At 48.9% G+C, this 139,718-nt stretch overlaps 2 protein-coding genes across 5 annotated transcripts; one reads left to right on the top strand and one right to left on the bottom strand.

Annotated features, from left to right (window-relative positions):
- Nucleotides 1-28,653: 28,653 nt before the first annotated feature.
- Nucleotides 28,654-39,452, top strand: YARS2 (tyrosyl-tRNA synthetase 2). The gene is made up of 5 exons (XM_029058615.2): nt 28,654-29,875; nt 32,377-32,544; nt 36,194-36,349; nt 37,380-37,550; nt 39,084-39,452. Exons 1-5 carry the CDS (start codon nt 28,752-28,754, stop codon nt 39,241-39,243), a joined length of 1,779 nt encoding a protein of 592 aa, XP_028914448.1. The 5' UTR covers nt 28,654-28,751; the 3' UTR covers nt 39,244-39,452.
- A 3,816-nt stretch (nt 39,453-43,268) lies between these two features.
- DNM1L (dynamin 1 like) lies at nt 43,269-117,437 on the bottom strand. Of its 4 annotated transcripts, XM_029052343.1 has the most exons (20): nt 117,268-117,437; nt 96,852-96,999; nt 87,979-88,017; nt 80,912-80,958; nt 80,524-80,595; nt 76,816-76,902; nt 76,331-76,493; nt 73,699-73,819; nt 73,422-73,553; nt 70,051-70,257; nt 66,909-67,029; nt 65,575-65,730; nt 61,665-61,754; nt 60,122-60,214; nt 58,695-58,751; nt 57,598-57,666; nt 48,186-48,359; nt 47,612-47,721; nt 46,656-46,815; nt 43,269-44,972 (listed from the first exon to the last, which is right to left on the bottom strand). In XM_029052343.1, exons 1-20 carry the CDS (start codon nt 117,367-117,369, stop codon nt 44,916-44,918), a joined length of 2,205 nt encoding a protein of 734 aa, XP_028908176.1. In that variant the 5' UTR covers nt 117,370-117,437; the 3' UTR covers nt 43,269-44,915. The 4 variants fall into 4 exon arrangements, with proteins under 4 accessions (XP_028908176.1, XP_028908178.1, XP_028908177.1 ...); XM_029052345.1 differs by lacking the exon at nt 57,598-57,666; XM_029052344.1 differs by lacking the exon at nt 87,979-88,017.
- Nucleotides 117,438-139,718: the final 22,281 nt, after the last annotated feature.

Raw genomic sequence — 139,718 nt, 5'->3', positions numbered from 1 at the left:
GTCTCGCTCACGTTGAGTTTTAGGTGGCGGGCCGACATCCAGGCGGAGACGTCCCGGAGGCGGGAGGAGACGCGAGCCCGAAGGGAGGGGGAGAGGACAGGGGCGGAGATGTAGATCCGCGTGTCATCTGCGTAGAGATGGTAGTCGAAGCCGTGAGAGCGGACGAGTTCACCGAGGGAGTGAGTGTAAATGGAGAACGGAAGAGGGCCGAGAACTGACCCTTGAGGGACTCCGACAGTTAAAGGATGGGAGGGGGAGGAGGCGCCTGCGAAGGAGACTCCCAGGCCCGTGCTGTATCCGGGAGACCGCACCGCTTCACAGAGCAGCGGGCAGGTCCGGAGTGGCCGCCTAAGTGACCTCACAGGTTTTGCCATCTATCAAGATTCCTGCTCAACCTACCCGCTAGAGCCAGAGGCCCGAGATGATTTTTCAGTCGGAAACCTTCTCCCCTGATAACGTCACCCCAGCCATCGCTCCCCTCTCCTCCATCGATCAATCGACCAGTGGTATTTATTGAACGCTTACTGTGTGCGGGGCACTGAACTGAGCCCTTGGGAGAATGCCATACCACAGAGTCGGTAACAATAATAAGGAATAATTGTGGTATCTGTTAAACGCTTACTATGTGCCAGACATTATACTAAGCGCCGAAGGGGAAACGAGCAAATCGGGTTGGACACAGAGAGTCTCCATCCCCATTTTGCAGATGAGGGAACTGGGGCACAGAGAAGTGAAATGACCTGCCCAAGGCCAGGTTGGTACTGGAAGCAGCGTGGCTCAGGGGAAAGAGCTCGGGCTTAGGAGCCAGAGGTCATGGGTTCGAATCCCGGCTCTGCCACCTGTCAGCTGTGTGACTGTGGGCAAGTCACAACTTCTCTGTGCCTCAGTTACCTCATCTGTAAAATGGGGGATGAAGACTGTGAGCCTCACGTGGGACAACCCGATTACCCTGTATCTACCCCAGCGCTTAGAACAGTGCTCTGCATATAGTGAGCGCTTAACAAATACCAACATTATTATTACTAACGCCATTTCACCTCTTATCCTTGATGAGAAGCATTATGAGAAGCAGTGTGGCTTAGCGGCAAGAGCCCGGGCTTGGGAGTCAGATGTTGTGGGTTCTAATCCCGGCTCCACCACTTGTCAGCTCTGTGACTTTGGGCAAGTGGCTTCTCTGTGCCTCAGATACCTCATTTGTAAATTGGGGAGTAAGACTGCGAGTCCCACGTGGGACAACCTGCAGACTTTTTAATCTCCCCCAGCGCTTAGAACAGTGCTTGGCACATAGTAAGCGGCTTAACAAATACCATCATCATCATCATTATTATTATAAGGTATGGGAGGACCGTCCCAGCTCAACCTGGCATGGCCATCCTATTATCCTCTCCCTAGGGCTTAGTACAGTGCTCTGCACCCAGTAAGCACTTAATGAATACAAATGGAGGAATTTTGGCATGCTGTGATTTAAACAATAGCACAGGGAGGCAAACACCAGAAAGCCGCACGATTATCTCCTCCAGGACTGAGGCTGGGTTTGTTGGAAAACGAGTGGAAATAAATCCACTAGCTTTTAAGGGCGGTTCTCCCTAGGTGACAGATGGTGACAGATCTGTATGAACCATTCCTTGACATTTAACAGACTAGCAACTCAAGCCTTCCGGGCCGACAAAAAAGAGAAATGAGTTAACCCTTTTTTGCCATGTTAACGGGGTCTTGAACGTCAGCGAAGAAGCAAATCCAGATGCCGAAACTCAAAAAAATCTGACCCCGAGAAGCAGAGAAATTCTTCCCTGTCACTAAGCGCGTCGGCAAACGTGACAGGCCGACACGATCGTTCACTGACCAGGACCACGGGGGGTCCGCGCCCTGCTTTGACCGAACAGGAATACTTTCCGTATCAAAGATACTTTTGTGTGTGCGAAGGGAAGGCAGAAGATTCCCCGAACCGAGAACGGTTCATTGGAGATAAGCGGAAGTCAGGGTTTCCGTTCTTTCTTTCTCGTGTTTGGTTCCCGTGACCAAAGGAGCAGGTAAGGACGCGACTCTCCCGGTCTCCACTTCACCCAGGGCAGCGGACAGCATCGCCCGGGCAAAGCAAACAATAAATCACTCGATGGGGATTTATTAAGCACTTACTGTACACAGAGCACTCTACTAAGCACGGGCCTGGGAGTCGGAAGGTCACGGGTTCTAATCCCAGCCCCGCCACTTGTCTGCCGTGTGACCTTGGACAAGTCACTTCGCTTCTCTTGGCCTCAATTACTTCATCTCCGAAACAGGGATTGAGACTGCGAGCCCCACGTGGGACAGTACTTGTATACACTCCAGTCCTTAATAATAATAATAATAATAATAATGTTGGTATTTGCTAAGCGCTATGTGCAGAGCACTGTTCTAAACACTGGGGTAGATACAGGGTCATCAGGTTGTCCCACGTGAGGCTCACAGTCTTAATCCCCATTTTACAGATGAGGGAACTGAGGCACCAAGAAGGGAAGTGACTTGCCCACAGTCACACAGCTGACAAGTGGCAGAGCTGGGACAGTACAGTGCCTGGCACATAGTAAGTGCTTAACAGATACTATCATAATGATTATGATATTATGATCATTATGATTATTACTATTATTATCCCTTGGAAGAGAAAAGGGAATAATCAGTGCCTGACACATAATAAGTGCTTAACAAATCCTATTATTGTGATTATTATCATTATCCCCTGGAAGCGAAAAGGGAATAGTCAGTGCCTGGCACATAGTAAGTGCTTAACCAATACTATCATTTTGATTATTATTATTATCACTTGGAAGAGATAAGGGAATAATCAAAATTGTAGTCAATTTGAAGAAGTGGAATGATGCCAAGGCTGAGGAAAAAGCCACAGAAATTCTGTTTGCATATGGACAGTCATATCTTCTTCTTTTTTTCCTCTAGCATGTGGGCGTACACTAATTTTAATGGGTGTCAAAGGCAAACCCGACTCAGTGTGCTAGATTTTTCTTCAGTAGAGTCACTGAATTTCCACTCAGCGGTATTTACCGAGTGTCGACCGTGTGCAGAACACTGAACTGAGCGCTTGGGAGAGTCCGGTACCATAGAGTCGGTAGACAGACTCCTGACCACGAGAAGCGTACAGTCGAGCAGGGGAGGTTGAAGAGCGTATACGAACTTCTTTCGATCGGTCGTATTTCTTGAGTGCTTACGGCGTGCAGAGCGCTGTACTGAGCGCTTGGAAGAGTACAGTATAACAGAGGGAGTAGATACGTGCCCTGCCCAGAGCGAGCTTACAGTCTAGAGAACGAGCTATTTCTCTCTTCGGGCTCAAGATAGCACTCGGAGCGAATGTTTATTCTTCCCATGCTTTTACCTCATTCGTCTTCGTGAATTCTGTTCCTTCCTTCCTTTTTTCCTAACAGCCAGGAAAGAGAAAATGGGTAACCGGCAAGAAGGTTTAGCACACAGATACTCAGTCAGGTCCTTGATTCGAGGGAACGGGGACACATCGAGTCACGCGCTCGTCTGCCACCATTAACCACAGGAATGTCATTCACTCATTCAGTCGTATTTATTGAGCGCTTACTGTGTGCAGAGCACTGTACTAAGCGCTTGGAATGTACAATTTAGCAACAGATAGAGACAATCCCCGCCCAAAGACGGGCTCACAGTCTAAACGGGGGAGACAGACAACAAAACAGAACAGAACAAAACAAGTAGTCCGGCGTCAGTATCAAAATAGAAACATAGATATATGTACATCTTTAACAAAATAAATAGAGTAATAAATAATATATACAAATATTCACTTTTGGGGAGGGAAGGGGGAAGAGCAGAGGGAGGGCGAAGGGGGGATGGAGAGGGGAGGATGTCGATGGAAATCTTTCATGAAATAACTGTCTGAATCCGCTCGGTTTATGCGGCAGGAGACGGGGCAGCGGATGGACGTGGAGCTACAGAAAGAGGGAACTCAGAGATCTCGCCCACATCTCCTGCAGCGTAGGTTTTTCAGGTCCCTGCTGCAGGTTTTTACCAGCAGAGGACCGGCATGCCACATTCCCAAGCCTCTGCCTCCAGATTTCAGCCCCCTTCCCGGTCACGGGGGTTAGCGTGCCCTCATGATCTAGACGGGGACAGACACATTAATATGGATTATGAATATATGCAGAAGTGCTTTGGAACCATTATAACAATAATAATGATGGCTTTTAAGTGCTTACTATGTGCAAAGCACTGTTCTAAGCACTGGGGGGGGGGGATACGAGGCGATCAGGTTGTCCCACGTGGGGCTCCCAGTCTTCATCCCCATTTTACAGACGAGGGAACTGAGAAGTGAAGTGACTTGCCCAAAGTCACACGGCTGACAAGCGGCGGATGAGAACCCACGACCTCTGACTCCCAAACCCGGGCTCTTTGCGCTGAGCCACGCTGCTGCAAAGTGCTTGAAGGGGTTGGATCCAATTGCTCAGTCGACGCAGAAGCGAGGCCGGATAGGGGACGTGAGGCTTTAGGTGGGGAAGGGCTTTGGGAGGAGATGTGATTTTTTGGCGGGGGGCTTGATGGGGAGAGTGGCGATCTGTCCTGTAATAATACCGGTATTTGTGAAGCACCTACTATGTGCCAAGCACTGTTCTAAGCTCTGGGGGAGATACGGGTTGATCAGGTGGGGCTCCCAGTCTTCATCCCCATTTTCCAGATGAGGTCACTGAGGCCCAGAGAAGTGAAGTGACTTGCCCGAGGTCACCCAGCTGGCAAGCGGCAGAGCCGGGATTAGAACTCACGACCTCTGACTCCCCAGCCCGGGCTCTTTCCACTGGAGCCACGCTGCGAAGAGGGAGGGAATTCCAGACCAGAGGGAATATGTGGGCCAGGGGTTGACACTGAGATAGACGGGCTCGAGGTAGAGCGAGTAGGGTGGCGTTGAAGGGGCGAAGCGTGCGGGCTGGGTCGTGGTGGGAGGGTGGCGGGGCGAGGTAGGACGGGGGCGAAGGTGGTGGACGGCTCTAAAGCCGACGCTGAGGAGTTTCTGTTTCATGTGGAGGCGGATGGGCAACGGGCTGTGAGGAGACACGGACTGAGCCGACTGATGCGTTTTGCTAGAAATCAATTATCGATTTAGTTGCAGTATTTTTTGAAAGACACGGCTTTTCCATTTTTTTCTGAGGTGGACCGCAGAGATGAAGCTACCGGTTTAATATCACGGTAACAGCGGTACTAATAACGGCGACGGTGATGCAGCGCTCGCTCCGTGCTAAGCACTGTACCGCGCCTTGGGAGAGCAAGAGAAACAGGCTGAATGTAATATAATAATGATGATGATGGTATTTGTTAAGCGCTTACTATGTGCAAAACACTGTTCTAAGCACTGGGGGGTTACAAGGTGATCAGGTTGTCCCACGTGGGGCTCACGATCTTCATCCCCATTTCACAGATGAGGGAACTGAGGCCCAGAGAAGTGAAGTGACTTGCCCAAAGTCACACAGCTGGCAAGCGGCGGAGCCGGGATTAGAACCCACGACCTCTGACTCCCACTCTTTCCACTGAGCCACGCTGCCAAGATGATTGTGATTAACTGCACAAGACAAACCTAAAGATGTTAACGTAGTCGACGTTCTGTATTAGTACGACATTCTGCTATATCTCAGGTCACTTCCCTTCTCTTTTCCTCGGTTTCCTCCTCTGTAAAATGGGGTTTCCATATCTGTTGTCCCTCCTACTTAGACTCTGAGCCCCATGTAGGACAGGGACTGTGTCCAACCTAATTATCTTGACTCCACCTAAGCACTTAGAACTGTGCTTGGCACGGAGTAGGCGCTGAATAAATATCATCATCATCATCATTATTAGCCGCTGGAGAGAGTGAATCATTCATTTTCAATAATAATAATAACGATGGTATTTGTTAGGCCCTTACTGTGTGCCAAGCACTGTTTTAATAATAATAATAACGTTGGTATTTAAGCGCTTACTATGTGCAGAGCACTGTTCTAAGCGCTGGGGGAGATACAGGGTAATCAGGTTGTCCCACGTGGGGCTCGCGATCTTAATCCTCATTTTACCGATGAGGTAACTGAGGCACAGAGAAGTGCAGTGACTTGCCCACGGTCACACAGCTGACAGGTGGCAGAGCCGGGATTCGAACCCATGACCTCTGACTCCCAAGCCCGGGCTCTTGCCACTGAGCCATTAAGCGCTCACACACACACATACTCTCTCGGCTGCAGGAATCCAAACGGGTTTTAGGCACAGGAAAACCAAAGGACTTCTCACTGGGGAGAATCAATTAATCAATTGGACTTACTGAGCGCTCACTGTGTGCAAAGCCCTGTTATAGGCACTCCAGAGAGTACAAGCAAGTTAGCAGACATGATCTGTGCCCTTAAAGCCTACAACCCAGCAGCTCTTTCCTACTCACCTTTGCCCCACAGCACTTCGTGACCATGATGATGGAATTTGTTAAGAGCTCACTATGTGCCGAGCACTGTTCTAAGCCCTGGGGTGGGGGGGGGGAGACAAGGTAATCAGGTTGTCCCACGTGGGGCTCACGGTCTTCATCCCCATTTTACAGATGAGGGAACTGAGGCCCAGAGAAGTGAAGCGACTTGCCCAAAGTCTCACAGCTGACAAGTGGCAGAGGCGGAATTCGAACCCATGACCTCTGACTCCCAAGCCCGGGCTCCTGCCACTGAGCCACGCTGCTTCTCTGAAACCCCACTTTCCGTGAAACCCCACTTTTACAGCAGTGGAAAACGACGGATTTCACATGGCCCGTTCTCCGTTTGACATTCGGAGTTGGAAGAGCACACCGATACAGGGAAGCAGCGTGGCCTAGTGGTTAGAGCCCGGGCCTGGGAGGCAGAATTATAATAATAATAATAATAATAATGGCATTTGTTAAGCGCTTATTATGTGCAGAGCACTATTCTAAGCGCTGGGGGGGTACGAGGTGCTCAGGTTGACCCACGTGGAGCTCAGTCTTCATCCCCATTTTACAGATGAGGGAACTGAGACCTAGAGAAGTGAAGTGACTCGCCCCGAGTCACACAGCTGAAGGACAGGGGTTCTAATCCCGGCACCGCCACTTATCTGCTGTGTGGCCTTGGGCGAGTCACTTCACTTCTCTGCGCCTCCGTGACCTCGTCTGGAAAAGGGGGATGGAGACGGTGAGTCCCAGGTGGGACGGGGACCGTGTCCGACCCGATTCACTTGTATCCACCCCAGCGCTGAGTACAGTGCCTGGCATGCTTAACGAATACCGTAATCATTATTATTTAGACTGTGAGCCCGTCGTTGGGCAGGGATCGTCTCCATCTGTTGCCGAATTGTACATTCCAAGTGCTTAGTACAGCTCTCTGCGCATAGTAAGCGCTCAATAAATACGATCGAATGAATTATCATTATATAAGGGAGTCATTTTGGGCAGGGAATGTGTCTACCAACTTTGTTAAACCGTCCTCTCCCAAGCCTTTAGTACGGTGCCCCGAACCCGATGAGCGCTCAATAAAAACCATTGATTGATTGACTCTCATTCATTCATTCATTCATTCATTCAATAGTATTTATCGAGCGCTTACTTTGGGCGGAGCACTGTACTAAGCGCTTGGAATGGACAAATCGGCAACAGATAGAGACAGTCCCTGCCCATCGATGGGCTTACAGTCTAATCGGGGGAGACAGACAAAAACAATAGCAATAGATAGAATCAAGGGGATGTACATCTCAATAAAACAATAGCGATAAATAGAATCAAGGGGATGTACATCTCATTCACAAAATAAATAGGGTAATAAAAAAATATATACAAATGAGCGGATGAGCACAGTGCTGAGGGGAAAGGAGAGGGGGAAAGCGGGGGGAAAAGAGGGCTTAGCTAATTGTGACCCAGATCCTTACATCCATAGTTCGTGCGTCTGGCTTGCTGGACTAAAATGTTGGGATCTTGATTCTTTCCCTCTAAGTTTTTCCCCGTCCCCTAGAATCCAAATCCGAGCAGGGCTCCTTAACAGAACCCCAAGGGAAAGACCCGCCTCACAGAGGAGTCGTAATGCGGCACTTTAAAAGAAAAATCACAAGTTCTTTCCTGTATCGGATATTCCCGTGCAACTAGAAAATATGCTAGAAAATCCGCAGGGAGAGGGGAGGAACTTTCATTCATTCAGTCGTATCGATTGAGCGCTTACCGTGTGCGAAGCACTGTACTAAGTGCTTGAGGGAGTGCGGTTTGACAACAGACGGACACATTCCTGCCTGCCACGAGCTTACAGTCTAGAGGGGGAGATAGACATTGATATAAATAAATAGGAAGGTAAATAAACTGCAGATACATATATAGTCGTTCAATTGTATTTATTGAGCGCTTAGGGTTTGCAGAGCACTGTACTAAGCGCTTGGAAAGTACAATTTGGCAACAGATAGAGACAATCCCTGGCCAGTGACGGGCTCACAGTCTAATCAGTCTATATCTATCTATCTATCTATCTATCTATCTATCTATCTATCTATCTACTGCTCTATCTATCTACTGCTCTATCTATCTATCTATCTCTATCTGGATATATCTAGATAGATAGATATATCTATCTATAGCTATTATATATCTATTATATATCTATCTATTATCTATCTATATCTAATAATATCTATATCTATCTAGATATAGATATCTAGATAGATAGAAATCTATATCTCTATCTAGAGATGATAGATAGAAATCTATATCAATAGATATATCTAGAGATAGATGGATAGATAGATATATCTAGATAGAGGTAGATAGATATATCTAGATTGAGATAGATAGATAGATAGATAGATAGATAGATAGATAGATAGATAGATAGATAGATAGATAGATATAGATGGATGGTAGGTAGGTAGGTAGGTAGGTAGATAGGTAGATCTTTCCACTCTCAGTCTTGTTTTGAACAGACTCCTGCTTCTTGTAAAAAAAAATGCGCTTCCCTGGAAAAAAAAAATCTTCCCTTTTGATCCTGTCACATTGCCTTTGAAGAACGGGGTTGCCATCTCCTGGAGAATAGACATTAATTACCACATTAGAGCGTGGCACTGAAAAGGACTTTTGGCCCCATCGGCTTGGTCTTCGATTTTAAATCGCTTTCCTTGCACGCCGCCTCAAGGGCCGCTCCAATTCAAAAAGCCCACCCGTTGTATGAGAACCATGGCTCAGTGGCTCATGGCTTAGAGAAGCAGCGTGGCTCAGTGGAAAGAGCCCGGGCTTGGGAGTCTGAGGTCAAGGGTTCGAATTCCCACTCTGCCCCTCGTCAGCTGTGTGACTGTGGGCAGGTCGCGTCACTTCTCTGGGCCTCAGTGACCTCATCGGTAAAATGGGGATTAACCGGGAGCCTCACGTGGGACAACCTGATGACCCTGTATCTCCCCCAGCGCTTAGAACGGTGCTCTGCACGGAGTAAGCGCTTAACAAATACCAACATGATTATTATTATTATTAGAACCTTGTGCAGATCACCAAACTGTGCCCCTTTCAACAGAGATTGGGGTTTAATTAAGCCTGGGGGTGGGGGGGGTGGGGGTGGGTAAGAAGGTTGGCAGAGAAAAGGCATCATCGTTCTAGCCCCCGGCTAGAAGTTGGAGCAACTTTTCTCAGTGGCTTCTTTGACTTCCTGCGGGCAGAGAGAAATGAGAATGTGGGCGAAGCGCCTTGTATAATGAAGAAATGTTTCCTCCACTGTGCCTGATCCTTCCCGCCCCGGCAAACTATTTTTCTTTGCTTTTTGGCTTCTGGTATGTCATTCATTCATTCATTCATTCATTCATTCATTCATTCATTCATTCATTCATTCATTCATTCGTATTTATTGAGCACTCACTATGTGCAGAGCACTGTACTAAGCGCTTGGAATGTACAAATCGGCAACAGATAGCGACAGTCCCTGCCCTCTGAGAAGACTTACAGTCTAATAGGGGGAGACAGACATAAACAATAGCAATGAATAGAATCAAGGGGATGGACATCTCATTAAAACAATAGCAGTAAATAGAATCGAGGGGATGTACATCTCATTAACAAAATAAATACGGTAATAAAAACATATACAAATGAGCGGACGAGCGTAGTATTTCCTTACTAAGGGCTAGGCGCTGTACTAAGCGCTGGGAGAGATACGAGCTAATCGCGTCAGATGCGGTCCCTGTCCTACATGGGGCTCACGGTCTTAATCCCTCTTTTACAGGTGAGGGAACTGAGGCCCAGAGAACTTCAGTGACTTGCCCAAGATCACAGAGCGGACAGGCGGCGGAGCTAGGATCGGAACCCAGGGCCTTCTGAACTCCCAGACCTGGGCTCTACCCACTAGACCACACTGCTTTGAGTTACCAGGGCACAAGATTCCCAAATGACAGGCGTTTATTCAGTTCATTCATTCAGTCGTATTTACTGAGCGCTTACTGTGGGCAGAGCACTGTACTAAGCGCTTGGGATGTACAATTTGGCAACAGATAGAGACAGTCCCCGCCGGGCTCACAGTCTGAACGGTTGAGACGGACAACAAAAGAGAACAGAACGAAACAAAGAACGAAACAAGTAGTTCATTCATTCATTCAATCATATTTATTGAGCGCTTACTGTGTGCAGAGCAGTGTACTAAGCGCTTGGAATGGACAATTCGGCAACAGATAGAGACAATCCCTGCCCCTCGACTGGCAAGCAGCGTGGCTCAGTGGAAAGAGCCAGGGCTTGGGAGTCAGAGGTCATGGGTTCGAATCCCGGCTCTGCCACTCGTCAACTGTGTGACTGCGGGCAAGTCACTTCACTTCTCTGTGCCTCAGTGACCTCATCTGTAAAATGGGGATTAAGTCTGTGAGCCTCACGTAGGACAACCTGATTCCCCTGTATCTACCCCAGCGCTCAGAACAGTGATCTGCACAGAGTAAGCGCTTAACAAATTCCAACATTATTATTATTAAATGGGGGGAACAGACAGTAAAGCCAAACAGAACAAAACAAAACAAGTAGCCTGGCGTAGATATCGGGAAGCAGCGTGGCTCAGGGGAAAGAGCCCGGGTTTGGGAGTCAGAGGTCATGAGTTCTAATCCTGGCTCCGCCACTTGTCAGCTGTGTGACTTTGGGCTAGTCACTTCACTTCTCTGGGCCTCAGTTCCCTCATCTGTAAAATGGGGATTAAGACTGTGAGCCTCACGTGGGACAACCTGATGACCCTGTATCTCCCCCAGCACTTAGAACAGTGCTCTGCACATAGTAAGCGCTTAACAAATACCAACATTATTATTATTATCATTAATCCCGGCTCCGCCACTTGTCAGCTGTGGGACTTTGGGCACGTCATTCACACCTCTGAGCCTCAGTAACCTCCTTTGGAAAACGGGGGTGAAGACTGTGAGCCCCACATGGGGCAACCTGCTGACCTTTTATCTCCCCCAGAGCTTAGAACAGTGCTTCGCACATAGTAAGCGCTTAACAAAATACCATCGTCATGGTCCGTGTCCCATGTGCGGCTCACAGTCTTAATCCCCATTCATTCATTCAATCGTATTATTGAGCGCTTACTGTGTGCCGAGCACTGTACTAGGCCCTTGGAAAGTACCAGGTAACAACAATAAAGGGAGACCGTCCCTGCCCACGGCGGGCTCCCATTTTACGGGTGAGGTCACTGAGGCCCAGAGAAGTGAAGTGACTTGCCCAAGGTCACACAGCAGACGGGTGATGTAGCCGGCATTAGAACTCAGGTCCTTCTGACTCCCAGGCTCCTGCTTCTATCCATTAGGCCACACTGCTTTTCCCTCCTACTTAAACGGAGAGCCCCACGGGGATCAGGGACAGTGATTTGATTACCTTCTGTCTACTCCAATGCTTAGTACAGTGCTTGACGCATAGTAAATAATGATAATAATAATAATGTTGGGATTTGTTAAGCGCTTACTATGTGCAGAGCACTGTTCTAAGCGCTGGGGGAGATACAGGGTCATCTGGTTGTCCCACGTGGGGCTCACAGTCTTAATCCTCATTTTACAGATGAGGTAACTGAGGCACAGAGAAGTGAAGTGACTTGCCCACGGTCACACAGCTGGCAGGTGGCAGAGGCGGGATTCGAACCCATAACCTCTGACTCCCCAGCCCGGGCTCTTTCCACTGAGCCAGGCTGCCTAACAAATGCCAGCATTACTAAGTGGAGACCCCCTTATCCCTTCTCCTTAAACGGTGAGCCCCATGAGGGCCGGGACTATGTCTGACTCGATTAACCTGTCTCTATCCCAACACTTAGTACGGTCCTTGATGCATAGCAAGCATCTAACAAATACCAGCATTATTAATAATAATAATAACAATTTGTGGCATTTGTTAAGCCCTTCCTAGGTGCCAAGCACGGTACTAAGCGTTGGGATGGATACAAGCTAGTTGGGTTGGACACAGTCCCTGTCCCACGTGGGGCTCCCATTTTAAAGTGGAGGGAACTGAGTCCCAGAGAAGTAAAGTGACTTGCCCAAGGTCACACAGCGGACCAGTGGGGGAGCCGGGACTAGAACCCGTGACCATCAACTCCAACTCTCTCCTGGACCCCCTCCAATCTGGCTTCCGTCCCCTCCACTCTACCGAGACTGCTCTCTCAAAGGTCACCCGTGACCTCCTTCTTGCCAAATCCAACGGCTCCTACTCCATCCTGATCCTCCTCGACCTGTCGGCTGCCTGTGACACGGTCGACCGTCCCCTCCTCCTCCACACCTCATCTCACCTCGGCTTCACGGACTCCGTCCTCTCCCGGTTCTCCTCTCATCTCTCTGGCCGGTCCTTCTCGGTCTCCTTCGCGGTCTCCTCCTCCCCCTCCCATCCTCTGTCGGGGTTCCTGAGGGGTCGGTTCTCGGCCCTCTTCCGTTCGCCATCTACACTCACTCCCTCGGTGAACTCATCCGCTCCCACGGCTTCGACTATCATCTCTATGCAGATGACACACGGATCTACACCTCCTCCCCTGTCCTCTCCCCCTCCCTTCGGGCTCGCATCTCCTCCCGCCTCCAAGACGTCTCCACCTGGCCGTCTGCCCGCCGCCTAAAACTCAACATGGCCAAAACTGAGCTCCTCGTCTTCCCGCCCGAGCCCGGTCCTCTCCCCGACTTCCCTTCACCGTGGACGGTACGACCGTCCTTCCCGTCTCTCGGGCCCGCGACCTCGGTGTCATCTTCGACTCGTCTCTCTCGTTCGCCCCACGCGTCCTATCCGTCACCGAGACCCGCCGGTCTCACCTTTACAATATCGCCAAGATCCGCCCTTTCCTCTCCACCCCAACGGCTACCTTACCGCTACGGGCTCTCGTAATATCCCGGCTGGATTATTGTCAGCCTTCTCTCTGACCTCCCTTCCTCCTGTCTCGCCCCGCTCCCGGTCTATTCTTCACCCCGCTGCCCGGCTCATCTTCCTGCAGAACTGCTTTCGACATGCCACTCCCCTTCTTAAAAACCTCCGGTGGTTGCCTGTCGACCTCCGCACGAAACAAAAATTTCTCACTCTAGGCTTTGAGGCTCTCCATCCCCTTGCCCCCTCCTACCTCACCTCCCTTCTCTCCTTCTCCAGTCCAGCTCACACACTCCACTCCTCTGGTGCCGCTCACCTCCTCACCGTCCCCCTTTCTCGCCCATCCCGCCGTCGACCCCCGGCCCCCGTCCTCCCGCTGTCCCGGAACGCCCTCCCTCCTCACCTCCGCCGAACTGACTCTCTTCCCCTCTTCAGAGCCCTGCCGAGAGCTCACCTCCTCCAGGAGGCCTTCCCACACTGAGCCCCCTTTTCCCTCTGCTCTCCCTCCCCTCCTCTCAGCACTGTGCTCATTTGTATGTATTATTACCCTATTTATTTTGTTAATGAGGTGTACATCCCCTTGATTCTATTTATCTTGATGATGTCTTGTTTTTGTTTCGTTGTGTTTTGCTCTGCCATATGTCTCCCCGGATTAGACTGTGAGCCCGTCATTGGGCGGGGATGGTCTCTATCTGTTGCCAGATTGTACATTCCAAGCGTTTAGTCCAGTTGCACCTAGCAAGCGCTCAATAAATACTATTGGATGAAGGAATGAATGTCCTTCCTTCTGACTCCCAAGCTCATGCTCGATATATTACCCCAAGTGGAGCCCCTGCTCTCCCTCCTTCTTGATACTACTAATAGTTATTATGGTATTTGTTAAGTGTGTACTACGTGCCGGGCACTGTACTAAGCACTGAGGTGGATACAAACCAATTGAATTGAACGTAGTCCCCCTCCCACAGTCGGCCTCATAGTCTTAATCCCCATTTGACAGCTAATACTAATTACGGTATTTCTAAAGCGCTTAACTATGTGCCAGCCGCTGTACTAAGCACTAGGGTGGATACAAGCTAATTGGGTTGAACGCAGTCCCCGTCCTGCGGTCGGGCTCATAGTCTTAATCCCCCTTTTACAGATAATATTAATTATGATATTTCTGAAGCGCTTAACTATGTGCCGGGCACTGTACTAAGCGCTGGGGCGGATGAGCAGATTGCGTTGGACCCAATCCAAGTGCCACACGGGGCTCACGGTCTCGATCCCCATTTTACAGATGAGATAACCGAGGCCCAGGGGAGTGAACCGACTTGCCCAAGGTGGCGCCGAAGACCATCCAGGTCCTTCTGACTCCCAGGACCCTGCTCTATCCACTAGGCCAGAGGGCTTCTCTATGAGGGACCTGAGGCACAGAGAAAGTAAAGTGACGTGACCGGCCCAGGGTCGCACAGCAGACGAGCGGCGGAGCCGGATTAGAACCCGTGACCTTCCGACGCGCAGGCCCGGGCTCTAGCCACTGGGCTAGACTGCGAGCCCCACGTGGGACGGGACCCGTGTACCGCCCCATTATCTTGCATCTGCCCCAGCGCTTCCCACGGCCCGACGGATGGAGCCCGGGCCTGGGCGGCAGAAGGTCATGGGTTCTAAACCCGGCTCCAGCGCTCAATAATAATAACGGTGACGGTATTCGTTAAGCGCGTACTATGTGCCAAGCACTGTTTTAAGCGCCGGAGTTCAGAGGAGGTTGTCGGGTTGTCCCACGTGGGGCTCCCAGTCTTCATCCCCATTTTCCAGAGGAGGGAACTGAGGCCCAGAGAAGTGAAGCGGCTTGCCCGAGGTCACACAGCTGACTAGCGGCGGAGCCGGGATTGGAACCCACGTCCTCTGACTCCCGAGCCCGGGCTCTTTCCGCTAAGCCGCGCCGCGTCTCTTCTGCTGTGTGACCCTGGGGAAGTCACTTCACTTCTCTGGGCCTCACTCCCCTCATCTGGAAAATGGGGATTGAGACCGTGAGCCCCATATGAGAAGCAGCGTGGCTCAGTGGAAAGAGCCGGGGCTTTGGAGTCAGAGGTCATGGGTTCGAATCCCAGCTGTGTGACTGTGGGCAAGTCACTTGACTTCTCTGGGCCTCAGTTCCCTCATCTGTAAAATGGGGATGAAGACTGGGAGCCCCACGTGGGACAACCTGATTCCCCTCTGTCTCCCCCAGCGCTTAGAACAGTGCTCTGCCCATAGTAAGCGCTTAACAAATACCAACATTATTATTATTATCAGTGTTTAGAACAGTGCTTGCCTCATAGTAAGCGTTTAACAAATCCTATCATTCTTACTATTATTATCTGAGACGGGGACTGCGTTCGACCCGATTTCCTCGTCTCCACCCCAGCGCTTAGAGCAGTGCCTGGCACGTGGTAGGCGCTTAACACGTATCGTCGACATGATGATGATCAGTCCAGCAGGCGGCACAAAAGAAGTGCCTTTTCTGCTGATGGAAACAGGGCCCGATACCTGGGGCTGCCCTCCACCTATAGTGGGAAGCAGCGTGGCTCAGTGGAAAGAGCCCGGACTTCGGAGTCAGAGGTCACGCGTTCGACTCCCGGCCCTGCCGCCTGTCAGCTGTGCGACTGTGGGCGAGTCACTTCACTTCTCTGGGCCTCAGTTCCCTCATCTGTAAAATGGGGATTATCTGTGAGCCTCACGTGGGACAAACGGATGACCCTGTATCTGCCCCAGCGCTTAGAACGGTGCTCGGCACCTAGTAAGCGCTTAACGAATACCAACATTGTTATATCTAGATAGCATTTTAGATGTTGATTCCTGAGCCAGTTTCAGGCTTTCTGCCCAGAGGTGGCCGACAGAATGAACAAAGTGCTCCTGTTATTTAAGGTTTTGTTTCAATGTTCTGCGAATGTGCCGTTCCCGGCCTTAATTACGGCAGCCCCCGATGTGTGGCCGGCTCTCTGCTGACCCCGCAGCTGGGCTCTTAGCCGTGTGTGATCTGAGCGTGGCCCCTGGAAGGGTAACCAGTTCTCGGGGTGCTCGGTGGAGCTTCAGGCAGACGGGTGTCTCGGGGAGCGGTGTCGGGAGCCGATATGGTCAGCTGTGTGACTGTGGGCAAGTCACTTCGCTTCTCCGTGCCTCAGTGACCTCATCTGGAAAATGGGGATTAACTGTGAGGCCTCGCGTGGGCCAACCTGATGACCCTGTATCTCCCCCAGCGCTCAGGACGGTGCTCTGCACATAGGAAGCGCTTAACGAATACCAACATTATTAAATGGTGGGGAGAACTGGGCCGTAGCCTGGTGGGCTGCGAGCAGGAGCAAGGGAGGGGGAGGGAGGCTCACCTTTCGCCGTCTCTGCTGTGTCCTACTTGGGGTTGCTTTTTAAATCGACCTCATGCCAGCTGTGACCTTGGGGTTCAGCCACCCCCTCCCCCCCCGAGAGGCGGCCGGATCACCGAGTCCGCTCAGCTGGAGGTGCCAGGGCCGGCCGGGACAGGGTCGGGGATCCTGCCACCCGAGGCCCAGACCTTCCCGGAGACCTTTTCCAGCTCTCCACCATCCTACCGGCTCTAATCTCTCAGTCAGAGGTCAGTCAGAGCCAGTCAGTCAGTCAGAGGTCATGGGTCCGAACCCCGGCTCTGCCACTTGTCAGCTGTGGGACTTGGGGCAAGTCACTTCACTTCTCGGTGCCTCAGTTACCTCATCTGGAAAATGGGGATGAAGACTGTGAGCCCCACGTGGGCCAACCTGATTCCCCCTGTGTCTACCCCAGCGCTTAGAACGGTGCTCGGCACGTAGTAAGCGCTTAACAAATACCAACATTATTAATCTCTCAATGCCCATCGCTGCCCTGGACCGGGGGTGGTGGGATGCAAAAGCCGGTAGGCCGAAAGGAAGGGCAGGAACTGGCCAGGTGGGGTTGGAAGGAAGGGAGAGCTGTTCTCCATTATCTGCTCCCTCAAAACACTCCCTGGGGGAAGTGGCTGGTTTCCACCTGCCGGGCCCTTGGACGTCACCTCCCCAACCGTCCTCCCCCCACTCCCCCAGGAAGCAGCCATGCTTTGGGAAGCCCTCACTCCCTCCTCCCCTGTGAGGTGATAGATTTCCCCCACCCCCCCTTTCCCTACCCCCATCCCCGGCCTACAATGTCCTCGTTCTCACTGTTACCTTAGCCGCCACCTGCGCCCGCAACCCACACGGGCCATCCTCAGGGCTCCCTCCGCCGCCTCGGAGACATTTGGGCCCTGAGCCCCGGGACTCTCCTTCCCGCTAGCCTTCTGATCACTCCCTCGGTGAACTCATCCGCTCCCACGGCTTCAACTATCATCTCTATGCAGATCTAGAGAAGCAGCGTGGCTCAGTGGAAAGAGCATGGGCTTTGGAGTCAGGGCTCATGAGTTCGAATCCCAGCTCTGCCACTTGTCGGCTGTGTGACTGTGGGCAAGTCACTTAACTTCTCTGTGCCTCAGTTCCCTCATCTGTAAAATGGGGATTAAGACTGTGAGCCCCACGTGGGACAACCTGATTTCCCTATGTCTACCCCAGCGCTTAGAACAGTGCTCGGCACATAGTAAGCGCTTAACAAATACCAACATTATTATTATGACACCCAGGTCTACACCTCCTCCCCTGTCCTCTCCCCCTCCCTTCGGGCTCGCATCTCCTCCCGCCTCCAAGACGTCTCCACCTGGCCGTCTGCCCGCCGCCTAAAACTCAACATGGCCAAAACTGAGCTCCTCGTCTTCCCGCCCGAGCCCGGTCCTCTCCCCGACTTCCCTATCACCGTGGACGGCGCGACCGTCCTTCCCGTCTCTCGGGCCCGGGACCGCGGTGTCATCTTCGAGGCGTCTCTCTCGTTCGCCCCACGCGTCCGATCCGTCACCGAGACCCGCCGGTCTCACCTTTATAATATCGCCAAGATCCGTCCTTTCCTCTCCAACCAGACGACTACCTTACCGCTAAGGGCTCTCGTAATATCCCGGCTAGATTACCGTGTCAGCCTCCTCTCTGATCTCCCTTCCTCCCGTCTCTCCCCTCTCCGGTCTATTCTTCACTCCGCCGCCCAGCTCTTCTTCCTGCAGAAACGCTCTGGGCCCGTCACTCCCCCTCTTAAAAACCTCCGGTGGTTGCCTATCGACCTCCGCACGAAACAGAAACTTCTCACTCTAGGCTTCGAGGCTGTCCATCCCCTCGCCCCTTCCTACCTCTCCTCCCTTCTCTCTTTCCACCGCCCACCCCGCACGCTCCGCTCCTCCGCCGCCCACCTCCTCACCGTCCCCCGTTCTCTCCCATCCCGCCGTCGACCCCCGGGCCACGGCCTCCCGCTGTCCCGGAACGCCCTCCCTCCTCACCTCCGACAGACTATCTCTCTTCCCCTCTTCGAAACCCTACTGAGAGCTCACCTCCTCCAAGAGGCCTTCCCACACTGAGCTTCCCCTTTTCCCTCTGCTCCCTCTCTGCGCCCCCTTCACCTCCCCTCTGCTAAGCCCCCTTTCCCCCCCTTTCCCTCCGCTCCTTCCCCTCCCCTCAGCACTGTACTCATTTGCTCATTTGAATACATCTTTATTACCCTGTTTATTTTGTTAATGAGATGTCCATCCCCTTGATTCTATTTACTGCTATTGTTCTTGTCCCTCTGTCTCCCCCCCCCCCCCCCACTAGACTGCGAACCAGTCAATGGGCAGGGATGGTCTCTATCTGTTGCCGAATTGTCCATTCCAAGCGCTTAGTACAGTGCTCTGCACACAGTAAGCGCTCAATAAATACCCCTGAATGAATGAAAAGCGATTAGTCCAGTTCTCTGCACTCGGTCAGGTGCTCAATAAGCGCCTGGCACAGTGCTCTGCACACAGCGCTCAATAAATACAATGAATGAATTATTATGAATTATTATGAATTCTTCTGACTGTGTGGGATGACAGTGCCCTTATTCGGAAGAAACGGTCGGAGTCGTCTCGAGGTAACCACCAAAAGCATTTTATTACGATTCTTGCAAGAAGCGGTGACAGTCCCGGCCCTGACGAATCAGAACAAGGAGGGCCCGTTTTACAGAAGCAAAGCAGCTGGTTAAAGAAAGACCACGGAACCTCCCATCTCCTGTTGACCTCTGATTTCATTGGTTGGGCGTAGCTTCGCTCCTTATCAGGGATTGTTTTTCTGTCGTCGGTGGTTTCCGCGCGTTCCCGATGATCCGGTGAGTTCGGGGGAAAAACGACGCTCTGGCCTAGTACTTTTATTAAGCCCGGGTAACTGAGGACACCTCACTATGGCCAGCCATTTTGTCCCACTCAATCCCTCCTCTTATTTCATCGTGAATTCTTGAGGGTTCCTCACGGGTTATTTACGTTCAAATTCCCTCAAAGCCGTCGAACACCGGGAATCGACATCATCCCCGTCGGGGTCAGCTCGTTCTATTGGGAGCGGGAGCCTCCCTGACTTTTCATAACCACCATTTGAACGTTTCCGGTCCGCCCTGACCATTTTGGATAAAGAACTTCGTACGATCCCCGTAATCAGCCTCGTCGTGCAAGGCAAGCAAAGGGGTAGAAGGATAACCCCGCTCAGAGCGATTAGACCAAACCCTAGAACTTGCTTCCACCAACTACCATCGAACCACGCCCGCCACGAGCCATCGAAGGGCGGATTCCATGTCTGAACTGGGACGTGAGCTAGCTTCCAGCTTGTTCTGGGAGGAGGAAGAATTTGGGTCGAATCAGTCCTATATAACAAACCCCGGTCCAATTGAGGGAAAGATGGGTGTATGCCGTGTTTCCACGAATCCAATAATGTCCCTTTAGGGCAGGCCGTCTCTCCTTAAATATACGAGTTCGGTTTTCACTGTCCCGTATGTTGGGATAGTATTGTTGATCCACTAGTCCCAGGGGTCCCGCCCCGCGATTACGGTCGTACTGACACCTCCAAAGTTTTTGCTTGTCCTTCCACGTACGTCGTTTTACACAACCTGCCCCGGTTTCATTCTGAAGGCTCCAAAACTGGGTTAGCCCCCCTCTCCATGTGTTGTTTTGCCATTTCCATTCATGATGAATCCTGGTCCAAGTGCCAGTTTGGTTTGCTGCCTTCCATTTGGCCAAGTCCAAGTTCTCTTTGCACATGCCCGCAATTGTGCCCCCTCCTCCCAACTTATAGTGGCATGAGGAGATATTAGCCGACCAATCCGGGGCATTAGGAGGGTGATTGAGGCCAGGTCCCATTAGAGCATCTGACATGAGTCTGATTCCACTGGCCCTCATACTGTGAGCAGTTGATAGTCTCAGGGATGACGTTCTTCGTGTAGGTGTAGCTGCAGCGACTAACACCCATCCCTTCTCCCGTTCCGGTCTGATTTAGGCAATATTTACCCTTGGGTACTGCCGCTAAGGCCCACTGGTGTTCCTCCTCTGTTTTAATAAAACCCCGTCCCATTGTGGGTTTGTGACGGATGACTCAGAATCCACGCGGGGCTGAGGGGAACGGACACCCAGGGCCATTGGGTTAAGCCCTGGGGCCCTCCACAGATCCAGCAGTTAGATTAAATGTCACAGCAACCGTCTGGATCAGTTGCTGGAAGCGATTTTCTCCAACGGGAGGGGGGTTGACGGGCAAAGCTGAGCAAGCGCTGGAGGCCAACAGGAGCAACCCCAGTATCGGAGTCGGTCCTTTCGTTCCTCCCAACCGGCCCATCCTAGAGCTCCCCCGGTCGTCCTGGTCGGTCCCGAGGGGTGGCCTAGGGCGTGAGAACGGGTTATGGATGTGGGATAACAATCGCATACAGTTTCAATCTTCACAAAGCAAAGGAGTGTCTACGATATTATGGTCGAACGAATTGTCCATCGGGGAGATCTTACGCTGTCCTGAGGTGCAGTCTCAGTTCCTGGTCCGGATCTGGAACTGCAGTCCAGGCCTTTGGAGCGTCCACAGGTCCCTTGACACGAGTGTGATGGGTCCACCCCCGCTCCTGGGTTCGGACGGCGGTGTCGGACGTCAGAAGGATCTGGAAGGGTCCCTCCCAGCCGGGCGTCAGCTTCTCCTCCTTCCAAGTCTTTATCAGGACCCAATCTCCTGGTTGATACTTGTGAATCGGGAATCCGAGGGGAGGGGTCTGAGCAATAAGTCCTTTGATTTGCAACTCTTTTAGGTGTTTAGCCAAGGCTAATACATATTCTCTAATAAATCTATCCTTGGTCTCCCATGCTGGGTCCAATTTCTCCCCCTTGACTCCCGGGTAGGGGTGTCCAAACATCAATTCATATGGTGATAACCCCATGTCTCTCCTGGGTTTGGTTCTTATTCTTAGCAAGGCTAGAGGCAAGCATTTTGTCCAGGGCGACTGAGCCTCAATGGTCAATTTGGTCAGTTGCCTCTTGATCTCTTGGTTCATCCGTTCCACCTTACCCGAAGACGGGGGGTGCCAAGGAGTATGGTATTCCCAAGAGAGTTCTAGAGCTTGGGACAGAGATTGGAGGACCTTCGCCGTGAAGTGGGTCCCCTGATCTGAGTCTATCCGTTCTACCAGCCCGTACCGAGGAATTATTTGTTCTAGGAGTACCTTGCTGACCAGCGGGGCCGTAGCTCGGGGCAGTGGAAGAGCCTCAACCCATGAAGTCAAGCGGTCCACCACGACCAGAGGGTATTTGAGACGTCCTACCGGCGGGAGTCCGGTAAAGTCTATCTGGACATTCTGGAAAGGCCGGTAACCCGGGGGGTCGGCCTCCTGGCCCGACTCGGCGTTGGGCAGACTTATTCGTCCTTCGACAAATCAGGCAACCCTCCACCAGTTGTCTGGCCATGGTATACAGTCCAGGTGACACGAACCTAACCAGTACTGCATCGCATAAATTCTGAGCGTCCCAGTGGCTGCCTTGGTGCAGGTATTGTCGGACATGTCTCATACCTGCCTTGGTCGGTACCTCTCGACCGTCCGGGAGAAACCAATGACCATCTTCCCTTCTTTGGGCACCCAGCTGGGTAGCTTTTTGTTGTTCCTCTGGGGTAAAGGATGGAGAAGGGAGACTAAGGGGTAAGGTGGGAATCGGTACCATCACCACTTCGGCTGGCTCCGGTTCCCTCTCCCCTGCTCTTCTAGCCTCCTCGTCGGCCAATCGGTTGCCTCGAGCCTCGAAAGAATATCCGGTCTGGTGCCCCTTTACATGAACCACCGAAATGGCTTTGGGCAATAGTAAGTGACTTAGGACTTCTGTAACCAAGGTTCCATGGGCTAGATCTTTACCCTGGCTGTTAATCAATCCTCTTTCTTCCCATATCTTCCCGAACACATGTACCCCCCCCCCCCCCCGCCACCCCCAGGCATATTTAGAGTCGGTATCTATTGTTCCTACTTTTCCATTCAGGAGTTTAAGGGCTTGGTTCAGGGCGTATAACTCGCAGGTTTGCGCTGACCGACTTTTACGTAGGTTCCTGGCCCGTACCAGAGAACTTCTGTCCCCATGTACAATAGCGTAACCATTGGCCCGTTTTCCCTCTATTACTCTTGATGACCCATCGACAAACCAATGTAGTCCTTCCCTTGGCGGGGATTCCTGTAGGTCCCGTCTAATCTTAGTCTGAGAGTCTACCACTTCCAAACAGTCGTGCTCAAGTTCTCTAGAGTCTCCCACCGAGGCTGTGAGAAAATCAGCTGGATTAAGGTTATGGTCTTGGGTTAACATTAGGTAGCTTCATATTTCGGGATCCTCGAATCAGTTAGCCACCTCCCGGCTTTCTGATTGAGGATAGTTCGCGCCTGGTGAGGAACACTGACTACCGGCGCACCCCCAAAGGTGATCCTTCTGCTTTCTTCTACCAGGACAGCGGTGGCTGCCACCGCCTGCATACACGCGGGCCACCCTCTGGCTCCTGAATCCAACATTTTGGATAAGAAGGCCATGGGGTGTCGTTGCCCTCCCTCTTACTTGGGCTAGGACTCCCAATGCTACTCCTTTCTCCGTATTCACAAATAAATGAAAGGGCTTGTCTGGGGAGGGCAACATTAACACTGGCGCTGAGGCAAGGGTACTTTTTAGTCTTTCGAAATGTATGCTACTCTCCTCATCCCACTCCACTTTGTCAGGTTTTTCTTCCAACAGGTGACTGTACAAAGGTTTAGTCAGACCCGCATATGAGTCGATCCAATTTCGGCAATATCCTACTAACCCCAGGAATTTTCGGAGGGCTCTTTTTGTCACCGGCCTCGGGGTGCACACAATCCCCGCTACGGATCTGATCTTTTCCTTCCTTCACTTATCAGGTGTCCAAGATACTTAACCTCCTGTTCCACAAATTGTAGTCTGTCCCTCGACACCCGTAGTCCCTGGAGACCCAAGTAATTGAGTAATCCTACGGTGGCCCGGCTGACACACCCGCGTTTTCGGCCAGCCACCGGCTGGTCATCCACATATTGTATAATTACAGTACCCTGAGGAGGGGAGAACCCTTCCAGAGTCCTTTCCAAATCTTGTCCAGACAAGGTCGGGGATTCTGTGTAGCCCTGGGGTAGGACGCACCACCTGTACCGTTGTTTCCTCCCATTTTCCGGATCCTCCCACTCGAAGGCGAAGTAATCCCTACTTTCTTTGTCCAGGGGGCAACTCCAAAAGGCATCTTTCAGATCCACAACACGGAACCATGCACTCCCTTCAGGTATTCGTCCCATGATCGTATAAGGGTCAGAAGTCACAGGGTGAGAAGGTAGCATTATCTTATTAATTTCCCGTCTGGGAGAATCGGGGTATTGTATGAAGAGAGACAGGGTTCTATAAGTCCTGATGCCATTAACCTCTCAAGGACTGGTTTCAATCCCCTCCTCCCTTCGAGGGAAATAGGATATTGTTTTACCCTAACCACTGGGGCCGATTCCCGCACTTTAATTTTAATGCGAGGCGTGTTCAACCTTCCAGGATGTTCCGGGTCGGCCCAGACTTGGGGAGCAACCTCCTTCTCCTCCTCAGGACTCATCAAGAATAATTTAACGGGGAATATGGCAGGTCCGTGTGGTATCAGACCTATCCCTAATTTGGTAATCAGATCTCGTCCCAGCAGGTTCACCCCAGCCTCCGCTACTAATAGTAGGCTGCTTAGGACTGTTGCCCCCTGATAGTCGATTTCCAGTGTCTCTGTTATGGGGACTGTAAAACTTAAGCAGCATGGCTCAGGGGAAAGAGCCTGGGCTTGGGAGTCAGAGGTCATGGGTTCGAATCCCAACTCTGCCACTTGTCAGCTGGGTGACTGTGGGCAAGTCACTTCACTTCTCTGGGCCTCAGTGACCTCATCTGTAAAATGGGGATGAAGACTGTGAGCCCCACGTGGGACAACCTGATTACCCTGTGTCTACCCCCAAGCGCTTAGTACAGTGCTCTGCACATAGTAAGCACTCAATAAATACTATTGAATGAATGAAAGAATACCCCAGCGCTTAGAACAGTGCTCTGCACATAGTAAGCGCTTAACAAATACCAACATTATTATTATTATTATTATGTAGGGAGGAGGTAAGGCGAGGAGGGGGTCCCACGGATGCGGGGGCTTATCCCGCTTAACCCTCTTCTCCCCCCATTTCCCTCTGCTCCTCCCCCTCTCCCTTCCCCTCAGCACTGTACTCGTCTGCTCAACTGTATATATTTTCATTACCCTATTTATTTTGTTAATGAGATGTACATCGCCTCGATTCTGTTTAGTTGCCATTGTTTTTACGAGATGTCCTTCCCCTCGACTCTATTTATCGCCATCGTTCTCGTCCGTCCGTCGCCCCCGATCAGACCGTAAGCCCGTCAAAGGGCAGGGACCGTCTCTATCTGTTGCCGACTTGTTCATTCCAAGCGCTTAGTACAGTGCTCTGCACATAGTAAGGGCTCAATAAATACTCTTGAATGAATGAATGAATGAATGAATGAATTCTCATCTTTTCTTGACGCCCCGATCACTCTTTGAGGGTTTTGTCGCTGCAAAGAAAAGGTTAGTCTCCGGGAGCCAGAGGCAGGCATACATGCTTTCTTCAGGACCGGGTGTTGGGTTTTTTTTGTCATTCACATAAAGAACCAGTTCCTGGCACACCCAGTCCTCGGAGGAGCCATACCTCGGCCAGGTTATTCCTCCTCCCAAATCTTCCTCCCCCCAGACAAAGCAACAATATTTTATCATTTTCCTTTTATCCTTCCCTGCATATTCTGGTAAATAATTCCAATTCCATAACCGGTTACCTAAAGGACTATCTTTGGGGCCATGCAGGACATCTACGTCCTTCTTGGAGGCTTGTGGTTTCGACTGTTCTTTTCCCATGTCCTAGAAGAGGGGACTTGCTCTGCCCCCTAACTCAATAATAATAATGCTAATGTTGGTATTTGTTAAGCGCTTACTATGTGCCGAGCACTGTTCTAAGCGCTGGGGTAGACACAGGGGAATCAAGTCGTCCCACGTGGGGCTCGCAGTCTTCATCCCCATTTTCCAGATGAGGTCAGCTACAGGGTCATCGTTTTCCAGATGAGGCCACTGAGGCCCAGAGAAGCGAAGTGACTCGCCCCCAGTCACCCAGCTGCCAAGTGGCAGGGCCGAGATTCGAACCCATGATCTCTGGACTCCAAAGCCCGGGCTCTTTCCACTGTGCCACGCTGCTTCTCTACCCGGGGATTCCCCTATCTCTTGAGTTCCCCAGACCAAAGAGGGTTTTACCTCCGGGCCCTGCGGCCGGTCTTCTCTCGCTCCGTCTCCTCCGTCCTTTTGGTTGCTAACGAGTTCCTCCGCTTCGGGCCTACGTCCAGCCCGTCCTCCCGAAGCGCAAACAAATCCCGGACGAGGACTGTGTGGGATGACGAGGCCCTTATTCGGAAGCAACGCTCGCGAGTGGCCTCGAAGTAACCACCCAAAGTATTGTATTACGATTCTTGCCAGAAGCGGGGACAGTCCCTGCCCTGACGGATCCCAACAAGGAAGGCCCGTTTTACAGCAGCAGAGCAGCGGGTTAAATCAAGACCACGGCACCTCCCATCTCCCGGTGCCCTCCGATTGCATCGGTTGGGCGTAGCTTGGCTCCTCATTAGGGGTTGTTTTTCTGTGGTCGGTGGTTTCCGCGCCTTCCCCGTGATCCGGTGAGTTCGGGGGAAACGACGCTCTGGCCTGGTACTTTTATTAAGCCCTGCTAATGATGTTGGTATTTGTGAAGCGCTTACTATGTGCCGAGCACTGTTCTAAGCGCTGGGGGAGGGACAGGATGATGATGATGATAATGTTGGTATTTGTGAAGCGCTTACTGTGTGCCGAGCACTGTTCTAAGCGCTGGGGGAGAGACAGGATGATGATGATAATGTTGGTATTTGTTAAGCGCTTACTGTGTGCCGAGCACTGTTCTAAGCGCTGGGGAGAGACAGGATAATGATGATGATAATGTTGGTATTTAAGCGCTTACTGTGTGCCGAGCACTGTTCTAAGCGCTGGGGGAGAGGCAGGATAATGATAACGTTGGTATTTGTGAAGCGCTTACTGTACGCGAAAAGGGAATGGAACTAAAAGGCAGTGAGGATTCGAACCCAAGGTGGTGACGCAAGCAAGGAAAGTAACACTCAGAGACAGTGTTGGATAGATCAGAAAAGGGAGGAAGGTGACCGAGTGCCCGTTCACCTCCGGAGAGGTGCGAGTCACACAACGGCCCCCCTCTCCTGTTTGGCTGTGCCTTCATTTGTAACGTATAGGAGAAGTAGGCAATCACCAAAGAACTCGGACAATGTGTTTTCTTCACTGACAAAAGAGACTCTTCAAGCAGGCCTTATCTGTTTTGGGTAAGAAGCAATCTCCTGTCCAAGCAGGCCTTATCCGTTTTGGGAAAGAAGCAATCTCCTGTCCCCCCGAATTTGGAATTTGCAGATGTGATATACCTCCCACCTGAAATGGGGGACTTCCTGAGACAAAAATAGAGTCATTTAGATCAAGAGCTGCTACGCTCAGAATGCTGTTTTTAACACTTACTATGTGCCCAGCACTGTTCTAAGCGCTGGGGGAGAGACAGGATAATGATGATGATGATAATGTTGGTATTTGTTAAGCGCTTAGTATGTGCCGAGCACCGTTCTAAGCGCTGGGGGAGACAGGATGATGATAATGTTGGTATTTGTTAAGCGCTTAGTATGTGCCGAGCACCGTTCTAAGCGCTGGGGGAGACAGGATGATGATAATGTTGGTATTTGTTAAGCGCTTACTATGTGCCGAGCACTGTTCTAAGCGCTGGGGGAGAGACAGGATAATGATGATAATGTTGGTATTTGTTTAAGCGCTTACTGTGTGCAGAGCACTGGGCTCAGCGCGTTCATTCGTTCCATTGTAATAATAATAATAATGTTGGTATTTGTTAAGCGCTTACTAGGTGCAGAGCACTGTTCTAAGCGCTGGGGGAGACACAGGGGAATCAGGTTGTCCCACGTGGGGCTCCCAGTCTTCATCCCCCTTTTACAGATGAGGGAACTGAGGCCCAGAGAAGTGACTTGCCACTGAGGACACCTCACTATGGCCAGCCATTCTGTCCCACTCATGCCCAAATCAGTGTTTCCACAAGAACAATTTCTTGACTCTTTATTGCCATTGTTCTTGTCTGTCTGTCTCCCCTTCTCCCTCTCCCGCCCCCCCTTCACCTCTCCGCAGCTTAACCCTCTTTTCCCCCCATCTCCCTCTGCTCCTCCCCTTCTCCCTTCCCCTCCCCTCAGCACTGTACTCGTCTGCTGTATATATTTTCATCACCCTATTTATTTTAATGAGATGTAAATCACCTTGATTCTACTTATTGCTATGGTTTTAATGAAATGTTCATCCCCCTCGATTCTATTTATTGCCGTTGTTTTTGTCTGTCCGTCTCCCCCGATTAGACCGGAAGCCCGTCAGTGGGCAGGGACCGTCTCTATCTGTTGCCGACTTGTTCATTCCAAGCGCTTAATCCAGTGCTCTGCACATAGTAAGCGCTCAAGAAATACTAGTGAATGAAAAATAGGCTCAACCCGCGCCCCCCGCAACAAGGCCTCGAGTGACGTCATGATCCGGGGGCGGGGCAAGGTCGACCCCGCCCGCCAAGCACTTCCGGGTCAAGCGGGAGCCAATGGGCGGCGGCCAGTAGGGAGGTGTGATGGTGGAGGGGAGAGCGTGGATGCCTTCACAAGATGGCGGCGCCCGGGTGCCCGGAACGGCGCGAGGGACCGGAAGTGGTCAGTAGGGAGGGGGGGGGGGGGGAAGGGGAATGATGCCCTCATAAGATGGCGGCGCCCCTGAGCGGGGTCCCGCAGACGAAATTGCCATTGTTCTTGTCTGTCCATCTCCCCCGATCAGACCGTAAGCCCGTCAAAGGGCAGGGACCGTCTCTATCTGTTGCCGACTTGTTCGTTCCAAGCGCTTAGTACGGTGCTCTGCACAGAGTAAGCGCTCGATAAATACTATTGAATGAATGAATGAAAGGGCCGGTAGGGAAGTGTGATTGGTGGGGATGATGCTGATTCCCTCACAAGATGGCGGCGCCCAGCTGCCGGGGCCCGCGGGCGGAACCGGAGATGGGCGAGGGGGGCGGGGGTGCTGAGTCCTTCGCAAGATGGCGGCGCCCGGGGGCCGAGAACGGCGGGCGGACCCGGAAGTGGTCAGTAGGGAGGGCTGATGGAGGGGAGGACGCCGATTCCTTCGGAAGATGGCGGCGCCCGGGGGCCGAGAGCGGCGGGCGGAAGCGGTCGGCAGGGACGTTCGATGGTACGGATGGCGCTGATGCCCTCCCAAGATGGCGGCGCCCGCGGGCGGAAGCGGAAGTGGACGGGCCGGGGGGGGCGGGGACGCCCCCGCCCTCCCCCGGCGACATCCCGTCGTGCCCCGCGGCGGCCCTCGCGCGCAAGATGGCGGCGCCCTGGTGGCGGCCGCTGCGGCTCCTGCGGCCCCGCCGCGCGGCGACTGAGGCGGGGCGGCGGCGGGCGGGCGGCGGCCGGGGCCTGCTGGCGGAGCAGCGCGAGCGCGGCGTCTTCCAGGAGATCTTCCCGGCGCGGGGGTCGGACGAGGAGCTGTCGGAGCTGCTGGCGCGGCGCCAGGTGGTCTACTGCGGCTTCGACCCCACGGCCGACTCCCTGCACGTGGGCCACCTGCCGGCCGTGCTGGCGCTGCTGCGCTGCCGGCGCGCGGGCCACGACGTCATCGCGCTGGTGGGCGGGGCCACGGCGCGCCTGGGCGACCCCAGCGGCCGCGCGCTGGAGCGGCCGGCGCTGGGGGCGGCGCGCGTGCGCGAGAACGCGCGCGCGCTGGGGCGGGGCCTGCGGGCGCTGGCGGCCAATGAGCGGCGGGCGCGCGCCGCGGGGGCGGGGCCGGGCGGCGGCCGCTTCGCCGTGCTGGACAACGCCGCCTGGCACGGCGGGCGCCCCCTGGTGGACTTCCTGGAGGCGGCGGGCGGCGCCTTCCGGGTGGGGCCGCTGCTGAGCCGCCACAGCGTGCGCGCGCGCCTGCGCAGTCCCGACGGGCTGAGCCTGGCCGAGTTCTGCTACCAGGTGCTGCAGGCCTACGATTTCTACCACCTCCACCGACGCTACGGCTGCCGCGTCCAGCTCGGGGGCCACGACCAGCTGGGGAACATCCAGTCCGGATACGAGTTCGTCCGAAAGTGAGCGGGGGAGGGGGGAGGGGGGGGGGGGGGCGGGGGGATCTGCTCAGCGCGCCCTGGGCGTCCGACACGGAGGAGGAGGAGGGGAGGCTGGGCTCAGCGTGCAGTGGGCGCCCAACACGTAGGATAGAGCCTCTCTTAATAATAATGTTGGTATCTGTTCATTCGATAGTATTCATCGAGCGCTCACTATGTGCAGAGCACTGGACTAAGCGCCTGGAATGGACAAATCAATAACAGAGACGGTCCCTGCCCTTCAACGGGCTTATGTGCAGAGCGCTGCTCGAAGCTCGGGGGGGAGATCCAGGGTCATCAGGTTGCCCCACGTGAGGTTCACAGGCTTCATCCCCATTTTGACAGATGAGGGAACTGAGGCCCAGTGAAGTGACTTGCCCACAGTCACCCAGCTGACAAGCGGCGGAGGCGGGATTCGAACGGGCTCCTGCCCCCGAGCCGCGCCGCTTCTCCGCTCTATCCACGAAGCCCACCTGCTTCTCGGGGTAAGAGTCCGGAGAGGCTGAAACAGGCGTGAGAAGGTGCGTCTAGTCTTCCGCCACCTTGAATTTCTTGAATTTCTCCCGGTGTGACAGGAGCCGGGTGTCCTTTTTCGGTCATTTCTGCCTCATCTTTCCCCCGAACCCCCGTCTGCGATCGGAGTGGTAATTTTTTCTGCCGGGACGGAGAAGCTGTGTTTCAGTGGGCGTCCCCGTTGGCGAAGACCATCCCGGCATCAGCCCTTGTCCGCCGCGTGACCTCGGGCACTTCATTTTCGTTCATTCATTCCGTAGTATTTATTGAGCGCCTACTATGTGCAGAGCACCGGACTAAGCGCTTGGAACGGACAGGTCGGCGACAGATAGAGACGGTCCCTGCCCCTTGACGGGCTCACGGTCTAATTTTACTTCTCTGGGCCTCAGTCTCCTTATCTGTAAAATGGGGGGGTCGGGACCGCGCGCCCCGGTCGGACCGTGACCGACTCGATTTGTGACCGACTCGATTTGCTCGGATCCACCGCGGCGCTTAGCGTAGGGCCTGGCGCAGAGTGAGCGCTTGACAAACGCCCCGGTTATTCATAGTGATTAGATAATGATGAGAGGAGCGGCGCGGCTCGGTGGAAAGAGCCCGGGCTTGGGAGTCGGAGGTCATGAGTTCGAATCCCGCCTCCGCCACTCGTCAGCTGTGTGACTGGGGGGCAAGTCACTTCTCTGTGCCTCAGTGACCTCATCTGTAAAATGGTGACCCTGTATCCACCCCAGCGCTTAGAACGGTGCTCGGCACCTAGTAAGCGCCTAACAAATACCAACGTTATCGTCGTTATGAAGAATGTTCAGTTAATCCTCAGTCGGCGGCCCTCCCGCCCGGCTAGACCCTCTTAGGGCTTTGGACTAGATTTTTTGGGGGGCTTGTCCTGGGGACAGCTGGGACGGATCTCAAAGGCCATCAGACTGTTTATAATTCTAATAAATAGAATCATAAGGAGAAATATACACAAGTGCCGTGGGGAGAGGAAGGGGGTAGAGCAGAGGGAGGGAGTCGGGGGGGATGGGGAAGGGAGGAGGAGCAGAGGGAAAGGGAGGGCTCAGTGTGGGAAGGCCTCCCGGAGGAGGTGAGCTCTCGGTAGGGCTCTGAAGAGGGGAAGAGAGTCGGTTTGGCGGAGGTGAGGTGAGTCAGGAGGTCAGTCTTGTCCGGTGGAAGGGCCCCGCTCTGTCCTAAAATTCGGAATAATGAAGCGCTTCTGTGCCAGGCACTGTTCTGGGCACTTTGCACCCAGACAGCACTCCGTGCTTGCGCTTACGCAGTACCACCTGTCAGCCGTGTGACTGTGGGCGAGTCACTTCACTTCTCTGTGCCTCAGTTCCCTCATCTGTAAAGTGGGCATTAAGACTGTGAGCCCCACGTGGGACAACCTGATTCCCCCGTGTCTCCCCCAGCGCTTAGAACAGTGCTCGGCACATAGTAAGCGCTTAACAAATACCAACATTATTATCATTATTATCACCATCATCATTCAATCGATTGAGCGGGAAGCACGGGGGTAGATGATCCGGCCAGACGCCTTAGAGAAGCAGCGTGGCTCAATGGAAAGAACGCGGGCTTGGGCGTCAGAGGTCATGGGTTCGAATTCTGGCCCTGCCACTTGTCAGCTGTGTGACCGTGGGCAAGTCACTTCACTTCTCTGGGCCTCGGTTCCCTCATCTGGAAAATGGGGATTAACCGGGAGCCTCACGTGGGACAACCCGATGACCCTGTATCCCCCCCCCCCCAGCGCTTAGAACAGTGCTCTGCACATAGTAAGCGCTTAACAAATACCAACATTACGATTATCCCCCGTCCCACACCGGGCTCACAGTCTAAGCAGAGGGGAGAACCGGCGAGGCTTGCGACTTGCTGTTTTTCGTTTTATTTCTGGTTTGGGAAATTACGGCGGAGCATCGAGCTTCTGTCATCTTTCGACCGGAAACGCAAGGACCCCGATCGACTCTTGGGGTGTTTTTACGCAGGGTGACGGGAAAGGATGTTTTTGGGATCACGGTGCCTCTCATCACCAGTACGACCGGCGCCAAACTGGGCAAGTCCGCCGGCAACGCCGTCTGGCTGAACAGAGACAAGACCTCGCCGTTTGAATTGTATCAGTTCTTTGTCAGACAGCAGGACGACTGCGTAGAACGGTGAGTGGCGGCTCTCCCGTCCCGGATGTATTTTTTTTCGGCCGAAAATGTCCTCCGCGATGCCCCGGACCGCGTATTTAAGTTGCGGCGCACACGCTGTCTTTCGTCCAATATTGGTTCAGTTCAGTATTTATTGAGCGCTTACTGGCTGCGGAGCACTGTACCCAGCGCTGGGGAAAGACTGAAAGCCCGTCAGTGGGCGGGGATTGTCTCTATCTGTTGCCGAATTGTACATTCCAAGCGCTTAGTACAGTGCTCTGCACATAGTAAGCGCTCAATAAATACGATGGAATGAATGAATTCATTCTTGATTCTATTTATTGCTCTTGATTCTATTTACTGCTATTGTTCTTGTCCGTCCGTCTCCCCCATTAGACTGTGAGCCCATCAAAGGGCAGGGACTGTCCCTATCTGTTACTGATTTGTACATTCCAAGCGCTTAGTACAGTGCTCTGCACATAGTAAGCGCTCAATAAATACTATTGAATGAATGAATGAATGAAAGACAGTTCGGCAACAGGTAAAGGTCCGGCCCACAACAGGCTCATAGTCTAGAGGGCGGGGAGGCAGACATCGAAACAAGGAAAGAAGCATCAGGAGCCTCATTATAATTCAATAGAATTATAGTTAGAGACACATCGTTAAGAAAAAATAAAATTATAAGGAGAAATATGTACTTTATACACAAGTGCTGTGGAGCAGGGAAGGGGGTAGAGCAGAGGGAGGGAGTCGGGGAGATGGGGAGGGGAGAAGGAGTGGAGGAAAAGGGGGGCTCAGTGTGGGAAGGCCTCCTGGAGGAGGTGAGCTCTCGGTAGGGCTTTGAAGAGGGGAAGAGAGTGAGTTCGGCAGAGGTGAGGAGGGAGGGCGTTCCCGGATGGTGGGAGGACGTGGCCCGGGGGTCGACGGCGGGACGGGCGAGACCGAGGGACGGCGAGGAGGTGGGCGGCGGAGGAGCGGAACGTGCCGGGTGGGCGGTGGAAAGAGAGAAGGGAGGAGAGGGAGGAGGGGGCAAAGGGATGGACAGCCTCGAAATCTAGAGTGAGAAGTTTTTGTTTCGTGCGGAGGTCGATAGGCAACCACTGGAGGTTTTTAAGGAGGGGAGTGACAGGCCCAGAGCGTTTCCGCAGGGTCGACGGCGGGAATGAGGCACAGCGAAGGAGCCCGGCCTAGTGGATAGAACCCGGGTCTGGGATCCAGAGGAACGTGGTTCTAATTCCGGCTCTGCCGCCTGTCCGCCGTGTGACCTCGTGCGAGTTACCGAAATGCTCCGGGCCTCGGATACTTCATCTCTACCACGGGCGGGGTTGAAGACTGGGAGCCCCGTGTCATGGATTGTGTTCAGCCCGATTAGCTCGTCTTTATCCCAGTGCTTAGTACAGTGCTTGGCACGTGGAAACCGCTCAACAAGTACACGTCTTATTATTATTACTTCCTGTCCTTCCGGGCCGTTTGGGCTTCTGGTTTCCACCGGCCCAGTCTCCGTCCTCTCTCCCCTGCACCATACTACTATTACTAGTAATAATACTGTCGTTACTACTAAGAATACTAATAATACTAAAGTTATTACTGGTTTTACCAGTTATTATTACTATTAATAAAAACTGTTGTATTTGTCAAGCACCTCCTGTATCGGGTGGGTCGGACACAGTCCCTGTCCCACACGGGGCTCCCAGTCTCCATCCCCATTTTCCAGATGAGGTCCCTGAGGCCCAGAAAAACGAAGCGGCTTGCCCGAGGTCACGCAGCAGACGGGTGACGGAGCCGGGCTTAATAATAATGTTGGTATTTGTTGAGCGCTTACTGTATGCAAAGCACTGTTCTAAGCGCTGGGGGAGATACAAGATAATGAGGTTGTCCCACGTGAAGCTCACAGTCTTCATCCCCATTTTACAAATGAGGGAACTGAGGCACAGAGAAGGGAAGTGATTTGCCCACAGCCACACAGCTGACAAGTGGCAGAGCGGGGATTCGAATCCATGACCTCTGACCCCCAAGCCCGGGCTCTTTCCACTGAGCCACACTGCTTCACAGCGAGTGGGTGGGCCTCAGGGGAGCCAAGCGAGCGGCTGGAGGTTCTTGAGGTGTGGGCGGATACCGGTTAAATGGTATTTTTCGAAGGAAAAATAAATGCCCCAATTAATTAGGGGCTGAGCGGAGTTCGGTGCGGAGAGGGGAGAGGCAGGAGGTAAGGGAAGCTCACTGTGGGCGGGAGGGTGTCGGTTGTTCATTCATTCAATAGTATTTATTGAGCGCTTACTATGTGCAGAGCACTGGACTAAGCGCTTGGGATGAACAAGTCGGCAACAGATAGAGACGGTCCCTGCCGTTTGACGGGCTTACGGTCTGATCGGGGGAGACGGACGGACGAGAACGATGGCGATAAACAGAGTCGAGGGGAAGAACATCTCGTAAAGACAATGGCAACTAAATAGAATCGAGGCGATGTACATTTCATTAACAAAATAAATAGGGTAACGAAAATATATGCAGTTGAGCGGACGAGTAGAGTGCTGTGGGGAGGGGAAGGGAGAGGTGGAGGAGCAGAGGGAAAAGGGGAAAATGAGGGTTTAGCTGTGGAGAGGTAAAGGGGGGTGGCAGAGGGAGTAGAGGGAGAAGAGGAGCTCGGTCTGGGAAGGCCTCCTGGAGGAGGTGAGTTTTAAGTAGGGTTTTGAAGAGGGGAAGAGAATCGGTTTGGCGGAGGTGAGAAGGGAGGGCGTTCCGGGACCGCGGGAGGACGCGGCCCGGGGGTCGACGGCGGGATAGGCAAGAACGGGGGACGGTGAGGAGGTGGGCGGCGGAGGAGCGGAGCGCGCGGGGCGGGCAGGAGAAAGAGAGAAGGGAGGAGAGGTAGGAGGGGGCAAGGGGATGGACAGCCTCGAAGCCCAGAGTGAGAAGTTTTTGTTTCGTGCGAAGGTTGTTGGGCAACCACCGGAGTTTCTTGAGGGGAGATGCTCTGTGGGCCATGCATGCCGTGCCTGCCTCCGATTAATGATGCTCAGATAAATCACAAGACCCTTATACTGGAGTTTCATGTGGTTTCCTTACTACTAAGCAGGCTGCAATGGCACGTCATCGCAACCACATCTCCACCCGTGACAAAAAAAGCAAAGACAATTGAAATTGGAAGAGTAAGGAACACATCAATGAAAACCTTGAGCAAGATTATCGGCTAGTTCAGTTTATTCCTGAGACTCACAAAGGGGCTTCAGTGAGCTTTCCTCGAGGTATTGATTTGCTTCTGAATGAGTCTTTTGCGTAAGAGAAGGAACTTTTTTTTCTGGCATATGTGTCTCCTAAATTATCGTTTTAATTAAGGTGACCGACAATTCACTTCACCTGGCCGTACGAACTGGCCTTTTTAGTGCTCAAGGCCATACTTGTGAATCAGAAAATTTCAGGGGCCCGATTCTGAACAATTATAATAACATCCCATTGAAATACTGGAAGAGAGCCATTGAAAGAGAAAAGACACGATACTTCAGATACATAGGTTGGGCCATATTTTGAGTTAAGAGGAAATGGCTTTTGCTTCGAGAAACGGCAGGAGAGCTAGATCTTTGCTTCTTGTGCTTTGTAAAGGATTTGGAGGAAGCTGTAAGCCTTTTAATCCATAGGGTGTGTTTGGCTGTTTCATTTCTTCCTCCCTAAGGTACCTTAAACTGTTCACTTTCCTGCCCCTTCCCGAGATCGACCACATAATGAAGATGCACGCCAAAGAGCCCGAAAAGAGGGGACCCCAGAAGAGACTGGCAGCCGAAGTGACGAAGTTTGTCCATGGCCCAGAGGGACTAGAATCTGCCAAAAGGTAACCTTTGGGCTTCCTGAACGTTTCCACCCCACTCTTCGGGGACCCTCAAACGGGTCGAGGGCAGCGTGGTGGTAGGGTAGACCCCGGGCCCGGGACGACTCAGGAGGTCGCGTGTTCTAATCCCGGCCCCGCCGCTTGTCTGCCGTGTGACCTTGGACCAGTCACCTCACTTCTCTGGGTCTCAGTGACCTCATCTGCAAAATGGGGGTGGAGGCAAAACGAGGGACAGGGACTGTGCCCAACCTGATTTGCTTGTCTCCACCCAAGCGCTTAGTACAGTGCCTGGCACCTAGTAAGGGCTGAACACGTACAATTATTTTTTTACCGATAATCGTGATCCACCTCGTTCGGGTGGGTTTGAGGAAAACCGGAGAGCCTTGTCCTTTGGAAGTCCGAGGATCGTCTAGGCTCGATTTTTCTGTTTCTGATAAAGAGGCGCTCCATTTAACAAATGAGACATATTCTGGATGGATGTGGACATGCTTCCAAGGGGGGCAAGGAGCTGAAAATTTAAATACAGGTGAAGTTTTGTCAACACCCTTTCGAAACGTCATTCCGGTCAGTTTTCGTGTAGCACGGGGTGTGTGTGGTGGTATTGGTCTTAATGCCCGTCTCCCCTGCCAGACCGTAAGGAAGCTCCTCCAGGGCAGCTACCGTCTCTTCTCCGTCGTACTCCCCGGCGCTCAGTGCAGTGCCTTGCACAGGGTGAGCGCTTAATAAATACCGCCGATAGATGGTATTTGCGCCGGGCACACTTGGAACAGGCTCCGGATTTAAAGGCAGACGAAGTTCGGTCAGCACTGTTTGAAAACATCACCCGGGTCCGTGGCCGTCCAGCGAGGGGATCGCGTGACCGGCGTTTGCGCCGGGACAGAACTCTCCTCCGAACCCCACGTCCCGTCGGCTCCGGGCGGTTGGGCGCTGTGGGAACGACCCCTCCAGATTCCCCCGCGAGGGTCCGGGACGAAGGGAGCGGGGGTTATCGAAGAGCCGACGGGACCCTGGTTAACCTCTGCCTCTCTTTCAGGTGTACCCAGGCGATTTATCACAGCAGCGTGGATGTCCTGGAGACCATGTCCGACCAAGAGCTGAAAGAACTCTTCAGAGAAGCCCCTTTCTCGGAATTGGTTCTCGACCCCGGAACGAGTGTGATCGACACCTGCCGTAAGGCGAACGCCATTCCTGAAGGCCCCAGAGGGTAAGACCTTTTTATTTTTCTGTCTCTGTCCCGCTGGGATGCTCGCGTCGCGAAACACGCTTTCCAACAGGCCATCCTGGAATTCGACACGATAGATAAGACCCTGGAATTTGACACGATAAAAAAGGATGCTGCCCTCTCCCCGATAAAGATCTTTACTTTCTGTCGTGGCCTGGGAGTCAGGAGGACTGAGGTTCTAATCCCGGCTCCGCCACTCTCGCCTGCTTCGGGCAAATCACTTGACCTCTCTGGGCCTCAGTTACCGCAGCTATAAAATGGGGATGATGACCGCGAGCCCTTTGTGGGACAGGGACTGCTTGGCACAGAGTAATAATAATAATGATGATGGAATTTATTAAGGGCTTACTATGTGCCAAGCACTCTTTCATTCAGTAGTATGTATTGAGCGCTTACTATGTGCAGAACACTGTATTAAGCGCTTGGAATGGACAGTTCGGCAACAGATAGAGACCGTCCCTGCTCAAGGACGGGCTCACAGTCTAAACGGGGGAGACAGCTAAGCGAAACAGAACGGAACAGAAACATCATCAAGGTAAATAGAATCAAGGAGATGTACACCTCATTAACAAAATAAATAGGGTAATAAATGATATATACAAATGAGCACAGTGCTGAGAGGAGGGGAAGGGGAGCTCAGTCTGGGAAGGCCTCCTGGAGGAGGTGAGCTCTCAGTAGGGCTTTGAAGAGGGGAAGAGAGTTAGTATGTCGGAGGTGAGGAGGGAGGGCGTTCCGGGACAGAGGGAGGACGTGGCCCAGGGGTCGTCGGCGGGGTAGGCGAGAACGGGGGACGGCGAGGAGGTGGGCGGCAGAGGAGCGGAGCGTGCGGGGTGGGCGGTGGAAAGAGAGAAGGGAGGAGAGGTAGGAGGGGGCGAGGGGACGGAGAGCTCTGAAGCCAAGAGTGAGGAGTTTTCGTTTCGTGCGGAGGTCGATGAGCAACCACTGGAGGTTTTTGAGGAGGGGGGTGACCTGCACAGAGCGTCTCTGTAGGAAGATGATCCGGGCGGTGGAATGAAGAATAGACTGGAGTGGGGAGAGAGAGGAGGAAGGGAGATCAGAGAGGAGGCTGACACGATAATCCAGCCGGGATATTATGAGAGCAAGTTTAAAGCACTGGGGGAGGTACAGGGTAATCAGGTTGTCCCACGTAGGGCTCACAGTCTTCATCCCCATCTTGCAGATGAGGAAACTGAGGCCCAGTGAAGTGAGTTGCCCAAGGTGACCGAAAAGACAAGTGGCAGGGCCGGGATTAGAACCCACGACCTCTGACTCCCCAGCCCGGGCTCTTTCCACCGAGCCACGCTGCTTCTCTAAGCAAGCGCTCAACAGATACCGTCGTTCTGATTTTAATAATAATAATAATAATAATGATGATGTTCGTGTTTGTTAAGCGCTTACTATGTTCCGAGCAGGGATTCGAACCCACGAACTCTGACTCCAAAGCCCGTGCTCTTTCCACTGAGCCAGCTGATTTTGCGACCCCGGTCTCCAGCTTCGATTCGTTTCTCCTCTTAGGTACCGGATGATTACCGACGGGGGCGTCAGTATAAACCACCACCAAATGACGGACCCTGAAAGCGTTCTCGTGCTGGGGCAGCACATCCTCAGGAACGGACTTTCCCTGCTTAAGGTCGGAAAGAAGAACATCTACATTATCAAATGGCTTCAGCTGTGACGGCAGGGAAATGAATCCGGAGGTCCGGGGCGGGGGCCGGATGCTTCTCGACGCATCTCCTCCTTGCGCGGGCCACTAGAAGCGGCGGAACGTGGGAACTTCAGTCGTATCTGTTGAGCGCTTACCGTGTGCCGAGCACTGTGCCGAGCGCTCAGTCTCCTCACGGTGTGAGCAGTTATTTTGTCTTGAATAAAGCTGCGGGGAGAGTAGTTCTCGTCGGTTCATTGGGTGGTCTGAGCCAGAGGCAGAAATCCCAAGGTGGAAATCATCTTTGATGATGACGATAATTACGGTAGTTAAGCGCCTGTTACGTGCCAGGCACTGTACCGAGCGCTGGGGCGGATAAAAGGAAATCGGGTTGGGCACCGTCACTGTCCCACGTGGGACTCATTCATTCATTCAATAGTATTTATCGAGCGCTTACTATGTGCAGAGCACTGTACTAAGCGCTTGGAACGAACAAGTCGGCAACAGATAGGGACGGTCCCTGCCCTTTGACGGGCTGACGGTCTGATCGGGGGAGACGGACGGATGAGAATGATGGCGATAAATAGAGTTGAGGGGAAGAACATCTCGTAAAAAACAGTGGCAACTGAATAGAATCGAGGCGATGTACACAGTCTCAATGCCCGTTTTCCAGATGAGGTCACTGAGGCACCAGAGAAGTAAAGTGACTTGCCCAAAGTTACACAGCAGACACGTAGTAGACCTACGAATCGTCCCTTCCAAGCGCTTAGTACAGTGCTCTGCACCGAGTAAACGTAGAAGTAAAGTGGGGGCGCGGCGAGGCACAGTGCCTAGAACCCAGGCCCGGTCACGGGTTCTAACCCCGGCTCTGCCACTTGTCCGCTGTGTGATCTGGGGCAAGTCACTTCCCTTCTCTGGGCCTCAGTCGCCTCATCTCTAAAATGGAGATGGAGACTACGAGCCCCACGTGGGGCAGGGACTGCGTCCAACCCGACTGGCTTCTATCCACCCCACCTCTTAGTACGGTGCCTGGCACGTAGTAAGCGCTTAACAAACACTGTGATTATTTCTTCTTATGAGGAGTCCGATCCCTGCCGCCGAGACTCCCTTCGGTCGCCAGTCTCGGGCCGGCTTTGGTGAAGAAGGGGGCCGTCCCGCGGTGTGGGAGGCGCCCACGCATACCCGCAGGACAAAACTTTCCCATTCCCACTGTGCGACTTGGCTGTCGATACTTGTCAGGCGACTTCTTTTTGCGGGGTTCAGCGTAGACGACTCCCCAAACGCTTCCTTTGGGGCAGGGACAGGCGGTGACCTTGTCTTCACCGTTAGCCGCGTTTCTCTGGGCTGGTCGCGGGGTGGCTTTGTTCGACCCTCCCGTGTATTACTGTCAACCTCGTCTCCGCCTTCGTTGACGAGATGCCTGCCGGAGATAGGGTTTTATTTTTTTAAGTACGTATTTACGCGCTTATTACGTGCCTGGCGCCGTACTGAGCATCGAGATCAATCTGTGGTATTTGTCGAGCGCTTTCCGCCGACCTCGTCTCCGCCTTCGTTGAAGAGGTGCCTGCCGGAGGTAGGGTTTCATTTTTTTAAGTACGTATTTACGCGCTTATTACGTGCCTGGCGCCGTACTGAGCATCGAGATCAATCTGTGGTATTTGTCGAGCGCTTTCCGTCGACCTCGTCTCCGCCTTCGTTGACGAGGTGCCTGCCGGAGATAGGGTTTCATTGTTTTAAGTGTGTATTTAAGCGCTTACTACGTGCCTGGCACTGCACTAAGCATTAGATCAATCTGTGGTATTTGTTGAGCGCTTACTGTGTGCAGAACACTATACTGAGCGCTTGGGAGAGTGCAGCAGAATTAGAATTAGCTTACAGCCTCCGTTTCTTTATCCTCCTGCCTCACCCTGACCTGTTCCCTTTGTTCCCCCTCCCCAGCCACCAATAATAATAATAATGTTGCTATTTGTTAAGCGCTTACTAGGTGCAGAACACTGTTCTAAGCGCTGGGGGAGATACAGGGTAATCAGGTGGTCCCACGTGAGGCTCACAGTCTTCATCCCCACTTTACAGATGAGGGAACTGAGGCACAGAGAAGTGACTTGCCCACAGTCACACAGCTAAGTGGCAGAGCTGGGATTCGAACTCATGACCTCTGGCTCCCAAGCCCGGGCTCTTTTCCACCAAGCCACGCTGCTTCCCTGCAACCCCACAGCCCCTATGTACATAGCTATAATTTCATTTATTTATACTAACGTCCGTCTCCCTTGCCAGACCGTAAGCTTGTCGAAGAGAGGGAATGAGTTGGTGGTGATTACCGTCCTCTCCCACGCTCTGGGTGCAGTGCTCCGCACGCAGTAAGTGCTCAGTAAATATGACAGGCTGGCGGAAGCCTCGTACCTCGGTCATGCCGAAGGACCTGCTACGAAGTCGAATGTAAGCTTGCGCGTGGGTAGGGACGGGTCTGTTTATTGCCGCACTGTTCTCTCCCGAGCTCTTGGCGCAAAGTGAGCGCTCAGTAAATCCGCCCGGAGAAGCGGTGCGGCCCGGTGGGCGGAGCACGGGCCTGGAAACCGAGGGCCGGAGCAGTTAAGTGACTTGCCCGCGGTCACCCAGCAGGCAAGTGGCGGAGCTGGGATTAGAACCCAGCTCCTCCATCTCCCAGGTTTGTGCGCTTTGCGGAAGATGTGCACGGGGGTTACGTAAATTTTCCTCACCGCTCTATAAACCATCTTTTTCCTCCCTTCCTTGATAGGGGACTAGCTCACCCTTCACAGTCGTCGTGTGTGCGTCGTCGGGGGCGGACTCCTATCGGGCCCGGAACTATTAGCCACTCCACGCCTAGGGGTAAAAATTGTCTGCTTGTGGTATTTCCTTGGATGGGTCAGTAAATAAAAATAAATGGTGGTATTTGTTAAGCGCTTACTAGGTGCAAAGCACTGTTCTAAGCGCCGGGGGATACAAGGTGATCAGGTTGTCCCACGTGGGGCTCACAGTTTTAATCCCCATTTGACAGATGAGGGAACTGAAGCGCAGAGAAGTGAAGTGACTTGCGGCGGAGCTGGGATTAGAACCCACGACCTCTGACTCCCAAACCCGGGCTCTTTCCGCTGAGCCACGCTGCCTCTCCAGCAGTCTTGTGGTTGTTTGGATTGGGCCGCGCCACTAGGCTGGACTTTAACTGACCTCAAGGACCGAGTCCACCCCTGTCCTACCGTCGCCGCCTTCTTGTCTTGGCTCTAGAGGAGCAGTCTGGCTTAATGGATAGAGCACGGGCCTGGGAGGCAGAAGGACCTGGGTTCTAATTCCAGCTCTAATAATAATAATGTTGGTATTTGTTAAGCGCCGGGGGAGATACAGGGTCATCCCGTCCCACGTGAGGCTCACAGTTAATCCCCATTTTCCAGATGAGGTCACTGAGGCCCAGAGAAGTGAAGTGACTTGCCCACAGTCACCCAGCTGGCAAGTGGCGGAGCTGGGACTCGGACCCATGACCTCTGACTCCCCAGCCCGGGCTCTTACCACTGAGCCACGCTGCTTCTCTAAGCAGCTCTACTAGCTGCTAGACACGTAGGTCTGCTACGGGTCTGCTGTGTGACCTTGGGCAAGTCACCTCTCTGGGCCTCAGTCACCTCATCTGGCAAATGGGGATTGAGACTGCGAGCCCCACACTGGACGGGGACTGTGTCCAAATTGATTGTGTCTAGCCTAGAGTTTAGAACGGTGCTTGGCACACGGTAAGCACTTGAGTAGCGTAATTATTGTTATTAGAGGGAGCAGGAAGGAGTCAGCAGCCAGAGAGTTCCCCCAGATGACATCACAGACATCATTTCGAGGGCCATCAGTTTAATTGCCGTATGGGATGCTTTATCATCCACATCTGGAAATTTCCATTTTCAACCTCTGCAATGTCTAGGCTATCTTGTGCTCACTGCCTTTCCTAGTCGAGCAGACTTTGCTTGCACTTCAACGAAGAAAGGAATGTAATCTGGGGATTTAGATGTAGGGGCCCGGTTTCCCCAAACCGTCTCCTCCCCCGAGTGAAACTTAAAACCGACTATGAGAAAAAGAACCTGTTTATTGACTTAACTGTGATGAAGTCTTTCACGCCAGTAATTTTATTTACAATAGCAACAACACCAGACAGACATCAGGCACTAATATCAGAAATCATCTCTACATCTCTGATCGTCACTCCGTTTAGAGGCAGCAAACCACGGTTTCTCTCTCTCCCAGAAGATTCGTGCAATTATATCTTTTTTTTAAGAGGGCGCAGGAGAAAGGGGAGTAAGGAATGCAGATACTAAAAACACGTACTTTTGCCGAGAATAGCGTGAGATGTAGGGGGACAAGAAACCCACTAACCCATTTTGTGTATAAAGGAAAAAAGGAAATATTCAGATTTAGCAGGGACTACTACTCTCGGCTTTACACGATCAAAACCCAGTTCTAAAACTTCCTTACTTAGAGACAACCTTATCTGAGACCTGAGCTAAAATAGTTCAGACTTTTTTTTTCCCCAGCAGCCCCAACACATCCTTTTGGTGGTGTAAGACAGTTGCCAAGGATTGTAAATTCATCGTTTCCCCAACTATTCGCTCCTGCGATTTCCAGAACCATTTCTTCCAACCCCCCACTTAATTTATATTCTTAGTGTGGGGCGGGCATAGTGCAATGAGAAGAAATCGCTTCCACTGCCAACAGCTTGAAAACAGGAGGTGACAGCCCCTCTTATTCTGGGGGAAACAGTATTCGAATTGTAAAAATATGCATCGCTCCTGTAAAAGAAACCCGGGCAAAGGGTTCTTGCCCGTAAATCCAGCGACGACAAGGCGGTGGGTATCGGACTTCCTGAAAAGTTAGGCTTCAGTTCCTTACTAGGTTGTGCTTGACCTTCATTTGCACGTCCCAGCCCGAGAAGGAAGGAGAGGCCAAACCGGACAGAAAACCGAAAGCGGTGACCGAGCCGAAGAAAGCTGCGGGCACATAAACTACAATCTCGGAATGGAACCCGATTTCCGAACACGGGAATCGGCGGCTTCCGACCGTGAAGCGGTGAGGGGGTGGAGGAAGAGCTACAGATGCAGTCGCCGATTATCGCCCCTGAAGCCACGGAAAGGGAACACATCCAGCTGAGAGAGAGAAGCCTGTTGAGGGGAGGGGGGAAAAAAAATACTCCAAAAGAAATGTGGAATACACACCGACGCAGTCATATAGGGAACTCTCTTAGCAACTTCGGCTCTCGAAGCCAACTCGGTTTATAATAGTGCATGCATTATAGTAGCGTGAAATCACGTCTCGACCTCTCTTCCTCTAAGGGCTACGGCGGCAGCCGGGATCTGTTTAACGCGACCGCAGCGTTCATCTCATCCACGGGCAAAACCGGTGAGGGACACCAGCTACTAGATCGTTCCGGTTCTTCCCCGGGTTCAAACGATACCATTTCCGGGATGACTCGGTACGTTTTATATAATACGGACGGGGAAACTTTCAGGGGAACAGCCATTCGTATTCATCGCGCGGATTAAACGCGTGGCTTGACGGCGCGCTTCCCGTCCGAAAGCCAGGCGGTCTTCACTTGAGCGGATTTACAGAGTTGCAACACACAGCGAGAGTTCATAAATAAAATCCTAGCACACAGGCAGCAACTAGCGACTTTCAAGTCATCGGGACCCTCGTCCGCCCGACGGGACGGTTTCGGTTCTTCACCAGAGGTGTGTCTCTCGGATCTCGGCGATTATCTGACTGGCTCTCTGTAAAGCCTGTGTGGAAGAGAAGGGGGGAGGATTTAATGATGGTGGTATTTGTTAGGCGCTTACTATGTGCAAAGCACTGTTCTGAGCGCTGGGGGAATAGAAGGTGATGAGGTTGTCCCAAGTGAAGTGACTTGCCCAAAGTCACACAGCTGGCAAGTGGCAGAACTGGGATTAGAACCCATGACCTCTGACTCCCAAGCCCGGGCTCTTTCCACTGAGCCACCCCGCTTCTCATGATGATAACGGTGGTACTTGTTAAGTGCTTACTAAGTGCCGGGGACTGTTCTAAGCGCTGGGACAGATGCAAGCTAATCCGGTTAGACCCAGTTCCTGCCCGACGTGGGGCTCACGGTCTCGATCCCCGTTTCGCTGATGAGGTCACTGAGGCCCAGAGTGAAGTGACTTGCCCAAAGTCACACAGCTGACAAGTGGCAGAGCTGGACTTTGAACCCATGACCTCTGACTCCCAAGCCCGGGCTCTTTCCACTGAGCTACGTTCCCTGCCCATCATGAGCTTCCGATCTAGAGGGGGAGTGACAGATATGTAGAAGTGTTGTGGGGCTGGGGACGGGGGATGAAGAAAGGGAGCAAGTCCGGGGGACGCAGAAGGATAAAGTAACCGAGGCCGTAAGCTCATCATTAGTGGACAGGGAACACATCTGTTGATTCTGTTGTAATAATGATGGTATTAAGCACTTACTGCGTGCCATGCACTGTTCTAAACTCCGGGGTAGATACAAGGTAATTAATTGGGTTGTCCCCTGTGCGGCTCATGGTCTTAATCCCCATTTTACAGATGAGGTAACTGGGGCACAGAGAAGTGAAGTGACTTGCCCAAAGTCACGCAACTGATAGGCAGGGATCGTCTCTATCTGTTGACGAATTGTCCGTTCCAAGCGCTTAGTACAGTGATCTGTACATAGGGCTCAATAAATACGACCAAATGAATGAAGTGGCGGAGCTGGGATCAGAACCCACAACCTCTGACTCCCAAGCCCGGGCTCAATTCTGTTATATTGTAGTCTCCCAAGCACTTAGTACAGTGCTCTGCACACGGTAAGTGCTCAATATTCATTCAATGGTATTTACCGCATGCTTCCTGGGAGAGTAAAATACAATAAACAGACTCATTCCCTGCCCACAGTGAACTTAGTCTAGAGGTAAATACCATTTATTAACCTCAACAAATTGACTGACTGATCGACTGATCAACCCCCGTGCTTAGTACAGTGGGACGCGGTGGATAGAAGCACGGGCCCAGTCAGAAGGTCATGAGTTCTAATCCCAGCTCCACCACTTGTCTGCTGCGTGGCCCTGGGCAAGTCACCTCACTTCTCTGTGCGCCTCAGTTACCCCATCCGTAAAACGGGGATTAAGACCGTGAGCCCCATGGGGCACCCGGACTATGTCCGACCCGATTTACTTGTATTCCTCCCCGGCGCTTAGTACGGTGCCTGACACCACCACAACACAGACCACAATTATTATTACGGTGCTCGGCACACCGTAAGGGCTTCACAGATATGACACACACAAAAACAGACATCAGCCCCTGGCAGGCGCCTCTTTGACAGACCAAAGGCGGAGACACCGTCCCCGGTAATAAATGGGCGTGCCGAACTAAGCCACCCCGTGGTCCAGTGCCATACGCCCGTCCGGCCCCGAGAAACGCGTCGAACGGCGCGGTACCTTCAACATGTCAGCCGCTTCCTTTCTGCGCTGGGCCATGTCTTCGGATTCGGTTAGAAGGTCATCCAGCAAGAGCGATTTGTACAGCTGGCCCACCAGCTCACTCTGGAGGGTGTCCTTCACGTGATTCACCAAGAAATGCATCACCGCCTTCGGCACGCTGCGGACACGCAGAAAAGCTGGTGGGTAAAAGGGCGTGACCTCCCCTGCCGCAGTTCCCCAATCTAATCTAGTTTGCCGGTGTGTTTGGGACCGCGATCATCTGGTCGCGACACGGAAGTCCGTTTTTTTACGATGGCACGGGATGGGAGTTCACGAGGACGGCCACCGAAATCCAGGGTGGATGTAAACCTCGGCGTTGGAAAAATGGGTCCCCTTCGCAGCTTGGGCCTTAATTTCTTGCAAACTGAAAGTCCCAGCTGTGAAGACTTAGCACGGCCTAGTCGGGCCCGGGAGTCAGAAGGTCATGGGTTCTAATCCCAGCCCCGCCACTTGTCTGCTGTGCCACCTTGGGCGAGTCACTACTGTGTCTCAGTCATCTCATCTATAAAGTGGGGATTAAGACTGTGAGCCCCATGTGGAACAGGGACCGCGACCAACCTGATCAGCGCGTATCTACCCCGGCGTTTAGAACAGTGCCTGACGCATGGTAAGTGCTTAAATGCCACTATCGTGATCTTGAATTTACCCCAATACGTAGTACAGTGCCTGGCGCATAGAAAGTGTCATTAAGAAAAACTAAAGGCACCCGGGATCCCAGATAAAAGCTATCCAAAACCCTTTCGAAGTCTAAAAAGTCTAGCGTTGGTTCTCGTTAACAACTATTCTTATTGGCGTAATAAGCGACCTCCAAATTTCTACCTCATGATCTTGGGCTAAGAAATAAGGCAACATAGAGTTTTGGATGCTGAAACAAACCCACAGCGGATCTGTAACGCGATGAACTATTAACTCACCTGTCTTGAATGTTCTTCCTGACAATAAGAAAGTAGGATTTGATGAGTCTCTCAATCACCTCACAGTCTCGTTGCTCCCGAGCAGACAGTTTCCTTGCGACCGGCACAGGCTGGGTGGGAAAAGCGCATTGGAAGCGTAAGTCTTTTACACAGCAATACATTCACTCCCCTCAAAACACTTTAAAAGTTCTTTTGAGACTTTCCTCAGTTTAGGTTTCGACTTTCTTCTAAAGTTTCTCCATTCGTCTTATAATACGAAATGGTGAGGGGGAGGGTGTCTAATGCAGACAGCACAAGGGTCTGGAAGGCAGGAAGCCTGGGTTCTAATCCCGGGCTCCACCACTTGTGTGCTGCCTGATTTCTGACAAATCGCTTCACTTTTTTGAGCCTCGGTTTCCTCACTTGTAAAAAAGGGGGGAAAAAAATACCAATTCTGTCTCCCACTTCAACTGTCACGCCCACATAGGACAGGGACTATGTCCGATCGGTTTGGATCGGATCTAGCGCATGGCACCTCAGAGGTGCTTAACAAATCACCACCACCTAACAAGATATTAAAACCCCGAACTCTCACCACATCCAGCAAGTTGACAGCGTGGCCTTTCTGTGGACTGGCGGGGATAATGGGAACGGGTTTGGATTTTTCTTCGGCCAACAGCTCTTCAGCTTTTGAGGTTTTCAACATTCCTCTCCAGTTTCCCGTTCCTGATTCTTGGATTCCATCTCCTACACCACTTCCAGGAGCAACCTACAAAAAAATCCAAAGGAATCGCCAATGGGACGATTCACTCCCGGTAAGGCCCTCTCTAAAGCAGTTCACAGCCACACTCGGCAGCAACAGAATTGTACTTTAAACTCTAATCCTTTTCTTGCCAACAGACATATTTCCCAGGGTATTTTCTCTAAGGAGGAAATAAAGCTTGACAACAGAAATGACACAGCTGCCTTTTGCTTTTTTCAAAGCAGCTGCATTTGATCTTGGGCCTCTCTGCCCATTTTCCATCTCAAAAGCAGGGTCCTGCAGAAATTCAGGGCCAAGCAAGAATTTCTTCCAGGGGAAATACGATTTCCTACGACTGCATAAGGTTTCTGCCCTACGACTTCATAAGGTTTCTGATATTCTTCACACGCAAGTTGTTTCTTCTGTAAAATGAGCCTTCAATATATGTGTGTGCGCGCACGTATATAAATCTCTTAAAAAGTGAGGGCTGATGTTGTCAATCTTGTTCTGGAAACAGAATGAGGTAGGCCAGTACTCTTCTTTAACAAACTTATTGCACAACAACAAAAAAACCTTTGACCAAAACAGCCTAGTGGAAATGACAATACTTTTTTTTCCTTCAGCCCTAGACAGTTACCTACTTTAAAAAAAAAAAGAATCAGGGAGTTTATTTTTTAAAGAGATGACTGGATCTGCTTATGACAAAAGTCACCTTCATTCCAAACCTCCTTTCCCTCATGTGAAAGCCAAATGAGCAGATTAAGAGCAATTCTCGAGCTAGTCAATTTTACTGCCAATCTACTTTCATCTTTCAACTTTCCTCCATCTTATATAAATTCCTAGGATGGATTTTACATTGAATTTCTTTTCCTTTGGAATTTGACATGACGTGTGTTATTATGAAGCCATCCAATTGGATGACCTAGTGGCTACAGCACAGGCCTGGGAGTCCGAAGGACCTGGGTTCTAATCCCAGAACCGCCGCTTGTCTGCTGGGTGACCTTGGGCTAATCATTTCACTTCTCTGTGCCTCATTTATCTGTAAAAAAGGGATTATGATTGGGAGTCCCATGTGGGACCTGATTAACCATGTACCTACCCTAGTGTTTAGAACAGTGCCTGGCACAAAGTAAGCACTTAAATACCATTAAAAAAATTTGCATTAATAAAAATAATTCGGAATTATTTCTGAAAGCATTGTGGATGGGACACCTGTCCAGCAACTCTGTCAAACTGTACTCTCCCAAGCACTTAGTACAGCGCTCTGCACACAGTAACTGTTCCATAAATACGACTGACCTCCATCAGTTTGCTACTGTAAAACACCGAAGGACCGATAAGCATTTGAACTACCTGCCTATTTAAAAATCACTATAGCCTTGTACATTGACTTATCGCCTTATGAAATTCAGTTTTCAAAACCAATAACTGCTCTTTTCTGATTGTTTTGTGTTACCACCTCTGAGGCGCTACCAGAACCCACTCAAATCTACCAGTCCAAATCTACCTCGCTTCTGGGTTTGCTGACCTAGAATCTTTCACCTTCAGGATTCAGAATCCACCTTTTTAAAGCCAAGCGTTCACTTAATCAGCAGCAAATTTTCTTACTCCTGAGGGTGCTGTAATTTTTTATGGGCTCTGTTAAGCGTTGACTGTGTGCCAAGCGCTGTTGTCAGCGCTGGGGTAGATACGAGCTAATCAAATTGGATTCGGTCCACGTTCCACGGGGGGCTCACAGCCTTCATCCCCATTTTCCAGATGGGGTAACAGAAGCCTAGAGAAGGTAAGGGACTTGTCCAAGGTCACTGGAGTTGGAACTCAGGTCCTTCTGACTCCCCGGCCCGTGCTCTAACCCTTAGGCCACGCTGCTTCTCGGCTGTATCTGTTGAATTGGAGATGGACTGATCCAAGTATGAGATGCCAAGCCATTCACGGCAAACCTGTCTTCTCCTCTAGACTATAAGCTCCTTTGCGCAGAGATGTCTCTAATACTCTCAAACACCTAGTACAGTGCTTAGCGGACATGAGTGCTCAATAAATACCTCTGATTGTGGCCTGACGCGGAGCCTGGGGATCGAATCATTTTTTAAAAATGAGGAATTATAAGTCATTACCATCATCCTACAGCTTCCAATTCACCGAAGAGAGTCTAATCCATATGGCCAAGAGGAAGAAGTGACATTGCCTAGTTGAAAGAGCACGGGCCTGGAGTCAGAAGGTCAAGGGTTCTAATCCTGGCTCCGCCATTTGTCTGCTGTGCGACCTTGGGCAAGTCACTTCACTTCTCTGGGCCTCAGTTACCTCAGCTGTAAAATGGGGATTAAGCCTGGGAGCCCCAGGTGGGACAGGGACTGTGTCCAACCCAATTCGCTTGTATTCCCCCGCCACCGCTTAGTACAGTCACTGGCACATAGTAAGCCCTTAAATATCACAATCGTAATTAAGTATAGGGAAAATTTCAATCGCCATTGAAATGTGGCAAAAATCATTTGGAAATTCTAATTCTTAAGACTTCGATTTCAACTGCTTGCTAGGCTATAAACACTTGCTCACGTGGAATATTCATGCAAAGGATATAATTATTATTACTATTTCTGCTGCTAGTAATAACAATGACGGTGCTTTTTAAGTGCTTACTATGTGACAGGCACCGTTCTAAGCGCTGGGCTAGATACAAGTTAATCAGGTGGGATACAGTCCCTGTCCCACATGGGGCTCACAATCTTAATCCCCATTTTACAGAAGAGGTAACAGAGGCCCAGAGAAGTAAAGTGACTTGCCCAAGGTCACACAGCAGGCATATGGCAAAGCAGGGATAGAACCCAGGTCCTTCTGACTCCCAGACCCGTGCTCTGGCCATGGCCCAAAGCGGCGCCGTAGCCATGTTAGCCAGTGAAAACCCTGCCCATTTTGGGGGGCCCCCAGTCCGTTCGGACTCACGGGTTGAATTTTCTTTGCCCCGAGTTGTGTTAACTGTTGTGCGCAAGAGAACTTTAGACTGAAGAAACCGGTTACCACATCCAAGCTGGTGTGGCGGTACTGCTGAAGAAAAAATGCGGTAGAAAGCGGCCCACCAGTCCGGCCCACCAGTTCCCTCTGTCCCGGTGGCCAGTCCGTTAACGATGCTGCTGACGCTGTGACCCGAGGCCCCCCCCCTCCCCCGGTACCCCCTCTTCCCCGGAGACCCCCCTCCTTCCCTCGGGCTCCCCGCCCTCCGCTGCAGGAGTGAAGTCGGTGGGAATGAGGGGGGCAGAAATCTGCCTTCCCAACTTTTGGAACGTGGGCTTGGCCTGACCCCATCGGAGCCGGAGAGAAGCCTGAAAGCCGAGGCTTCTGTCTGCTCTGTGACCTTGGGCGAGTCACTTCACTTCTCCGTGCCTCAGTTCCCTCAGCTTTAAAATGGGGCTGGAGACTGTGAGCCCCACGTGGGAAAGGGACTGTACCCAGCCTTATTTGCTTGCATCCACCCCAGCCATCAGTACAGTGCCTGGCACATAAAAGCGTTTAACAAATACCATAATTATTAACAGAAATAAAAATAAAACAACAACAACAACAAAAAAAACCCAACAGACTAAAATGCCAGTTTTCCTTAACGTGGAGTTCTTCAAAAACACGACCCCCGCAGCTATTATATATTAGCTCACTTGGGATTTTTACTGAATTTAGCCTACTGTTTCTACCCGTGTTTGCACCTTGCCACTCCCTGCCCTTTGGGATCAGGCCGTTGCCTAAAGAAATAAACTCTTCTCCATGGCTGAATATAATTTTTTGCACACAGTGAGCATTTAGCGAAGGAATTATCAATCAATAGCACTGACCGAATGAATGCCTGTAAGCTCCTTGCGGGTAGGGAATGCGTCTGTTTACTGTTCTATTGTACTCTCCCAGGCGCTTAGTAAAGTGTTTTGCACACAGTAATTGCTCAATAAATACAATTATTGAATACTGTGTGTAGGCTGTGGACTGTAAGCTCCTTGTCAGCCAGGAACATGTTTGTTTATTGTTCTATGGTACTTTCCCAAGCACTAATTAGTCCTGGGCTCTGCACACAGTAAGCTCTCAATAAAAACGGCTGACTATTGTGTTTTAACTTCCCTTTCTAAACACTTAGAGTACAAAGACACTTTTTCCCTGCTTTCCCAGGGCTTTCAGATCTGAAGCAGGTGAGAGGCAGGACCAATCGGAGAAGCAGCGTGGCTCAGTGGAAAGAGCCCGGGCTTTAGAGTCAGAGGTCATGGGTTCGAATCCCCGCCCGCCACTTGTCAGCTGTGTGACTGTGGGCAAGTCACTTAACTTCTCTGTGCCTCAGTGACCTCATCTGTAAAATGGGGATTAAGACTGGGAGCCCCACGTGGGACAACCTGATTCTCCTGTGTCTACCCCATCGCTTAGAACAGTGCTCTGCACATAGTAAGCGCTTAACAAATACCAACATTATTATTCTTCCCAAATAGTGGGAGCGACAGAAAAAAAAAACCACTGCTAGTAGCAGGGGGTATGGAAGGATAAGTCACTTCACCTGGGCAAGTCACCTAGGCAAATCACTTCACTCCTCGGTGCTTCAGCTACCTCATCTGTAAAACGGGGATGAAGGCTGTGAGCCCCACGTGGGACAACCTGATGGCTTTATATCTACCCCGGCGCTTAGAACAGTGCTTGGCGCAGAATAAGCGCTTAACAAATACCATCGTCATTAGTATTTAGGATGAACAGAGAGTCGGTGTAAATCAACGAAGAGGTAAATGCTAAGAATTACTGTTTGCATGGAAGTACTAGGGGGACAGTTCCAATGATGAAGAGGTCTGCTGTGTGACCCTGGGGAAGTCATTTCAATTCTCCGTGGTTGCCCATTCACCTGCTCAAGCAGAAACTCCTTATCGTCGGCTTTAAAGCACTCGATCACCTTGCCCCCTCCCACCTTACCTCTCGGCCTTCCTCCTACAACCCAGCCCGCACACTTCGCTCCTCTAATACCAACTTACTCACTGTACCTCCATCTCACCTCTCTGGCTGCCAAACTTTCACCCACACCCTGCCTGCCGTCTGGAACATATTCCCTCTTCATATCCAAGGGATAATTACTCTCCCCGCCTTCAAAGCCTCATCCAAGGCACATCTCCGCCAAGAAGCCTTCCCTAAGCCCTTATTTCCCTTTCTCCCACTCTGTGTCACCCTGACATGCTCCCTTTATTCACCCCTCATAAGTTAATACATGGGTTCTTCCCTTACGTACGTATCTTTATACTGATGCTATTGATGCCTCTTTACTTGTTTTGATTGTCCGTCTCTCCCGTTCTAGACTGTGAGCCCGTTGGGGAAGCAGCGTGGCTCAGTGGAAAGAGCCTGGGATTCGGAGTCAGAGGTCGTGGGTTCGATTCCCGGCTCTGCCACTTGTCAGCTGTGTGACTGCGGGCAAGTCACTTAACTCCTCTGTGCCTCAGTTACCTCATCTGTAAAATGGGGATTAACTGTGAGCCTCACGTGGGACGACCCGATTACCCCGTATCTACCCCAGCGCTTAGAACAGTGCTCTGCACATAGTAAGCGCTTAACAAATACCAACATTATTATTAATATTATCATGGGCAGGGATTGTCTCTCCTTGTTGCTGAACTGTACTTTCCAAGCGCTCACTACAGTGCTCTGCACACAGTAAGCGCTCAAAAAATACGACTGAATGATTGAATAATTGATTTACGCGTACTAATATCTGTCTCTCCATCTAGACTGTAAGCACTTTTTGGCTTGGGAACATGTCTACCAACTCTGTTATACTGTGGGCAGGGAATGTGTCTGCTAATTTTGTCATATTGTACTTCCCCAAGCGCTTAGAACAGTCCTCTGCACCCAGCAAGTGGTCAATAAATACGACCGAGTGATAGTTCTCCTGTAATGTGGGGTTTGTGATTGTGAAGAACAGGGACATGGACTGGGGTCAACCTGATTAGCTTGTATCTACCCCAGCGCTTAGAATAGTGCCTAGCACACAATAAACCCTCAACAAATACCATAAAAGAAAAATAATTGCAAAAGGTTCCCGGCAGAGTCCTCCCGAAAGTGCCGGAAGGGCCCTCGTGGCAGGAGAAGGGTGAGATCTCATGGCCTGGACTTCAGGGGCTTTAAAAAATCAGGCCAAGTGTCTGTTAAGGGAAACTCGCATTTTAGGGCCCATCCTGTGTCTCGAGCCATACGCAGGCACGCAATCGTTCCTAACGGTGTCGGCTTCTACCGAGGCCAACACACGACGGCGGGAGGACGTTCCTGAATTCCGTCATGGAGCTCTGTCCGAAACGCGCCGCCAAGCTGTCCAAAACGTGGAGTGAAACTCCCTGTTTCGGTAGTACTGGCTGAAATAATGAAACGGCCAGAGAGCAGATAAAGCAACGGGGATCTGCTCTGGAAGCCGAGTTGATTGTAACAGCTCAAAAAAGTCTCTCTCTACAAGTCACCTTAATTTACTAAACTGAGATTATACTTAAAAAAAGGATTTAATGTCTTAAGCGGTACAGCACGAAACACCGAATAAAGGGGAAAGGAGATAACGGCACATTGTGAGCGTTTAACAGATGCCATTATTATCATTATTATTATAAGCACCATAGCTGTAAATTATTAATATAGTCATTAGTGTATGCTATTAACTTGAACTAGAAATGCGTTATTTAAAATGTGCTCACACGGGACACGGTAAATGCTAAGATAATTAACTGTTTCAGAAACCTAGTCTTTTGTAGATGGTGATTTTAACTGACAATTTCAAGCATCTCCCTAGGTGATTATTAATTCACAGTAACCTAAGTGATAATAGTTAATTTCAGTGATTTTCTTCGTGTAGTTGTGAACCAGACAAAAGGCGGGATAAGAAAGCAGCAAAACATGCGAACAGAACAAAAGCGGCCGGAGGAAAAGCAGCCCAAGAGGGTCTGAAGCAAAAGATTTCCATTTGTAGTTTCTTATCCGTCAATTCAAGAGAGCAGGCAAGAAATGTGGGATCCCCATGCAGATGAATAAAACTGAGGCTTTTAAAATACCAGCGGAGTATTAGCTTGGGCCAGGCTGTATTTCTAAAAAACTAAGGCGGCAAGCGAGAAAATTCTGTCCTTGAGAGCAACACAACTTTTTCAGGAAATGGTCGGAACAAAAAAAATCCTTGGGAACTGGGACATGTCAGGATAGGCAAATGGGTTGGTTATCTAAAAGTCAGGAATGCCTGGCAGGATGCATTGCATAGTTAAAGAAGGAGCGTGGCCTAGTGGTTAGAGCACATGTCTGGGAGTCAGAAGGACCTGGATTCTAATCCTGACTCCGCCACTTGTCTGCTGTGTGACCTTGGACAAGTCACAGTCAGCTCCCTCATCCGTAAAAGGGGGATTAAGATCGTGAGCCTCATGGGGGACACGACCTGTGCGGTCAACCCGATTACCCTGAATTTACTTAGGACAGTGCCTGGCACATAGTAAGCGCTTACATTCTATAAAAGAAAAAAAATTGCAAGACGTTCCTCGGGGAGACCTCTCAGAAGTCCCCGAAGGGCCCCCGGAGACAAGAGAAGGGTGCAACCCCTTAGCCGGCTCTCGGAGAGCTTTGCAAAAATCCCGCCAGGCATTTGAGGGTTGGAGTGAAGCCCACTCTAAATCCACAAGAAGTGGAAGAGCCGACATTTCAGTGAACCCCGGCCTTGCAGAAAAGAGAAGCAGTGAAGCCTGGTGGGAAGAGCGCGTGGCTCTGCCACCCGTCTGCCGGGTGACCTTGGGCAAGTCACCCTTAGTTCCCGAATCTGTAAAATGGGGATTCAATCCTACACCTTCCTCCTCTCTCCTCCAAATGGGCCAGAGTCTCTGAGGATTTTGTATCTACCTCAGCGCTTCGTACAGTGCTTGGCACACAGTAAGCACATAACGGTACCATTCAAAAGATGATTCAAGCACCGCGTTAGTGCCGCTGATGGCAGGGCAGCTATCTGGGGCCGGGCATCCCACTTGACGCTGGCGGAGAGAGAGGGTGACCTCGCTCCTCGGCCCTGAGTTGAAGCTGGTTTCCTGATCAGTCGACAGTAGAGAAGCCACATGGTGCAGTGGATTCAGCCCGGGCCTGGGCGTCAGAAAGTCACGGGTTCTAATCCTGACTCCACCATTTGTCGGTTAATAATAATAATGATAATGTTGGTATTTGTTAAGCGCTTACTATGTGCCGAGCACTGTTCTAAGCGCTGGGGTAGACAGAGGGGAATCAGGTTGTCCCACGTGGGGCTCACAGTCTTAATCCCCATTTTACAGATGAGGGAACTGAGGCACAGAGAAGTTAAGTGACTTGCCCACAGTCACACAGCTGACAAGTGGCAGAGCTGGGATTCAAACTCATGAGCCCTGACTCCAAAGCCCGTGCTCTTTCCACTGAGCCACTCTGCTTCTTGGTCAAGTCACTTCACTTCCTCTGTGCCCCAGTTACCTCATCTATAAAATGGGGATTGAGATGTGAGCCCCATGTGGGGCGGGCATTGTGTCCAACCCGATTTGCTTGTATCCACCCCAGTGCTCAGTACGGTGCCTGAGAGAGCTTACTGTGAGCCCATCATTGGGCAGGGATTGTCTCTGTTGCCGAATTGTACATTCCAAGCACTCAGTACAGTGCTCTGCACATAGTAAGCACTCAATAAATACTACTGAATGAATGAAGACCACAATCATTATTATAATTCCAGTGCTTTGCACACAGTAAGTGCTCACTAAATACCACCGACTGATTGATGAGAGCCCTCGGGGAGACTGCTTTCTACTCCGAGAAGCAGACTGCTTTCTAAGCAGCGTGGCTTAGTGGCGAGGGCACGGGCTTGGGAGGCAGAGGACAAGGGTTCTAATCCCGGCTCGGCCATCTGTCAGCTGTGTGACCTTGGGCAAGCCACTTAACTTCTCTGTGCCTCAGTTCCCTCATCCGGAAAATGGGGATGAAGACGGTGAGCCCCACGTGGGACAACCTGATCACCCTGTATCTTCCCCAGCGCTTAGAACGGTGCTCGGCACATAGTAAGCACTTAACGGGTACCATCATAATTATCAGTACTGGTTTCCAGGGCTTTCCAACGGGCAACGTGTGAGCTCCCGAAGCTTCGTTTCACCGCGCCTGTCCTCAGGAACACAACCGAGCCCACAGGGTTACGTACGGCGCGATCGGTCGCCTACCGGGGCGTCGTTTTCCACACGGCCAAACCTGAGCCCCGGACCACGAATGTGCATGCAGGGCCCGAGGAGGAATCGGAACAGACCTTGCCGTCAGGCTCAGCCGAAGCAGCAGCAGCGAGCTCTGGGGAGGCGGACCCCATAGTCCCAGGAGCCTTAGAAGACGAAAGGAGGCAAGAGATGCAGGGGAAAAAGAAACCAAGGTTGCGATATTATTCCACATTCTACTCGCCTTCCCATCTCCCTGTCGTGGGAATCTGGAACGGATAAAGTAGCGTGGCAGAGAAAGGAGCTTAAGCAGTAACAAGTCACGGCAAGAAGGAAGTGAGCCTTTTTCTCAGCTCCCTCGCTAAGGGTGTCCTTGGGGCTGTCGGTGGGAGGAGAGCCAATTTAGCAACACCATAATTTCCTAATTATTTTTCCAGGGTGGCCTGAAATGCCTTTTATGTAAGGGTTCTCACGGGGTTTGCGAGCGAATATTTTCTCAACTGTGATTATCATTCGTTTGCAAGGGTCCTGGGAAAAACTGAGGGGAAAACTAGAAAAACTTCCACTTTCCCCCTGAATCCCAAAGATTCCTCTTTCAGCTGAGCATCGAGGACTCGATCTCTTGAATCGGTTTGTCTTCGAGGGACTGCAGGAGGTCTATAAATGTATATATCGCTCTATATATTCTATATAACTGTGTTTGATTTATTTCTGTCTCCCCCTCTAGACCGTGAGCTTGTTGTGAGCAGACTGTGTCTGCCGTTGTATTGTACTCTCCCAAGTTCTCAGTACAAAGCTTTGCGCACAGTCAGTGCTCAATAAATATAATTGAATGAATTGAATGGTCTAAAGCAGCCATTTGGGTGTTCAGGTGCAAGTGGTCTCCTGACAGCTTTCGTTCGGTTTTTCCTCTCTCCATCCACCACTTGTTTCATATGGGGACATTTGGGTCTAATGGCATAATTCACACACACACACACACACATACACAAATGTGCAACACCATGGAAAAGTTCGAAATTCTCCTGCTACTCAACCGGTGACTTGGAATCCTTCTAAAAAGCACCTGCTTTCATTTTTTAAATGTTAACGGCGAAGGCTAGCAAATTCTAAAATCAGGACGAGAATCGAGGCTTCTCAGTAAATGGAATCAGGAGAGCGCTGACCACACTTTGAAAGTCACATCTGTTCCTACCTTATCCCTTGGTACAGCTGAAGGCAGGTCTCTGGCTATCCTGTTTCGCCTTTGCTCCTATAAAATAAAACAAAAAACCTTTGAGTATATACCAGATCCAAGGTGCAACCTTCTACTTTCATGTTTCAGAACTGTGGAGGGAGGGGAAGAAGAGTGGGGAAAAGGAAGGCATGAGGGGAGGGAAGGCATGAGGGAAGGGAAGGGATGAGGGAAGGAAAGGGAAGGGATGAGGGGAGGGAAGGGAAGAGATGAGGGAAGGGAAGGGATGAGGGAAGGGAAGGGATGAGGGAAGGGAAGGGATGAGGGAAGGGAAGGGATAAGGAAAGGGAGAGAGGCCAGGGCTGGGGGCGAAGGAAAGAGGGAAAACTTAAGTGCTATTGATACCATACCATGATTGCAGACTAAAACCTCAGCTGGACAGTAAATCTGTTCGCAATCACTCTGGGCCATCATTGCACATTTTAATGTGGCTTTTAAAAACCCCGGCAAGCATTCAAAGCTAGGTTTTGAAAAACTAACTTCTGCGATGCCCGTCTTTTGATTTCTGATAATGCCAGGTTAATCTAGTTACTCTGATGATTTAGAGAAGCAGCGTGGCTCAGTGGAAAGAGCTCGGGTTTGAGAGTCAAAGGTCATGGGTTCCAATCCCGGCTCCGGCCCTTGTCAGCGGGGTGACCTTGGGCAAGTGACTTCACTTTTCTGTGCCTGAGTTCCCTCATCTGTAAATGGGGGATGAAGACTGTGAGCCCCACGTGGAACAACCTGATTACCTTGGATCTATCCCAGCACTTAGAACAGTGCTTGGCACAGAGAAAGCGCTTAACCAATACCAACATTATTATTATTATTATTATTTAAACCCTGCTCCCTACAGCCCATTGGTTAATTCTTTGCTGGGACAGGGGAGCATTATAAATAAGGGTGTGGAGAAGCCTTTATGTGGCTAGATCTGGTGGGATCTTTCTTTTAAGCCCCGTTCAGCCCTTATTATGTGCTAGGCACTGTACTGAGCACTGATGTAGACACCAACAGCACGGCTTAGTGGATCGAGCACGGGGCTGGGAGTCAGAAGGACCTGGGTTCTAATCCCAGGTCCACCACTTGTCTGATGTGTGACCTTGGGCAAGTAACTGAACTTCTGTGCTTCTGTTACTCCATCTGGAAAATGGGGATTAAGACTGTGAGCCCCATTTGGGTCAGGGACTGTGTCCAACCTGATTAGCTTGTATCTACCCCAGTGCTCAGTACGGTGCCTGGCAAATAAGGAGCGCTTAACAAATACCATTAAAAAAATTAGGTGAAGGAATCAGTGCAAAGCATTTCTCTAGTACCAAATACAAATTGGACTGAATCTCTCTCCATGGATCTCTACGGATTCGATTAGTGGAGAAGATTACATTCAGAAACGAAACCAAATTATCTTTTACCTCTATGTTGTTATTCATCAGTCCACAGGCATCGGCGAAGTCCGGATGCTTGGTGTTGATGTAAGCTAATTCAATCGCTACCAAATTATGAACCTGAGAGGAAGAAGAAAACAGAGTTGTGTTAGCCCTCCTGGAATGTATCAGTGTGTTTGCCATTGGGCAAACAACTGTTTATCGTCATACCCGCTAAGCCGACAATGCTGGAAATTCAAGTCTGCCACATTCCGGGTGCTGAGATCTAAAAATATATGTCCCCAAATACCCTGAGTCCACCTAATTCTGGAAATATTGGTTATAATTTAAGAATGTACTCGGCGGTTTAACCAAGTCTTGGATCTCAGTACTTGTATTTTTCTATTAAAACGGTGTCATGCGAACTCAACTATAAATCTCTCAAAAGGCAACTGCTTTCTACAGAATATTATTCATTCAATCGTACTGCGTACAAATACTGCGTACAAAGCACTGTATTAAGAGCTTGGAAAGTATAACTCGGCAACAGATGGAGACAATCCCTATCCAACAATGGGCTCACAGTCTAGAAGAATATTAGGAATTTCTGCAGCTCCTTTACAGTAAGGATCCCACCTCCTCCATTCACCATGCGCTTGCGAGCATCTAGTCAGATCTGCCGTACAAAATGTGTCTTTTTTAGCTAAGGTACCACTAAGGAATCTGGGCCACGTGACATGAGACTTGACATACTGTGACGTGACGTCAGCTGGGATACCACGCGACATGTTGTCAGACACAATGAATAATACAATGGAAGTTTTCCTTAATTCGAGGGTTTGCAGGACTCACTGCCTTCAGTCGTGAAAATGAAGACTATCTCCAGCCTTGACAGTAAAATTGGATGAGTTCTCACTCGCCTAATGCTTCTTTTGTTCAGTTTTGACAAAAAGATAGAGAGTGAGGCAGTGCACTTCCGATTTAAGCCCCTCTTTCCAGATTTCCTGCTAACGCTTTCTCTGTTATCCAGAGATCTCAGAGTTGCGGCCAGCCACCTACTCTGCTTCTGGAGTAACTTTCACCACGCTGCATTTCTAGGGGTAGAATTCTTCTTCCTTTTTGGTAAACGTTTTGGAATATTTGTGAAGACAGTCTGCTAAATAGGGCATTTTACTAGCAACCCTTTTGAATCAATAATGTTTCTAATTGTCAAGATGTTGAACCATACTATGAAATGCATTTAAAAATTGAAAACTGTCCTGCGTTTTCCATTAGCTTAATAGGGCCACATAAACCACAATAACCAACCAAATCACAGTTGCACAAGTTGGCTTTAGCGATCCTTTTGTTATCTGTGTGGACTAACAAACTCAGTTCTCACCACAAAACTCTAGCTATAAGGAGTGGAATAAGATGAGAAATTAACAGTTTTAAAATTTGAGTTAACAGTTCCCCCCCTTTGTACCAACATTAAAAGAAAACAACAAAAAAACCCCACCAAGATACCAGAACAGTTAAATTTAAGGTATTAGGGTAAATCTACAATTTGGATAATTTGATCTTATTCAAAGTAAACATCACCATGGCTTACCATTTCATTTGTAACTGGTAACCTCCTACGCAGAAGACAAGTCACCACTTCAACTATGGCATCATGCAGTTTAGGAAACCTCAGCAATTCCTAAACACATTCAGAGGGAGAAAAGTGTAATTTCTGAGGTTCAAAAGAAAATACAAAGTCAGACCGGAGGCATGAATCGAGTAATCTAAAAGTGACCGGATATTAAAATGCAAATATAAGTGAAAGGACAAATTGAAAGATAATAAATGCAACTGGACAGTCTACCTTTCCTTGGAACCCAAACTTTCAGAATATACCTTGGGAGTAAAACTAACCGTCCTTCCTTCTGCACCTGAGATTTAGCAGTTAAACAGTTTAACTGAACAGCAGTTAAAAGCATACCACCAGTGGGGCAGTGACGCAGTTCATAAAATCCTCCACAAAAATAGCCTCTACCATTATCAACAAGCAACCAGATCCCGGACATGAGTTCTAATCCCAGCTCCGCCACTTGTCTGCTGTGTGACCTTGGGCAAGTCACTTCACTTCTCTGGGCCTCATCCGTAAAATGGGGATTAAGTCTGTGAGCCCCATGGGGACAGGGACTGTATCCAACCTGATCATCTTGTATCTATCCTAGTGCTTACAACAGTCCCTGGCACGTAGTAAGTGCTGAACAAATACTATATATATGAGAAACATTATTTAAGTTTAACATAGAGTTCCTGAAGTTTAACATACCTTTAGGGACCGGAAGTGAATGTCACCACATTCAATTGAAATTACAGAAAAACTTGAAACACAGAACATCTGAAATATCACACTGGGTTCATTCATTCAACGGTATTTATGTGCAGAGCACTGGGTCAGACCAGTGATCTGACCTGCCCATTAACTGGCCACTGACAATGGTAACAAAGGAAACTTGGAATAATAAAGATGGTATTTGTCATTACTATGTGTCAATCACTGTTCTAAGCATTGGGGTAGATACAAGGAATTCAGGTTGTCCCACGTGGGGCTCACGGTCTTAATCCCCATTTGATAGTTGCGGTAACTGAGGCCCAGAGAAGTGAAGTGACTTGCCCAAAGTCACACGGCTGATAAGTGGCGGAGCCGGGATTAGAACCCACGACCTCTGGCTCCGAAGCCCGGGCTCTTTCCACTAAGCCACACTGCTTCCCTAAGAATTCCATTACTGGACGAAAGAAACTCAGAGTTGCTTATGCATCACCAACAGGGCTACTCTCCCTTTCCCCCGAAAAAAGTAATCCATCTATCTTCTCTCTTTTGAACCTGTTTATGCCCTTCCCAAAATACTGTAAACAGTATTCCAGATCGCTCTCCCTATTCCTGAAAACAATTTTCTTAGAGATAATAATAATGATGGCATTTATTAAGGGCTTACTATGTGTTAAACACTGTTCTAAGCGCCGGGGGATACAATAATAATAATAATGTTGGTATTTGTTAAGCGCTTACTGTGTGCAGAGCACTGTTCTAAGCGCTGGGGTAAGCACAGTGGAATCAGGTTGTCCCACGTGGGGCTCACAGTCTTCGTCCCCATTTTACAGATGAGGTAACTGAGGCACAGAGAAGTTAAGTGACTTGCCCATAGTCACAGTTGACAAGTGGCAGAGCTGGGATTCGAACTCATGACCTCTGACTCCAAAGCCCATGCTCTTTCCACTGAGCCACGCTGCTTCTCTACAAGGTGATCGGGTTGTCCCACGTGGGGCTAACAGTCTTCATCCCCATTTTAATAATAATAATAATACCAATGTCGGTATTTGTTAAGCGCTTACTATGTGCCAAGCACTGTTCTAAGCACTGGGGGGGATACAAGGTCATCAGGTTGTTCCACGTAGGGCTCACAGTCTTCATCCCCACTTTCCAGAGAAGTGAAGTGACTTGCCCAAGGTCACACAGCTGACAAGCGGCAGAGCCGGCATTAGAACCCATGACCTTTGACTCCCAAGCCCGGGCTCTTTCCACTGAGCCACAGAGATCTCGATTTTATGAATGGATTTAAATTCCTCAAGTAAATTTAAGGTGGACTTCCACAAGGAGGTTCTGATATACGCAGCCCTCTTATTCAAAGCCTGTACACACAAACACACACATTCACACACTTTCACTTCCCATTATTGAATTTAATTTCCAAATGTTGTTGGTTCAGATATGCCATGCCCAAACTACTTCAAGTGTTCCAATATGTATTACTGAGGCAGGAAAAGCCTCATGGTCTGTTATTTGAAGATTATTTGTCTTTTTAGCTTCAGTAAGGGGTACGATTTTTCAATTCAAAGGAATTTTGTTCAGAGTGACAACAAAATCCCTGAAGAATAAACCACATCTTGCTAGGAAAACACTCTCAAACAGCCCCCTCCTGTTTTACCTTGCTGATTTCCTAGTGCGACCCAGCTCGCACACTTGGTTCCTCTAATGCCAACCTACTCGCTGAACCTCGATCTCATCTTTCTCACCACCTACCCCTTGCCCGTATCCTCCCTCCGGCCTGAAACACTCACCCCCTTCATGTATGACAGACCACACTCTTCCCCACCTAAGCCCTCATTTCACCTACTCCCTCTCCCTTCTGTGAGAGGATTAGTAATGTTGGTATTTGTTAAGCGTTTACTAGGTGCACAGCACTGTTCTAAGCACTGGGGTAGATACAGGGTAATCAGGTTGTCCCACATGAGGCTAACAGTCTTCATCCCCATTTTTACAGATGAGGGAACTGAGGCCCAGAGAAGTGAAGTGACTTGCCCACGGTCACACAGCTGACAAGTGGCAGAGAACTTGAAATCCATCCCCCCGTCAGCCCCACAGCAATGATGTACATATAACTGTGCTCTAGCGCTTAGAACAGTGCTCTGCACATAGTAAGCGCTTAACAAATGCCATCATTATTATTATTATATGTGTTTTGTTATTTTTTAATATCTGTCACCCCTCTAGACCCCAAGGTCTTTGGGAGGAGGGAACGCGTCTACCAACTCTGTTATTCTGAAGTGCTTGATACACTGCTTTACGCATCTTGATTGAAGTAATACGATTTGAACATAATTCCTTGCTAACCTGAAGAGCTTTGGTACAGTTCCTTAGCTGACTCTGCTTGTGTATGTGTGAGGGGGAAGTGGGGCGTCTAAAGGACAGTGTTAGATAATAAAAATAATCGCAATAGTTGTTCAGCCTCATGTGTCAAACACTGTAAGAAATGCTGCTGAACAGAACCCGGGCCCCACGGGGGTCTCAGTGACTAAGTAGGAAGGAGAACAGTTATTGAATCCCTATTTTACAGAAGAGGAAACGGAGCCACAAAGAAGTGAAGTGACTTTTCCAAGGTCATTCAGCAGGCAACTGGCAGAGCACCAGGTCCTCTGACTCCCAAGCCTGTGCTTTTTCCACTAGGCCATGCTGCTTTGGAAATAGAAGAAGTGCGGCCTCCCCTAACACTCAGTATCGCGAGGTACAAAGAGAAGTCCCTCAGGAGTCCGTGCTTAAATGCCATTAAAAAAAAAAAAGCTCTTAATTCTCTATCCCCAGTAACACCAATCCTAAATTCCAGAGCACCCAGTGCTTGTATTTGACATGGGCAAAGAGAACAGAGGGAGAAAAAACCCTTCTCAAGGGTAGAAGTGATAATATTAATCATAATTGCGGTATTTGTAAAGCGCCTACTGTGGGCCGGGCACTAAGGCCTGGGGTGGATACGATCAAATCGGGTTGGACACAGTCCCTGTCCCACGTGTGGCTCAACAGTCTCGATCTCCATTTTACAGATGAGGTAACCGAGGCCCAGGGAAATGAAGTGACTGGCCCGAGGCCCCACAGCAGACAGGTGGCGGAACCGGGATTAGAACCCGTGACCTGCTGACCCCCAGGTCCTTGCACTATCCACTACGCCGTGCTGCTTCTCTATTCACCTACGTACCTGGGTACTGTAATTGCTACAGTGCTGGATAATCCTTTGCATTTCCTCATGAACCAGCTCCACGCAGCGTAAACTGGGTTCTTCAAGGCGTTTGATTTGCCGCTTGACCAGTAATTCAAATGAGACCTCGGGCACGAACAAGGCCGGACGAGGACCCTGGGAAAAAGTTCCAAATCAGACACCCTCCACGGCTGCCCGGCAGAGGAAAACGCAGAACCAAAGCCAGCGAGAGACACGGTTCGGAGACTACTCGGTGATTCATTCATTCAGTCGTTCAATAGTATTTATTGAGTGCTTACTACGTGCAGAGCACTGTACTAGGCGCTTGGAATTTACAATTCGGCAACAGATAGAGACAATCCTTGCCCAATTACGGGCTCACCGTCTAAACAAAATAAATAGGGTAATAAAAATCTATACAAATGAGCCCAGCGCGGAGGGGAAGGGAGAGGGGGAGGAGCAGAGGGAAAGGGGGCTTAGCTGAGGGGAGGTGAAGGGGGGGAGGGAGCAGAGGGTGGAGGGGGAGCAGAAGGAGCAGAGGGAAAAGGGGAAGCTCAGTCTGGGAAGGCCCCTTGGAGGAGGTGAGCTCTCATTAGGGCTTTGAAGAGGGGAAGAGAGTTAGTTTGGGGGAGGTGAGGAGGGAGGGCGTTCCAGGACAGCGGGAGGACGTGGGCCAGGGGTCGACAAGGGGATAGGCGAGAACAGGGGACGGTGAGGAGGTGGGCGGTGGACAAGCGGAGCCTACGAGGTGGGCAGTGGAAAGAGAGAAGGGAGGAGAGGTAGGAGGGGGCAAGGGGATGGACAGCCTCGAAGCCCAGAGTGAAGAGTTACCGTTTCGTGTGGAGGCTGATAGGCAACCACTGGAAGTTTTTAAGGAAAGGAGTGACATGCCCAGAGCGTTTCTGCAGGAAGATGAGCCGGGCAGCGGAATGAAGAATAGACTGGAGGGGTGAGAGACAGGAGGAAGGGAGATCGGAGAGAAGGCTGACACAATCATCCAGCCGGGATATCATGAGAGCTTGTACCAGTACGATAGCCGTTCGGATGGAGAGGAAAGGGCGGATCTTGGCGATATTGTAAAGTCATTGGGCAGGGATTGTCTCTGTTGCCAAATTGTATATTCCAAGCCCTTAGTTCAGTGCTCTGCACATAGTAAGCAATCAATAAATACTACTGAATGAATGAATAAACGGGGAATAAAAGCAGAAAAGTTGATCCTCCAACTTCTCGGCCTGAAGGCCCCGAATGGACGTTTCCCCACGGAAAGAGTTCAGTTGGTAAAGAACAAACAGAGCTCATTAGGAATGAGACCCAAAGCTTGACCGAATACTTACGGTGGCATTTCTGATGGCGGTCAAAATATCAATAGTGTTAAGGCCACCAAGTGGGTCAACTGATTCTAGTGTTCGCCCGAAGGTCTCGTGGAAAATATAACATATTCTAGCACCGCCGCATCTGAAAAAAATCAATAAAACCACAAAACACTAGGGTTATAATAAAGGGAAGGGATTGGTTTTCCATTCTTTTCCGCAAGTCATAAGAACGCTTTGGCTACAGGAGCTCTCAATCCAGCAGTCTAGTGGATAGATATCGGGCCTGGGAGTCAGAAGGACCTGGGTTCTAATTCCGGCTCTGCCACTTGTCTGCTGAGTGACCTTGGGCCAGTCACTTCACTTCTCTGTGCCTCAGTTATCTCACCTGTAAAACAGGGATTAAGATTGGGAGCCCCGTGTGGGACAGGGACAGTGTCCACCTGATTAACTTGTATCTACCCCGCGCTCAGAACAGTCCCCGGCACATAGCAAGCGCCTAACAAATACCATTATTATTGTTGAGCACTTACTGTATGCCAAGCACTGTAACTGTAATAACAATAGTAACGATGATGATAATACAATTTGTGGTATCTCTTGCCGAGCACTGGGGTAGATTTCTGTTTTGTTTTGTTGTCTGTCTCCCCCGTTTAGACTGTGAGCTCGCTGTTGGGCAGGGATTGTCTCTATCTTTTGTCGAATATGTACAAGCACTCAGTACAGTGTTCTGCACATAGTATGTGCTCAATAAATACAACTGAATGAATGAATGAATTCCAGTTACTCAGTTCCAGTTACTCAGGTTGGACCCAGTCCCTGTCCCATTTGGGGACTTCCATCTAAGCAGGAATACTAATAATAATAATGCTGGCATTTGTAAGCGCTATGTGCAAAGCACTGTTCTAAGCGCTGGGTGATCAGGTTGTCCCACGTGGGGCTCACAGTTTTAATATTCATTTTGCAGATGAAGTTACTAAGGCACAGAGACCGTGAAGTGACTTGCCCAAAGTCACACACACCTGGCAAGCGGCAGAGCCGGGACTGGAACCCATGACCTCTGTCTGACTCCCAAGCCCGGGCTCTTTCCACTGAGCCACACTGCTTCTCTGAACAGGTACTGAATCCCCATTTTATAGATGAGGGATCCAAGGCACAGAGAAGTTAAGTGACTCGGCCAAGGTCACACAGCAGATGAGCTAAGGTACACATCCCACTCCTCAAAGGCTAACCTACTCGTTCTACCTCCATCTCATCTACCGTGTTGCCAACCCCATTCCCTCATCCTGCCTCTGGTCTGGAATTCCCTCCCCCCTCACGCCTGACAGCCGACCACTCTCCCCACCTTCCAAGCCCTACATAAAGAACATCTCCTCTAAGAAGCCTCCTCCCACTATGCCCCAATTTCTCCCTTAATTTTGCCTCTGCTCTTGGATCCATGCCCTTTAAGCACCTGATAGCCACCCATCCCCAACCCCACAGCAATTATCTACGTATCTTTATACTCTCCTCTTTTCCCTATCTGTAATCTTTCCAAATGTCTGTCTTCCCCTCTAGACTGTAAGCTCCTTGAGGGCAGGAATCATGTCTACTGATTCAACTGTACCCTTCCAAGTGCTTAGTAGAAAAAGTGCTCAATAAATAGTATGAACTAATTCTGCCATGAAAATTCTCCAAAGGTCTCATGTGAGACCAGAAGTAGAAATCCCAGATATCCCTTCTACTTCCTCCAGCTTTGGGGATATTTAGTACAGTGTTCCGCACAAAGTAAGAGCTGAGTACATACCACTGATAGATTCGTCCTCATCGACAGCATTTAATGAGGGCCTACAGTAAGAAGAACCCTGGCATCAGGGGGCTTGGACACAGCCTCAATGGAACCGGGCAAACTGGACTCTCCCTTCATTGACATTATTATTATTAATAGTCATTTTAAAATAATTCTTATAATCATGGAATTTGTTAAGTGCTTATTTTGTGCCAAGCCCCTTGTAAGCCCTGGGATAGATAAAAGTTAATCAGGTCAGACAGTCCCAATGCCACAGAGGGCTTCCATTCTAAATTGGAGGGAGAACAGATACTGAATCCCCATTTTGCAAGTGAGAAATGTGAGGCACCGAAAAGTGCAATGATTCTTAAGAAGCAATGACCTTGACTCTATTTGTAGACTCCCCAAATTGCACAGACGGACCAGCGGGAACCGTGAAAGGGAGAACGAACGTCATGGCTTTCTCTCCAACGTCCTCATTGAACTACTCTAAGCTTGTAGTTATAGGCAGGGAATGCGTCTACCAACCTGTCGCACTGTACTCTTCTAAGGGCTTAGGACTGTGCTTTGCACACCGTAAGCGCTCAATAAATACCACGGATTGACTGAATTGCAGTCGGTCTCAGCCTGACCTACTCTCCGGCCCATTCCCTCTGACCATCAGCCCACCCGCAGCATCGCACTAATGACCGCAGCCAAGCCCTGCTGTACACAGACGCTGTAGAAATGTTAGACGTAGACGATGGGAGACCAAATTCATCATCTCGCCTCCTCCGGAGAAGTCAGTGGACGCATCCCCTTTCTTCTCACCTGAAAGCACTCTTGAAAGCAGTCAATCACCTCGCCCTCTCTTACCTCACCCCGCTACTCTCCTGCTATAACCCAGCCGCACCCTTTACTCCTCTAATGCTAGCCTTCTCACCGCACCTCCATCTCATCTATCTCGTCGCCGACCTCTCAGCCACGTCCTGCCTCTGGCCCGGAACGCCCTCCCTCCTCAAATCCAACTGACAATGACTCTCCCTCACTTCAAAGCCTAAATGAAGGCACACCAAGAGGCCTTCCCTAAGCCCTACGTTCCTTTTCTCCCGCACCCTTCTGCGTCATCCTGACTTCTCCCTTTATTCATCCCCCCTCCCAGCCCCGCACTTAGGTCCATATCTGTCATTTATTTATTTCTATTAATGTCTCTCTCTCCCCACAGACTGTAAGTTCACTGAGGGCAGGGAACGTGTCTTTTATATTGTTATATTGTACTCTGTCAAGAGCTCAGCACAGTGCTCTGCACACAGTATGTGCTCAGTGAACACAGCTGACTGATTGACCGAAAGGACAATGGTGGAGGAAGGCGGGGAACGGAATTCCTAAACAGCGTAGGGCAATTTAAAGAAGTCTTACAGTTCAGACGTTTCTATGTATTTTGCCGTTCCTTCTATAGTGTTGCAATATTCTGTGGCGAATTTGGTAATAAGCTGAAGTAAAGTTGCACTCTTGTCATCTACTGGCTCGCCGTAGCTGTTTAGAAGAGACTGATACTGAGCAGCTAGAACATTTATTCTTGTTTTCAGTTCTGGCAAGCAATCCCGGATATGATGCATCAATAACCTGTAAGGACATAATGTATTCTTAGATGATACAACTTCCCAAATTCCCCCTGGGCGCATCACATGACGTTGCAGAGACTGGAGTGCTGGATACACGGAAGCAGGTCACAGTTCTGAAGTGGGAAACGAAGAAATGAAATATTCCAAAGACCTGAGGGTCCTCTGACATACAAATTCAGAGCGACTGAAGTGCCTGATATATGGAAACAGGTCACAGTTCTGAAATCGGAACCGAAGAAAAGAAATATTCCAAAGGCCTGAGAGACCTACGACATAAAACGTCTTCGACTGAACTTCAGGGACCAATTCTTCCATCTTTTTCCCCATGTATGGGATTTTGAATTGGGTTACATTTTCTACCATCTGTAATTTAGAGAATCGTGTAGTAGCACAGTTCCCTTTTCTCAAAGGACTTTGATTTAAGCATTAATAAGTATTTCTGAGAGTAGTGAGATTTAGAAAAGCAGCGTGGCTCAGTGGAAAGAGTCCGGGCTTGGGAGTCAGAGGTCATGGGTTCAAATCCCGGCTCTGTCACTTGTCAGCTGTGTGACTGTGGGCAAGTCACTTAACTTCTCTGGGCCTCGGTTCCCTCATCTGTAAAATGGGGATTAACTGTGAGCCTCAGGTGGGACAACCTGAATTCCCTGTATCTACCCCAGCGATTAGAACAGTGCTCTGCACACAGTAAGCGCTTAACAAATACCAACATTATTATTATTATTATTGCAGTTTCATATTTCTTTTAATAATGGGGGCGGTACACTGCAAATAAATAAAGCAACTTGGTAATATTTTACCATTGTTAGGTCAAATAATTTTCATACAGTAGCTGTGGAGAAATTTGCCCCAACTCTATAATGGGGGCTCGAGACGGATATTTTAAGAAAATTAAAGGATATTAAAAATTATACCTCGGACAAGCCTATTTAATTTGCCTTGGTAACAGTTGCTATGTGACCAGATGTAAGCCATGTAAATGTTTCTCAAAGGAACTGACTCATCTGATCTAATTCTCTATCATTTTATTTCTTCATTTCATTCGATTATCTTTCAGGCTGGATGGACAGTACAACAAAAATGGATTATTCAATGTTTAATCAAACCAAGTCCATCAGGATGAGAATCTAATTTTAGAGAGGGGATAAGGAGAGGGATGAGGGAGGGAACATGAAACTCTCTTTACTTTCACAGATCCAGCTTTGACTCTGGCTACAAATACCTTGCACCTTGAATTTCTTCCTCTTCTTGGGAGGAGAGAGAGAGATCTGAAAGCCTTTTACTTATTAGATCGTATTTATTGAGTGCTTACTGTATGCAGAGCATATACTAAGCACGTGAGAAACTACAATATAACAATAGACAGACACATTCCCTGCCCACAATGAGCATTTTATAGATGAGGTAACTGAGGCCCAAAGGGAAGTGATTTGCCCAAGGTCATTCAGCAGAAGTGGCAGAGTCAGGATCAGAACCCAGGTTCTGCTGACTCCTAGGCCGTGCTCTATCCATTTCTCCCAAGTGCTTAATTCAGTGCTTTGCATCCAATAAATACGACTGAATAATAATGGTGGCATTTGTTAAGCGCTTACTATGTGCAGAGCACTGTTCTAAGCGCTGGAGTAGACACAGGAGAATCAGGTTGTCCCACGTGGGGTTCACAGTCTTAATCCCCATTTTACAGATGAGGTAACTGAGGCACAGGGAAGTTAAGTGACTTGCCCACAGTCACACAGCTGACAAGTGGCAGAGCGGGGATTCGAACCCATGACCTCTGACTCCAAAGCCCGTGCTCTTTCCATTGAGCCATGCTGCTTCTGTAAGCACTGTTCTACTCGCTGGGGGGATACAAGCTGATCAGGATGTCCCACGTGGGGCTCCCAGTCTTCATCCCTATTTTCCAGATGAGGTAACTGAGGCCCAGAGAAGTGAAGTGACTTACCCAAAGTCACACAGCTGGCAAGCGGCGGAGCCGGGATTAGAACCCATGACGTCTGACTCCCAAGCCCGGGCTCTTGCCACTGAGCCACGAGAGACTGAATGAATGAATGTAAAATGGGGTTTAAATCTGTGAGCCCCATGTGGGGCAGGGACTTATTATCTACCCCAGCTCTTAGAACAGTGCTTGACACATACTAAGCGTTTAACAAATAACATGATTATTATTATTATTTTTATTATTTGCATCAGAGTTGATAAAAGATTGCCTTACTTCGTGCCTAGTGAAGCATTCAGGCCCTTCTGGGTCCTGCTGCTCTACTGAATCTAATTGTGAGCCCGTTGTTGGGTAAGGATTGCCTCTATCTGTTGCCGAACTGTCCTTTCCAAGCGCTCAGTACAGTGCTCGGCACACAGTAAGCGCTCAATAAATCCGACTGAATGAATGAATGAATGAACAAAGTTCACCATTTCTACGAGAAGCTTCAAAGGACCTGGCCAGCAATGGCAAAATGTGGTATTTTTTGCATGTCAGAATCAGGCAAGCCAAAGTAGCTTCATAAATGGGAATTTCATTTCTGGTAGATTAACAGGCTTAAATATGCCTTAAATCACATAAACCCAGGGGAAAAAAAAGTGGAATTCAATTTTCCAGTTGAGAAATCCAACGGCCACTCAATCGGACCCTCAGAGCAAGGCCCGGCCCAGATTTTATGTTCCGCTCTACTCCCTGCAAGACACTTGTCTTGTCCTACGCCGTGGAGTCGTCTCCGACCCACGGCGACACCACGGACGCATCTCTCCCAGAACGCCCCACCTCCATCTGCAATCGTTACGGTATTGAATCCTTAGAATTTTCTTGGTCCAAATCCAGAAATGGTTGACCACTGCCCCCTTCCATGCAGCCGCCTTGAGTCTCCGCCCTTGACTCTCTCCCGTGCCGCTGCTGCTGCCCAGCACTGCTGATGGTCAATTCCTGTAAATGCTAGAAACCAGAACCTTTTGACCTCTTACAACAAGAACCAAATGAGTCACCCCTTTTCTCATCCTTTTCTAGATGGCTCTAATTTAAGTCTGGTCTGTACTTCCTGGGCTAATGGCGTAGGAGAAAACAGAAACGTTTAAGTAATGAGAATACGATCAGACAAGGATATCAGCAGAGCACACATCTGACGCCTAGGTTAGACAGCGCCTTCAAACAGCTCATCCTGAAGAAAGGCAAAATGTTACCTGTTCAGTGTCCTGGCAAGGTATTTTGTTCCATTCCTATTGGCTAGAGATGGATATTTCTTTTGAAGAAATGCATATTCATCCCGGATGGAATCGGCAACGCTCTTCTTATTGTTAATATCTAGCTGGCTCCTAGAGTCGACAGAAGCAAACCAATCAGCGGTGTCTTTCGAGCGCTCGCTGCGTGCTTGACGCTGTACTAAGTGCCTGGGAGATACCTCAGATTTGGTAGACACATTTCCTTCCCACAAGGATCGTTTTCCCTCTGGTAGCTCACCTGTTCACCACGCCGATAATTCCAAGTTTAACCGGTATGACTCTTCCCATCAAGACATCCATGGCATCAGTCCCAGCATCCATCAGGTCTAGCTTAGTGATAACAGCTAAGGTTCGGCGACCTACCGGGTCCAACAGAAAAACCATCATTAACGTAACATTTCACTTTTAATCGCGTTGTAGACCAAGTAATATTACGGCGCCAAAGCATTTTCAGCGTAACAAGTATTCAAGGAAAAGAAGGGTGGTACGATCAGGTAGCCTGGTTGTGTTTCATACATAAACGGAGTACTGGAGCTCACTCAAAACATTAACACCAGATCTGCTTTTCAATTACTCAGTATCAAAGTGGGCTGCCTAATCATTGTTTGGTCAACAGGCCATTTGTATTCCCAGTCATCAAAATGAAAACCTCAGGGTCTGCACATTAGTGAATTTGCTCAATAGAATTTAGGCTGCTATCCCAAAATATCTTTTTTTTATTTACAAAAGAAACCCAAATAGGGGAAAATGCCAATGCAAACCTCAGTGGTTGGTAGGAATTTTAGTTTACGACTTTAAACGCACATTCCACCATGACCTTTTTTGGGTTTTTTCCCCCACAATGATCTTCCTTGTACAGAAACACAGGAGGCAAGTAAGAAAGCAGAAATTATCAAAAGCCACAAAACCATCAAACACTCAGCAAAAAGAGCTGGCCTAAAGTTTACCTTTACAAGCTCTCCTTTCATGAATTTTGAACATTTACCCTGACAAAATCATCAAATCGTCACCCACGGACTACAGATTTTAGATTTGAAAAATGGAAGCTACATTTATTCTTCCAACATTCAGGGCAACTGAATCCTAAAGAAGAAAAACAGAGGCAAAGGATCCACTCTTCCTTTCCCTGACCGCTAACTTCAACTCTTCCCTCTCCAGTGACTTCTTCCCCACTGCTTCAAACATGTAAAACATTAGACATGGGATAATCAGGTTGGACACAGCCCCTGTCCTACATAAGGTTCACAATCATAATCCCCATTTTCTAGATGAGGTAACTGAGGCACAGAGATGTTAAATGACTTGCCCAAGGTGTCACAGCAGATAAATGGCAGAGCCAGGATTAGAACCCAGGTCCTCTGACTCCCAGGCCCGTGTTCTTTCCACTCAGCCATGCCGACTCTCAACTCCTCATCTTTCCGCCCAAGCTCATCCTCCCCTTGACTTTCCCATCACTGTAGACGGCACCACCACCCTCCCTATCTCACAAGCTCATATCCTTGGCATTATCCTTGACTCATCTCTCTCATTCAACCCACACGCTCCATCTGTCACAAATCTTGTCAGTTCAACCTCCACATCATTGCTAAAATCGTCCCTTTCCTCTCCATCCAAAATGCTACCATGTTGATCATAGCACTCATCCTATCCCACCTTGACTAATGCATCAGCCTCCTTGCTGACCTCCCTGCCTCCTGTTTCTCCCCACTCCAGTCCGTACTTCACTCTGCTGCCGGGATCATTTTATTACAGAAACCGTGTCTCCCCTCTCCGCAAGGATGTCCAGCGGTTGCCCAACCACCCCCGCAACCAAACGGAAACTCCCACCGGCGGCTTTAAAGCGCTCCATCAACCTCCCCCCTCCTAATTTATCTCGGTGATATGCCTCTGGGCTGGAACTCCCTCCCCCTTCACATCCGACAGAACGCCACTCTCTCCGCCTTCAAAACCTTACTAAAATCACATCTCCTCCAAGAGGCCTTCCTTAAGTCCTCATTCCCCTACTCCTTCTCCCCTCCTCATCACCCCGCACCTGGATGTGCACCCTTTATTCATCCTATCTTCAGTCCCACAGCACTTAATTACATATCCATAATTTATTTTAACATCTCTCCACCCGCCCCCCCATCAGATTGTAGGTTTCTTGTGGGCTGGGAACTTACCTACAAACTGCTCTACTGTTCTTTCCCAAGCAACCAGTATAATGTTCTGCACACAGTAAGTGTTCCGACATGACTGACTGACTGGTGTAGAAAGTGATGCAAAATTAGAAACGAACAGCTCTCTCTACCCAAGAGCTGGTTATGCTTAATTCCTCCCAGAATGCGAGACCATCCCCATGATCGGACTTGTTACGGCATTTGTTTGGAGGATATCAATTCCCTACATAAGAGGAAACATTCTTCAGTGCCATTTGAATTTTTTGAGGACGGTCACCAGTCCAGGCTATGTAATAATAATTGTGGTACTTGTTAAGCGCTCACTATGTGTCAAGCACTATTCTAAGCGCTGGGGTAGATAAAAGGTAACAGGGATAGACATAATCCCTGTCCCACAAGGAGCTCACAGTCAATCACTGCTTTACAGATGATGTAACAGGCACCGAGAAGTGAAGTGACTTGCCCAAGGTCACACAGTAGACATGTGGCGGAGCTGGGATTAGAACTCATGTCCTCTGACTTCCAGACCCATGCTCTTTCTACTAGGTCACGCTGCTTCTCCGGCTAAATATAGTACGTAGATAAGTATATATTCCTCCTGTTGCATTCTTGCTCAGATCCCCCTACATCACTGGTTGGAAGGGTAGCTTAAAAACATAAAATATTTTCTTTCAGGTCACTCTCTTAGGAGCAAATTTGAAAATACTTTACCATCCGGGTCTACCTCCCTGGCAATTTTCAGAGCCTCAGATGTTGCCATATCTGTGTTGGCTGCAGTGACGGCCAGAATAATTGAATTTGGGTTACTGATGAAACGAAGGATCAATTCTCTTATCTGAAGTTCGATGTCCTTGGGTTGATCACCGACAGGTACCTGAATTAAGAAACAAAGAACCGCCAGTAAATGGAGGAAAAGAATTGAAGCAAAACAACACTTCAAGCTGATTATTTGTAAAACGAAGAGAAAAAACGGGAAAGGTGCCACGTGGATCGAAATCATTTTGTTGTTTAAGAATGCCAAGAACCGATCACATTGCGACAACTACATTCCACAGGCCAAAATTGGCAAGGGGGGCAGTAAAACCTGATCACTACTACGCCACACAAATGAACAGTATTCCTACACAGAAACAGTATTTTGTTCCCGGATAATATCCAAAATCATTTAACAAACAAGACAGAATGATATAAATTACCTTTGTCATGCCTGGCAAATCCACAAGAGTCAGGTTGACAACATTGGGTGAAAAAATCTTAAGATGAATAGGTTCGGGACTCACCCCCTAGAAAACAGAATTGAAGCCACCAAATCTTCTGTTAACTTTTAATGACTTATTCACGAAGAAGAAATTCTCTCTACAGCTCCATTTCCCCACCTCATCTTATCTATTAACTTAACTAACCAGCCCATGTAGAGTTAACCCAACTAAGAATGCTACTGAAAGTGCCAATCTAAAGCACATGAAACCACCACTTTATAAAATAGCAGTAGCTTTTCATTTTTTCCCTCTCCTCTCTTCTCTTTCCATTTCCACCTACTCTTTGGTAAGTTGTAGCTTCCCAGGTGATTATACAGTGCTCCGCACACAGTAGGTACTCCATAAATACCACCGGTGGACCAACAATCTCCCTCAGTTCCTGCCACTTTGGCCCAGCTACGAGGTCCGAGTGGGTCATCCCTTTGCTGAAACCCTGAGCAGAGAAGCAGTGTGGCTCAGTGGAAAGAGCCCTGGCTTGGGAGTCACAGGTCGTGGGTTCGAATGCCGGCGCCGCCACTTGTCAGCTGTGTGACTGTGGGCAAGTCACTTCACTTCTCTGTGCCTCAGTTACCTTATCTGTAAAATGGGGATTAAGACTGTGAGCCCCACGTGGGACAACCTGATTCCCTTGTGCCTACCCCAGCGCTTAAAACAGTGCTCTGCACATAGTAAGCGCTTAACAAATACCAACATTACATTACTATTATATAACTCTTGCTATATTCATAAAAACCAAAATGATCATTTCTTGCAGGTTCCGGCAAAGAAGAGGTGATTTCTTCACCCAGCAAGGTAATTTTGGGGGTAGAAACAAGAAAACCGGATTAAACACAGTCCTCCCACCTACACAGAGTTATCGATCTAAAAGGTATGGATACTGTCCTCTAGTTTCGTAAGGTCTTTGTGGGCAGGGAACTTGTCTACCAACTCTGTTCTATTGTACTCTCCCAACCGTTTAGTACAGCGCTCTGCCCACAGTAAGCGCTCAATAAATACCATCGAATGACAGATAATGGCCTCGGGAAAGTGAGGTCAACCAACAAATACTGAGAGCTTATTATGTGCCCAACGCTGAACTGAGCACTGAAATACGCTGATCCTCGCCCTGGGGAAATTTACGATCTCGCTGGGCAGGCAGAGTTATAATAAAGGACAGCAAGGAGGAAGGGATAGTGTGTAAATAAGTAACACAAACGCATGTAAATAAGTAACACAAAGAGTGTGAGGTCCCAAATGCTCAGGCGGAGGAATCGCTTAAGTGGGAGTAGGGAGGGCATTAAATGGGGAGAATAGAAATTAATCAGGGAAGACCTCTGCGAGGAGATCTGGTTTCAGAAGGGCTAATGAATATTGGGAGAGCAGTGATCTGTCAAATGAGAAGATAGGGAGGGAGCTCTGGGCATGGGTATGACCTAGCAGTTGGGTGTCGGGAAAGACTCTGAATTCCCGATACCAGCCATCACTGGGAAGAAAGATGGCCTTTAGAAAGAACAAGCAGTTTGGGAGTCAAAGGACCTAGGTTCTAATCCTGACTCTGGCACTTTCTTGCTCTGTGACCACGGGCAAGTCTCAACCTCTGTGCCTCAGTTTCCTCAACTGTAAAATGGGGATTCAATCACTCCCTGTTCTCCCTCCTGTTAAGACTGTGAGCCCCATGTGGGACAGGGATCGTGTCCGACTTGACTGACTTGTATCCACCACTGTGCTTAGAACTGTGTTTATTTGACAGAGAGTAAGGGGCTTAACAAATATCATTATTATAAGACCCAGGGATTCCATACCCCTCCGTTACAACCGCATTTTGTTTCCAGAGCCATTTACATCATTTCGATTAGAAATATTTTGTATGTACTTTGAAAAACTTCGTCGATGAAACCCGCAATGGGATATTACTTGCTACTTATTTTCAAAGGCTAAGCATTTAAGGAGAGGTTTTCATCATTTCTTATGGCATCTGTTAAGAGCTTACTATCTGTCAAGCACTGTCCTAAGCACTGGGGTAGATACAGGATAAGCAGGCTGGACAAAGGTCCTGTCCTACGGCGGGCTCACAGTCTCAGTTAAAGGGACAACAGGTACTGAATGGGCTGTTACCTGCTATTTCCAAAGGCTAACCATTTAAAGAGGGATTTTAATCATTTACTATGGTATTTGTTATGGTCTTACTATGTGTCAAGCACTCTTCTAAGTGGTAGGGTAGACTCAGGATAACCAGGTTGGACAGTGGCCCTCTCCCACGTGGGGCTCACAGTCTAAGTAAGAGGGAGAGCAGGGATTGAGCCTCCATTTTGCAGTTGGAGCGACTGAGGCATAGAGGCGCGACCTGTCCAAGGTGGTCACACGGCAGGCATGTGTCGAAGCCAGTATTAGAACCCAATTCCTCCGACTTCCAGGCCCAGGCTCTCTCCGCTAGGTCATGCTGGTTCCCTAAAAATACTCTGAGACCGGTGTGGTGCCGTGCAGTCTGGTGGTGAATATCTGGCCAAAAGAATAGTCCATGTTCCGTCTCTGGGTTTCTGGTATTGAGAAAGCAGGCTCCTTCTGCCAATTTCCCTCACCAAACCCATGCTCCATGAAGAAGAAAGCTACTGGCAGAGGGGATCATTTCACCTCCCTCAGAAGCAAATCAATCCATGGTATTTATTGAGCGCTTACTACATGCACAGCACTGTTCTAAGTGCTTGGGAGAATACAACAGAGTTAGCAGACAGGTTCCCAGCTCACAACGAGCTTACGGTCCAGAGCTGATACTATTCAAGGTTTGGAGCAAGGGATGAAGCAACCAGTTGCCGCTGACTGCCATCTTGCCTGCCTCCAGCCAGCGAGCAAATGGCTCACTGAATGGGATGTGGCACAAAAGGCTAAATACTTAATAATAATTGTGGTATCTGTTAAGCGCTTACCACGTGCCAGACACTGTACTAAGCACTGGGAGGAATACAAGCAAATTGGGTTGAACACAGTCCCTGTCCCCCGTGGCGCTCCCAATCCTAATCCCCATTTTACAGATGAGGTTACTGAGGCACAGAGAAATAAAATGGCTTGCCCAAGGTCACACAGCAGACAGGAGGCAGAGTCGGAATTAGAATCCATAACCTTATGACTCCCAGGCCCATGTTCTATCCACTGTGCCATATTACAGACCCTGAAGTAAGTTACTATTGGCCACAGCAGATTTGATCAATTGTTCATGTATGAGAAAATGAAATCTCAGTGATGAGAAGCACCTTTGATCCGGGTTTTGGAGTCAGAGATCATGGGTTCGAATCCCGGCTCTGCCACCTGTCAGCTGTGTGACTGTGGGCAAGTCACTTAACTTCTCTGTGCCTCAGTTCCCTCATCTGTAAAATGGGGATTAAGACTGGGAGCCCCACGTGGGACAACCGGATTCCCCTGTGTCTACCCCAGCGCTTAGAACAGTGCTCGGCACACAGTAAGCGCTTAACAAATACCAACATTATTATTTATCCTGGCCCAATTTTTACTTGGCCCATTATTTCCACAAGCCTCGTCTGGCTCCCCAAGTTTTTAGAATTATGCTACGAATTCTTACTTTACGACCATTAAATCTGCCTTCTCTGAAAAATGCAATCAAGAAAAGTATCCCATCATATAAGTTTTGGGAGGGCACACCTCTGCTCTTACCTTATTATTTCCTGAAATCCTCTCTGTTTCATTTTCAATTTCTAGTCGAATTTCATCGAAGTCAGTGTAAAGCTGAAATACAGCATTACATTGAAAGATGTTGAAATTCTATTCCTAAATTGAAAATGCATTTAGGGCTAAACAAATGAGAAAGAAAATGTAAAGGAGGTCTTTGGCAATCTCTTAAGAATTCTTTTAAATAGTAAAGTAACGCTTCTTTTATTCACTTGACATAAAAATGAGTGGTTTTCTTTTCCAAAAGTGGAGTGGAATTATTCTACCAAAAACTTAAAAATGGATGCCCTAACTGTCCCCTCAAAATAAAATCAAACGATTTACAGCAAAACAGCAACTTATTTCTCTAATGCATATTTGTAAAATTCTGTACCTTGTTTTTTGTGTGAAGAAATTTACCCCATTCTTCTGCTTCAACACCTGAAAACATAGGATCGATATTGGAAAAAAAAATCACTTCATCACCCCTTTAGCCTTTCAGAATCAATTTCAGTAGCCCCATCCAAAACACCAAGCCCTTGGAGAATAAATGGCTCAGCCTCACTTCCCTGTTTCTATTGAGGGCCTAGAGGAGGTGGCTTTTGTAGTTTTGAGAACTGCTAAAAACAATCTCTTTTCTTTTTCCAAATGTTTAACTGCAGGCAGAGGAACTAGCAGGCTGCTTCTGAAATGCAAATGAACAAAATGACTCATTTTCCTATTCCTAATACATTTCCTACCTTGTTCGGGTATCCGCTAGTGTTGAGGATGCTTTTAAAATCAGTATCTCATACATATTAAATCATATTAATGGAAAACTTCTCAATTCGGAGCTGAAAGAAGTTTTCATTTAACCGAAATGGAAAAGTTGGGGTGTCTCCTAATACGAATCAGGAGAGGATGGTGAAACTGAATGTTGATTTCTGTATTGGACGGCACGCTCCTTTTCTAGCCCGCCACGGTCTTCCAGCGTCCGGGGTCTCTTTTCAAAGTCAGTCAATCACATTTATTGGGCACTTACTGTGTGCAGTAAACTAAGCGTTCAGAAGAGTACCATTTGACAATATATCAGACACATGCCCTGCCTACAACGAGCTTCTAGAAGGGGAGACAGACATTAATATACATTAATGAAATGAGAGATATGTACATGAGTGCTGTGGGGCTGGGAGGTGGCATGAACGATGGGTGCAAGTCAGGGTGACGCAGAAGGGAGCGAAGGAAAGGAAAAGACAGCTTAGTCAGGGAAGGCCTCTTGGAGAAGATGTGCCTTCAATAAGGTTTTGACGAGGGAAGGAGGGCGTCCAGGCTACAGGCAGGATGTGAGTGAGAGATCGGAGATGACTGAAGTTGTGGAAGCAATCACTCATCCCATCCCGCCTGGATGACTGCATCAGCCTCCTTGTTGACCTCCCAGCCTCCTGTCTCTCCCCACTCCAGTCCATACTTCACTCTCCTGCCCAGATCATTGTTCTACAAAAACGTTTTGGACATGTCACCCTCCTCTTCAAAAAACCCCAGCAGTTGCCTATCCACCACCATATCAAACAGAAACTCCTTTCCATTGGTTTTAAAATAGTCCATCACTATGACCCTTACTACCTTACCTCATTTCTCTCCTTCTAAATCCCAGCCCGCACATTTTGCTCCTCCGGTGCCAACCTTCTCACTTTGCCTCCATCTCGCCTGTCTTGCGGCCGATCCCTAGCCCACGTCCTGCCTCTGGCCTGGAACGCCCTCCCCTCCCTCCTCTAATCTTAATCCTCCTCGACCTCTCAGCTGCCTTTGACACTGTCGACCATCCCCTTCTTCTCAACACATTATTCAGCCTTGGCTTCACTGACTCCATCCTCTCCTGGTTCTCCTCCTATCTCTCTGTCTGTTCATTCTCAGTCTCCTTCGTGAGCTCCTCCTCCCCGTCCCATCCCCTAACTGTGAGGGTTCCTCAAGTGTCAGGTCTTGGTCCCCTTCTATTCTCCAACTACACTCACTTCCTTGGAGAATTCATTCACTCCCACGGTTTCAACTACCATCTCTATGCGGATGACACCAAATCTATATCTCCTCCCCTGTTCTCTCTCCCTCCTTCCAGGTTTGCATCTCCTCCTGCCTTCAGGACATCTCTACTTGGACGTCCTCCTGCCACCTAAAACTCAACATGTCCAAGACAGAGTTCCTCATCTTCCCTCCCAAACCCTGTCCTCTCCCGAACTTTCCTGTCACTGTGGACGGCACAACCATCCTTCCCATCTCACAAGCCCACAACCTTGGAATCATCCTTGACTCCGCTCTCTCATTCGGCCCACACATCCAATCCGTCACCAAAGCCTGTCAGTCTCACCTTCAGGACACTGCCAAGATCCATCCTTTCCTCTCATTCCAAACCGCTATCACGTTAGTACAATCACTCAACCTGTCCTGACTGGATTACTGCAGCAGCCTCATTTCTGACCTCCCAACCTCCTGCTTCTCCCCAATTCAGTTCACACTTCACTCCGCTGCCCAGATTATCTTTCAACAGAAACATTCACGGCATGTCATCCACCTCCTCAAAGATCTCCAAATCAAAGAAAAACTCCTCACCGATGTCTTTAAAGCAGTCCACCACCTTGCCCCCTCCTACCTCACCTCCCTTCTCTCCTTTTAAAACCTAGCCCACACACTTAGCTCCTCCGGTGCTAACCTTCTCGCTGTGCCTCGTTGTCGCCTGTCCTGCGTCGACCCCTGGCCTGAAACATACTCCCTCATCAAATCTGCCATTTGCTCTTCCTCCCTTCAAAGCCCTACTGAAGGTTCGCCTCCTCCAAGAGGCCTTCCCAGACTAAGCCCAGCTTTTCCTCAGCTCCTCCTCCCTTCCCGATCACCTCGACTCGCTCCCTTTGCTCTTCCCCCCCTCCCCGCCCCACAGCACTTATGTACATATCTATATTTATTTATATTGATGCCTGTTTACTTGTTTTGATGTCTGTCTTCCCCCTTCTAGAATGGAAACTTGGTGTGGGCAGGGATTGTCTACTGAATTGCACTTTCCAAGGGCTTAGTACAGTGCTCTGCACACAGTAAGCACTCAATGAATACAAATGAATGAATGAATGAAAAATCCGTCAGACAACCACTCTTCCCTGCTTCAAAGCCTTGAAGGCCCATCTCTTCCAAGAGGTTTTCCCAGATTAAGCCCCACTTTTCCTCATGTCCCACTCCCTTCTGCATCTCCCTGACTTGCTCCCTTTGCTCTTCTTCCCACCACCAGCCCGACAACACTTAAGGACATATCTCTAATTTTACTTATCCCGTTGCTCTTCCCTCCTCCCAGCCCCAAAGCACTTAAGTACACATCTGTCATTTTATTTATTTGTATTGATGTCTGTTTCCCCGCCTCTAGATCGCGAGCTCGTTGTGGATAGGGAATGTCACTGTTAATTGTACTTTCCCAAGCACTGAGTGCAGTCTCTCCACACAGTAAGCGCTTAATAAAAAAAGACTGAATGAATGGTCAATGCTCTGCACTTCTTCCCCTTTCAGACTTTCCCCTCTGTGCTAGGCTTGCTTGACCACTCAAGGTGTCCAATGACTCGATCTACTCAAGCGAAGAAACTACTCCCTTGAGTTAATCGAGACCTCTGCTTATCAGTAAGTAGTATCGGATCACCTAGAAATAGCAGGTCTGGGACTGAACGGAAAACACCCGAGGGATTTACTGCTTTCTACCCTCAAGTATTTCTCTTACTGTAGTTTCTGATCATTCTGAACGCTGTACCAACGGTGTATAAAGAAACTCTATATTGCCTGAAGTTGAGCTGGCCTTGATTGGCAGGGGAATCTCTGCCGCTGAACCGCCTCTTCCTACTAGTGCTGGAAGATGAGTCCGTAGTAATAAACTTGTCTCTTGACATACCCTTTTTAAACATAACGCGGAGTCTGTCAAGTTTTTCCTCCACAAGGTACAGTGAGAAGGTTAGCGTTCGAGGAGCAAAGTGTGTGGGCTGGGTTGTAGTAGGAGAGTAACAAGGTGATCCTCTCTGATCTCTCCTCCTTCTGACTCTCCCCACTCCAGTCTATACTTCATTCCTCTGCCCAGATCATCTTTCTATAGAAACGCTCTGGGCATGCTCCGCACATAGTAAGCGCTTAACAAATACCAACATTATTATTACCATTATGTCATCCCCCTACTCAAAAACCTCCAGTGGTTGCCTATCAACCTTCGCCTGAAGCAAAAACTCCTCACTCTTGGCTTCAAAGCTGTCCATCCCTTGCCCCCTCCTACCTCACCTCCCTTCTCTCCTCCAGCCCAGCCCGCACACTCCGCTCCTCTGCCACCGCTAACCTCCTCACGGTCCCTCGTTCGCGCCTGTCCCACCGTCGACCCCTGGCCCACGTCCTACCAGTGACCTGGAATGTCCTCCCTCCTCAAATCTGCCAACCTAACTCTCTTCCCCTCTTCAAAGCCCTACTGAGAACTCCCCTCCTCCAGGAGGCCTTCCCAGACTGAACCCTCCCTTTCCCTCTGCCCCTCCTCCCCTCCCCCTTCCCCCACTCCCTCCTTCTGCTCTACCCCCTTCCCCTCCCCAAAGCACTTTAAAATATTTGCATATATTACTTATTACTCTATTTTATTAATGACGTGTATATATCTATGATTCTATTTATGTTGATGGTATTGATGCCTAACTACTTGTTTTGCTTTGTTGTCTGTCTCCCCCGTTTAGACTGTGAGCCCGTTGTTGGGCAGGGCTCGTCTCTGTTGCCGAGTTGTACATTCCAAGCGCTTAGTACAGTGCTCTGCACATAGTAAGAGCTCAATAAATACGATCGAATGAATGAATGAATGAATGAAACGTAGGAGGGTGAAAAGAGGAAGGGCCACGTGCGGGGATGGGTTCGGATTGGCAGCGAGGGGGTATTGCCATCAAGTCCCAGAATGTACCGGGGCCCTGAAAGGCCAACACAATGGCTCTTGGGCCAGCTGTGTGTGGGTGTGTGTGTTTGTGGAGGGGAAACACAGGTATCCCAGTTAGACGGTGCAGCAACCTTCCGTTACACGGTGTGCCTAGCTCAGGGCATTCAGTGTCACAAGTGGCATCATGGCCTAGTGGCAAGAGGCCAGGCTTGGGAGTCAGAGGACGTGGGTTCTAATGCCGGCTCCGCCGCTTGCCTGCTGTGTGACCTTGGGCCAGTCACTTCACTTCTCTGGGCCTCATTTCCCTCCTCTGGAAAATGGGGATTAAGACTGTGAGCCGCACGTGGGACAATCTGATCGTCTTGCATCTACCAATGAAAGCGCTTAACGAATACCAGAGTTGTCATTATCATCCTCCACCTAGGGATGCAGTGGCCGAATAGTTGAATGACTGGGAAATGATCTGAGTTTTCCAGGTGAACCACTTTTAATTTATGGTCAGTGTGGAATGGGCGTCACACTATTTTCACGACATCAATTGGGAGCAATAACGGGGGACGCAGCAGCCAAGGCAGCCACAGCACCAACATTTTAGCCAATTAAGTTTTAACATCAGCTTATTAATATTCACATGACAAAATACTACCTACTGAGAACGTCAAATACCATCAAGTGCCAAGCACGTCTAGAATAAGGGCAGTAACTGTGGTATCTGTTAAGCGCCCGCTACGTGCCAGGCACTGTACTAAGCGCTGGGGTGGAAACGAGCAAATCGGGTTGGACTCAGGCCCTATCCTATCCTTTTTTGGGTTCACAGTCGCGATTCCCATTTGACAGAGGAGGAAACGGAGGCCCAGAGAAATGAAGTGACTTGCCCAAGGTCACACAGCAGACAGGTGACGGAGCCAAGATTAGAACTCAGGTCCCTCTGTCTCCGAGGCCCGTGCTCTATCCGCTAGACCATGCCGCTTCTCAAGGTGAGATGCACTTGAATCCGTGACCTTCGGGCATTTGAGATTTGCTCCATCTTCAACCGTACAGCACTTATTTACATGCCTTTGATTATATATCATAAATTATTTCTTTTACTGTCTAGTTCCCCCCGAGACTGAAAGTTCACTGTGAGCAGGGAAGGCTGTTTTTACAACTCTGTTGTACTGTACTCTCCCAAGTGCTTAGTACAGTACTCTGAACATGGTAAGTGCTCAGTAAGTACCATTAATAATGCCAGTTACTGCAATAACCGAGGATTAGGCTTCTCCACTAGACTGTATGTTCCTTTGGGGCAGGGATCATGTCTTCTGGCTGTACTCTACTGTATTCATTCATTCTTTCAATCGCATTTACTGAGTGCTTACTGTGTGCAGAGCACTGTACTAAGCGCTTAGAAAGAGGAGCAGCGTGGCTCAGTGGAAAGAGCCCGGGCTTTGGAGTCAGAGGTCATGAGTTCGAATCCCAGCTCTGCCACTTGTCAGGTGTGTGACTGTGGGCAAGTCACTTAATTTCTCTGTGCCTCAGTTACCTCATCTGTAAAATGGGGATTAAGAGTGTGAGCCCCACGTGGGACATCCTGATTCCCGTGTCTACCCCAGCGCTTAGAACAGTGCTCGGCACATAGTAAGCGCTTAACAAATACCAACATTATTATTATTATTATTATTATTATTATTAATGGACAATTCGGCAACAGAAAGAGACAATCCCTGCCCAACAACGGGCTCACAGTCTAAAAGGGGGAGACAGACAGCAAAAGTAGACAGGTATGTGGTACACTGTTCACTGCCATGTGGTTGGTACCCTGCTCTGCATGAGGTAAAGAGCCTGGCCTAGGGGATAGAACACAGATCTGGGAGTCAGAAGGATCTGAGTTCTAATCCCGGCTCTGCCACGTCTGCTCTGTGACCTTGGGTAAGTCACTTCACTTCTCTGCACCTCAGTTACCTCATCTGGAAAATGGGGATTAAAAGCGTGAGCCCCGTGTGGGACAGAGACTGTGTCCAACCCGATTCATCTGTAACTATCCCAGCTCTTACAACAGTGCTTGGCACACAGTAAGTGCTCAACGAGTACCGTTATTATTATTTTTATAAATACCACTGATTGATTGATAACAGGATGAAACCCAAGGGAAACGGTTGAAGTTATGGGAGGAAAACCATGAGGAAACCATGCTTCGGCCTCCAAGTGAAGCACGCCCGCTCCCCCGGCCTGCCAAACGGCCAAAAAAGGCACAAGACACGTTGATGGGTCACCACGAATAAGACAGCCCCTCAGTCCCAAGAAGGAGAATATTTCATTTCTCCTCGTACGCCACAGGCCTGGTTTCACTGACATTTATTTGGAACGAACAAAGGTTTGCATTCGCCACAAATACAAAAACTGAAATAAAATTCTGATGAAATGCTCAGATCACCAAAAACGGCACAAAACCACCAAAACCTTGAACAGGGCAGCAACAAGTAAGCCAGAAAAGAAAATGCCCCCGTGCTGTCCGAGTCCATAAGCTGCATGCAGGTAAAAGAGAAAATAAAGGGGAGAAGAAGCAAGTGGATTCAGGAAACCTTTAGAAAGCTGTCTTGCGTTTTTCCATGAGGCAGGGTCTGTAGTTAAAGAGAAATAGCACAGAATGAGAAGTTTAGTGTCTTGTTGCTGAAATTTGGTATCATGTTTTTTCCAGATGCACAGGCTCGGTGCCTTCCAGGCGAACAGACAATTCTGTGATTCAAAAGGATACGACAGGTAGAACCGCAAGCAAAAACGAAGGTGACATCTTAACCCGATATTTGACTATGTTACTCGCCCCCTAGACCGTACGCTCCTTGTGGGCTGTTCTGTTGTACTCTCCCAAGCGTTTAGTACAGTACTCTGCCCACAGTAAGCGCTCGATAAATGCAACTGACTACTCACAGTCTTTCTCCTGTAACGCCGGGGTTACTTTCTTCACCAACCTCAGGCTTGAACAGCAGCATTTAGACCTTGACCGACCTTAATAATCATGGTATTTGTTAAGCGCTTACTATGTTCCAGACACTGTACTAAGCACTGGACCACTTCCACACATCTGCACAAGCATTTCTTTCAACATCTGCTTTCTATCTGGACAGACCTGCATGGTCAGAAACTGGGCCTTAATTCCCTGACTTCATTTTATCCAAAATGTGTACTATAAATGAGTTTTTTGGACAAACTTTTATCATTATTTCAATAAATCCTGAGGAGTAACAACATCAGACAAAGACAAGGCTAGATATAAGCATAAGGAACCAGCTTCTTCGATGTGTGTCTCCCGACGAAACCCTTTATTTTCGATTATGAATATGGGTTTCATAAAATTGGTATTTTTAGAATCTGGATGAAATGTACACCCCCTCTTATGGTTTTGGAAAATAGGTCAGTTAATCTACACACCTCACCCGACTGTCTACTTCTCTAACTTCTACTCCCCTAAGAGAGGGCTCCAGAAGCATTTTCAAAGGGTGACCCTCCTACAGTCACGAATTATGATGTCCCAATCACAATTTTCCAACAAAAAATGCCTAATTACCCCATTTATTAAAAACTCATACGGACTTTATTTTACAGGCTACTAAAGATGAAGTCCTTTATGTCTCGGACAACCGCTTTTCCAATCTTCAGAGCCCTACGAAAATTACATCTCCAAAAAGCCATCCCTGACTAACCCTCCCTCCTTCTTCCCCCTTCCCACCCCACCGCACTTGTACAGTGCTCTGCACACAGTAAGCGCTCAATAAATACGACTGACTGAATGAACCTCTCGTTTCCCCATCCGACTCAGCCTCACTTCTGGGTCACCTCTGCAGTTGGGCGTGTACACCTTAAATAACTTTGACACTCATCCCCTCCACATATTTTAAGCTCTTTGAAGGGCAGGGGTCACATCTACCAACTAAGTCTACTGCCCTGGGCTCTCCCAAATGCTCAGTTCAGTGCTCCGCGTGCAGTAAGCACTCAATAAATGGCACTGGTTGGTTGATAAAATCATGCTAACAAGCTGTTGGCATCTGAACAGCATCATGAGGCTAAGTCACGCAGACTCAAACTGCAGCAGATGAGCCTTTCCCCAACTGACAAACAACAGAACCGACTTTTACCGCATCATTTTTATCTCACTCAACCTCCTAAAGAGCATGAGACTGGATGAGAGAAGAGGGAGGGGGAAAGGGACTGAGGGGGAATGCTGTGTGCCCGCTGTGTGACAAGGATGGGGGCTGTGGGGAAGGAGAGAGGGAGAGGAGGAGAGCGGAGAGAGAGAAGGAAGAGGGAGGGAAGGAGAAAGGGAGGGAGTAATTTGCTTGAAGGCAAATTACAAAAGCAGACTCTATTTTGAGGACTATTGACTGGCCGGGCCAGGCGGAGAGGCAGAGCGGCGGAATGGATGAGCCGCGGATGGGAAAGCCAGAGTTCCAGGTTTCGAGATCCGGCTCGGACGCCCGTTCCCTGTGTGGCCTTAGGCAAGTCACTTAATGCTCCCCCATGTCTCAGTTTCCCCAGATATATATTGGGGGTGATAATAATAATAATGGCACTTGTTAAGCGCTTACTATGTGCCAAGCACCGTTCTAACCAATGGGATAGCTACAAGGTAATGAGGCCGTCCCACGGGGGGGCTCAGAGTTTTAATCCCCATTTTACAGATGAGGTAATTGAGGCCCAGAGAAGTTAAGTGACTTGACCGAGGTCACACAGCAGACAAGTGGCGGAATCGGGATTAGAATCCATGTCCTCTGCCTCCAAAATGCCATATCTACCCCAGAGCTTAATATAGTGCCTGGCACGTATTAGGCATTTAACAAATACTCTTTAAAGAGGGCAGGGGCAAGGAGTGGGCTTGATGTTTCAGGGACATTTGGGGGATTAGGAGAGTGGGGAATCGTTCTCAGGGGAGCAGAGGTGACTCACTCGTGTGTGTGTGGACGTGTCGATCCATGGGGCTCCGGGTGGCCACCCCGACACTCTTGCTATCCCTCTTTCTCCCTCGCCTGTCTGCCCCATGTCCTCCTTCAATTCGGGTAGAACAAGAGACACAGATGGGGGAAAGACGAGCACCGAGGTTGAGCTCTTCCGCCTCTGCCGTTACTCTGACACGAGGTGCTGACTAAAGTCAGGCCGAGACGAAAAAACATCCCTCTACACATCCAAGGGGCAACCGGGGAGGAGAACTCGATCTGTTATTAGTTTTCTGCCTTCGTATAGAGAAATGCATCCTGCTGACTTAAGATCCGAGCCCCTTGCATCCCTGAATAATAATAATAATTGTGATATTTGTTGAGCGATATGTGCCGAGCCCTGTTCTAAGCACTGAGGTAGGTACAAGGTAATTAGGTTGGACACGGTCCCTGTCCCTCCTGGGGCTCACAGTCTTGATTCCCGTTTTACAGATGAGGTAAGTGAGGCCCAGAGAAGCGAAGTGACTTGCCCCAAAGTCACACAGCAGATGTGGCCAGAGCCAGGATCAGAACCCACCTCCTCTGACTCCCAGGCCCGCGCTCTTTCCACGAGGCCTTGCTGCTTCTCCTAAATCCTGCGTGAAATCTCCTGAAGTAAAACTGCCATGGTTCTCCTGTAATGAATACTTCACTGACTCATTGCAGGGAATTCAAACACTTTTCTAAAATGCACTTTCCCCCAACTGCCTTGGTTCTCCTGTAATAACTGTTGTACCGACCCATCGCAGGGAATTCGAACGCTTCTCTAAAAAAGCAGTTTCCCCTTCTTTCTCCAGACACTGGGCTTCGATCAAAACATTCCAAGGTTTAAGGGGAGACCTAAAAACAGAGAAATCCAATATAGGAAATGTCAATTCCATCAAGTCGGCGACGTCACTCCTCGTTCAGGAAGATATGAGGAGACTGAGTGTTTGCGTTCCTCCTTCTGGCGCAGAAGCATTACCTTTGAAAAATGGGGCTCGGCGGCGAGTCTAATTGAATAATTAATGACGGGCCTTTGGCAGAGCTTTCTTAAATTAAATAATGCAAGAAGAGCTCCCATTATAACGAAGACGCCACCCCAACAGACATTTGAGACCGGAAATGCTGCTCCCTGAAAAAGCGGTTCCCCAAACTTTAACTGGAGGAATGGATATTTGTAAAGAACACGCGGCTTAGAGACAGACTGACAAGATGATGTAGTCCGGCGTAGTGGACAGTGTGGGCCTGGGAGTCCAAAGGTCATGGGTTCTAATCCCGGCTCTGCCACTTGCCTGCTGTGTGACCTTGGGCAAGTCATTTTCCTTCTGTGAGCCTCAGTTACCTCATCTGTAAAATGGGGATTAAGACTACGAGTCCCTTGCAGGACAGGGACTTTGCCAATCTGATTTGCTTGTATCCACCCCAGAGCTTAGTACAGTGCCTGGCACATAGTAAGCCCTTAACAAATACCACGATTATTATTATTTACTGCATTAACAACTTTTAATTGTACCAAATATGTAGTTGTTCTCTTAAAGACACTGGTGAACATTTTAGTAACAAGCCCTTCAGTTTTACCGTTTCTGGCTTTTTTAAATGGTATTTGTTATGCACTTACTAAATGCCAGGAACTGTACTAATAATAATGATGTTGGTATTTGTTAAGCGCTTACTATGTGCCGAACACTGTTCTAAGCGCCGGGGTAGACACAAGGGAATCAGGTTGTCCCAGGTGGGGCTCACAGTCTTAATCCCCATTTTACAGATGAGGTAACTGAGGCACCGAGAGGTTAAGTGACTTGCCCAACGTCACACAGCTGACAAGTGGCCGAGCCGGGATTCGAACCCATGACCTCGGACTCCAAAGCCCGTGCTCTTTCCACTGAGCCACGCTGCTTCCGCACTAGGGTAGATACAAGATAATAAGACTGTACACAGTCCCTGAGTAACTGAGGCCCAGAGAAGTTAAGTGACTTGCCTCAGGGTCACACCGCGGACAAGTGGCAGAGCTGGGATTAGAACCCAGGTCCTTCTGCCTCCCAGGTCCTTGCTCTTTATGCACATAACGGTAGTTTATTTATAGTAATGCCTGTCTCCTCTAGACTCTAAGATTGTTGTGGGCAGGGAATTTGTCTATTTATATTGTTATATTATACTCTCCCAAGCACTTAATACAGTACTCTGCATACAGTAAGTACTCAATAAATAGGATTAACTGATTGCTTCTTCATGCTGGTTTAACTAAAAGTTTTTTGGCAAAGGGGCTCCATGCAGCCTGGTGTTTGGATGATCTGAGTCCCCCAAAATTATTGGATGTTACACTTCTGAAAGAAAAATGTATAGCTAAAATTCTCAAATAAATCCCACTCACCTTGTTACGGAAAAAAATAGTTAACTTTGCCAGAACACGAAGGTGCATGAGGCAGCGATTTAGGACAGCTCTGAGTTATTTTTTGGTTAGAGAAGCAGCGTGGCTTAGTGGAAAGAGCCTGGGCTTGAGAGTCAGAGGTTATGAGTTCGAATCCCAGCTCTGCCATTTGTCAGCTGTGTGACTGCGGGCAAGTCACTTTACTTCTCTGTGCCTCAGTGACCTCATCTCTAAAATGGGGATTAACTGTGAGCCTCACGTGGGACAACTTGATGAGCCTGTATCTCCCCCAGTGCTTAGAACAGTGCTCTGCACATAGTAAGCGCTTAACAAATACCAACATTGTTATTTTCCAGGCAGTGAATGTGTCTAGCAACTCTGGTGTATTACACTCTCCCGAGCGCTTAGTACAATGCTCTGCACACGGTAAGTGCTCGATAAATACCAATGACTGATTGATGCCGTGAAAATATTTCAATAGGATTCTGTTTCATTAGCAAGTAGGCATTGTGTAGCAAAGCCCCGAATCCAAGACCCGAAGCAGCCAACAAGTGCTCTTGTAATCACAATAAATAATGGTATTTATTACACGCTTACTACATATTGGTAAAATCTCCAAATGTCCTCAATTTTCCCATCTGCACAATGGACAGAATTACCTCTCCCTGTTTAACCGTGATATTGGTATGTACAGGAAAGAAAGGCAGAAGTGAAAGCCAAGCTAGCATAAGTAGAAACGTTCTGGGGTCAAAAATAAATGTAAAGAGAAACAAGCTTTACATTAAAAGGTGAGAATTGATATAAAAAGCAAGTGCCTTAGTGAAGCTAAGGTATACAGTTTCCAGAAAAACTTTCCAATACACTCCAAAATGTAAGAACATACCAAGCTTAGCTGCAAATTATCTAGAATTAGAACATGGAGTTTGGGGGTTAAAAATGTGTTAGTCAGCTGGTGGAGATAATTACTGGGATAAACACCCGGTTATTTTATTTCAATAAAAATCAGGTTTAAATGTAAAAGCTCCAGGCTAATTTTGATGATCTCCAGACATAATGTCAGCATGGCAAATTTATGCGCAGTGATATTATTCTTTTCCAGCAGTGGTAAATAACGCAAAGGGCTACACAAATACTCAACAGCAGAGCTCCCTGTCGGCACACAGAGAAATGCAAGGATTCCAGTAGCAATCCAAAACTTAATATCCACATTTGGGGTTTCAGTGAGAAGGATGATCGAACACATAGAAGAGAAGCCCAAACTGACCCACCGGAGCCAGATCCCCAAGGAAGCTCCACTCTGATGGTAATAATAATAATAATAGGGAAGGAATGTGGGCAAGTGGAAAGATCATGGGTCTGGGAGTCAGAGGGCCCGAGTTCTAATTCCGGTTCCGCCATTTACCTAATGTGTGACCTCGGGCAAGTCACTTAACTTCTCTGGGCCTCAGTTCCCTCATCTGTAAAACAGGGATTCGGTATCTCATCTCCCTTCTACTTCTTCGGTGAGCCTCATGTGGGATAGGGACTAACCGAGCATCTGGAACCTACCCCAGCACTTAGTAGAGAGCTTGGCACACAGTAAGTGCTTACCGAATACCACAATGATTATTATTATGACAGTGGAAAGAAGAAAATCCCCCAGAAAAAGAATATTGATGATGCCAGTTTTAAATCCAAAATAAATGCTACTCATACTGATGACAGTGGAGACAGAATTCACCACACGAATGTACAAGACCGACTTAACAACAACTTGGCAGCAAGAGCATAGATTTCTGGAAATGGATGTGATTTTTCTAAACTTTTTTTTAACACTTCCCCTGTCAAAATGGATTTGACTTAAAAAAAACATCTTTTACATTAAAATTGGGAAATTTTGGGTGCGACCCTAATCTTAAAAAAAAAAAAAAGTTTTTTTGAAGGCGAAACCTGGTTACTTGGGCTAAAATTTTAAAAGCCTCGCTCCTACTCACAAGCTCCCCAGGTTTATACGCTACGCATTTTTTACATTTAAAACCCTTTAAAAATACAAAAGAAACTCGGTCACCTATGTGATCACCTTAAAAACCGGTAGTGACCTATAATAAACAAGCCGCCCTCAATGCCCCTGAATGATGGGATTGGTTGGAGAAATATTTTCAGAATTACACTGTGATAGTCCTGCCTGCTTCAGACAACTAGAATGGGCCACTCTAGGCTCTCATAAAGGGATAATAATAATAATGTAATAATAATTATGGTACTTGTTAAGCACTTGCTAAACAAGTTGATAGATGTTCACAACAACAAGTTGATAGATAGTTGATAGATGTTCTAGGCGCTGGGGTAGATTCAAGTTAACCAGGCTGGACATAGTCCCTGTCCCATGAGGGGCTCACAGTCTTAATCCCCATTTTACAGACGAGGGAACTGAGGCCCAGAGAAGTGAAGTGACTTTCCCAAGGTCATACAGCAGACATCTGGCAGAGCCAGCATTAGAACCCAGGTCCTCCTGACTACCAGGCCCGTACTCTATCCACTGAGCCACGCTGCTTCTCATGATCTGACCCTCTTATGGAATAATTTTAGACTCCAGTTCCCTTCCGCGGTCTCCACGACATGACATACTTGGAAATTGATAGATGTCCGCCTTCCATGAGAATTCTTCCTTTTTTCCCCTACCTTTGCTTACTTCGCCATTACGACCGGTTTCAATTTACCGACGTCATGCCTTGAAAATGCAAATGAGTAACATCAAGGGGAAGCAGCACCGTGGCCTAGTGGAAAGAGCATGGGTCTGGGAGTCAGAAGGATCTGGGTTTTAATCCCGGGCTCCGCCACCTGTCTGCCGTTTGACCTCGGGCACCATCACTTCATTTCTCTGCACCTCAGTCATCTCATTTGTAAAATGGGGATTAAGACTGTGAGCCCCATGTGGGACTGTGTCCAACCCGATGATCTTGTATCTCAAAGTCCAGCCCGTTCCATGTGTTATATCAATTCAAATATTTCATTCAATCGCATTTCAATTCATTCAGTGGTATTTACTGAGCACTTCCTGTGTGCAGAGCACTGTACTGAGCGCTTGGGAGAGAACACTATAACAATGAACACACACCCTACCCACAACGAGATTACATCTAGAGGGGGAGACAGACATTAATATAAACAAATAAATGACAGGTAAATGTGGCATAATGATATGGCTCTCCCTTCCGCACATCACTTTTTATTTTTAATGGTATTTGTTAAACACTTACTATGTGCCAGGCACTGTACTAAGCGCTGGTGTTGATACAAGCTAATTTATTCATTCAATTGTATTGAATCTTTGTATTGTACCTTTCCAGGGGAAAGAGCCTGGGCCTGGGAGTCAGTGGACCTGGGTTCTAGTCCCGGCTCCGCCATTTGTCAGCTGGGTGACCTTGGGCATCATTTGACTTACCTCGCTTGCAACATGGGGATTAAGACTGTGAGCCCTCGTGGGAAAGAGACCTGATTATCTTGTATCTACCCCAACGTTTAATACAGTGCTCGGCACATACTAAGCATTTAAATACCATTAAAGATCCATAGTTGAAGTTTAGCTTTCAACACAGAACTGTCATAAGGAGTGTCAAAAATGACAGGGCTCATATTCCTCTCCCAGCCCTGAAAACGGATCACAAAATCAGTTGTATCACCTCGGGGTTTGGAACTGAACAGAACCGCTGACTGAAAATGAACCGCCCTCATTAATTTATGAGAAGAATAAAAATATCCCCCTCGCCCCAACTCCCTGTTAAGCATAGACTGGCAGATGTTGAGAAGAAGCATGGAGTGGTGGCTACAGCACGGGCCTGGGAGTCAGAAGGTCGTGAGTTCTAATCCCGGCTCTGCCACATATCTGCAGTGTGACCTTGGGCAAGTCACTTCACTTCTCTGGGCCCCAGTTCCCTCATCTGGAAAACGGGGATTGAGACCGTGAGCCTCATACGGGACAGGGACCGTGTCCAACCCGATTTGCTCGGATCCACCCCAGCGCTTAGTACAGTGCCCGGCACGTAGTAAACGCTTAACAAATGCCCCCATTATGATGATTATTACGGATGGCGGTGGTGGGCAGGGGCGCGGATGTGCCCTCCCTCCCTCCCTCCCTCCGTCCGTCGGGGCCACTTGCCATTTTCTTCTGCCGACGTTTTCCGCCTGTCCTCGGGGGAGACGTGGACCAGCTGCAGGATGAGGGGTCGGCGGGTGACCACTCCGGTGCCACGCGGGAGCAGGTCCCTGCCCACTAGACTCTCCAGCACTGAGCTCTTGCCGCTACTCTGCAAAGAAGAGAGCCGTGGGCCGTGAGTTCCGGAAGCGGTCATTATTCACCGAAATAGTCCAGCACTCAGCTGGACGAGGTAACTCCCCCATGGCATTACCCCATGGGAAGCAGCATGACGAGGTGGCTACAGCCTGGGAGTCAGAAAGCTGTGGGTTCCGATCCCGGCTCTGCCACGTGTCTGCTGTGTGACCTTGGGCGAGTCCCTTTCCTTCTCTGGGCCTCAGTTACCTCATCTGGAAAATGGGGATTGAAACTGTGAGCCCCACGTGGGACAGGGACTGTGTCCACCCGATTTGCTTGTAATACTAATGTTGGTATTTGTTAAGCGCTTATTACGTGCACAGCACTGTTCTAAGCGCCGGGGTGGATCCCAGCTCTCAATACAGTGTCTGGCACCCAGTAAGCCCTTATCAAATATCACAGTTATTATTATTATTACCACCGTGACTCAGTGGAAAGAGCCTGGGCTTCGGAGTCAGAGGTCATGGGTTCGATTCCCGGCTCTGCCATTTGTCTGCTGTGTGACTGTGGGCAAGTCACTTCACTTCTCTGGGCCTCAGTTACCTCATCTGTAAAATGGGGATGAAGACTGTGAGCTTCACGTGGGACAACCTGATTACCCTGTATCTCCCCCAGCGCTTAGAAGAGTGCTCTGCATGTAGTAAGCGCTTAACAAATACCGACATTATTATTATTATTAATAAAGAAAAATCCAAGCACATTGGTTTCGTCGATTTCTTTTTTATGACTTTTTTAATGGTAATAATGACTGTGATATTTGTTAAGTGCTTACTATGTGCCAGGCACTGTACTATGGGCTGGGGGTAGTTACGAGTTAATTGGGTCAGACACAGTCCCCGTCCCACATAGGGCTCACAATCTTAATCCCTGTTTTCCAGAGGAGGGAAGTGAGGCCCAGAGAGGTGAGGTGACGTGCCCAAGGTCACACAGCAGACATGTGACGGAGCCCTGATTAGAACCCAGGTCCTTCTGGCTCCCGGGCCCCTGCTCTATCCACCAGGCCACACTGTTTCTCCCTTCCCAAGTCATATGCATCAAACCAGTCTTCGAACCTTCTCTCGGCTGTTCCGAGTGTATAATTTTCGTAGTGCGGTTCTTGCTTTAGCTTCTTGATATCAATGTGTAATTTGTTCTTGCTTTCGGTCAAGGCAAGCTAAGAGAAGCTCTGTCAGGCAGAAGGACCTGGGTTCTCAACCCAGCCACTTGGCTGCTGTGTGACCTTGGGCAACTCTATTCCCTTCTCTGTGCCTCAGCTCCCTCATCTGTAAAATGGGGATTAAGACTGTAAGCCCCTGTGAGTCAGGGACTGTGTCCAAACTGATTAGCTAGTACCTACCTCAGTGCCCAGTACACAGAAAGCGCTTTACAAATACCAGGGAAAAAAAAGTCAGTATTCAGTGTATAATTAATAATAATAATAATGTTGGTATTTGTTAAACGCTTATTATGTGCCAAGCACTGTTCTAACCAATGGAATAGATACAAGGTAATGAGCCTGTCCCACGTGGGGTTCAGAGTCTTAATCCCCATTTTACAGATGAGGTAACTGAGGCACAGAGAAGTGAAGTGACTTGCCCACACAGCTGACAAGTGGCAGAGCCGGGATTCGAACCCATGGCCTCGGACTCCCAAGCCCGGGCTCTTTCCGCTGAGCCATGCTGTTTGTTTTATGGTATTTCTTAAGCACTCAAGTCAATCACTCAATCGATGGTATTTACTCATAATGTTGGTATCTGTTAAGCACTTACTATGTGCCGAGCACTGTTCTAAGCGCTGGGGTAGACACAGGGGAATGAGGACGTCCCACGTGGGGCTCACAGTCTTCATCCCCATTTTACAGATGAGGCAACTGAGGCACAGAGAAGTGAAGTGACTTGCCCACAGTCACACAGCTGACGAGTGGCAGAGCCGGGATTCGAACTCATGACCGCTGACTCCAAAGCCCAGGCTCTTTCCACTGAGCCACGCTGCTTCTCTACTTATTTACTGAGTGCTTCCTATGTACAGAGCACTGTATTAAGCTCTTAACAATCAATGATATTTACTGAGTGCTCACTATGTGTAGACCACTGTATTTAGCTCATCAATCAATCAATGGCATTTATTGAGTGCTTACTATGTGCAGAGCACCGAATTAAGTGCTTGGTAGTTGTGTTTGTTAAACACCTTCTATGTGTCACGCACTGTTCTAAGCGCTGAGGTAAATACAAGTTAATCAGGTCAGGGAGACAGTCTCTGTCCCACATGAGACTCCTTCAATGGTATTTATTGAGCGCTTATTGTGTGCAGAGCACTGTACTACGCGCTTGGAATGTACAAATGGGCAACAGAGAGAGAGGATCCCCGCCCAACAACGGGTTCACAGTCTAGAAGGGGGAGAGAGACAGAAAAACAGAACACGTAGGCACCAGAATAAGTAGAGTGAAATACAAGAGAAATAGCAGACCCCGTTCCCTGACCTCGAAGAGCGGCCAGTTTAGATAATAATAATAATAATGTTGGTATTTGTTAAGCGCTTACTATGTGCAGAGCACTGTTCTAAGCGCTGGGGTAATCACAGGGGAATCAGGTTGTCCCACGTGGGGCTCACAGTCTTCATCCCCATTTTACAGATGAGGTAACTGAGGCACAGAGAAGTTAAGTGACTTGCCCACAGCCACACAGCTGACAGGTGGCGGAGCCGGGATTCGAACCCATGATCTCTGACTCCAAAGCCCGTGCCCTTTCCACTGAGCCACACTGCTTCTCTAGATGACGAGCTTCCAGCCTAGAGAGTAAAATATAACAGATTTGGCAGACATGTTCCCTGCCCACAAAGAGCTCGGGAATGATGAGATCCCAAAAGAGCTAGAGAACGCACGGCGGAAGGTCGTGTTTAAAGACGGATGTGAGACCAATCTTGATTCCAGTTAGTTGCCCTTGATTCTATTTAGTTGCCACTGTTTTTACGAGATGTCCTTCCCCTCGACTCTATTTATCGCCATCGTTCTCGTCCGTCCGTCTCCCCCGATCAGACCGTAAGCCCGTCAGACGGCAGGGACCGTCTCTATCTGTTGCCGACTTGTTCATTCCAAGCGCTCAGTACAGCGCTCTGCACATAGTAAGCGCTCAATAAATACTATGGAATGAATGAATGAACCAAAAGCAGGGAATGTAGGTGAGATGTTTGGGGGGAGGTTAGATTCAGTCATTCCCATTTATTAAGCGCTTACTGTGTGCAGAGCGCTGTACTAAGCGCTTGGGAAAGAACAATTCAACAATAAACAGTGAGAGTCCCCGCCCACCTGGAGCTCACAGTCTAGAGGGATGCAGGGAGGAAAGTGCAGATGGGTCGCAAAGGCGGTGTGGAAGAGGGAAGGCCAGGTCTGCGATATACATGAGAGGTCCAACTGCCGTGAGGAGATACAGCCCACCGCAAGACGGGGGCCAACGAAGATGGGGGTCGCCCGACCATCCTTACACCTGCCCGCCTCACAGAAAATGGGAAATCTGGGGGGAAGATCCATGACGGGCCATTCGCTCGCGGAAGGGGTGGACCGAGAGGGTCAGGAATGCAGGAATACCCTGTTGTTGTTCAGGTTGAGAGGTTCCCTTCGGAGGGTCCTTCGGAGGGTCCCTCAAGTCAAACTGGGCTCGCGGGAGGGGAGGGGGGACGTAGCGTCGAATCCGCTGGCCGGCGGGTTAACCGGGAGTGGGCGCGGCCTGAAGAAGTGGGGGGAAACGTAGGAGGGCGCTTCGTACGGCACCCTGCACCCAATAAGTGCTCAATAAACGGTTTCGCCGGGAACTCTCAGCCCCGGGGGAATAGGTTTTTCCAAACACTGCTTTGGTTAACTCCTAAAACTTCCCTTCCCTCCCACTATAAAGAAAGCCGCGTTCGGAGAATCACCCTCGCCATCCTTCCTGTTCCTCCAAGTGCTCTAGGTGGTACGGAGTCATTACCCAAAGCGTTCCCAGACGTCCGTGGGGCCCGAAGCCCGCATTACGGCACGACGAAAAGTTTCAGAGACTCCAAATGCATCTTAACGGCAATGAGTTAGTCGGCTGACATTCGGGGGCTTGGACCGGACAGCACAGAGGGATGCTAAACCCTTTTAACGTGCAAAGTTGAGGGCGTGTGGTTAGTTTTTTAGTGTTTTTTAATGTTTTTCCCATGAGACTGTCACATCATGCATATGTTCTCATCTGCCCTCAGCATGGCCGAGCGGCAACAGCCCAGGCTTGGGAGTCGGAGGATGGGTGTCCTACTCCCGGCTCCACCACTTGTCTGCAGCGTGACCCCGGTCAAGTCACTTCGCTTCTCCGTACCTCAGTTCCCTCAGGTGTAAAACGGGGATGAAGACTGGGAGCCCATGTGGGACGGGGACTGTGTCCGACCTGGTTACCTTGTATCTAACCCCGGGGCTTAGAGCAGTGCTCAGCACATAGTTAATCGCTTGGGCAAGCCACTTAACTTCTCTGTGCCTCAGTTCTCTCATCTCTAAAATGGGAATTAAGACCGGGAGCCCAATTGGGGCAGGAACTATGTCCAACCTGATCAACTTGTGTCTATCCCAGAGCTTAGAACAGTGCATGGCACATATTAAGCGCTTAACAAATATTATCCTTATTATTATTATCCTCCCGACCAACAGAGGGGTTTCAAAGGATACCAGCATATCTGCACCCCTCTCTTTTTCTCCGGCCACCCCCTCGGCCCTCGACCAGATTCTAGAATCCACCCTGAGCCTCCACCTAGGCTAACAGTAGGATGATGGGAAAGGTTCAGGAGTGGGAATGGGTTCAAATCATCCCGCCCGGCAGGTGGATAAACTGACATTGGCAATTCCAGATTGGGCAAGCTTCACCCAGCTCCAAAAGTTTTGGCTCTCTCCCTTGCTACAAGATCACCGTGAACACTAGATCTGTCCCTTACACATTCAAGGCCCTAAGTAGGCCCGATGGGAAGCAGTGTGGCCTAGTGGATAGAGCACGGGCCTGAGAATCAGAAGGACCTGGGTTCAGATCCTGGCTGCGCCCCTTGGCTCTTGTGTGACCTCGGGCAAGTCACTTCGCTTCTCATTCATTCAGTCAGTCAGATTTATTGAGCACTTACTGTGCGCAGGGCACTGTACTAAGCACTTGGGAAGAACAATTCGGCCACAAATAGAGACAATCCCTGCCCACAACGGGCTCACAGTCTAAAATGGGGGAGTCAGATATCAAAACAAGTAAACAGGCATCAGTAGCATCATTACAAATAAACAGAATTTTATATATATATATATATACACACATCATTAATAAAAATAAATAGAATTATAATTCATTCATTCATTCATTCAATAGTATTTATTGAGCGCTTACTATGTGCAGAGCACTGTACTAAGCGCTTGGGATGAACAAGTCGGCAACAGATAGAGACAGTCCCTGCCGTTTGACGGGCTTACGGTCTAATCGGGGGAGACGGACAGACAAGAACAATGGCACTAAACAGCGTCAAGGGGAAGAACATCTCGTAAAAACCGATGGCAACTAAATAGAATCGAGGCGATGTACAATTCATTAACAAAATAAATAGGGTAACGAAAATATATACAGTTGAGCGGACGGGTACAGTGCTGTGGGGATGGGAAGGGAGAGGTGGAGGAGCAGAGGGAAAAGGGGAAAATGAGGCTTTAGCTGCGGAGAGGTAAAGGGGGGATGGCAGAGGGAGTAGAGGGGGAAGAGGAGCTCAGTCTGGGAAGGCCTCTTGGAGGAGGTGATTTTTAAGTAAGGTTTTGAAGAGGGAAAGAGAATCAGTCTGGCGGAGGTGAGGAGGGAGGGCGTTCCAGGACCGCGGGAGGACGTGACCCAGGGGTCGACGGCGGGATAGGCGAGACCGAGGGACGGCGAGGAGGTGGGCGGCAGAGGAGCGGAGCGTGCGGGGTGGGCGGTAGAAAGAGAGAAGGGAGGAGAGGTAGGAAGGGGCAAGGTGATGGAGAGCCTTGAAGCCTAGAGTGAGGAGTTTTTGTTTGGAGCGGCGGTCAATAGGCAACCACTTTATGTTCATATATATACAAGAGCTATGGGGTGTGGAGGGGGTACAGCAGAGGGAACGAGTCGGGGCAATGGGGAGGGAAGGGGGAGCAGAGGAATGGGGGGGCCTTAGTCCGGGAAGGCCTCCTGGAGGAGGTGAGCTTTCGGTGGGGCTTTGAAAGAGGGAAGTGTGCTAGTTTGGCGGGTGTGAGGAGGGAGGGCGTTCCAGTCCAGAGGTAGGACGTGGGCCAGGGGTTGGTGGCAGGCCAGGCGAGAACGAGGCCCAGTGAGGAGGTTAGCAGCAGAGGAGCGGAGTGTTCGGGCCAGGATGTAAAAGGAGAGAACGGAGATGAGGTAAGAGGGGGTAAGGTAATGGAGAGCTGTGCCTCAGTTCCCTCATCTGTAAAATGGAGATTAAGACTGCCAGTCTCACGTGGTAAATACAGTGAGTCCAACCCGATGACCTTGTCTCTACCCCAGGGTTTAGAACACGTCTGGCAAATAGCAAACACATAATACCATTTTTTAAAAAAAAGGCAAAAGCAGACTACCTTCCAACATAACCGGGCCATAACAGCGAGACCCCATTTTCTCGACTCTCTCTCTTCCTCGGCCCCTCTTTTCCAGTGCCGAATGTCGTGAGCTAGAATCCCCACGGAAGGAAGCTTGATGCGTTCCTCTGACTCGCTCAGTGGCAAATAAGAGGTAAGGAGTTCTCTTTACTGCAGCTTCCTATGCAGACAGGGGCTTAAGGCAACCGCTCAGGACATTTCCCCCAGCTCTCTGGGAAGGAATGGTTCATTTGGGGGTTTTTTTTGCTTAGAAATTCTTTATTCATATTAATGCCTGTCTCTCCATCTACACTGGAAGTTCGTGATGGGCTGGGACTTGTCTTATGTTGTTGAGTCACCTCCGTCCCACAGAGACTCCATGGACACATCTCTTCCAAAACGCCCCACCTCCATCTGCAATTGTTCCGGTAGTGGATCCAGAGAGTTTCCTTGGTCAAAATCCAGAAGTGGTTGACCGCTGCCTTCTTCCACGCAGTAAACTTAAGTCTCCGCCCTCGACTCTCTCCCGTGCCGCTGCTGCCCAGCAAGGGGGAGTTTAGACTTGCATTAGATGGTCTGCCACTCGCTAGCCACTGGCCAAGCTAGGAACGGAACGGACAGGCCTCTGCTTGACTCTCCCTCCCATAGCCGAGACCGGTAGTGGACTGGAAACTCTCCAGGTGCCACCCTGAGAGGGGAAATGGGCTGGGAACATCTCTACTAGTTCTACTGTATTGGACTCATCCAAGTGCTTAGTACAGTGTTCTGCAAATAGTAAGCGCTCAATAAATACCACTGACTATGGAGGTTCAGAAATATTATTATTATGGTATTTGTTAAGTGTGCTTACTATGTGTCAAGCACTGCTCTAAGTGCTGGGGTAGGTACAAGTTAATCAGATCAGACACAGTCCCCGTCCCACATGGCACTTACAGTAGGAAGGAGAACGGGTAACTGAACCTCCATTTTACAGATGAGGAAACTGAGACACAGAGAAGTAACTTGCCCCAGGTCACATGGCAAACAACTGGAAGAGAGAGGATTAGAACTCATGTCCTCTGAATTCCAGTCCGGTGCTCTCCGCTAGGCCACGCCGCTTCTCATGGAAGATCTGACTGAAAAGACCTTTCCCTTCTCTCCTCTCCCCGGGCGGCCCCCCCCCACCCCCTTTTCCAAATCCCCAGGATCTGAACTGAGCACTGTTGGGAAGTCACTAAGGTCAGCACCTGCCCCAATCCCATAGCTAAGAAGTGGGAGGAAAAAAATTCTTCACTTCACCACTGGATCAGGGTCAAAGAAAAGCTAAAAAAAAAAAAAAGAAAGTGATATTTACTGAGGACTTAACTTTGTCCAGAGCACTGTACTAAGCACTTGGGAGAATACAGCAGAGTGGTAGACACATTCCCTGCCCACAACAAGCTTAAAGTCTAGAGGGGGAGCCGGGCATTAAAATAAAATGAATGACCAATTTATGGATAGGTACCTAAGTGCTGTGGAGCTGAGGATGGAGTAAATAGCAGATGCCCGAAGAGCACAGCTCCAAGTACCGGAGGATGAAGAAGGGGGAGGGAACCAAGGAAGAGAGGCTAAAATTGGGGAAGGCTTCTTGGAGAAATGACCTAAATTGGGCTTTGGAGGTGGGGAGAGTGGCGGTTTGGCATCCATGGAGGGGGAGGGAGTTCCAGGCCAGAAGGAGGACGTGGGAAAGGGGTCAGCGGCGAGATGCAGCGAAGCACCAAAGAGTGGCTAGAAGGAAATGAATGATTATATAATGAAGTTACACAGCAGAGTAATGATAAAAAAAGGGAAGCGATGGAAAATGAAGCCAAAGCAAATGGGCTCGAATGAAAGTTGGGCAGCACATTAAATGGAATGACATGCCAAGTATTTACTTGGGCAAAAAACAGGGAAAAGAGGAAGAGAAATTATTTTTGGAATAGTATCTGCTTAATGCTTACTATGTGCCAGGCACTGACATCCTAATCTCACTGTGGGCAAGGAACGTGTCTGCTTACTATTTCGTACTCTCCGAAAGGCTCAGTGTAGTGCTCTGCACAGAGTAAGCACTCAATACAACTGGACGAATGAATACTAAGTGCTGGAGTACATACAAGCTAACCAGGTTGGACATAATCCATGCCCTGCATGGAGTTAACAGTTAATTCCCATTTTACAGATGAGGTAACTGAGGCCCAGAGAAGTGAAGAGACTTGCCCAAGGTCACACAGCAGACAGATGGTGGAGCCGGGATTAGAACCCAGGTCCTTCTGACTTCTAGGCCCACGGTCCACCCACCGGCCACACTGCTTCTACTGGTTGTTTGCTACACTCTTTTAAGGGGGGGGGGGGAGAGAAGAAGCCATAGTGAAGGGTAGCTATACCTTTCCCACGACTGAGACTTGAGGCAGAGGGATAGAAAGGAGGCTCTCACATAGTCCAGTCAGGGAGACAGTCGTTGTACCAGCTTTTGGGGTGAAGGCAATAAGCACTACAGATTACATTATGATGATAATAATATAGTATTATATATATTATATTTTAGCATAGTAATAATAGTGATTATATAGGTATAGTACCAACACATTGGTAATAATAGTGATTATATGCACCCCAAATTATAGCATGGTGCTCAGACCTCTAATGGATGTGAGTTGGGTTGGCAAACATGAGGAAAAAGATTACCCGATCGCAAAGTCCACACCTGTGAGCCTTTGGTTACAGGACAGACCCTCGTCAAAGTGGTGTATGCAGTGTGCAGTTCAATTGATTAAGCAGTGGCATTTATTGAGCAGCATGGCGTAGTGGATAGACCACTGCCCCGGGAGTCAGATGGTCATGGGTTCTAATCCTGACTCCGCCACTTGCCTGCCGTGTGACCTTGGGCAAATCGCTTTACTTTTCTGGACCTCAGTGACCTCATCGGTAAAATGGGGATAAAGACTGTGAGCCCCATGTGCTCTGCACCCAGTAAGCGCGCAATAAATCCAACCGAATGAATGAATGACAGGGACTGTGTCCAACCCGATCCACCCCAGTGCTTAGTACGGTGCCCGGCACACAGTAAACGCTTAACAAATACCAGAATTATTTTTATTGAAGCCATGGGAACAGATGAGTTCTACATAGGTGGGTGTAGATGGGGAATAGAAGGGGACCCAGAACTGAGCCTGGAGGGAGCCCCACAGTTAGGGGGAGGGAGGCAGAGGAGGAGCCCACAAAAGAAACTGAGGATGAGCGGCCGGAGAGAAAGGAAAAGAACAAGGAGAGGAGAGTATCACTGAAGCCATGACTGGATAACTACTGCCTCTGTGCGATGACTCCCAAATCTCCCTCTCCATCCCTGATCTTTCTCCTTCTCTGCAGTCTCCGATTTCCTCATGCTTAAGGACACCTCTACTTGGGTGTCCAAAGCAGAACTCCTTATCTTCCCACCCTCATCCTGTCATCTCCTGACTTTCCCATCACCGGAGACAGCACCATCACCTTGGCCATCTCACAGACATGGAACCCTGGCATTATCTTCGACTCATCTCTCTCGTTCAACCCACATATTCACTCTGCCACCAAATCCTGTCGGTTCTACCGTCACAACATCGCTAAAATCCGCCCTTTCCTCTCCAGCCAAACTGCTACCAGGTTGATTCAAGCAGTTATCTCATCCCACCTTCACTCCTGCGTCAGCCTCAGTCAGTCGTATTTATAAAGCAGAGCACTGTACTAAGCGCTTGGGAGAGTCCGATATAACAACACATTCCCTGCCTATAACGAGCTTATGGTCTGGGGGGAAAGAGGGAGAAACAGACATTAGTATCCAGTGCTTAGGATAGTGCTTGGCACACAGTAAACACTTAACCAATACCATCATTATCATTATAATACATAAATAAATTACAGATAGGTACATAAGTACTGTCTAATCTAATCCCAGCTCTATCCCTGACTTGTTCCCTTAGCTTTTCCCCTCTCCCTCACAGCCCCACAGCATTTATGTACACATCTGTAATGTGTCTGTCTTGATATCTGTCTCCCTTCCCTGGACCATAGGCTTGTTGTGGGCAGAGAATGTGTCTGTTTATTGTGGTACTCAACTGTCCCAAACGCTTAGTACAGTGCTCTGCACACACTCAGTCCTGAATAAATACGATTGAAGATGGGAGGTGGGAGAAACACAGCACGCACAAGTAAGAGAGGCCTGGACCCTTCAAAATAGTGTAGCTTTCTTCCTTCTTGGCCACACACAACAACCAGAATGGTTAGGCTTAAAGGAGGTCTACACATCTTCAAAAAACTACATCCTGGTAACCATCGCTAGGCTGATGACTCCCAATTCTACCTCTCCAGCCCTAAATTCTCACCTTCTCCACAGTCTCACGTTTCATTCTGCCTTCAAGACACCTCTCCTTGGATGTCCCACTGACAGCTCACGCGTAACGCATCCAAAACGGAAAGCTTTGTCTTCACACCAAAACCGTCCTCCCCCTCCGTCTCGCAAGTCCATACTTTTGGCGTTACTCTAAACTCATTTCTTCCATCCAACCCGGTGCATATTCGATCTGGCACCGACTCCTGTGGGTTTTACCTCCCCAACTTCTCTAGAATCTGCCATTTCCCTTCCACCCGAACTACTACCATATCGATCCAAGTCTCATCATAGTCTTATCTCATCTACTGCATCAGCCTTCTCGCTGACCTTCCTGCCTCCTGTCTCTTCCCTCTCCAGTCCGTACTTTGATCTGCTGCCTGGATCATTTTTCTACCAAAAACATTCAGTTCACACCTCCTCACTCCTCAGAAACCTCCACATTAAAGTCCTTACCGTCGCCTTTAAGGCACTCAATCGACTCTCTCCCTCCTGTCTCGCGTCGCTGATTTCTTACAACCCAGCCCATATGGCTCACTCGCTGTTCCTCGTTCTCATCTCTTCCTCCGCCGGCCCCTTGCCCCCATCTTCCCTGATCTGAAACTCCCTCCCTCTTCATATGGGACAGACCAACACTCTCCCCACCTTCACAGCCTTATTCAAAGCACATCTCCTCCGAGAGGCCTTGTCCAACCCAGCCCTCATTCCCTCTCCTCCCTCTCCCCCGTGTGCCCTATGGACCTGGATTTGCATCCTTTAATCCCTTGCTCTCCACCCCACGGTCAGCCCCCACAGCACTTACGTCATATCTGAAATGTATTTAATGTCTCCCCCTCTAGACTGTAAGCTCAAGCTATCGTTATGGTTTCTATCCATCTAGCTGCCGGTCTGCCTCTTCCTCATTTTCCCTGGATTTTTCCTAGCATTAGCGTCTTCTCTAGAGAATTAGTTTTCCCCGACTACGCGTCAAAATACGCTACTCTAAGTCGAGTTAAGTGGCCTTCCAAAGACCACTTTGGCTTAATTTGCTCTAAAATCCATTTGTTTGTTTTTCGGGCAGTCCACGGTATTGGCAAAAACCTTCTCCAACATCACATTTCCAAAGAATCGATGTTCTTTCTATCCTGCTCCATCTCCAAAGCCCTCGTAAAATTTTACCTAGTCCAGGAAATCCTCCCTAGCAAGTGTCAATACCCCAACATGTCAACCTGACATCCACCCTCTCCCCAGTACCCTTGATTTTAAGCCCACCCTCAGCAGTTACAACCAGTTACTTCATCCTGAGAGGTCGATTACTACTAGTTTTCTCCTTATTCTTCCTCCTGCTTCTACTGTTCATAAATATCTATTTATCGTTCTCTCTTGGGAATGTCTGTAGTAACCATAATAATAAGAAAAATTGTGGTATGTGTAAAGTGCTTACTCTGTGCCAGGCACTGTATGAAGCGCTGGGGTAGAGACTGTGAGCCCGTTGGATAGGGATTGTTTCTATTTGTTACCGAATTGTACTTTCCAAGCACTTAGCACAGTGCTCTGCACACACTAAGCGCTCAATAAATATGACAATGAATGAATGAATACAGGTAACTAGGTCTGACAGTCGCCGTCCCACATAAGGCTCACAGTTTTAATCCTCACTTTCCAGATGAGGTAACTGAGGCCCAAAGAAGTGAAGTGACTTGCCCAAGGTCACAGAGCAGGCATGAGAACCCAGGTTCTTCTGATTCCCAGGTCCATGTTCTATCCACTAGGCTATGTTGCTTCTCTTTGTCTTGCAACATTGTACTCGCCCAAGCTTACTACACTGCATAGCCCTCAGTAGGTGCCCAATAAATACCAATATTGATATATCCAAAGGCCAAATTTCTGAATGCTTGATAAATCCAAACACGTTTGAACGAGAGCCATGCAAAAGCAATGGATTGAGGAAAAAAGCTTTCTGGAAGAAAGGAGTATTATTAGATAAAGCACACAAGATAAAGCATAATCATCATCATCATCGTGGTACTTGTTAAGTGCTTACTGTGTAGCAAGCACTTTCCTAAGCACTGGGGGGGATACAAGATATTCATTTTGAACACAGTCCCTGTCCCACACGGGGCTCCAGTAGGAGGGAGTAGGATTCAATCCCCATTTTACAAGTTGAGGAAACAGAGGCACAGGGAAGTTAAGTGATTGCCCGAGATCACACAGCAGAGCGGCACTTAGAACCCAGGTCCTCTGACTCTCATGTCCAGGCTCTTTCTACTAGGCTACACTGCTTCCCAGCCTTTTCCAACTGTCCTAAAGGTCTTCAAAAATAACAACTCTAAATGACTGGTTCTTTTCCAGAGCTAACTAGAAAATATGAACTTATAAAAAAGTCATGTGAACAAAAGTTTTCCTTTTCAAAATGGATTTCCAGTCATCACTATCATCTAAAGCATCCCCTGAGCAGTGCTGGGTGAATACGATTGTTCTAATGTTAGAAAGCATAAATATGAAATGAGATGGTCCGCTGCTCTTATGTTAAGGTTATATGGAAACCGGAAGGTATAATTATGCACGTCAAGGAGAACAACGTTCTAGTCTAGTTCCCCTCCAGACTGTGAGCTCATTGTGGGCGGGGAATGTCGTTCTACTGCACCCTCCCAAGCACTAGGTATAGTGCTCTGCACACAGTAAGCGCTTGACTGACTGATGGTCAAAGGCAGATAACACAGTTGGGTGACATGGCTGTTCTTGAGAAATGTACAGTCTAATTCAGTCACTCAGCTGCCCTCCCCCAAAGAGGTTATTTACCTTGCCTCTTTGGGGGAGATTATTCACCTTGGCTCTCTACACTTAAAATTTGATAATTTACCCCCCAAGTCATCTAAGAGAGAGACCCTAGCCCTGGATGTGGTCTAAAATCAACAGCATCCATTGAAAATCTATCGGGTGCAGAGATTTAGAAATCGTGCCGACGAAGTCTCCATCTAAAGCCCTAGCTGAAATACCCTAAGCCAAGTATTCTGATCGACTCCGAGCGGCTCCCAGCTGGCACCGGACTGAGAAGACTGGACGCAGGGGATGGGGAGGGAAAAGGAGGAGGAACAACAGGGAGGAGGAGAGGAGGCCAAGAAAAGTAAGAGGATCAAGGGGTGAGAGATAAGAGTCACCCGATAGCTAAGGTTCGGGAGGGGGAGCACCAAGAGGGAGCGGGAATGCAATTAGCAACCGAGAGGGGCAGGACGGCAAAAGCCAGGGGAGAGATCCCCAGCTACTTCAGCTAGGACTTTAGACAGAGACTCTGCATGTCTCCCATCCACCAAACTAGCTCTCTTCTCCCTTCCAAAAGCCCCACTGAGAGCTCACCTCCTCCAGGAGGTCTCCAGACTGAGCCCTCTTTTCCTCTGCTCCTCCTCCCGTCCCCTTCACCCCTGACTCCCTCTTCTGCTCATACCCTTCCCCTCCCCACAGCACCTATGTATATTTGTACATATTAATTATTTATTTATTTTATTTAATGATGTGTACATATCTATAGTTCTACTTTCCCCTCTGCTCCTCCCTCTCTCCCTTGCCCTCCCCTCAGCACTTCCTTCATCCGCTCATTTGTATATATTTTTATTACCCTATTTATTTTGTTAATGAGATGTACATCCCCATTGATTCTATTTTATTGCTATTGTTTTTGTCTGACTCCCCCGATTAGACTGTAAGCCATCAATGGCGGGGATTGTCTCTATCTGCCTGCCGAATTGTGCACTCCAAGCAACTCAGTATTAGTGCTCTGCACCATAGTAAGCGCTCCATAAATACCACTGAATGAATGAATTTATCTATTTTTGATGGTATTGATGCCCCATCTACTTATTTGTTTTCTGTCTCCCACTTCCTAGACTGCGAGCCCGTTGTTAGGTAGGGATTGTCTCTGATTGCCGAACTGTGACTTCCAAGCACTTAGTACGTGCTCTGCATATAAATAAGTGCTCAATAATTAGATTGAATGAATGCCTGTTCATTACTTCAGTATTTGTATTAATGTCTGTCTCCCCACCTCTGGACTGTGAGCCCTTTCTGGGGCAGGGACTGCTCTCTTTATTGCTGTATCCTGTACTCTTCCAAGGCTTGGTACAGGGGCTCTGCACCCAGTAAGAGCTCAATAAATAGGCCCCAAATGAAATGGACAAACAGCAATATGCTCCATTTGTAGACTAAGGTTAGCCTTACATGCGAGAATGCTAATGGACTAGATAAGAAGGTAATGAATAGCCTGACATCACAAGGCAAGAATAGCTCCTATTCTTTCCAAGGTTTTCACCAAGTAACTGATGAAGGCTTCAGTCTTTTTCTCCGCTGGATATCTGAACAGAGATTGGCTGTCTCCTGTGAACCCAACACTCCAAAAAGATTATACAAAAGGCTCAGGTACTTCACACATCAATCTGCATATTCAGCACTGAAAATCTTTTCACTCTTAACAATGAAAAAGTTAAGCGGTGGAAGCCACTGTTGAAATGGATATCATTCTCAGTCGCCTTCGCAGGCTCCTCCTCTGCTTCCCACCCCCTATCTTGTGGGGTCCCTCAAGGTTCAGGTCTGGGTCCCCTTCTATTCTCACATCTCCACCCCCTCCCTTGGAGAACTCATTCGCTCCCACGGCTTCAACTACCACCTCTATGCGCCTGATCCCCAAATCTCCATCTCCAGCCCTGATCTCTCTCCCTCTCCTCAGTCTCGCATTTCCTCTTGCCTTCACGAAGTCTCTACTTGGATGTCCTCAACGTCACCTCAAGCTTGACGTGTCCAAGATGGAACTCCACATCTTCCCTCTTCCTGACCCCCCCCCCCCTTCTCAACACTGTAGATGGCACCACCATCCTTGCTTTCTCACAAGCTCGTAACCTTGGCCTTATCCTCAGCTCTCTTCTCTCATTCAACCCACATATTCAATCCATTACCAAATCCTTTCGGCGTCCCACCTTCACAACATCGCTAAAATCTGTCCTTTCCTCTCCATCCAAACACTACCATGTTAATACACTCACTCATCCTCTCCCGCAAGATTACCGCACCAGTCTCCCCCTTGCCTGACCTCCCAACTCCCGTCTCTCTCCACTCCAGTTCCATACTTCACTCTCCTGCCCAGATCATTTATCCAAAGAAATATTCCGGTCATGTCACCCCACTCTTCAAAAATCTCCAGTGGTTGCCCATCCACCTCCGCACCTAACAAAAAACTCCTCACCATTGGCTCTAAAGCAGCCCCATCCCCTTGCCCCTTCCTACCCTCACCCTCGCTCCTCTCTACTACAACCCAGACGGCACACTTCGGCTCCTCTAAAGCTAAAACCTTCTCACTGTGCCTCGATCTCCTCTATCTCACCGGCCGACCCCTCGCCCATGTCCTGCCTCTGGCCTGGAACGCCCTCCCTCCTCAAATCTGACAGACTCTTCCCCTCTTCAAAGTCTTACTGAAGGTCCAACTCCTCCAAGAGGCCTTCCCAGACTAAGCCCCCCGTTCCTCTTCTCCCACTCCCTTCTGCATCACCCTGACTTGTTCCCTTGGTCATTCATTATTTCATATTGTCTGTCTCCCTACTTCTAGACTGTAAACTGGCTGTGGGCAGGGAATGTGTCTGTTTACTGTTGTAGCGTGCTCTCCCAAGCGCTTAGTGCAATGCTCTGCACACATTAAGCACTCAATAAATACGAATTAATGGTAATTTTTCCTTCCCACCCTGCCTCTCCCAATTTCGATGGTTAACAAAGATCCACACTGCAGGTAGATCCAAAACAATTCATTTGGTATAGCCAGATATGTGAAAACCTTAAAGTATTTAAGTTGGACACACTATCCATCTGATTCTTTAACCGTTTCCTTTAAGCTTCTCACCTTGCTAGCAAGCTTTTAGAGTAGGCTCAACCTGACGGTTCGACTCGGAAGATTTCTACCATTACCTCATCTCGACCTCATTCCGTCCTCCTCCTAGAAGACCATTTTTAAGGATAAAAGAAAACGCTAGCTTCCGGAAAAAGACAATGAACCGGACGTTTCTCGAGCAGAGACGTCTTAAGCGGGCTTCGGCGGTTCAGTTTGTAACAGTGTGTGGTGAGCTAAACAATTCCCTAAAAAGAGAGGGAAGGAGAATGGTCATTGGGAGATAAATTCAGGAAAAGCCCTGATGAGAATGATCTGAGGGGCCCCACCCCTTAGGCCTGAACACCACCGGCCAAACGGACTACAGTGACCCTTCGCGGTTCAAACCAGCCACCCGGGCTAGTCTGATATTCTCTGCTCGAATCCTGCTCACGCATGCATTTCTGCCACCACTTAGGGCATGTGAAAAATCAATCCATCAATGATATCTACCGATGAGAAGCAGCACGGCCTAATGGAAGAGGAACGGACCCGGGAACAGACCCGGGAATCAGAGGATCTCGGCTTTGATCCCGGCTCCACCATTTGTCTGCTGTGTGGCCTTGGGCGAGTCACCTGACTTCTGTGAGCCTCAGTCCCCTCATCTGCGAAATGGGGATTCAATACCGGGTCTCCCTTCTACTTAGACTGTGAGCCCCACGTGGGACCCGATTACCTTCTAACTATCCAGTGCTTAGAACAGTACTTGGGTACATGCTAAGTGCTAATAAAACACCACAATCTATTGAGTGCTGTATGTAACAGCACTAAGCACTTAGTACAGTGCTCTGCACAGAGTAAGCGCTTCAATAAATACTATTGAATATTCTGCGGGCTTGGGCATGTGCTGGGAATTTAGACTGTGAGCCCCAGGAAGGACATTCATTCATTCAACTGTATTTATCGAGCGCTTACCCTGTGCAGAGCACTGTAGTAAGTGCCTGAAAAGTACAATATCAGCAATAAAGGCCACGGGCTGTGTCCAAACTGATTACCTTGCATCTACCTCAGGCTTTAGAGCAGTGCTTCAGGCACAGTAAGCGCTTAAAAAAATCACCAAAAAAATCCAAAAACGAATTAAAAAAAAACAAGCCCGGTGGCAATGGGGGAAAGGTTAAAAGGTAGTGCACGGTGCCCGTCCGCCTGGGGACAAGGAGGAGGCGAGGGACGAGAATAAGGAGGAGAAAAAGAAGAAGAAAAACAGAGAAGACTGTGTCTAACCCAATTTGTTTGAATCCAGCCCTGTGCTTAGTGCAGTGCCTAGCACATAGTTAAGCGCTTAACAAATACTATAATTATGTATTATAATCAAGGAGAAGGAGGAGAAGGAGAAGATGGAGGAAGACGACTGTGTCCAACTCAATTTGTTTGTGTCCACTGCAGCACTTAATACAGTGCCCCCATGGCAATACATAAGCAGTTAAAATACTATAATTATATGTTGTTATTAAAGAGGAGAAGGAAAAGGAGGAGGACTGTGTCCAATCCAATCTGTTTGAATCCATCCCAGCGCTTAACACAGTGCCTGGCATACAGTTAAGTGCTTAACAAATACTATAATTATATATTATTATTAAGGAGAAGGAGAAGAAATAGGAAAAGGAGGAAGAGGAGAAGGACTGTGTCCAATCCAATCTGTTTGAATCCATCCCAGCGCTTAACACAGTGCCTGGGCATACAGTTAAATGGCTTAACAAATACTATAATTATATATTATTATTAAGGAGAAGAAATAGGAAAAGGAGGAAGAGGAGGAGGAGGACTGCATCCAATCCAATTTGTTTGTATCCACCCCAGTGTTTAGCACAGTGCCTGGCACATAGTTAAGTGGTCAAGAAATACTATATGTATTATTATTAAGGAGGAGGGGAAGGAGAAGAAGGAGGAGGAGGAAAAGGAGAAGGAGGAGGAGGAAAAGGAGAAGGAGGAGGAGGAAAAGGAGAAGGAGAAGAAAAAGGAGGAGGACTGTGTCCAATCCAATTTGTTTGAATCTACCCCAGCACTAAGCACAGTGCCTGGCACACAGTTAAGCACTTAACAAATACTATACTAAGGAGAAGCAGGAGCAGGAGAAGGAGGAGGAAAAGGAGGAGGAGGAGGACTGTGTCCAATCCGATTTGTTTATATCCACCTCAGCGCTTAGCAGAGTGCCTGGCACATAGTTATGCACTTAGCAAATAGTATAATTATGTATCATTATTAAGGAGGAGAAGGAGGAGGAGGGTGAAGATCCCCGTGCGTTGGGGGTGGGTTGGGGCCACCCGCGTCTGTCCGAGGCCCGGGAGGCTCATTCATTCCATACCAATTCATTCAATCGTATTTACTGAGCGCTTACTATGTGCAAAGCACCGTACTAAGCGCTTGGAAGGTTCCAGATAGCCTCCCTGCCCAACGACGGCTAAAGAGCCCCGGGCTTGGGTGTCAGAGGCATGGGTTCGAATCCTCACTCTGCCACTTAGCTGTGACTGTGGGCAAGTCACTTCACTTCTCTGGGCCTCGGTTCCCTCATCTGTAAAATGGGGATGAAGGACTGGGAGCCTCACGGGAGGACAATCTGATTACAGTCGATTAGACTGTAAGCCCGTCAGTGGGCAGGGATGGTCTCTGTTGCCGATTTGTACATCCCAAGCGCTTAGAACAGCGCTCTGCACATAGCAAGCGCTCAACAAATACTATTGAATTACCCTGAATCTCCCCCAGCGCTTAGAACAGCGCTCTGCCCATAGTAAGCGCACCATAAATGCTATTGAATTACCCTGCATCTCCCCCAGCGCTTAGAACAGCGCTCTGCCCATAGTAAGCGCTCCACGAATGCTATTGAATTACCCTGCATCTCCTCCAGCGCTTAGAACAGCGCTCTGCACATAGTAAGCGCTCCATAAATACTACTGAATTACCCTGCATCTCCCCAAGCGCTTAGAACAGTGCTCTGCCCATAGCGAGCGCTCCACAAATACTATTGAATTACCCTGTATCTCCCCCAGCGCTTAGGACAGCGCTCTGCCCATAGTAAGCGCTCCATAAATGCTACTGAATTACCCTGCATCTCCCCCAGCGCTTAGAACAGCGCTCTGCACATAGGAAGCGCTCAACAAATACTATTGAATTACCCTGCATCTCCCCCAGCGCTTAGAACAGCGCTCTGCCCATGGTAAGCGCTCCATAAATGCTATTGAATCACCCTGCATCTCCCCCAGCGCTTAGAACAGCGCTCTGCCCATGGTAAGCGCTCCATAAATGCTATTGAATCACCCTGCATCTCCCCCAGCGCTTAGAACAGCGCTCTGCCCATAGCAAACGCTTAACAAACACCAACATTAAACGGAGCGTGGCTCCCGTTGCTGCAGGCGGGGGTCAACCAGGGGTCAACCCAGGGTGGGGAGGCAGGCGGCGCCCCCCAGCTGTCCTTGGCGCCCCCCGCTCCCTTCCCCTCTGCCCGGGCCGGCTGACCTGCGTGCCCACCACGACGATCTGCGGCAGCTGGATGATGTCGGCGCCCACTGTGTTGAAGACGTCCTGCAGCTTGTTGATGACGGGGATGAGCGCCTCCATGGCCGCCGCCCGGCCAGTCCTGCCAGGCCTGCCAGGCCGGGGCTGCCCACTCCTCTCCTCTCCCGGCAGCCCGCGCGCCAACCGCGCCCGCAGAGCCCCATGGGACTTGTAGTCCGCGGCCCGGCCCGCCCCGCCCGACGCGCCCCACGGGAGAACTACAACTCCCAGGCGCCCCCGCGCCACAACCTGCCGCTCTCTCTTCTGGGAGGGAGCCTCCGGGGGGCCCTTCTTTCAGTCATTCATTCCATAATAATAATAATGTTGGCATTTGTTAAGCCCTTACTAGGCGCAGGACACTGTTCTAAGCGCTGGGGGAGAGGGAACCTCAGGGTGGCCCTTCTTTCAGTCATTCATTCAATAATAATAATAATAATGTTGGTATTTGTTAAGCCCCTACTAGGTGCAGGGCACTGTTCTAAGCGCTGGGGGAGAGGGAACCTCAGGGTGGCCCTTCTTTCAGTCATTCATTCAATAATAATAATAATGTTGGTATTTGTTAAGCGCTTACTAGGTGCAGGACACTGTTCTATGCTCTGGGGGAGATACAGGGTCATCAGGTTGTCCCACGTGTGGCTCACAGTTTTTCATCCCCATTTTGACAGATGAGGTCACTGAAGCCCAGAAAATGAATAAATAAATAAATACATAAATAAATGAATAGTGGTATTTGTTAAGCGCTTACAATGTGCAGAGCACTGTTCTAAGCGCTGGGGGAGATACAGGGTCATCAGGTTGTCCCACGTGAGGCTCACAGGCTTCATCCCCATTTTACAGATGAGGGAACTGAGGCACAGAGAATAATAATGTTGGCATTTGTTAAATGTTTACTCTGTGCAGAGCACTGTTCTAAGCGCTGGGGGAGATACAGGGTCATCAGATTGTCCCACGTGAGGCTCACAAGCTTCATCCCCATTTGACAGATGAGGGAACCGAGGCCCAGAGAAGTGAAGTTGGTATTTGTTAAGCGCTTACTATGTGCCGAGCACTGTTCTAAGCACTGGGGTAGACACAGGGGAATCAGGTTGTCCCACGTGGGGCTCACGGTCTTAATCCCCATTTTACAGATGAGGTAACTGAGGCACCGAGAAGTTAAGTGACTTGCCCAAAGTCACACAGCTGACAAGTGGTAGAGCCGGGGTTCGAACCCATGACCTCTGACTCCAAAGCCCGTGCTCTTTCCAGTGAGCCACGCTGCTTCTCTGTGTGACTTGCCCACAGTCACACAGCTGACAAGTGGCAGAGCCGCGATTCGAACCCATGACCTCTGACTCCCAAGCCTGGGCTCTTTCCACTGAGCCACGCTGCTTCTCTAGTAATAATAATAATAATAATAACAATAATAATAATGATAGTATTGGTTAAGTGCTTACTATGTGCAGGGCACTGTTCTAAGTGCTGGGGTAGATACAGGGTGATCAGGTTGTCCCACGTGGGGCTCACATTTTTTCATCCCCATTTTTACAGATGAGGGAACTGAAGCCCAGAAAATAAATAAATAAACAAATAAATAAATAAATGGTGGTATCTGTTGAGCGCTTACTAGTGCAAAGCACCTGTTCTGAGCACTGGGAATACAAGGTGATCAGGTAGTCCCACGTGTGGCTCACACTTTTCATCCCCATTTTCCAGATGAGGTAACTAAGACCCAGAGAAGTGAAGTGACTTGTCCACAGTCACACAGCTGACAAGTGGCAGAGCTGGGATTCGAACCCATGACCTCTGACTCCCACGCCTGGGCTCTTTCCATTGAGCCATGCTGCTTCTCTATATGCAGAGTACTGGGCTAAGCGCTTGGAAAGTACAAATAGCAGCATGGCTCTGTGGCTCAGTGGAAAGAGCCCGGGCTTGGGAGTCAGAAGTCATGGGTTCTAATCCCGGCTCTGCTGCTTGCCAGCTGTGCGACTTTGGGCAAGTCACTTCACTTCTCTGGGCCTCAGGGACCTTATCTGTAAAATGGGGATGAAGACGGTGAGCCCCACGTGGGCCAACCTGATCACCTTGTATCCTCCCCAGCGCTTAGAACAGCGCTTTGCACATAGTAAGCGCTTAACAAATGCCACCATTATTATTATTATTATTATTATTAAGTGCTGTGGGGAAGGGGAAGAGGAAGAGCAGACGGAGGGAGCAGGGGCAATGGGGAGGGGAGGAGGAGCAGAGGGAAAGGGGGGCTCAGTCTGGGAAGGCCTCCTGGAGGAGGTGAGCTTGTCAAGCGCTTACAGTCTTCTAGACTGTGAACCCGTTCTTGCATCGGGATTGTCTCTATCTGTTCCTGAATTGTAATAGTAATAATGTTGGTATTTGTTAAACGCTTACTACGTACAGAACACTGTTCTAAGCGCTGGGGGAGATACAAGGTCATCAGGTTGTCTCACGTGGGGGGTCACAGTCTTCATCCGCCATTTGACAGATGAGGCACAGAGAAGTGAAGTGATTTGCCCAAGGTCACACAGCTGACAAGAGAAGCAGCGTGGCTCAGTGGAAAGAGCCCGGGCTTGGGAGTCAGAGGCCATGGGTTTGAATCCCAGCTCTGCCACTTGTCAGCCGTGTGACTGTGGGCAAGTCACTTCACCTCTCTGCGCCTCAGTTACCTCATCTGGAAAATGGGGATGAAAAGTGTGAGCCACACGTGGGACTACCTGATCATCTTGTAATCCCCAGCGCTCAGAACAGTGCTTTGCACCTAGTAAGCGCTTGACAAATACCACCATTTATTTATTTATTTGTTTATTTATTTTCAAGGTGATCTTGCTAGCCTCACATGGGACAACCTGATCACCCTGTGTCTACCCCAGTGCTTAGAACAGTGCTCTGCACATAGTAAGCGCTTAACAGATACCAACATTATCATTATTATTATTAAGTGGAGGAGCCAGGATTGGAACCCATAACCTCTGACTCCCAAGCCCAGGCTCTTTCCACTGAGCCACGCTGCTTCTCAATTGTATTGCCCTATTGCTTAGTACAGTGCTCTGCGTACAGTGAGCACTCAATTAACATGATTGAATGAATGAACGAAGTGCCAGTTAACGTGCTAAGAGCCGAGGTAGAAGCAAGATGGTTGGGTCGGGAACAGTCTTTGTCTCCACATGGGATTCCCAGACTTAAACCCCATTTTGCAGAACTAAAGCCCAGAGAAGTTAGGTGACTTGCCCAAGGTCACATGGCAGACAAGTGTGATTCCCCCGTTCATGCCTACCCCGCCATCGACCCCTGGGCCACGTCCTCCCGCTGTCCCGGAACGCCCTCCCTCCTCACCTCCGCCGAACTAACTCTCTTCCCCTCTTCAAAGCCCTACCGAGAGCTCACCTCCTCCAGGAGGCCTTCCCACACTGAGCCCCCCTTTTCCCTCTGCTCTCCCTCCCCTCCCCTCAGCACTGTGCTCATTTGTATATATTATTACCCTATTTATTTTGTTAATGAGGTGTCCATCCCCTTGATTCTATTTATCGTGATTACGTTGTCTTGTTTTTGTCATCTGTCTCCCCCGATTAGACTGTGAGCCCGTCACTGGGCAGGGATTGTCTCTATCTGTTGCCGAATTGTACATTCCAAGTGCTTAGTACAGTGCTCTGCACGTAGTAAGCGCTCAATGAATACGGCTGAATGAATGAATGAAGTGGCAGAGTCGTGAATGGAACCCAGGTCCTCTGACTCCCAGGCCCGTGCTCTTTCCACTGGGCCAAGCTGCTTCTCCACTTTAAGCTAGCAATCTCCCTGTGGGTCTTAGATCAGGCACCTTTTTGAGCGGCATCAGAATAAGTTTTTGGGAATTGAGTTCAAAGGAGCACAGTGGGAAGATAATCCAGTATCATTTTTTTAATGGTATTTCTTCAGCGCTTACTATGTGCCAGGCACTGTTCTAAGAGCTGGGGTAAATACAAGTTGATTAGATTTTACACAGTCCCTGTCCCACATGGGGCTCACAGTCTTAATCCCCATTTTACAGATGAGGGAACTGAGGCACAGAAAATTAAAGTGTCTTGCCCAAGATCACACAACAGACGTGCGGCGGAGCCAGGATTAGAAACCAGGTCCTTCTGACTCCCAGGGCCATGCTCTATCCATTAGGCCACACTGCTTCTTTCAATATTATTATGCTATTTATTTTGTTAATGAGGTGTCCATCCCCTTGATTCTATTTATTGCGATTAAGTTGTCTTGTTTTTGTCCCTCTCTCTCCCCCGATTAGACTGTGAGCCCGTCAATGGGCAGGGATTGCCTATGTTGCCGAATTGTACATTTCAAGCGCTTAATACAGTGCTCTGCACATAGTAAGCGCTCAATAAATACCAGTGAATGAATGAATGAATGAATGAATGAATGAAAGATTGAAGGCTGCCCTTGAGGCTCAGGGTTTTAGGGCCCTCCTCTCCCATTAGGTTAAGTTAAACCTAAACCTAAACTTAAACCTCCCATAAAAATAGCTCTGTAGTTATTCATTCATTCATTCAATAGTATTTATTGAGCGCTTACTATGTGCAGAGCACTGTACTGGGCGCTTGGAATGAACAAGTCGGCAACAGATAGAGACAGTCCCTGCCGTTTGACGGGCTTACGGCCTGATGGGGGGAGACGGACAGACGAGAACGATGGCGATAAATAGAGTCGAGGGGAAGAACGTGAAATGCAACCCCAGCTGGTCTGAATGACCACAGATAACTGGAACAGCAAACAATCAGGTTTTAATAATGTTGGTATTTGTATAGCGCTTACTATATATGCAGAGCACTGTTCTAAGCGCTGGGGGAGATACAAGGTAATCAGGTTGTCCCACATGAGGCTCACAGTTAATCCCCATTTTACAGATGAGGGAACTGAGGCACAGAGAAGTGAAGTGACTTGCCCACAGTCACACGGCTGACAAGCGGCAGAGCCGGGAGTCGAACCCATGACCTCTGACTCCAAAGCCCGGGCTCTTTCCACTGAGCCACGCTGCTTCTCTGAGCAATCTCCACATTGGCAGAATATGAGAAAGCACAGGATGGGTAACCTCTCCCCTGCAAAACCTCGACAATTATGTCCTGTGACACCAAGCTCCAGCTCTGGATCCCCTCCGTGGTTCGCTTCCACGTAGCCCGCACTCATGCGGCAGGGTACGGTTGGCAGAAATCCAGGCACCGGGCGGACTTTAGCCGCTTCAAATCTGCTCCGACGCTGCCTCTCTTCCTCCCTCATCGACTCCTCTGCCCATTTCCCCCCTCAACTCTTCCCTCCCCAAACCCCCAATGCCTCCAACCTCCTCCTCCTCTCACCCCTGATAACCTCGCCAACCACTTCGCAATATCACAACCATCAAGCAGCCCAAAGTTTACAACCAATCAATGGTATTTATTGCGCACTAACTTCTCTGTGCCTCAGTTACCTCATCTGTAAAATGGGAATTAAGACTGTGAGCACCATGTGGGACAACCTAATTACCTTGTATCTACGCCAGTGCTTAGAACAGTGCTTGGCACATAGTAAGTGCTTAACATAACATAGTAACTTAACTAAGTTAATAAGCGCTTAACAGGGGAAGCAGAGTGGCTCAGTGGAAAGAGCCTGGGCTTCGGAGTCAGAGGTCATGAGTTCGACTCCCGGCTCTGCCACTTGTCAGCTGTGTGACTGTGGGCGAGTCACTTCACTTCTCTGTGCCTCAGTTCCCTCATCTGTAAAATGGGGATTAACCGTGAGCCTCACGTGGGACAACCCGATTACCCTGTATCTACCCCAGCGCTTAGAACAGTGCTCTGCACATAGTAAGCGCTTAACAGATATCAACATTATTATTATTAACAAATACCAGCATTACTATTACTATGTGCCAACTGCTGAACTAAGCTCTTGGGAGAGCTCAGTACAACACAATTAACAAATATATTCCCTGCCCATAACGAGCTTACAGTTCACCTCATTCATTCAATTGTGTTCACTGAGCACGTACTCTGTGCAGAACACTGTACTAAGCATTTGGGAGAGTACAAAGCAACGATAGATCGACACATTCCCTGCTCACAACAAGCTTACAGTCTGGGGGCGTTGGGGGAGACAGACATTAATATAAGCAGTGTGACCCAGTGGAAAGAGTCCGGTCTTGGGAATCAGAGGTCATGGATTCTAAACCCAACTCCGCCACTTGTCAGCTGTGGGACTTTGGGCAAATCACTTCACTTCTCTGGGCCTCAGTTGCCTCATCTGTAAAATGGGGATTAAGACTGTGAGTCCCATGTGGGACAATCTTGTATCCCCTCAGCACTTAGAACAGTGCTTTGCACATAGTAAGTGCTTAACAAATGCCGTTAGTATTATTGTTATTATTCTCTGGACCTCGATTACCTCATCTGTAAAATGGGGATTGAGACTGTGAGCCCCAGAGGGGCAGGGAATGTGTCCAAACGCATTTGCTTGTATCCACCCCAGGGTTTAGTATGGTGCCTGGTAAGCATTTAACAAATTCCTTAATTATTATTATTATTGTTAACAACTCTATTGTACTGTAGTCTCCTGCATACTTAGTAGAGGGCTCTGCAGAGGAAGCACTCAATAAATACTATCGACAGGCGCTTAGTACAGTGCTCTGCACATAGTAAGCGCTCAGTAAATACTATTGAATGAATTAATGAATGACTGATTAATTAATTTATTCTTGGCAATTCTAAGGGACTCCACTCCAACCTAATCCTCCTCAACCTCTTGGCTGCCTTCAACTCTGAGAACCCTCTCCCCTCCTCATGGAAACACTATTTTTTTATGGCATCTGTTAAGCACTCACTATGTGCCAGGTGCTGTCCTAAGCGCCGGGGAAGATACAAGCTATTCAGGTCGGACACACGGGCTCACAGTCTTAATCCCCATTTTACAGATGAGGCGACCGAGGCACAGAGAAGTTAAGTGACTTGCCCAAGGTCACACAGCGCCCAAGTGGTGGATCACCCTACTAAATTAAAAGTTTCTTGAGGGTGAGAGTTATGTCTTGTACTCCCCCGAGCCCTTGGTACAGTGCTTGGCACACAGGAGGGACTCGATACATGGTTGGTTGATGGATGAATCAATCAGGCATTCTTCACATTTCCCTCTACATTCTTAACTACCTCCTTCAATAATGTTGGTATTTGTTAAGCGCTTACTATGTGCAGAGCACTGTTCTAAGCGCCGGGGTAGACATAGGGGAATCAGGTTGTCCCACATGGGGCTCACAGTCTTCATCTCCATTTTACAGATGAGGTCACTGAGGCCCAGAGAAGTTAAGTGACTTGCCCACAGTCACACAGCTGACAAGGGGCAGAGCTGGGATTCGAACTCATGACCTCTGACTCCAAAGCCCGTGCTTTTTCCACTGAGCCACGCTGCTTCTCTTCAAGCAGCATGGCCTAGTGGGAAGACCACGGGCCTGAGAATCAGTCGGTCAGTCAGCCACTCAAATGTATTTATTGAGCGCTTACTGTGTGAAGAGCACTGTACTAAGCACTTGGGAGAGTACGATACAACAATAAAAAGACACACGTTCTTCGCCCACAGCAAACTTACAGTCTAGAGGACGAGACGGACATTAATATAAATAAATAAATGACAAATATGTATCTATGTGCTGTGGGGTAGAGGGGGATGAAAAAGGGAGCCAGTCGCAGAAGGGAGTGGGAGAAGAGGAAAGGAGGGTTTAGTCAGGGAAGGCCTCCTGGAGGAGATGGGCCTTCAAGAAGGCTTTGAAAAGGAGGAAGAGGAATCGTCTGTTGGATATCATTCATTCATTCATTCAATAGTATTCATTGAGCGCTTACTATGTGCAGAGCACTGTACTAAGCGCATGGAATGGACAAGTCGGCAACAGATAGAAACGGTCCCCGCCCAGTGACCGGCTTACAGTCTAATCGGGGGAGACGGACAGACGAGAACGATGGCAATAAATAGAGTCAAGGGGAAGAACATCTCATGAAAACAATGGCAAATAAATAGAATCAGGGTGATGTACATCTCATTAAACAAAATAAATAGGGTGAGGAAGATATATACAGTCGAGCGGACGAGTACGGTGCCGAGGGGGTGGGACGGGAGAGGGGGAGGAGAAGGAAAGGGGGGAGAAGAGGGATTAGCTGCGGAGAGATGAAGCGGGGGTAGAGGGAGCACAGGCAAAAAGGGGGGAGCTCAGTCTGGGAAGGCCTCTTGGAGGAGGTGAGCTTTAAATATCGTTTTGGGCAGAGAATGTGTCTGTTCAGTGTTGGATTGTACTCTCCCAAGAGCTTGGTACAGTGGTCTGCACACACAAAGCGCTCAATAAATAGGATCGAATGGATAAATGAATATGGGGAGGGGCGGGGGGAAGAGTGTTCCTTGCCAGAGGCAGGATGTGGGCACAAGGTCAGCAGCAAGAGAGATGAGACGGAGGTACAGTGAGAAGGTTGGCATTAGAGGAGCGGAGTGTGCGGGCCGGGTTGTAGTAGGAGAGCGGCGAGGCGAGGTAGGAGGGGGCGAGGGGATGGACTGCTTTAAAGCCAAGGGTGAAGAGTTTCTGTTTGGTGCGGAGGTGGGTGGGCAACCACTGGAGGTTCTTGAGGAAGCAGCGTGGCTCAGTGGAAAGAGCCTGGGCTTCCGAGTCAGAGGTCATGGGTTCGATTCCCGGCTCAGCCACTTGTCAGCTGTGTGACTGTGGGCAAGTCACTTCACTTCTCTGTGCCTCAGTTACCTCATCTGTAAAATGGGGATTAGCTGTGAGCCTCACATGGGACAACCCGTATCTACCCCAGCGCTTAGAACAGTGCTCTGCACATAGTAAGCGCTTAACGAATACCAACATTATTATTGAGGAGCGGGGAAACACGGCCTCAGCGATTTTGTAGAAAAATGATCCGGGCAGCTGAGTGAAGGATGGACTGGAGTGGGGAGAGACAGGAGACGGGGAGGTCAGCAAGGAGGCTGATAAAGTAATCCAGGCAGGAGAGGATGAGTGTAACGTAGTAGTCGTTTGGGTGGAGAGGAAAGGGTGGATTTTAGCTACATTGTGAAGGTGGGACCGACAGGATTTAGTGATGGATTGAATATGTGGGTTGAATGAGAGAGAGGAGTCAAGGATAAGGCTTATAATAATAATAATAATGGAGGTATCTGTTAAGTGCTCATTATGTACCAAGCACTGTTCTAAGCACTGGGGTAGATACAAGGTCATCAGGTTGTCCCCCATTAAGACTGGGGGGCTCACAGTCTTAATCCCCATTTTACAGATGAGGTAACTGAGGCCCAGAGAAGTTAAATGACTTGCCCAAGGTCACACAGCGGACAAGTGGCAGAGCCGGGATTAGAACCCACGACCTCTGACTCATTCATTCATTCAATAGTATTTATTGAGCGCTTACTATGTGCAGAGCACTGGACTAAGCGCTTGGGATGAACAAGTCGGCAACAGATAGAGACAGTCCCTGCCCTTTGACGGGCTTACGGTCTAATCGGGGGGAGACGGACGGACGAGAACGATGGCGATAAATAGAGTCGAGGGGAAGAACATCTCGTAAAAACAATGGCAACTAAATAGAATCAAGGCGATGTACAATTCATTAACAAAATAAATAGGGTAACGAAAATATATACAGTTGAGCAGACTAGCCACGCTCTGAGACAGGAAGGATGGTAGTGCCGTCTACAGTGATGGGAAGGTTAGCACGAGGACGGGTTTGGGCGGGAAGATAAATTCGGCTTTATACAGAACTCAGAGGATCTGAGTTCTAATTCCTGCTCCACCACTTATCTGCTGGGGGTGACCTTGGGCAAGTCTGTAAGCCCGTCAAACGGCAGGGACTGTCTCTATCTGTTGCCGACTTGTTCATCCCAAGCGCTTAGTACAGTGCTCTGCACATAGTAAGCGCTCAATAAATACTATTGAATGAATTAGCTGTAAAATGGGAATTAAATCCTACCTCCTTCTACTTAGACTGTGAGGTCCTTGTGGGACAAAGACTGTGTCCAAACCTACCTTGTGGCTCAGTAGAAAGAGCACGGGCTTAGGAGTCCAAAGTCATGGGTTCAAATCCCAGCTCTGCCACTTGTCAGCTGTGTGACTGTGGGCAAGTCACTTCACTTCTCTGTGTCTCAGTTACCTCACCTGCAAAACGGGGATGAAGACTGTGAGCTTCACGTGGGACAACCTGATGACCCTGTATCTACCTCAGCGCTTAGAACAGTGCTCTGCACATAATAAGCGCTTAACAAATACCAACATTATTATTATCCCAGACCTCAGTATGGTACTTGGTACCTACTAAGCGCTTCATAAGTACCATTAAAAAAGACAACTTTCCTTCCAGTGATCCGGTTATGAATCATTTGTCCATGAACAGAGATGCAGCGTAGCCTAGTGGATAGAGCTCGGGTCTGGGAGTCGGAGGGACCTGTGTTCTAATCCCAGCCCCGTCCTTTGTCTGCTGTGTGACCTTGGACAAGTCATTTAATTTCCCTGTACTTCAGTTTACCTCATCTGTAAAATGGAGATTAAGACTGTGAGCTCTATGTGGGAGAGGGACTATGTCCAACCTGATTAACTTGTACCTACCCCAGCGCTTAGTAAAAGGCCTGTAACATACTAAACACTGAAGAAATACCATTAAAAAAAAGAATATCAAAACCAGCCATGCTTGACTCTTCTGATATTTTTAGCCTGAACAGAGATGCAATATAGCCTAGTGGATAGAATATGGACCTTAAAGTCAGAAGGTCATGGGTTCTAATCACTACTCCACCACTTGTCTGCTGCCTGGCCTATGGTAAGTCACTTCACTTCTCTGTGCCTCGGTTCCCTCATCTCTAAAATGGGGATTGAGACCATGAGGCCCACATGGGACAGGGAATGGGTCCAACCTGAATTGCTTGTATCCACCCCAGCACTTAGAACACATAGTCAGACACACAGTAAGCACTCAACAAGTACCACAATCATTATTATTAACAATAGTATTAACTGTTGATCTCTTGCTACTAATATAAACAGAATCAACAGATCAGGCAAGGAAGGGGGCACACTACCATTTTTATGTGGGTAACAGGGTCAAACCTTTTCCTTGGAAATTGTCCCAGCCGATCCTGATATGCACGCTCCCTTGTCAGCGTGGTGTTTGCTATTTCTAATAATAATAATAATGATAATGTTGGATCTTGTTAAGCGCTTACTATGTCCAAAGCACTGTTCTAAGCTCTGGAGGCTACAAGGTGATCGGGTTGTCCCACGGTGGGGCTCACAGTTTTAATCCCCATTTTCCAGATGAGGTCACTGAGGCACAGAGAAGTGAAATGACTTGCCCAAAGTCACATAGTTGGCAAGCGGTGGAGCTGGGATTAGAACCCATGACCTTCGGCTCCCAAGTCCGAGCTCTTTCCACTGAGCCACGCAAATTTTCTTTAATTTTTATTTCTATTGCAGGCCCTGTCCCAATCCCCAAATTCATTCATTCATTCATTCAATAGTATTTATTGAGCGCTTACTATGTGCAGAGCACTGTACTAAGCGCTTGGGATGAACAAGTCGGCAACAGATAGAGACAGTCCCTGCCGTTTGACGGGCTTACGGTCTAATCGGGGGAGACGGACAGACAAGAACAAGGGAAATAAACAGCGTCAAGGGGAAGAACATCTCGTAATTCCTAATTCCCAAAGCACTAGGAAGGCTGGGGCAGCTCTGCCTCCTTGCCCAAAGGCTTCATGGTGGAGTTTTTTCAACCCCCGTGGGTAGCAATAATAATAATGTTGGTATTAAGCGCTTACTAAGTGTAGAGCACTGTTCTAAGCTCTGGGGGAAATACAGGGTAATCAGGTTGTCCCACGTGAGGCTCACAGTCTTCATCCCCATTTTACAGATGAGGGAACTGAGGCCCAGAGTAGTGAAGCGACTTGCCCACAAACACACAGCTGCCAAGTGGCAGAGCCGGAATTCGAACCCAGAGCCTCTGACTTCCAAGCCCGGGCTCTTTCCACTGAGCCACGGTGCTTCCCAAGACTGGTGAATGTGGGTGCGCCCTGAACTCTGACCCCCAAGGAGCTGGAGTTTTTCTGCTCCTCTAGACACAGCACCCCGCTGATTTCATTTTTATTTTGTTCGTTCATTCCATCGTATTTATTGAATGCTTACTGGGTGCAGAGCGCTGTACTAAGCGCTTAGAAAGTAAAATACAGCAATGAGAAGAGACAATCCCTGCCCATAATGGGCTCACTGTCTAGAGGGGGAGACAGACATTAAGACAAGTGAAGAGGCATCAATATAAACAGAATTATAAATATGTACATATACACACAAGTGCTAAGGGGTGGGGAGAGGAAGGGGAGCTGAGGAAAAACAGGGGGTTAGTCTGGGAAGGCCTCCTGGAGGAGTTGAACCTTCAGTATGGGAAGCAGCATGGCACAGTAGGAAGAGCCCGGGCTTGGGAGTCAGAGGTCATGGGTTCGAATCCCGGCTCTGCCACTTGGCAGCTGGGTGACTGTGGGCAAGGCACTTCTCTGGGCCTCAGTTCCCTCATCTGTAAAATGGGGATGAAGACTGTGAACCTCATGTGGGACAATCTGATTACCCTGTATCTACCCCAGCGCTTAGAACAGGGCTCTGCACATAGGAAGCGCTTAACAAATACCAACATCATTATTATCATTATTATTATTATTCAGTAAGGCTTTGAAGGGGGGAAGGGTGATTACCTGTCTGGGTTGTAGAAGCAACATTACCTAGCAGTTAGAGCACAGGCCTGGGCTTCAGAAGGTCATGAGTTTTAATCTCGGCTCTGCCACGTGTCTGCTGTGTGACCTGGGTCAGGTCACTTCACTTCCCTGCTCCTCATTCATTCAATCTTATTTATTTTACGCTCACTGGGTGCAGAGCACTGTAATAAGTGCTTGGGAAAGTACAATACAACAATAAACGGTGACATTCCCTGCCCACAGTGAGCTCACAGCCTCGGCGGAGCGGGAGGAGGGAGACAGCAATACAGATAAATTTAGAGATATGGACATAAGGGCCATGCGGGGTTGGCGGGGGAGGAGAGTAAAAGGAACAAGTCAGGGTGACACAGAAAGGGATGGGAGATGAGGAAAAGTTGGGCTCGATCCGGGAAGGTTTCTTGGATCTGTAAAATGGGAACTGAGACTATGAGTCCCACTTGGGACAGGGATTGTGTCCAATCCGATTTGCTTGTATCCAACCCAGCAGTTAAAAAGTGTTTTGCACATAGTAAGCGCTTAACAAAAATCACAGTTTTTGTTTCGTTTCAATGTTTCATCTTCTCCCCACTTCTACACTTAGATTCTGAGTCCCCCAAGGAACAGGAACCATGTCTAATTACCACCAGTATATTATTAATAATGATATTATTAATAACAAATACCATCATTACTATTAAGCAGAGCAAGGGGTTGGGATCATACAGACGTGATCTCTGCCTCTGAGGAGCTTCATTCATTCATTCAATAGTATTTATTGAGCGCTTACTATGTGCAGAGCACGGTACTAAGCGCTTGGAATGGACAGATCGGTAACAGATAGAGACAGTGCCTGCCCTTTGACGGGCTTACGGCTAATCGGGGGAGACGGACAGGCAAGAACAATAGCAAAATTATGTCTGAAAAGCTAAAAGAGTCATTGGCTAAAATAGGCACAACTGGGCCAGCAGTTTGAAATGCTTACTAGCCTGTTCGCCGAGCTAGGGGTTGGGTGAGTCCAGTGGGAAAAGGGAAAGGGGTTTAACTTCCCTTAGCCTGTTTCCACTTCATTCAGGGTGTAGTCCAGGATGACATCGTGCCCTTGAAACTCAAAGTATCCGCGGAACTTCTTCTTTTGGAGCAGCAGTGGAAACCAGTAGATGTCATCTGGCCACATTTCACTGAAAGGCACCTGATCCAACCGTTCCAACTTCCACCTTCCAACTGTTGGCTTCTTTTTGTTTTATGCTACTTCTTAAACACTTACAATGTGTCAAACACTATTTTCAGCGCTGGGGTAGGTACAAGTTAATTAGGTTGGACATGGTCCCTGTCCCGCGTGGGGTTCACAGTCTTCAATGAGAGACAGAGAACGGGTATTTTGCCATTTTACAGTTGAGGAAACTGAGGCACAGAGCGGTTAAGTGACTTCCCCAAAGTCACACAGCTAGCAACTGGCAGAGCAAATGGCAGAGCCGGTGTTAGAGCGTAGGTCTTCTGACTCCCAGGCCTGTGTTCTTTAATAATAATAATAATAATAATGTTGGTATTTGTTAAGTGCTTACTATGTGCAGAGCACTGTTCTAAGCACTGGGGTAGATACAGGGTAATCAGGTTGTCCCACGTGAGGCTCACAGTCTCAATCCCCATTTTACAGATGAGGGAACTGAGGCACAGAGAAGTGCCTTGCCCACAGTCACCCAGCTGCCAAGTGGCAGAGCCGGGATTCGAACCCATGACCTCTGACTCCCAAGCCCGAGCTCTTTCCACTGAGCCACGATGCTTCTCTATAATAATAATGTTGGTATTTGTTAAGCGCTTACTATGTGCAGAGCACTGGTCTAAGCGCTGGAGTAGATACGGGGTAATCAGGTTGTCCCACGTGAGGCTCACAGTCTCAATCCCTATTTTACAGATGAGGGAACTGAGGCACAGAGAAGTGAAGTGACTTGCCCACGGTCCCACAGCTGACAAGTGGCAGAGCCAGAATTTGAACCCATGACCTCTGACTCCCAAACCCGGGCTCTTTCCACTGAGCCACGCTGCTCCACTAGGCCACACTGCTTTGTGGACAGAGCATGGGTGGGCCTGGGAGTCAGAAGGTCATGGGTTCTAATCCCTACTCTGCCACTTCATTTCTCTGTGCCTCAGTTACCTCATCTGTAAAATGGGGATTGAGGCTGTGAGGCCCGCATGGGACAGGGACTGTGTCCAACCCGATTTGCTGGTATCCACCCAACAGTTAGTACAGTGCCTAATAGTATAGCGTAGTATAGTAAGTGCTTAACAAATATCACATTTATTATTATTACAGTCCTTTAGACTATAAGCTCGTTGTGGTCAGGGAATGTGTCCTTTTTGTTGTATTGTACTCGCCCAAGCGAGAAGTACAATATGGGAAGTAGTAGTATGTATGGGATGCAGCGTGGCTCAGTGGAAAGAGCCCGGGCTTGGGAGTCAGAGATCATGGGTTCGAATCCCGGCTCTGCCACTTGGCAGCTGTGGGACCGTGGGCAAGTCACTTCACTTCTCTGGGCCTCGGTGACCTCATCTGGAAAATGGGGATGAAGACCGCGAGCCTCACGTGGGACAACCTGATGACCCTGTATCTCCCCCAGCGCTTAGAACAGTGCTCTGCACATAGTAAGCACTTAACAAATACCAAGATTATTATTATTATTATTACGGTGCTCTGCACACAGTAAGCGCTCAATAAATACGATTGAATGACTCAGTGAATATTATTACTGGTATGGCATAGTGGCTAGAGCACGGGCCTGGAAGTCAGAAGGTCATGGGTTCTAATCTCAGCTCTGTCACTTGTCTGTTGTGTGACCTTGGGCAAGTCAATTCACTTTTGTATGTCACTTATCTCATCTGTAAAATGGGGATCGAGACTGTGAGCCCCATGTGGGACAGGGACTGTGTCTTACCTAATATGCGTAGCTCAGTGGAGAGAGCCTGGGCTTCGGAGTCAGAGGTCATGGGTTCGATTCCCGGCTCTGCCACTTGTCAGCTGTGTGACTGTGGGCAAGTCACTTCACTTCTCTGTGCCTCAGTGACCTCATCTGTAAAATGGGGATTAACTGTGAGCCTCACGTGGGACAGCCTGATTACCCTGTATCTCCCCCAGCGCTTAGAACAGTGCTCTGCACATAGTAAGCGCTTAACAAATACCAACATTATTAATACGCTTGAATTCATCCCAACACTTAGTACAGTGCCTGGCACATAGTAAGGGTGTAACAAATGCAATTATCATTACTAATAAAGTAAAATAATAATAGCTGGTACTGATATGGACACAATCATTATTATTTTTCTTAATAAAGTAAAATAATAACAGCTGGTACTGATGTAGACCTTTCCTGCGTTGCTCAGTGGAGAGAGCCCGGGCCTGGGAGTCAGAGGTCATGGGTTCTAATCCCACCTCCGCCACTTGTCCACTGTGTGACTTTGGGCAAGTCGCTTCGCTTCTCTGTGCCTCAGTTACCTCAATGGGGATGAAGACTGTGAGCCTCACGTGGGACAACCTGACCACCTTGTGTCCTCCCCAGCGCTTAGAACAGTGCTTGGCACATACTAAGCGCTTAACAAATGTCACCATCATCATCCTACATGGAAGGTACTGTATTAGGCAGGCGAGGGGGAGGTTCAGGGGGTCAACTGAGGCTAGCTGTGGGCAAAGCTTTGATAGCCAAAGTCTTTTTCAGGCCGAGAAATGACTGCCCTTGAGCTGGAGCCCGGTCCAACTTGCCACCAGAGGTCAGTGGATGATCAGTATTGGAATTCTGGAGCCATTTCTCCTTAAGGTTTTTAAGGGAAGCACTAAATAAAATGGTCTTTCCAGCGACAAGCCAACCACCCCGAAAGCTGGACGGTGAAAAAGCAGAAGAGAAAAAGCATCGATTCCTCTGAAATGTGGTGTTGGAGAAGGCTTTTGTCATTACCACCGACTGCCCGAAAAACACATAAATGGATTTTGGAGCAAATGAAGCCAAAGTGGTCTTCGGAAGGCCAAATGACTCGACTAAATTGGCATATTTTGGGCACATCATCAGGAGGACTGATTCTCCGGAGAAGACACTGATGCTAGGAAAAGTCCAGGGAAAATGTAGAAAGACGGATAGAGACTGTAACGACGATAACGGAAGAACCGTTAGAAAGGTCGCGGGTTACGGCGGGGGGGGGGACGTGGTGGAGAAAGTCTATCCATGGAGTCACTGTGAATCGGAAACGACTCGACGGCACTTGATGATAATAAACTGAACAAAATGGCTGGCAGGTTCTTTGTTCTGCTTTCCACCGCCTGTGCCATACTGCTCATAATGTCACTCTTCTAGGTTCATAGTGGCCTTTAGTTTCTTAATGAATAACTTTCATTTCTGAGCAGTCACCTGTCTGATTCTTACCAGGGAAGCAGTGTGGCATAGTGGATAGAGTGTGGGCCTGAAAGTCAGATGCCCCGGATTCTAATCCCAACTCTTTCGCTTGTCTTCTGTGAGACCTTGGGCAAGCCACTTTACTGGACCTCAGTGACCTCATCTGTAAAATGGGGATCGAAACTGTGAGCCCCACATGGGACGGGGACTGAGTCCAACCCGATTTGCTTGTATCCATCCCAGTGCTTAGTTCAGTGCCTGAAACAAAGTATTTAACAAATACCACAGTTATTATTATTATAATGGTAATAATAATAATGTCGGTATTCGTTAAGCACTTACTATGTGCCGAGCACTGTTCTAAACGCTGGGGTAAATACAGCGTAATCAGGTTGTCCCACATGAAGCTTACAGTCTGAATACCCATTTTAGAGATGTGGTAACTGAGGCACCGAAAGATGAAGTGACTTGCCTAAAGTCACACAGCTGACAGGTGGCGGAGTCGGGATTAGAACCCATGAACACTGATTCCTAAACCCGTGCTTTTTCCACTGAGCCACGCTGTTCTCTGTGCCTCAGTTACCTCATCTGTAAAATGAAAATCAAGATTGTGAGCCCCATGTGGGACAGGGATTTTGTCCAACCTGATTACCTTGTAACCACCCCGACACTTAGAAAATGATAATGTTGGTATTTGTTAAGCGCTTACTATGTGCAGAGCACTGTTCTAAGTGCTGGGGTAATAATAATAATTATGTTGGTATTTGTTAAGTGCTTACTATGTGCAGAGCATTTATTCATTCATTCATTCAATAGTATTTATTGAGCGCTTACTATGTGCAGAGCACTGTACTAAGCGCTTGGAATGTACAAATCGGTAACAGATACAGTCCCTGCCCTTTGACGGGCTCACGGCCTAATCGGGGGAGACGATGTTCTAAACGCTGGGGTAGATCTAGGGCAATCAGGTTGTCCCACATGAGGCTCACAGTCTTCATCCCCATTTTACAGATGAGGTAACTGAGGCACAGAGAAATGAAGTGACTTGCCCACAGTCACACAGCTGCCAAGGGCGGAGCAGGGATTCGAACCCATGATCTCTGACTCACAAGCCCGTGCTCTTTCCACTGAGCTACGCTGCAAAGTGCTCGACACATTGTAAACCCTTAACAAGCACCCTAATTATTATTATTATTACCTTAGTCCAGGCTGACCTATTTCAGGAAGTCAGGAAAAATGGAGTCCTTTGGGGCTGGCCTTCTAATGTTGGTATTTGTTATTTGTTAAGCGCTTACTATGTGCCGAGCACTGTTCTAAGCGCTGGGGTAGACATAGGGGAATCAGGTTGTCCCACGTGGGGCTCACAGTCTTAATCCCCATTTTACAGATGAGGGAACTGAGGCACAGAGAAGTTAAGTGACTTGCCCACAGTCACACAGCCGACAAGTGGCAGAGCTGGGATTCGAACTCATGAGCCCTGACTCCAAAGCCCGTGCTCTTTCCTTCTGTCCTTAGCTCACTCCCACACACAATGCCTCACCTTATTCTGTGATTTAAAAAGAGAAGAAAAATAAAGGAGTGGTTTTAAATGGAGCTCCTACCTGAATCCCTCTCCTTAAATGACATAAACCATCGTTCTCATATCTCCCTTCCAAATGGAGATAAAAATCCTGTGGGTTGATGCACTTTAGAATGAGCTCATTGACCATTAGGGATGGGCTAACTTAATGCCTATGAACAACGCTAATAAATCTGCCACCGGAAAATGATGTTGCCGGCAATTAACCCTCCCAGAGGCAGCGGGAGAAACCTGTTTTATAATAATAATAATGTTGGTATTTGTTAAGCGCTTACTATGTGCAGAGCGCCGTTCTAAGCGCTGGGGTAGATACAGGGTAATCAGGTTGTCCCACGTGAGGCTCACGGTCTTCATCCCCATTTTACAGATGAGGTAACTGAGAAAGAAGCAGCGTGGCTCAGTGGAAAGAGCACGGGCTTTGGAGTCAGGGTTCATGAGTTCAAATCCCAGCTCTGCCACTTGTCAGCTGTGTGGCTGTGGGCAAGTCACTTAACTTCTCTGTGCCTCAGTTCCCTCATCTGTAAAATGGGGATTAAGACTGTGAGCCCCATGTGGGACAACCTGATTCCCCTATGTCTACCCCAGCGCTTAGAACAGTGCTCGGCACATAGTAAGCGCTTAACAAATACCAACATTATTATTATTATTATTAACTGAGGCACAGAGAAGTGAAGTGACTTGCCCAATGCTGGAATTCGAACCCATGACCTCTGACTCCCAAGCCCGTGCTCTTTCCACTGAGCCACGCTGCTTCTCCTCATGTAACCTTGAGACAAGCAGGTCTGACGACCTACCCTCCCCCGGTTTTTCAAGTCGACTTATAGGAGGAGGTGAAAGAGGGAAGTGGGAATGTTAAAATCCCATCCGTTCCTGGGACCGACGCTCTTAATAATAATGATGATGATATTTGCTAAGCGCCTACTCTGTGCCAAGCACTGTTCTAAGCACTGGGGTAAATGCGAGGTGCTCGGTTTGTCCCACGTGGGGCTCACAGTCTCAATGCCCATTTTACTGATGAGGTAACTGAGGCACAGAGAAGTTAAGTGACCTGCCCAAGGAGGAGACAAGCGGCGGAGTCAGGATTAGAACCCACGACCTCTGACTCCCAAGCCTGGGCTCTTGCCACTAGACCATCCTGCTCCTCTGTCTTTTAAGACAGAGAGCGCCTTCCCTGGTGGCTTCCTAAATTCTAATGTTTCTGTTACACTGCTGTCTTGCACTCTCCCAAATGCTCAGTACAGCGCTTCGCACACAGTAATCGCTCAATAAATATGATTTAATTGAACGATTAAATGAATATTCTCCAAATCCTGAGGCCATCCCTGCACCCTTGGGGCAAGCCAGCCCTGGAACCCCATTCTTTGTAGTAGGGGCCCCCAAAGGACTGAAGATTAATGATAATTATGGTACTTGTTAAGCACTTACTTTGTGCCAAACACTGTTCTTAGCGCTGGACTAGATGCAAGGTAATCAGGTTGTCCCACGTGGGGCTCACAGTTTTAATTCCCATTTTACAGATGAGGTAACTGAGGCACAGAGAAATTAAGTGACTTGCCCGAAGTAATAATAATAATAATAATTATGGTATCTGTTCATCGCTTACTATGTGCAGAGCACTGTTGTAAGCACTGGGGTAGACACTGGGTAATCAGATTGTCCCACGTGGGGCTCACATTTTTGAATCCCCATTTTTACAGATGAGATAACTGAGGCACAGTGAAGTTGAGTGACTTGCCCAAGGTCACACAGCTGATAAGTGGTGGAGCCGAGATGAGAACCCACGACCAAGTTACAAGTTAAGCAGGTTGGACGCAGTCCCTGTCCCACGTGGGGCTCACAAGCTTAATCCCTGTGTTACAGATGAGGTAACTGAGGCACAGAGAGGTGAAGTGACTTGCCCAAGTCACACAGACAGGTCCATGCTCTATCCACTAAACCACGCTGAAATAAGACTTTGAGTCCCAAATGGGACAGTGACTGTGTTCACCCCAAATTAGCTATATCCACCCCACCACTAAGTACACTTAGAGAAGCAGCGTGGCTCAGTGGAAAGAGCCCGGGCTTGGGAGTCAGAGGTCATGGGTTCGAATCCTGGCTCGGCCACTTGTCAGCTGTGTGACTTTGAGCAAGTCACTTCACTTCTCGCTGCCTCAGTTACCCCATCTGTAAAATGGGGATTAAGACTGTGAGCCCCACGTGGGACAACATGATTCCCCTGGGTTTACCCCAGCGCTTAGAACAGTGCTCAGCACATAGTAAGCGCTTAACAAATACCAGCATTATTATTACAGTGCCCGGCACATAGTAAGTGCTTTATAAATGCCACAATTATTATTATTATTATTATGTGTGCCATATTTGTTATGGATGAGAACGATGCTCAGTGTTACCTCTTATTTAACTTGGCTTTTTTTAATGGATATTTGTTATGCGCTTACTATGTGCCATTCACCTTCCTAAGCACTGGAGAAGATAGGTTAGACACAGTCCCTGACCCACGGTCTTAAACCCCACTTTACAAACGAGGTAACTGAGGCACAGAAGAGTAAAGTGACTTGTCCAAGGTCACACAGCAGACGAGTGGTGGAGCCGGGATAAGAACTCAGGTCCCTCTGACTCCCAGGCCCGGGCTCTATCCACTGGGCCATGCTGCTTCTCGTTATGACTCAGTTCTGACTCAAGCACTTAGTACCATGCTCTGCGCACAGTAAGCACTAAATAAATATGATCGATTGATTGATTTTGCCTCAACATAATAATAATAACGTTGGTATTTGTTGAGCGTTTACTATGTGCAAAGCACTGTTCTAAGCGCTGGGGCGATCACGTTGTCCCTCATGAGGCTCACGGTCTTCATCCTCATTTTACAGATGAGAGAAATGAGGGCCAGAGAAGCTAAGTAACTTGCCCAGAGTCACATAGCTGACAAGTGGCAGAGCGGGATTAGAACCCATGACTTCTGACTCCCAAGTCCGTGCTCTATCCACTGAGCCACGCTGCTTCTCTGAAATCTACTCTGTAAGTCACATCTACTCTGTGGGAACTCCCTCCCCTTTCCTATCGGGCACCCTACTGATCTCCCCATCTATAAGGCCCTTCTCAAATCACACCTCCTCCAGGCGGTCTTCTCTGATTAATCTCTCATCTCCCCACCCTGTTTTTCTTCCTACCACCACTTTGGCATTTCTGCATCACTCAGGCACTTGAAAATTCCCCCTTTATTCATTCATTCGTTCATTCAATAGTATTTATTGAGCGCTTACTATGTGCAGAGCACTGTACTAAGCGCTTAGAATGAACAAGTCGGTAACAGATAGAGACGGTCCCTGCCCTTTGACGGGCTTACGGTCTAATCGGGGACTTTACCCCTCCTGGCATCTATGTACATGTAAGCACACTGTGTGCCGGGAATATATCTGTTGCACTGCTGTATTGTACTCTCCCAAGTGTTCGGTACAGTGCTCTGCACACAGTAGGCACTCAGTAAATACCACTGATTAACTGATCTCTTTATGCTCGGTTGCTTCCTCTTCCTGCCATTTATTTTGGGTCTGTCTCCTCCTGTAGACTGTAAACTCCCAAACTCTACTATCACTAACGTGGCCTAATGGATGGAGCCTGGGCCTGGGAGTCAAAAGAAGAGAGAAGCAGTGTGGCTCAGTGGAAAGAGCCCAGGCTTGGGAGTCAGAAGTCATGGCTTCCAATCCCGGCTCTGCCACGTGTCAGCTGTGTGACTGTGGGCA

Source organism: Ornithorhynchus anatinus, chromosome 2 (assembly GCF_004115215.2).
Source record: "Ornithorhynchus anatinus isolate Pmale09 chromosome 2, mOrnAna1.pri.v4, whole genome shotgun sequence".
Taxonomy (NCBI): domain Eukaryota; kingdom Metazoa; phylum Chordata; class Mammalia; order Monotremata; family Ornithorhynchidae; genus Ornithorhynchus; species Ornithorhynchus anatinus.
The sequence above is the reverse complement of the archived record's forward strand: the minus strand, read 5'-3'. Positions and strand labels throughout refer to the sequence as shown.

Coding starts and splice junctions, on each gene's coding strand:
- DNM1L (XM_029052343.1), bottom strand. CDS start 117,369: ATGGAGGCGCTCATCCCCGTCATCAACAAGCTGCAGGACGTCTTCAAC. Junction 88,018..96,851: donor AACGTCGGCAGAAGAAAATG/GCAAGTGGCCCC, acceptor CTTTAACTACAG/ACCCTGCCTCATGGAAAAAC. Junction 60,215..61,664: donor TACCAGTTACAAATGAAATG/GTAAGCCATGGT, acceptor TCTTCCTCTCAG/GTTCATAATTTGGTAGCGAT.
- YARS2 (XM_029058615.2), top strand. CDS start 28,752: ATGGCGGCGCCCAGCTGCCGGGGCCCGCGGGCGGAACCGGAGATGGGC. Junction 36,350..37,379: donor GGACTAGAATCTGCCAAAAG/GTAACCTTTGGG, acceptor CCTCTCTTTCAG/GTGTACCCAGGCGATTTATC. Junction 37,551..39,083: donor ATTCCTGAAGGCCCCAGAGG/GTAAGACCTTTT, acceptor TTCTCCTCTTAG/GTACCGGATGATTACCGACG.